The following is a 144,179-nucleotide window of genomic DNA, read 5'->3' as shown; positions in this document are numbered from 1 at the left end:
GTTGTCTGTTGTCCTGTCTGTTGTGACGTTTTGAAAAGTTGCAGAAATGCGTGTCTTAAGTTCGTCAACGTCATTTGGTAGAGGTGAAACAAATAAACACCTGCTCACACTGAACGCTTATAATTGTGTTAAATTTAAATTCTCAACAGTTATTTCAGACTAATAACAAAGTTGTACTTTGTTCTGTTTCCGTTTAATAGCCCGGATCCATTCTTAAAGTTGGGATATTAATTTGTGTACACCCTCTGTTTCATAATTCATGATTATAAATATTATGGAATTTAAAAAGTAATATTTTTCAAATTTACTTATAGATGGCATTCCCTCCTTGAATATCAATATTTATTTAAATTGATAGTTTAATTTGATATTTAAGAGCTCTGAAATTATTAAAATGTTGCATTGTCATTGGGAATCAATAACTACTCAAAATTTCAGAATTCTATTGCATCGGTGAACTTGTATGAAAATCGACTATAAAATTTCATTTATACAAACATGGGACATTTGAAGTTAAGTGTTTAGTATAAACAATGCAAAAATAATAAAGTGTAAATTCAATTCTTTCAAATATGTCTCCATTCACAGTTTACTTATAAAAAGGAAAGGCATTTCTTTTCCTGTCCTACTCTCTGCTAACGGAAAGTAGAAATTTTATATTTTTCGTATAAGTTATATATAGAAAAAATATCGTATTGGTCAAAGAATTCAGAAATTTTGGATTTTCATGTTTTAGATATTTCTGAGTCCGTATCAGACCTGTTTGGAATTAACAGTCTATGAGCAGTCACTTTAGAGTCTATGAACTGGGCAAATAAAAAATACAACAAGCTAGACAATTGGAATTCGGTATATTATCTATCAGGTCTACCTGTGAATATTAAAAATGCAGCAAACTTAGAAAAATGAAATTTTTTTGTGATCTTTTCATAAAAATTTGAACGAAATTCTTAAGCAAGAACTCTCTCTAGAAGGAAGAAATTTTGCGCATGATTATATAAATATACATATGGTTATTCATAGAATTATAGATATGTGTCAATTTTTGAACCAAATCAGTCGAGGAGTTCATCGTTTATTGGTTTGTCCATTCGTATGGATGCGAACTCAGTAACTCAAAAACGCAAAAAGCTAAATAAATAAAATTTAGTAAATGGTCCCAACAGTCCTAATAAAAGAAAGTCGACGGAAGAATAATCTCCTCAATATTTCTAATTATTTGTTAAGAACTTCGTCAACGGCAAATATTTAATCAAAAGGAACTGAGGGTGTTCTGCGCAAAAATATATTGTATACTGTGTGTTTTCGAATATGGTTAACTCTTCATACCTTTGAGCACTGGATTTCCATATCTTTTGATTAAATTAAAACCAAATTAAGAGCAACACAGCATGCTCTTAATTTGGTTTTAATTTAACCAAAATGATTGAGATGACAGACGGAGGAGAAGGTGTTAATTTTTAACTAAGCAATATATAGAAACATTACACAATTTCGAATAAAAACAAAATAGTAAAATTAAAAAAAAAAGAATATCATCAAAGGAAAAGAATAGAAAATCGAAATATACCTCTAATAAAGAATTTTAGAAAAAAATCTTCTTTCCCCTCAGCGGAGTAAAATCACCTCGAAATGTTAAGCAAGGGATTCTGAAACGAACGATATCAGCACAGGCACAACACTGTGGAGCAAAACTTGCTGTGGTGCAAACTTGGAACTGAAAAAATTACATAAACGACATTTAACTCAATATATTTCCTTTCAACCGTTTAAATCCTTATGTCTGGATTTTTCAATGAACTGTCAAAAAAAGTGAACTCGAATTAACGGATTTATTGGGCAAAATAAGGCAAATCGTTTTGCGAAATTTTTCTCGCCTTTCTAATAATCACGGGGTTTTGTTTCCCTCTTTAAATAAAATATTATAAGCTTTATGTTCCTAAGATAATATAGATGTTTTACATTTACCTTATTACTATAGAGAGTATTATCAATTTTTAAATATTTTTCATAACACACTTCATAATTTAACGTATTTTCGAGTTTATTAAATTTTCCTCCAAATTAGTCCTTTAAATCAAGAGTATACTATATAAAAATTATCAATCATAGATTATATATTATTTTTTCATTCCGTTGTGTATATATCATAATTTACAGATTTATTTGTCAAAACTAATTTATTTTTTCTATATGAAAGTCTTAGACAGGACCAGATTTTCTAAAATTATTTCATGATGGCGGAAAAGAAACAAATTCAAACCAGTTGTCTTAAAATGATGCTACTTTGGATTAAGCATGAATTTTTAGATATTATTTCATTTTCAGTTAATCAAAATGAAGAAGCCTCTAAAGTTTGCAAGTATTTAATAGGATATCACAAATTTATTTTTTAATTGTCAGTATCTCCACTAAAAAATTCTACTCAATCATAAGAAATGCATTTAACATTATTACCAGCACGATAATCAACATTTGCAGAATTTGTTTCTTACTGGATTTCTTCTTTTTTAATAACCTTTATTCCTAAATACTGTAATTTAAATTTCATTTGTTTTCTGAGTAAAAACATGCAGTTTTATAACCGATTCATTTACTGCCTCATGTGCTGGTATTTTGAAATTTTGTACATTTATGCACTTTTGATAGCAATATATCATTTTATTATTTCGAGAACTTAGTTATCAATTAATCGATCACTTGACGTTAATTTTGATTACAAATGTTTGTGGAGCCACTTAGTTGTTAACCCTCCTTTGCATGATGATGGAAATTTCTATCATAGCATTTAGTGAACAAAAAATTGTACACAAAACAGATGTACTATAAATAGTTATTGCTGGTAACTTTTTCGCGACTATTGCGCAATGAGGAATATAGCTGTGAAAAAAAAAAATCAAATGTCACAATCATTATAGCGGGTTTGAGTCATTCCGCTGTTTGTTGCGGTTAGAAGAAACGTGCGATTTTTTAAATATTTTTTATAACTAATCTGAGATCCTTTTTTTTTTTTGCTAATAAAAGCTATAATGAATGGAGAAATTTAGAAGAGAAAAACAATGAAGATTTTGTACTGAGCTTAAATGTTTGCATGATGATGGATATTTCCCTCATACTGTTTTTTAATTATTTTATGTATTTATACTAGTATTTTTTAAAACTTTTCTTTTTTTCTAGAACATGATTTATTTCGCACACAAAAAAGAAAAAATCATGCAAAGAAAGGTTAATTTGAGAAGAAATTGATTCAAGATTGCATATTAATTATAATAATGAACTAAAAATTAAAAAGCAGAAATAATTAAATGTTTTAGTTCACTTCTGAAAGAGCGTTATTAAACAATATTTTATGAAATTAATTTATAATTCTAAAAAATGCCATCGCCCTGTGAAAAAGATGCGAAATTACGAGGATTGTCCGAAAAAGCTCTTCTTTAGTTTCAAAATAGAGCCTTAATGTAATAAATCAAAACCATTTGTTAAAAATCAGTCTCAAGATTAAATTTCACTGGCAATACTTTTATTTTAAGACGGAGCTAAAATTCATCGATAAGAAAAAAATGCTCATCTGCTGATTCCGTTAAAAACGAAAGACGAATCAAAATAAGTAAAAATGTACCAATAATTACTATTGAGTCAGATACCAGATTAAAAATACGCTTCAAAATGCTATTCGGAGAATTTTTCGTCTGCGTAGTCTGGTTCTTGCATAACTACTCATACTTAAATACTGTCTGAGAATCCAGGAGACATTTTACGTAAAAGCTGGTCTGTGGTAACTTGTGGATTTTGATCCGTCTGTCGATCTGTCAAGCTATGCTTACTGCTATTTTTTAAGGTGAGAAACATTTTTTTAAACTTTTTTTCAATTAGTTTAAATGCCGTTTGTCAATAAAAATGAAAATTTTTGAAAATCTTTATCAGACTTTTACTGGAATAAACAGGCGTCTGGTGAAAGATTTAGCCTGATTTTAGCTTATCTATAATGTGCTCCAGCTGGGCCCGGAAGCCACTTGTTTGTGAACAAAATTGTTTCCAAGTACAAAAAAAAAAAAACCACGACAGGATTAAATTTTTATCTCGAATTTTGTGTTGTAAATTGAAGGTGATTACACGACCTTGAACTTATCCGCGTATATTAAATTTTTTATCATTATTTTCAATAAGAAAAAGTGATGAATTAAAATATATGTAGCTAGTTCATAAAGCGTAATATTTGTTAATAGAAGCGAAACAAATTAACAATGGGCCATGATGAATATTATCAATAATTATGAAGGATTCAAGAGAAATAATCATTATTATAAATTAATTTACTTGCTTATAATAACAGTGAATTATAATCGATAATTTTTTATAAATAAAAATGCTTGTATTTAATGCAGTTAGAAATATAATAATAAAAGAATTAATGCAACTAAATCTTGTATTAACAGTCTTATGCTATAGATTTAGGTTGACAAGACTTAAATGTGAGTGTGAGTACTTGAAATCTGGTTAAAGATATTAGATTTAATGGAATGAAATAGGGAATGAAGAGTGTTAGATGCTCATTTCCGATTAAATAGTGATGTTCGAATAGGAATCTAACGAAAATTGATATACAATAGAGCATACAATAAAGCATATCATTTGATTTAATTGATATACAATAGAGCATACAATAAAGCATATCGTTTGATTTAATTGATATACAATAGAGCATACAATAAAGCATATCGTTTGATTTAATTGATGTACAATAGAGCATACAATATAGCATATCATTTGATTTAATTGATGTACAATAGAGCATACAATAAAGCATATCATTTGATTTAATTGATGTACAATAGAGCATACAGTAAAGCATATCATTTGATTTAATTGATGTACAATAGAGCATACAGTAAAGCATATCATTTGATTTAATTGATATACAATAGAGCATACAGTAAAGCATATCATTTGATTTAATTGATATACAATAGAGCATACAGTAAAGCATATCATTTGATTTAATTGATGTACAATAGAGCATACAGTAAAGCATATCATTTGATTTAATTGATGTACAATAGAGCATACAGTAAAGCATATAATTTGATTTAATTGATATACAATAGAGCATACAGTAAAGCATATCATTTGATTTAATTGATATACAATAGAGCATACAGTAAAGCATATCATTTGATTTAATTGATATACAATAGAGCATACAGTAAAGCATATAATTTGATTTAATTGATATACAATAGAGCATACAGTAAAGCATATAATTTGATTTAATTGATATACAATAGAGCATACAGTAAAGCATATAATTTGATTTAATTGATATACAATAAAGCATATTAATTAAATAAATCGGAGTAGGTTTATATTGCCTATATCTCTTGTGTATGTATTTGGAGCTTATCAGAGGTCGGTCTCCTAAATGTTTTTTTTTTTTTTCTTTTAGTATCGTTATATATTTAATAACCTATTGCACAAGCTCACCAAATCAGTGGCACATGTCCGACTAGACAGATTAGACATCTGCCTATGGTCGCTTTGTTGAGATAGGCTACAAGCAGTTCGATTAAAAAGCTTTATTTTCCTAGTTGCCAAATAAATTTGTAAAAAATAAAGATACAAATTATGTGAGTGATAAAATATTAGTAAATTACACTTTACTAATATTTAGTCAAGTGTACTTCAGTGCATTAGTACACTTAAGTATAATTAGTGAGATTCTAATGTGTTTTATAATTAACTAGCCGCCTTTGACGACCAGCCGGTTCATCAATCTTAATTTTCTTTAAAATTTTAATAATTAAATTTTTTATACAATTCCTACTTTAATAGCTTCTTCATCAAAATATTTTAAAACTTCACATTTTGATAGTCATATAATTCACTCATAATATTTTAAAGGCCTTCAGTCGTAACGTAATATGTTTCTCTCTAATTTTTTTGTTAGTCCCGTAGAATTTGTTTTAAATTAAAGTGGAAAGGATTAATATGCAATTAATATAATATTTTTTACTGAAACAAAGCAATTTGTTATAATATGATTACTGAAAACAGAGTCACTGAGCGTTTAAACTTTATGGGCACTAAAGAATATCTTTCTTAATTTATGTAATATCTGAAGTATTTGTCAACAAAATTTTCTCAGAATCATCATGAGCAGATCTATTAATTAACAATGTTTAATTTTAAAGCGCTCCCACACTAAGAAAATACACAGAATCGTTTAAAATAATCGATCGAAAACAGGTTAAAAAAAACTACTTAAAAAACGATGTACTTAAAACTATAAGCATATACAAAAAATGTATAACTAACATAAATACAATTTAATTACAAAAGCAGACAACTAAACCTAAAAATAATTTAAATCAAGTCCGCATCTGTTGATAATAGTTGTCAACAATCAGAACACAATGCGCATGCATGAATTTTCAACGCCAGTTATGGCAACGCAAATGTGTGAATTTTTCTATGACAAATGGGGTAACGCTATGCAGATTAGAAATTTTTAATTTCCTTTATTTTATTTTATTTTAATTCAAAAGTACTTCAGAATGAATTTGAAAAATCGATTAATTAACAATGTTTAATTTTAAATGCATCAAATATTAAGAAAATAAACAAAATCGTTTGAAATAATCTGCCGAAAAATGTTAAGCCTAGCCTCATTAGCGTGGGGAAAAAATCTGAAGCTTTACTCATTTGGCGGTGGGGAAAATGAAAAGAATTTTTTTTGGCGGCAAAGTTAGATTTTAATTAATAATTAAAATTTCAAAAAAGAGACCCCAGGTGCACATTCCCGACCTCCAAGGTACACATGTACCAAATTTGGTAGTTGTAGGTTAAACGGTCTGGCCTGTAGAGCGCCAACACACACACATTGAGCTTTATTATAAGTATAGATTATTAGATTTTTTATAAACCGAACATCTGCTTCTATAATGTGTACAAATATGGCTGTTGGGCTGTCTGGAGTCCTGATAGATAAATAAAATCAATTGTAAATTCACAAAGCTAATAAAATAAAAAAATATTAACCTTAAATAAATCTTTAACATATTAGAAATATTTCGCAATGTAAAACCAAAATGACCCTCTTTTGAAAAAACGAGCATCATAATACGCATTGCCTAGAGCCGCTGTATACCTAAATCCGCCACAGACCAAATCTAATTTGCTTTTCATGCCATATACATATTTACTTATTCTAGCAGCTCACCAAATCCAAATTACTTTTTAAACACAAATTTTGTCTCTGAAAATCGAATCATGAATGCTAAAAACTGTTCTTGTATATACAGATAAGATAGATATCTATTTCAACATAGTATAAACAAATCAAAGAAACTTGCTTTCCTAGCCTCTTGATATGCAATGTGAAGAAACTGGAGAGTTACATCGGCGGCAGACTCGATATAAATAAACTCGCAAGATCGTATTGCTTATTTTCATTCAGTCACAATGTCTACAAATTCACACTAAAAAGGTGTGTTGTAAATGCATCTGCACTTGGAATTGCTATAAAATAAACTGAATGAGAAATGATAATTTTCGATAAAGGTACCTGGTGATGAAATCAAACTATACTTTGGCAATTAATTAGGATATGCTAGTTTTTCCCCAGAATCTGTTATGTGATTACATAGTTGATGTCCAAAACCAGCTTAAACCAATTTTATCTGCTTTGAGGTGATGTAACTGTTTAAACTTGACAATAAGAATTTCAGCTTCTGCCGTGAACTTTTGTGCATAAAAGAAGGATGGAAGTTTTAGCTTTAGATATGTTAAAAATGGATATAATTCCAAGGAGGCTTTTAAAAATTATAGCTCTTAAAATTTATATTTCAATGACAGTGAGAGATTTCGTTTCTGCGTTTGGTATTAGCAAATCAAGAGTATCAAAGATTCATTCCTATCCGCAAGATAATGTGCTGTACCTTCCTTATGTTGTCCCAGATTCAAAATACTGCACAATATCATGAAGATATTGTAACAATATTTGAGAGCATTTTGTACTATTTGGATTGCATTTTGAAAAGTCTTTACAACAATAAAGTAAGTTTTATTTATCATTTTACTTTTTGCATAATATTTTGACAGTAAATATTTTATCAAAAACTTTTCTCATTTAAGATCAACGCACATCTGTATATTTCCTTCATATAAGCTCATTAAGAAAGAATATGAAATCTTATAAATTTCATATTCCAGTATTTTCAAATACTGATTCACAAATCCAGTATTTTCAAATACTGAAATGTGGCACAACACTCATTATTTTATTAAGTAAAATATCATATTTTAAAAGCATTGCCTTTTTTTTTTTAATTTCATAATGCTAACAAGATGTCAAATTTAATTTTTCTAAATTCCTAAAATTTTTATATCATTCAAGATTAAGAATAAAGATTTAAATCAGTATTCTATTCTTATTTAATATTTTTTTCTAAAGATAGTGACTTTCATTACTGAATTGTTTTCTTGGATTTAATGAAATGAATTTTTGGGTCTGTGAAATATATATCTTTTTTTAACATTGCATGTGAAATTTTGGTGGGAAAACTTTATCCCAGTTAATATTTTCGACAAAATTTTAAAGAGGAATGGATTAAAATTTAATAATCTGTCTTTTTTTTTTTTTTTTTTTTCCAACATGTATTTTGTAACACTGAAATAATACCTTTTTTTCTAAGGACCGAACAGCTGACTTTAATGACACATTGATTAAACGCTAACTTCTCGTCTCATAATGGTGTTTCATTATAAAATTAAGATTTAAACTGAAATATTTAAAATTTAATTGTTTTTTTCATATATGCCAATATAAGCATATGTGATTCTTTTTTTCTTTTTTTTTTCGTATTTCCAAACAATTTTTATTTTTAGTTCCAATTTCTCGCTATGATTCATACATTTTTATTATCATCTCAACATAATTTGCTTTCCCTCAAATTTGTGGAATAAAATGTAAAGGTTTATGTATATCATTCGATTCGATAACAATTACGTTTGATGTTGTTTCAGGCAAAAATGTTTGGTTGGAGTTCAAAGTTTAATCAAGAGAGGGCGCAACGATGTCAGATGAATTGAAATTAATGAGAAGGAAAATACAGATTGAAAAAATAGTAAACAGAAATGAATGACGCACTTTTTGATTAAAAAAAAAAACTTTTTTTTATCAGGGAATTTGAAAATTTTAAGGAGATCAATTAGGGTTTCAATGATTTACTTTTTCTTTGGTGAAACGCACGAAGAAATGTAAATAATTTTATTCTTTACATCATAAGTTTTAATTACGTCTTACTCTCTGTTTTATATCAATACGTAAATTAACTGAATTGTAAAATTTTACTGTAACCCAGCTGTTTAATATATAAAAAAATGATAAATGCATTATCATTTAACGAATGAAAACATAAAATCATTTAAATAATAGAATCTAGATATATTTGAAAGTTAAAATTCGATTTTCATGATTTCATATATTTTTAAAAATGAGATTTGATCTTTATAGAATTCCAATTTTGAAAAACTTATATTAATTTTAAAGGCTATTTATATTATTTCAAGAAACTTAATTCATATTTCTCTTGTGCATTATATTAATTTTTGAAACCGTAACTTCATAACATTTTTCAAGTCAGATGAATTATTAAAATAGTTTCTTTTTTAATAATTCAATGACAACTATTGATAAATTTTAATTTCTTTATTAAATGAATTCATCAATTGAAATATGTACATGGATTATTCCTTTTTACACTTTAGCAGCATGTAATTCACTTATTCTTTGAAATAATGATAAATAATTTTACACTAAATCACATTTGAACATTCTTTGAATGAAAATGTTTTAAAAATTTTACAAAGCTAAAGGCTACTATGATTCAGACATTAGAAAAAAGTTATGTCTAATGAAGAAATTATATTTTTAAATTTTTGTTTGTTCCAAAGTGTACTCTTTTTGCATCCGGAAAAGTGACCAATAAAAAATTTTCATTTTTTTAATGTTAAATAATTTTAAAAATTTGTTTTTTATCACCATCAAAACATTTTATACAAAATCAGTCACTGATAAATGGGAATTTTTTTTTCAACATATACTCAGAAATTTAAGTTATTCTACTGGTTTCTGCTTCAATATATCAATATAATCATCACCTTGCAAATACAATATATTTTATAGTATGTTGGCCATAGTTATAGGTTAAAATTCTTATTGGTATATGATAGCTTTTAAGAAAGTATTAACTAATATTTCTTTTCTTATGTTTTAGAAATGCTTTATGTTCATAATTTCATTTACTAGACTATGATGCTTTTAAAAAATCTTGCTGAAATGTATTTTATATTAAGAATTATGTTTGTTTATTTTATAAAGAAAATTGACATGCATAATTGTTTTAACATAAACTTTGAATTCAAAACATCACTGTTCATAAATGCATATATTTCATTTTCAATAGATGTTAATGCTGTGTGATGTTTTGAGAAAAGGTAGTTTAAAATACATGAAATTTTTATATTTGACTTCTAATTTTCTAAAATCATTTACTAATCCTGTTGAGAATGCAACAAATTTTCACTTCTAGTTTAAAAATAACAATAAATAAGGCTGAGACTTTTCTAGGTAAAGATAGATGCATGCAATGTGACACTTTTTTAAATGCTAGAATTATATTTAAAGTAATAGATTTTTATTATTATTATATCCTTATCAGCACGCCTTGTCTACTCGCATTAAAGAAAATTGCGTTTTTCTTTGCGAAAATTGCAGAATGGCAAAACTTAGCTAATTTAAATTTACCTGTAATTTCACTTTTTTTTCTTTGGTCTCTTGAATTTCCTTTTGACTTGTTAAAATCACATCAATAATTTGAATTTATTTTGATTGGGTGGAAATCAAAACTAAAAATTGCAAAAAATTGTTTCTATTTCTTTAATGCTTTTGTTTATTTAATATGTCCCTAACTTGTAATAGTCATAGATCAAATAATTATGGATTGATTTTTTTAAATTCTTACTTAACTCAAATACATTTTTGCTGTATTTAAGAGAAGTACAACAAAAAAGTATTGAACATGCATTCATTAAAAAAGTAAGTAAAAAATTTCTCACTCTAATAAAAAAAGAAAGACTGAACACGTTGATTATGTATATTTTTGTTAACTTTGGAAGCATTATTAAGCAAACTAAGCAATTATTGTATAATGTTTACTTTTGAAATGACTTATTTATTAAATTATGATCGTTAAAATTATTAAAAAATTTAATCGTAATTTTTACAACCTTATCTATTAAATTACTTATTGTTTATCTATTGTGTATTAGTTATTGAAATTGTTACAGTTTAAAAATGAATTTTTCGTGTTATCTTTAATTTGAAAATTCCCGTTTTCTTTTGTTATCCTCATTTTTAGATCCAGTTTTTCTTAAATTGTTTTTTTTTTTACTGTGGGAACCGTTTTCATGGAATTAACCGTCTTCCACTGCATTAATTAACTGAAAACTATGTTAGTTCATATAAATTAGAGTGTGTGATACAAAATACTCGTCTAAATTATATAGAAACTCTATTTAAAGGCGAAGTATTTACGTTCAGTTTGCTTTCGTTTTTTTCTGAAAGCTAATGCACCTCCCCCCCCCCCTCCCGTCCTTTTCATGTTATCAAAAGTTTCAATTGTATTTGCTTATTTACCTAGCAAACAAACAGTATGCATTACCCCCCCCCATATAAAGAATGTATCATACACGGATGCAAATTAATTTCAGATTGGTCCGTCAATAATTTGCTTCCTGTGTTACTATGGATTTTCATTCAGTGTATGACGAAATGTACAAGCTGAATATCCTGCAATTCTTACACACATATTCCTTTAAGTAGAAAACGAACAATTACATTTATGTACTTTTCTCCACCGTTGTTTTATTCACAATAGATAACCTCGATGCAAGAAGGGAATATCTTCAATAACACAATGATTTCAGGATTTTTTTTTTTTAAATCTCCCTTCTGTCCCAAATGAATAGTAGTATAGTTTCCTGCCTTTAATATATAACTGCAATTGGATGGAACTATCCTATTCTTTTATTAAAAGAAAAAGAATATGTTTATAAAGGAAAACCGTAAAATATCATATCTGTCCCCCTCTGACAGCGAGATCTCAGTTTCAGTAATTTAAGTAAATAAAAAGTAACAAGTTAAAAGCTTCGAGGGGAGGTGGGGGAGACGCTTAACTTAACAACGTATTTATTTGTCTTTCTTTTCAGATCATCTCTATTCGCAAAACTTAGTTCGAGGCTATCAGTCTTTCAGGTGAACTTTTAACCTTTACCTTTGAGAGTTAAGAAGGGGCGAAAAGTGGGTTTTGCATATGCTTCCTTGGGGACTTTTTTCATGCAGAGTCTTCTGCTATAGAAAGTAGCGGGGGGAACTCCTTCCTGTCACGTGATCATTTTGAACTCGAAGATACGGCTGCACTCGAGAAATATTCATTGCAGGAAATGGATTCGGGGCATATAATATGATGAATAATTTACCTTAATTGAAATAAGAGCATAATGCTGATAATTTTTTAGTATACTATATTAAAACAATTATGTCGCACAAGGAATAGAAGAATTGAGAGAATTTTGAACTTAATTTTCAATGCAATACGTTATAACAGCATTCTACATCAATGGGTCGCGACCCCAAATTGCAATCGTGTTGAGTAACAGATGCCTGAAAAATGTCTTGTGTCGTCTTTCTGTCGTATTTTTTTTTTTTTTTTTTTTTTAAGTTTTCTGTTAGTTTCTTCAATACTGAATGAATACTCAGCTGAATTATTTATTATAGTTTTCTTCAATACTGAGCGAATACTCAGGTGAATTTTTTTGTTATAGCTTTCTTGAATACTGAACAATTACTTAGTTGAATTTCTTATTATAGTTTTCTTCAATAGTGGATGAATACTCAATTGAATATTACAGTTTCTTCAGTACTGAAGAAAATCTTCTTGTCTTCATTTCGTTGAAATATGAAGAGAAACTATTTTAAATTCAATTTCATTTTATTTAACATTGACTTCAATATCCTACTCCCCCCCCCTCTTTTGTACGATTTAGCGGTTGTAATAAAATTTTCATCTCTAAAATGGAGTCGTTTGGAAAAGATTTTTAAAAACTGAAATTCATTTGAGCATCGAATACTCAAATGAATTTTTTAAAATTATATTTTCTTTATGCTTCCGTCTTTTTTAATTCTTTATTTTATCCTTCTTATACCTGTTTCATTCAACATTATTTGAAAGGATGTTAGCATATTTCATTGGAATAAAATATAATGAAACGATTTAGTTCAAATAATTGGCTACTTAAAATGTTGCTACGTTAAGCAAAAATCAGTTACCATATAACTATAAATAATTTATTTTAAACCGCATTTGATAAGATTAGTTGAAACTTTTTCGAATAGATTTTAAAACTTAACTGAAAGTATTTACATAATCTTATTAATTGTATAAAAAGTTACTTATTTAATTACAATAACATATTTATTTATTACCAGACATTCAGGAAGGAAATATTTTACTAATAAAAAAATATTTAAATATCACAAAAGCTTCGCTAAAGCTTCACCTATGCTTTCCGCATTTCTGAGCAAAATTTGAAGGGCCTATAACATAAAAAAATCATACGTCAAATCGAGTTTTGACGGCTACATGGTTCAAGTTACATTGAAGGCCGAAATTTGAGAATGTCAGTATCATCCTATGAATGCCGACACATACTACCAAGAGACAATACGACTGCTGACATTCGCAGGGAAATATTGACATTTGCCAGATTTTGTTCTTTCACGGTAACATAAACACTCTATGAAACACAAATTTCTCTTATCGTCTACTATTTTATTTTTAAATAAAATAAGAATATCATTTGCGTCGGACGAATTTTAAATCTCGTAGCTCGTAGAAAAATTAAACTATACCAAACGATTTTCAGAACCACTAAAAGTTAATTTTTTTACTAGTATAATTTTTATAATAAATTATTTTTATCTTTCATATTTTATTATATTTTGATTAAATTTTCATAAGTTATTAATGAAAGCAAATGAGTAAATTTACACAAAATATTTATAATATTTTCATTCAGTAAGAATAGCAACAATAAATACAGAATATTCTTCAATGCATGGAGGCTTAGTTTTTAATAAATATATTTAAAAATTAAGTGTTTAATTTATTAACAACATTTTTTTATGTTTCTTGACATTTCTGGGCAAAATTTTAAGAAAATTTATTCAGTATGGTTCTGAAGTATGGATTTATTCATCTTATATAGTTTAAAATTATTTGAGCTTCATTTTTTTTTTCGTATAAATAATTACACTGGGGCCAATATGAATAACAAAACTTATAAAAGTAGGAATATTATCTTATATACACTATCACTAACAATTCCTTCTCAAAAATAAATAAAAAATATTGAAGAAAAATTAAGAAACGATAATAAATATAACTGAAAAAAGCACAGCGCAATGAATAATTTGGATAAAAGGAAGTGTAATAGAAGCGAAAACCCAACCGACATAATAACATACAAAATTCTTCCTAAATTTAGTATTACAAATATAAGTGATTAGAAGAAACAATAATTCACTGTAAAAATGCATGAATATATAAAACATGAAATATTATATATAAGGAAAATGTAAATAAATATAAATGGATTAATCGAAGAGAAAATAATTAGTAATACATTTTTTTAAATATTAAAAAGTGTTGACTAAAGAAAAAGACCGAAAAAAAATGCGTGAAAATTAGATATATAAATATGGTGACTAACGGATGCGAAAAATTCACTGTTACTATTGAGTAATAAATAAAGTACCAATTAAAAATTTCACGTTTTTCTTTTATCTTTTCATTATTTCACACTTATCTTTGATTACTATATAACGAATAAACAAGCAAGGTTCTAGATCTATTAAATCTAATCGGGTTTTGACCTCGAGAGGCCCCGCATTCTTATCGAAATGGCAATGTGGGAATATTTTTTAGAGAATTGCGGATAACTATTCATTTTTATTACCTTGCTAAAACATTTAGGATATACAGAAGATCGTCATAATCTTTGCGAACTAGAACTGTTTGAGTTCCCTCTTAAAATGTAACATATTTTTTTGCAAAAAAACTTTCCGAACATTTCAGAGAACAGAAATGAAAGTGTATACATGTTAGCACTTAAGTGGCCGAACACTTCAAACTGCCGATGATCGAATACTCTTTTTTTTTTTACTCAAGAGTTGATTACCCCAGCCTGTCGGCAACAAATATATGAGGAATTTTGCAAAGTCGACAAATCATTATACTAAGTGGTTAAATTTTTTATGCTGCTCTGCTGTACAGTAAATGAGAAACAGATATCTGTTTTTCGTATTAAATGCTGTGAACAAATGCTTTCTTATGCAATTATTCTAAATCTTTTCAGGATTTCCCAGAATTTCTGCCAATTAATATTCAAATGGCTCTCTGGTGTATTTCAATAAAGGGCAATAATTTTTCTTTATCTGAACGAAGAAAGTAGACATAGAATCAGACATTCCTTCTGCAAAATCCCATTCGAGGTTCATTAATTTTCATTACCTATGTTTGATATTCATTTTTCCTTTTTTATTTGAAATATGAATTAAGTTTATTGTGCGAATGTAATGATGCAAAACTATTTTTTTCTTTTATTTAACACGTTGGCTGCTGCGTGACTCATTTAGGATTACTACCTATTATCTAATTATGACACTTTCACTAATACAGTTAATACATAGCAAAGAAGGGATCATCTAATCAAACAAATTATCCAAATAATAAGGTTGAACTATAACAATGAACATGTTAATCAATTTCATGGTCCCATTCATAATCCATAAGATCTTTCAAAGTTCAAAAAACTGTCAGTGTTTGAAAATTCTTATTTTATCATTTTCAATAATAAATAGGATTTTTCTTTTTCTAAAGAATCGATTACTTTACCTGACAGTATTTTCAAATTGAGATATCTTCCTTTTCTTTAAGTTGTTTTCCTCTTACAACATTGCTGATTTGAAGGATGGGTCATGGAGTTCTTGAACTCGAAGCTCTTAATCTCCGGATGTAACAGATGATATGAAAATGGCATTGAGATTATTTAGCAAGTGATTGTAGAATATGAAGATGATGACAAGCAATTACATTAAGCAGTAAAATAAATATTAATAAAATTTCGAGAGAGAAAAAAACAGAATCTTGCATAAGATGCTTTTCGGCAAAGTTGGTGCAAAGTCATGTCGATATGGTAAAGCAAAAATTAAACTTTAAACATGGATGAGACGACGAAGTCTCTTGACGTTCATCAGACGCATGGGGTCATATGGTTCAATTGTTTTCCACCAAATTTATCATTCTTTGTATGAAATTATGTAGGTAGGCATAAGTTCTGACAAATTTTTTTAGTAAGTCAGAAACTTAGATGCTTCAGTTCTTTATCTCAGACAAAATGATGTGTCTTGATTTTTTACTTAATTATTAATTAACCAAATTAATTAATTAATCAAATTAAATTTATCTAATAAGCTAAATGAATCCCTTTTCTTACTCTAATTTCAAGCCTAAAAGTATTTTAACATAATATGACTATAAAAAAATGGCCCTTTAAAGGGTTAAATGGCGATTTTGTCGCTTCTATCCACTTTATCAAAGAATCTTGTCTCCGGTGTATGTTCTTACCACCTGTAAAAGACTTTTTATAAGGGCTCAAAAAAGTATTTTAAAATGATAAATAGGATAATCAGATGCGTAAAATTCGACTGAGCTACCCTAATAGCTCTGAAATACATTAAGTCTATTGTTAAATATCATTTAAATTCAAAAGTGGTAAATATGGTTACCACTGCCTGTTCACGAAGTAAGGGTTTTCGTAGCGACATTAAGTTCCAGGCTTTATCATTAAATTTTAGCTTCTGAAAACTTTTCAAACAGGAAACACCAATGTGTTGTGTTCCTTATGTGTAAGATATTCTTATGTTTAATTATCATTATTTCTTATTGAATTTATTTAATTTAAATTTAATATTGATTTTTGAAAACGAACAAAAGCTGTTGATGCAATTGGAATTTCTTAAAATTTGGAATCTTCCTGTTAATGATTTTATGGATATTTTGACTTAATTTTTGATATATTGATTGTTTGTATACTACAGTTTACGACATATTAGTTTTTTTCGTAAAGCAAAAACGTGGCTAAGATATTAATAAAATTGCATCAGATTGCTGCAGTTTTATTTTTATGCAATGTAGCAATCCACCCTGGCAGCCGAATAAATGCAAAATGAGCTGCAAACTTTAATGTAAGACATTAATAAATTGGAATTACATGATTTCTAACTAAAAAAAACTGTATAAAGTTGTGTTAAATTACTTAAAAATGAGTGGTAAGTATACTACCAATGAGCATTCGAAGATATTGTTTTTCTTAACACTTGGGGGGTAAGTATGCTTACAATTTTCAGTTTTCCTAGAACGATCTCTAGTAAGGATATTTACCACCTCTTATTTCATAAATTAAATTTCAAATCAATGAACTTTTGATGTTTTAGTATTTACATCATCAGTTTATCATGATATAACTCTAAAAAGTTTTATTTATCAGTGCCCCAGAATTATACCCTATAAAGGGTTGAAAGCTTGTTTTTCTGATATAGTTTAGATGTGTAATTAAGGATAGGATAACGCTTGGCTTTTGTTCCTTTGCAGTTGTTCTTGACTTTGTTGATATACTTTTTAAAGACTAAATACTTATTCAGGGTCACGCCAAGGTAAACTATATCATTACTCCATCATATTGCTTTCCAAAACAATAACAATAGATTTAAATCTGAGATTTGATTTTATTAGACTTGCTAATTCAGCTATCCGGAATGTACATTCACATCACATTTAACTTATCCTTGACGTACGACAACCAACTCGGAAACTAAAATTAAATCTTTTTGAGAGCTATTAAGTGCCAATAAGACAGCAGTGACAGCTTGTCGATTAGGACTGGAAAGCTACAGCACCACCTGAAATTATTTTTTTGAAATTAAATTTTCGGGTTTAGGGGAATTTTCCTATTTTTTTAATCTGAGAAATCGACGATCAAAGAAAACGGAAAAAAAGCGACTAAAACATAAAAAGCAGACAAAAAATAATGCAGAAACAAGAGAGGAACGCACATTGGAGCTATTCATCTAGCAGTCCATGAAAACCCACTTGCACTCATCACTGACTGATTGAAGACCAAAAACAACTCTTCCTTTGAATTTACTGCCGTTGGATGTACAACCCGGCTTTAAGCGCTGATTTTTTTTTTTTTTCCTTTCTTTCTTTCTTTTTTTTTTTTTTTTTTTTCTCTCTCTCCTTTTTTTTTCTTCTTCTCCCCCCCCCCCTCTCTCTCTCTCTGTCTGCTATCCAAAGTTCGTCTTGGCTCTTTCGGGTTTTTTTCCCCTCCCTGTTTCTCTCATTGGATATTTATGAGTTGGTTTCGATTCTTGTTGCCTCGATGTAAACACATTTGCTTTATTGGATATTCATTTTCTTTTATAAGAGGTTACTCATCGAAGGAGAGGTACTCATGTAATTTTCTAAAACATTAATCAGATAAATAATGTTAAGAGGGATCGGTTATTATTAATTATTACATGCAAAAAATGTTGAATGTTGCAAATCATTTATTGCACATGTTTGGAGGAGCATTATTGAGCTGACTGGGAAAAGATGGAAATGTGTGTGAGGAGGGAGGCTCTTATATTTTTATCTGTTGAATTATCATTTCAATATTCAGATAGTTTTCTGTATACAAAACTATAATATATATGTCATACTGGAAATTTAATGTGTTTGTAATGAATAAACTTCATATGGGAATTTGAAATTAAAAAATGGATTAATTTTTGTAAAGTAGCTTAAAAACAAAAGAAATGCAATTTCTTGATAAATATTTTTTGCAGCACTGAGCTGACAAGTCGCCATTGTGAGACATCTTGTTTGCTGGTTAGATATCAAGACTGCTCTTTGTCTGACAACCTACTCTTGTAACTTCATTTCTCTTCAATTTGAGAACTATTGACTCCCTTCACCTCACCCCTCCCCTCCCCTCCGAGAAATTTTAAATGTTATTAGAGGAACCTGGAGAGATCATCTGATCTTGAAAATCCTGTTAAGATTCTAGACCAAAGTCATCTCGTCCTAAATCTATGAGGATTAAAAAAAAAAAAAGTTCGAAATATGATAAAAATAATACTCGATTTTATTGAAAGAAGTATTATTTACTGCTTTCAGGGACAGTGGAACGCAATTTTTTTTCTGAATATTTATTAGAAGAATTTTTAACTGAGTTATATCCGTGCTCTAAAAATCTCATATTTTAATCAGAAGTCTAAATGCCCGAAGATCATCATTAGTTGAAATATATCGTAGCCATATATCCAGGGGCGGATTAAGTTTATGGAAGCTGTTTTTTTTAAGTTTACTGATGCTGATACTCTTTGGGGCCATACTAAATTATTACACATTATATTCATGTACTTTTTAACTTCAGCGGCATTAAAGTTTCAAATATAATTTCGAATGCTTTTACGCATTTTAATTATATTTTTATTAATAATAATTGCAATATTATTTGTTTTTATACTAGTTTCATTAATCTTTTTGAATACTAAAAATAATTGACCCGTAATTTTAAATGAACGTATATATGCAATTCGAGTTTACAGATATAAACATAAATACTATAATTTATATTAGTTTACAATGCCAACAGTGTGTTTTACTTACAATAAAAAAAAACTTTTTTTTTTTTTTTACTTCGTTTGAATTTTTCGATTTTTTTCAATGACTAATACTGAATACTGGAAAAGATAATTGCTAATCAATGTTTCATATATGCTTTACAAATGAAAAGCCAAGGTTTATACTTGAAAAATTTCTTATAGCATGACACAGTTTTTAAAAAATATATATAATCATTTTAAATCAAATTTAAATTTAAATAAAGATTCGTTTCTTATAAACCAGATTTTAGAAAATATTTTCACTAAAACACAAAAAATAACTCTCTGAATTTTTAATTTTAAAACAGGAAATATACGAAATTGGAGAATGAAAATTCTATTTCCTGAGCATATTTTTAAAATAAACATTATTTTTTTTTATTAAATTAGAGACAGCAGTTGGTAATATTTATAATTATTATTGATTTTTAGTTCTTTTAACTTTGAAACTATATCGAAGATATTCATTGAGTCAAGTTTTCGAAGAAACTGAGATGATTAGTTATTGATAAAAATGTGCTTTCAGAATTCGATATATTATTTTTCATTGAATTGCACCCAAGAAAATAATTCAGTAATAGATATCACAAATATTGTAACGATTAAAAAATGAGAAAAGAACACTGTGGAAAAACTTTATTAAATAAACTTAACTTAAATTTTTTTAATTCAAAAATAATATTTTGATGCTTAATTATTTTAAAACAAAGTTAAAAAACCTGGCACGGAACTTTAGATATGAAATATTTCATTTTATATGATTTATAAGATTTTATTTCTTTTCTTTCTTTTTCATATTTATTTATTGTTAAATAATGTTAATAATTCAATGATGTATAAAATAACTAAAATATTTAATTAAGTTTTATAATGTCTCAATTGAATCTTTTCCTAAAATGGAGATGTATCTTCAGCTGCAAATTTGTTCACAAGCGAAGGTAAAAAAAAAAAAAAAAAAATCGGAATAAGTGGTAATTTTATATGGCCTCATTATTTTTCTACGTAGCCCTGTTTCTATTGGTCGTAATTGTTTCCTATGCTATTACTGTTTTAAGATAATGTAGAAAAATTTTTCTGTTTACCTTATACGCATAGCATAACAGCCTTCTCGAATACTAATTGGTGCTCCGCCGACCGATAGAATAATAATTGGCTGAATTTTCAGTGAATAATACATGACCTTTAGATGGATATATCAAGTTCGTTGTACATTATACTGTTCACATGACTCTTTTATATTAAGGAGGTATATTTTCCCCTGCTCATTAAACAAGAATATTGCTTCACGTTCACGACTCAAATTGATGCTTTTGTTAAATGTCATCGACCATATAGCGTATGGAACTGAAATAGAGTATGAGAAGTTGCGCTCATTAATAAGTTGCAAAATATCTTAAAAAGTGACATTCTTGATAAAAAAAAAATATGATATATAAATCGCCATTATTTAATTATTATAGTCACGCTTGATTCTAATAATTATTAATAATAATTGCATTTATTAGGTGATTAGAAATTTTATATTTAATCACGTAAATGAAGAACATAAATTTAGACTTTTAATATAAAAAGAATTGCTATTTTCTTAATAAATGCAATTTTAAAATTGTCTATAGGCTTAGAAGTTACGAAAACCTCCTCAATAATAGAAGCACATTTAATAAATATTACTTGGTAAATTTAATTTTAAATGAAATTACTTTATGCTTGAAATCATATACAAAGGGAAAAAGGAAATCTAATATTAGAAAGCTTCACTTACTGCCTTTCTTCATAATTACTTAGTACCTCTTCATAACTTAAGAGATAAGTAAAATTCTTGATTAAAAAAGTTTGTGTGAGATATAATGATCTTTTATAACAAAAGAAAAGCGATTTAGAAGTTTCATAAAACAATGAAATAGGTTTAGTTATATTTCAACTGTGAAAGCGACTACTGTAAATCATATTAAAAAATTTGTTAAAATTGGATAAAAACTAACTTTTAGAATTTTTAACAGGTACAAAAATTATTTGTGTCCGACAATATTTTGTGAATTATTCACAAAAGGTTCCCGAAATTTTGCATACTTTTAAGTTAATTAAAATTCTAGTCTAACTTTCGAAAAAATGGCTTTGAGATGCGTTTTCCCCTATTCTGTTTGGGCCAGAATTTGGGACTTTAATTAGATTTCAGTTTAGTTTAATCATAGTAACGTTCCATTTTGAATGAAAACTATAGCTACTTTGGAACGGGTCTCGTAATTTTAAACTGCGGACAAAGGACGTATACGATCCCAGACCTGCCATCCCCTTCTCGAAGTTTACTTACCGTAGCAGGAACATAATGTTTGGTCCCCGAAGGAATGAGCGTGCACTTCTTCAGCGGTATCGGGTTTCGAACTAGAAACTCGCCACTCCCTTAGTCAAGACCTTACCATAATTCCATCATGACTCTGCAGCCTTTCGGAGAAAATTATTTTTTATTATAATATCTACTTAAAAAAATCTAATTAAACTTTTTGGGCGAATCAATTATTAATTATAAAAGAAAAGAATTGGAATATTTTGTTCAAATCAGATACATTTTTTTTATTATTATTATTATTTGGGTCAGAGAGTTGAAAATCAGGAATATCTTGACTTATCCGGAAGATCTAGTATATATGTAGCAAAAACTGGAGATTTAAGATTAATTTTCTTTATCTAATTTAAAAAAAATAAATCTAGATATTATTTTATATGTTATATTACGTTTACTTAAAAGTAAAATACAACACAGTGTGGGATTTTTAATTGAAAATCGAGACATCTTTTCTATCCGAGACAAAAATTCGAAAATGAGGACTATTCTGTCTAATCTGGGACATTTGATCATTTTATACATATTGCAGAAACTGTGAATTTAATATTAATTTTCTTTAATTGTTTAAATGTTAAGTATTATTTTTTAATATATGGTATTTACTTAAATAACATTTGGCACAATCAAGGTTATTTAATTAAAATTCGAGGACTTTTTTTTTTTTAATTCAAGGCAAAGAGTCGAAATTCGTTACTGTGCCTGTCAATCCTAAATTCTTATACTCATTTGAAAAGTGTAAGATTTTGAATGGTATCACGCTCAATTTTTTTCGAAGAAATCTCATTTCTTCTTATGGAGGAAAAATGTCAATTATTTCTGTGAACTTTACAAAAAAAAAAAAAAAAAAAAAGGCCTATAAATTCTGGAATAGACTTAGATCAAGACTAGAAGGATTAACTTTTCATCCAAAATATGAAAAATTAAATAAGATAAACCTAATATCAATTACTACTTAATGGAAATGAATATCATAAACTCGCTTTAGTTTTTTTTAAAAAAATATATAGTTTAATGTTCACTTTAAAAAGTTTTTAAAAAATTATCGACGATTTTAACGAAGAGAAAGTTTAAAGATATTTTTACATTCTCTTATCGCTAATGTAGTATTTTAAAAAAGCGTATAAAGTTTGAAATATTTCTAAACAACCTTAAAATCAAAAAAATCCGTTTGAAAAGAAATTCCTGGTCAGTTGGTGATTTATGTTTAGGATGTACCAGAGAATATAATATGTTATCGTTATTTTTTGCAAAGAATTGGTTACCATAGTACATAATTTTTAATTAAGTGATAGACTTATGTTAACGAACAAATTTTAATTAGATATGAATTAATCATATTCATAACGAGTTGATAAGACTTAAAATCTTCGTTCATTTCAGGTAACGATCAATACTTGTAGTTCGAATAATAAAGAAAATGAACTTCTGGTTATATGTGATTTTTATAGAATTTAATAAAGAATTGTAATAACATGCAACTTTTGCAATATAATAACGGTATTTTCAGACCTGTTCCTTCAATAAAATAATTAACGATAGAATTAAATGATATGAATTACATATGCTGAAAACAGCGTTCTTGATTTTTAAAAGTTTGGATTGCGAAAAATTTGAATACATGAGTTTATCGTTTGTGAAGCCATTTTTTCTTTCTCTATTCGTGAAAAGCATAGTTTTAACAAATCTTGTTTTTTTTTTTTCCATGCATTTTTAATTACAGATGTAAACAATATTTAAATGGTGCAACGATTTTAAATCGGTTGCAATGGTCAAGTTGTAACTTTACTAGAGATTAAATTTTTAAAAAATGCCAATGAAAATGGTTGAATTTCCGAATAAAAATAACAAAAGAAAAAATAAAGAACATTTTTATTAGTGCAATAACATGTAGATAATAATATTTTTAATTAAAAAAAATCTAAAGGTCAAAGCAAGAATCATGAAAACGTGAGGTGCTGATAAAAATACTCCATATAAAAAGGAATTTTAATCGTATTTAAAATATTTTTTTTACGGATCCTGAAATTTTTTTTTTCTATTGATGTTCATTGTGGCTGAATTTCTTTATCGTATTTTCAGCGTCTCACGTTTTTGAACTTATTGCTTAGAATTTTTTCTTCATTTTAATACAGTAATTAAACCGTCCTTTATGAATACTTATAAAATTATTATTTTCTACTTTTTAGCTTTTAATATATTTCAAAATTCTTTTCCATGGCTGTTATGAATCTTACAGTCAGTTCTTCTCAAACTCGCTGTACCAAATGGCACCTTTTGGATTTAATCAAAACTACATTGGAAATAAAAACTTTTTTTTAAGAAATAAAAACAGTTAAAATATTCTTGATGCCTATTTTTCTCAAATTCGATATCAAGTAATATCACTCGTATGGATTGAAAATTTATTTATATCAATCAATGAACTGTAATTAAATTCGGAAAATATTTAAATAGCGCAATGTCATAGAAAACATATATCAGTGCATTAAAAAAAAAATGGCAGATCAGGAAATGAGCGAAAAACATTTACAAAACCCAATCTTTACAAACGTGAAACAAGTCGATTTAAATAAAATTATATAATTAAATTAAGAGATATATTGATTATTAAAAAAAATTAAAATATTATATTGCCGTCGAATACTCAGAACTTCAAAGTATTTCAAAACTCTAAAATATCAAAAAGTGAATGAAAATCGATTACCAAATTCTCTCTTTTGCGTAAGAAGCAAGTCAGGTAAAATATAAACCTGCAAAAAAAAAAAAAAAAAAAATCCGGCTGAAAAAGAGAATTAATTTTTTCGCCATTTGGATGAGAACAACGGGAACCGTGAGTCAATTATTTCATAAATATTCGAACTAGAGAGATGAAATTTAAGTTGGGATGCTTCATCTTGAGTGATTCGTTAGAAATTATTTCATAGATTAAGAATGTGGTGCCTTCTGTTTCATGAGGACGATAATTTAAATGATTTCTCTCGACCCGTGATATTTCATCGTATACTCATCTGTTTGGTGATTCAGATTCTCTAACCTTAAGATCAGATAAAACTTCACTCTTTCCAAATACAAAATAAACAAAAAGAAAGGACACAGTTCGTAGCGTTTCACTTTGCCCTTTGACATTTTGACGAAGCATACACTTGCATTGAATTTTTAGATTCTAAAAGGCGTAACAGTAAATGAATCATTCATAGCTGTTATGATGAAAACTAAATACGTGGATTACTTTAACTTCTGAACTGTCTTGTCGAATCTTGACTAGATGAAAAATATGCAATTCATTTCCGCAGAATAAGAATGTGGCGTCTTCTATTTCATGAGGGTCATATTTTAAATGATTTCTCTTGATCCCTGCAGTTCCATCGTTTACTCTTCTGTTTAGTTGTTGAGATTCTCTAATCTTAAAATTAGATGAATCTTTATTCATTTCAAATACTAAATAAATAAAAGGGAAGAATAGAGCTCATAGGATATATGTTGCCCTTTGATATTTCGAAGAATCACTCGCTTGCATTGAATTTCTAAATTCTAAAAAACGTAAAGTGTAAATGAATCCTTCATAGCCTTTGCTGATGAAAATTAAATAGATGGATGACCTAAACTTCTGTACTATGTTGCCGAATCTTAGACAAAAGTTATTCTTAGAAACGAATGTGTCACATAATTAGCGAGTGACGTAAATATCGGCGTCAAGGGGTTATTTTCCTTTCACATGAAAGCAATAAAAAATTATTTATAGTTCACACCGTTATGTCTCTAGTTAAATTTAATCAATTCTATTCACTAGCATTATCAATGAGCAGTTTGAGATTCATTAGTTGAACCCGAATGTCTTCAACTGACCTACTTGTCGAAAGGAATCGAACATGATTTACAGAGTGTAAAAGAGATATCACTGGAAGAGTTAGGCAAGAAGATATTGTTTGGGGATATCCTTGTACAAATCGTACATTTGCAAGCGTATTGACTTTATCGCAAGCAGGAGGCCAATTAAAAAGACGAAAGCACGATTTCGTTCATGAAATGGGAAACACACGTACAGAAAAGAAAAAAAAAAAAACGTTTTAAAAGCCTTCATAAATAATTAGACCAAGGAAAAAGTTTAAATCAAAATTGCAGGAATCAAAAGCGTGATCAATGCAAATCCTTGTATCAACCAACTCTTAGGGTATCTTAAGAATCTTCAACTTCCAACTTTTTGGGTCACTGTCCAAATTCAAATTCATTGAATGCGTTTATAGCAGTATTCAGTATGTAAGTGTCCTAGCAGATGGAAAAGAATGTTCCAGAATTTTGTAGAAGAACACCTGAAAATTGTGATTTGTGACTCCTAACACTTAAATTATCCCTTCTCGGCCTCGCTGGCTCTGATTAAATGTGTCTTACCAAATTAAATTTGAATATTTTGTTCAACCCTAGTTTGACTTTTGAAATTCAGAAAGAAATTATTGAATTTAACATGTCGCTAAATATTCTTTCTAAATTTTAAATACTGGTTGTGCTTCAACTGCGTATGTTCGAACAGAAAATGTCACTGCTGCCGCATTGCATGAATAACAACTCAATTCATAGAAAGAAGCGAAAGAAATTACCTAGCAATCGATGTATCAAAATTATTCAATTTTTACTTAAGTTTCATCAATCATACGAGTTTTGAATGCCTGGAACATGAAATTCAATAGTAAATGCAATTTTCCACTTATTGTTTTCTGATTGTTTTAGATTAAATAGAATTCTGAATAATGAAATATGTATGAATTTTTTTCATGTTACTACTTTAAACAATATTTCGATTGTCAGCTCATTTTTTAAAGAAATTTTAAATAAGAATTTTTATACTGAAAATGAATATAAATGATCTCGCCTAACATAGTAATTTAATTCCTAATAAATGTCTTCATATACAAAACCATACTATACGAGTCAAAGAATTAGTACAAAAATGCGAATTAGTTTATAAAAATTAAGAAAAACTAATAGTAATAATGATAACAATAAATACAATTTTTATATTTTTGTAATTTAAAGCAGTATCTTTATTAAAATCAGTTAAAAGTGTGATAGAGTGATATATATTTGTCTATTATCATCATTAGTTCTAAATGTTGTCAGCCTAATCTGTTTTTCTTTTTGATAAGATAATTTTAATCCTTGAACTTTCTTCAGCTTTATAGTCGGTTCTATTCTATAGCTTATATTTTTTTAAAGCTATTATGGTACCCTATTTGCTTATATTATCTGAGAGATACTTTTAAATTTCTTAATATACTACTTAGACACTTGAGGATTTCACTTATAAATTTTCTACTTCTTTCAATGGAAGAATCTTCATTTAGGAATTCGGGAATTTCAAATTATATTTTTTTCATTTTAAAAGTTTTTATTACCTTTCATATATTTCGGGGATTTCTCTTAAATCTTTAGCTCGTAAAGGCTTTTAACTCTTATTTTTATTTCTTAGGTTTAAATGCAGCATTTTTTTTCACTTTAAAACGCTTATTACACTCCACGCTGCTAAGTAATTTCTTAACTCTCGAAACGTGTTATAATTAAACCGTATTTCATGCTGCTGTGCCGTACGAAATTCTTCTGAATTCCGCTTTATTCAAGGATTACCTACTGACGCCATAGTTTTTTTGTTTCAAATTTGAGGGACAATGTACTTGTATGAAAGAAAGAAAGAAAGAAAATACACACAAAAACATGGTATGATGCCAGCGGGCATGGACATACAATGTTATATAACTCTGAAAAACATGCCTGATTTAGATCGTCAAAAAGTGTTATTGGATGCATAGTGCATTTTCAGGGAATTCACTCAAAAGAACAAGTATTTGAGTATTGTAGATAGCATTACACCCTGTCATTAGGGTATTCGATGATTTCGTTCCCAGACACTTTTTCTCCAATAATATTTAAATCTGTGAAATCGATTTTATTCCCGTGAAATTTGAAATAAATAAATAAAACATTAATCTGAAGGATGAAGATGCAATGAGTACCGGTGAGACATTGCGCGGACTTATTGTCACATTAACTAAAAATATGCAAAATAAGAAGAAAATTATCCGTGTGCGTTAGTAAGTCTATTATATACACATTAATTTTATGAAATTTTTCTTTGGACCACCATTCACTCTGATAAAAATAAAGTTGTTTTATGTACCTGAGGAAACAATATGCTTTTTACAAGACCTAATATTGAATTGAGTTTTAACTATTTCGATTTTTTGCTTATGATAATGGTTCCTAACTATTGACGCTGTTATTTAACCTTCCCGACCAGTTGATGACTTTTGACTTCACCAGAGTAATCTGTTTTAATATTTTTTTTTTTTTCTGCTTTTAATTTAAAGTGGAAAGGGTTAACTTGATTGGTTTTATATTTATAAAGAGGGAATTTTGTAGTAAATTCTCCACTCATTTCCTGATGCTGTATAGTTCTGAAATCCCGTATAGATAATAAAAATATAATATATTTGTGTTTTCAGAATTTTTTAGTTTTGATTCAAACCAAGGGCCGCTATCTGGCAATGAATTTGAGAAAACAAATCACTAAAATTTTGGTAATAATTATAATAGTGAATGATTATGTTAAATTTTTTTAAGTACGAAATAACAAAAAAAAATTATCAAATGCATATTTTCATTTATGTATTTAAATATTTTTTTTTCATCGAAAATCTGAAAATCAAAGCAGAAATCGTAAAAATGTAAGGCATTGCAAAAAATGGGACTAGGAAGTTAAGCAACCAATGAGCATTAAAAAGAATTAAAAGTCTTCAATAAAAAAAAAAATCAAAACATGTTATGAATATGGTTAGCATTTCAATTTTTTTCAGCGTTTTTATACTAGTGTTCATATTTTATTTGTTTTGATCTTCAGACTTTTGATTAAAAAAAATATTACTTTCTGCATTTAATACTCTAAAAAAAGCGTGATTTTAAGAAATTATTTTTACTTTCTCGTATACGAAATATAGAAAAAGTATTGCAATCGTTAAACAAAATTCAAACTCGAGATTTTGACGAACCTCCACGTTGTAGACCTTTCTAAGATAATAATAATAATAATAAACGTATTTTTGGCGTTATGCCTGTTTGTCTTTGGACCTGATACTCAAAAACATTTTCAGCTAAGTAGATGACATTTAGCATATAAACTTCAGAATAAATTTGTAAATTTCTGTCAAATTTTGAACGAAATCTTTTCACAGAATCAGAATGTTTACCTGATTGTTCGAGTATAAGTGAACTCTATAACTACAAAACATAAAGGGCTAGATAGATAAAATTTGGTGCACAGTTTTATTATCAAAAATGTAATTATCTATCAAATTTTGAATCAAATCTGTCAAAGAGTCTGTTACTTTCGTGCGCATGTAAACGCAAGGGCTTTAATCAATGAAATTCGCTGTTCTATCTTCTGATTACAACTATTGTTTGTGTCAAATTTTGGGTTCAATCGGTCGGAAAAAAGGCGTCTAAGATGTGTCTTCACACGATAGTAAAATTGCTAGATTGACGCCGAATATAGAACTAGACTAATACTTACTAATTAAACTAGTGTGAACTAGTACTAAATATAATATAGTATATTCAGTACAGCAATGGCATAGGCGATTAGTAATTCCTAATCACCAATGCCATTGCACAACACTGGCCTACCATGAGCAAGGCCCTCAATTTTATATGGGTACACGGGGATAAGACCTTTATTAGTGAGAAAGTTCGAGGAGATCATTCCTGAGGTTTATTTTCATTATTTAAATTATCGAATCTGATGAAGTCATTTGGTTCCGAATAACAAGGATTCTTGAAACGAATATGAGTTCCGTTCAAATATCGGCAAATTCAAATTCCAAGGCAATTCCGTTCAAATATCGATATACATATTCCTGTAAGGTTATATTCTAATGTATAGCACAAAAGTAAAAAAAAAAAAAAAAAAAAGTGATATTTAATTGACGAAGAGAAGCTAAAATATTAACGATATAGAAGTAGGCAACAGCAAAGAAAATCAATGCAGAAATTGCAAGTAGTCAATAGCAAAAAATTCTATGCGGAGATTTCATATTTGTAATGAGGTGTATTAATCCTATGAGCTCTGACCGTCCAATATCGCCCCGTTTGACAGGGACCTGACTCAGGCGCTTTGGAGCAGTTAAAAGAGTTTAAGGGGTGAAAGATATATCACGACGAGCTCTCATTTAAACTCATTTAACCGCCCCAAAGCACCTGAGTCAGGCCCCTATCGAACCCCTGCTGCCTCGGGAGGTCGGGGCTCATAGAATTAAAGAGGTATGATGTTTAATTATTCATATAACTTTTTTTATTTAATTAAAAAAGATTGAATTGAATTGAATGTGCATATCAGGCTTTCAGAGTAGTGCACCATATTTTCAACTTTTATTTTATTATTTATTTTATTCTTTAAACCATCCACAAAGTTTCATACTTTTTTTTGATAAGTGGTTACCAAAATAGGTCGCTTTGAATAAAGTAACCCAAATTATGGGCACCTGCACATGGCAATTAAAAATGTACTGAAAATATGTTATGTTTTATAGGCTTTCAGAGCATGAATAAACGGGACATGTTATTTAATTTAATTATATAAAGGTCCCTTTTCGAAATAACACGAGGACTATTTTGGTATAGACCTCGTAATTTGGTCAGATGAATGACAACACCTTCGCTGTCATCGTATCTTGAAATTTCCATGAGACAACAGTGGAAGGATATTTAACCGGGCATCATATTTTAAGTACACCAAGCTCGCACACGCAGTAAATCTTTTCTTCGAAACTGATTTCTATCATAGAATCCTGTGGCAAACCTTACCATCAAACTCCACGTATCTCTTATCAGCGTCATGACTATGAAATTTGTGGGTCGCAGGTTTGAATCTGGTTTCCTCTTTAGACTTATCATGTACTCCTGGTTTCCACTTTAGATTCGTCATGTACTAAGGCCGATGCACGGTAAAACCAATGTACTGATGCGTGTCGTGCCAATTCAGGTCGTTCCCTCATCTTGTGATCATGGTTCGAAATTTCAAGGCTCGTCTCAATATAGCCCTCATCTGGCATCAAAAGCATGCATCATCTAATTTTTTTAAACAGTATAGATAAGAATGAACAATTAAAAGGTTAACTAAATTTTATGAAGGGATTTAATCATTAAACATGTTCTTCACTGACAATGCTGTTAAGCCATTTCCACATTGTTGTGGGTGAGAGCGTCAAAAAAGGAATTTTTACCTTTCAAAAATGAATGAAAGGATTTTTAATGCTTTATAAAACAATTTAAACTAAGTTAATAAATTATTTAGATTTATTAATGAAATAAAAACGATTGATAAACTTTAAAAATAAAATATTAGTTTAGGAAAAGATTGTAGGTATCCATGTAACAAGGAAAGGATTCATTGCTCTGCTGTGTATGAAACATTTAAATGTTTTGGATTTCTAGATTATTTTTCGGTTAAATTTTCTTATTTATATAAGAAATACATGTAAACTTTAACATGACAGAAAATAGACAGACGAATTGCTTTAAAATCTGGAACCTCTCTAACTAGTATTTATTGTATCTTCTCAAAATTAATGTCAATGGAAATGAGTCAAGGGGATGAATTTATTTCAATCGACAAAGTGATTAATTTAGTTAATAAGCATGGTTAATTAACTACTTTCTTGATATATTTCATTACGCTTATCAATTTTTTTACTGTATCGATTCGGCTTCATGAAATCAACTAATTTTATGGAGTTTTGATAAAAGCTTCGAGAGTTACAGGGTTTTGAAAGATGTCACTTCCAGTGATAAATGGCACTTATGAATTTCCGATGATATCTCTGAAACTATTATATATTTCTCAAAAAAAAAAAATCACTTACGAAGAGAAAATTACCTTATTGCGTAAAATCCCAAAATAAACTCATAAATAAAAAAAATAATAATTTAAAGAATTTTTAAGCATAGTTAAGAAAAAAAGTGCATCATAATATAATCAAATTTTGTACATATCTCTAATAATTTCCGTAATATTTACAAAAATTTCAAAATTCACACAGTCTATTAGTAATGCTCGCTTTTCGAAATACGTATATTACATTTATTTGTTGTATTTATAGAAATACTCTTCGTAAAACGCATAAAACGCGCGCCGTAAGAAAGGCCATTATAAATTCGCAGTAGGTAAAATATTAATTTTGCTTTCAGATCATGTAGATTTAATTTAAAATAAATTCTGTTTTCTTTTCTTTTAATTATATATGTATTGCTGTATACTGTCACAATATGTTCCTATTCGGCCTCTTCATTTAGAAAAACAATCTAGTTTGGTTTTTAGATATCGGCCTGACACTGATCGGATCCAAATTTCGATAGTGAAGAACGGTTTTAGGGTCAAAACTGCATAAGGAATTTCACGTATATAGTGTGTTGCATTTCTAAGTAACAGCACTTGAATAGAATGCTGACAAATACTCAACCTTTTGATAGAGTCGTCTCAAAATCTGACAATGAACTAACTATAAATTAGGTGATAAATTCATGTACCAAATATCATCTATCTGTTTTTTTTTATCTATTACGTTTGTATAGATGTTTGTATATTACGTTTTTTTGTTTTTTATCTATTACGTTTTTTTTTATCTATTATGTTTGTTTTTTTATCTATTACGTTTGATTTCATCCAAAATTTGTTTCAGATGTACAATTTTCATAAAAAGAAAGACATTTTTGTTATCGGGTTTGCAGATAGGCAACTAAATACCAAAAATGATTTTTTCACCTCGTGGTGATCTAAAATTTCAGGCAGTAGTGTATTTCCTTCTAGGCAGACTTTGAAATTGCCTAGGGCCGCTAGGCTGACAGGGGGCTACAAGAAGATTGATTTAAAATTTATTTTTTTATTTGCCAAATAAATAGGTTTTTTTTTTTTATTAAACTCAAATTCCCTGCAGGATAAAAATATTAGAATAACATTCATTATATCTTCTTTTTCTTCGTGAGCACAACAGCCCTTTGCAGACCTTGACTGCCTCAACCATGCGCACTTTCCAGCACTTTGTATTCCCTGCAACTCCCTTCCAGTTCTTTATCTTAAGAACACTCGGGTCTCTTTCCACATCATCCAGCCATCTAGTTGGAGGTCTTCCTCTGACCTGGGAACCCATAGGAACTTTCATTATATATCATCTATTATTTGGTCGATTTAGGTATGATATGCAACATTACATTCATTTAATTATTGGAATATTTGCGAAATAGAACCTCTGTTTCAGTAATATTGCATTGAGGCCGGGAGTGTGGAATCATAACAAATGTGTAAAGGCAAATATATATATATTCACAAAACTAATAGCATAAAAATTATTAACTTAAAATAAATCATTGGAGTGTTAAATATGCGCTGAAATGTGGAACTAAACCATCTTATTAAATAATAATAGTAATAATGAACGTCTTATAATGTACACTGAATAAGACCGCAAAAAACCTAAATTCAACAAACTTGAAGATTCACTAAAATTTCGTGGTCAAATTATTTAACGACTGCAGTCCTTTCCCTTGTATAATTCTTGCACAGATAATAAAATAATGTTTACACCAAATACTGTTTCCCCACCATAAATATAATCCGCAAGCAGCTCTTTAACCACATGAATTTAATCCCCAACCCACCCAATCCCGATAATTAACCTGCACATTTGTAATATTTCCGTGAAGTTTTATTATTATAGTTTTAATGTAAAAATCATTAAAATATTTTTATTTACTTATAGCATTAAAATCATTAAGATATTGTTGAAATTTATGAAAAAATCAAATGTGCAAATCTTTGTTGAACTTAAAAAATCCTTACTAAGCCTCTTATCCAATCATCGGTCTTTTCCGCCTTAATATAAAAGCCCCGCCCTTTTAATAAAACCGGTTGGATTCATCAGATTACCACATTATAAAGGATTTCGCGTTTATCCCAATCGACGATTTTCTGTCAAAAATAAGTTAAACAACGCATTTCATTCGTAATAAAAATTTATAGTTGTCATTTTTTCGGAATTTTGGTGGATAAAAATGAAAGAAATGTCCCCTATTTTTCATATTAATAGGTTGATATTTGTTTAATATACGGTCCCTGGTGTGTTAACTCTTTTTAGGCAATGTTTTAGCAAATAAAATTAATTATATTTCAGGAACTACTGGTAATTTTGGAACGAAGTTCGATGCACGCATATAAAAAAATAATTTTTAAACGATTATAGTAATTTATATTATATTTTTCTCAAATTCTTTATTAGGCGTCGGTACTGGAATCGAGCGAAATGTTTACTTCAGAATTATCGATTTATTGATAATTAAGTTATGAAAATATTAGTATATTGTCATCGAGAACACAATTCAAAAAATTTCAGAACTCTGCAGTCTGAGAAAAAGAGGGAAAAATCGATTTAAAAGTTCCATTTTCACAACCTCAACCAAATTGAATAAAAGCGTATGGAAAAATAATTTAATTAGTTATCTGATAATTTTGAATGACGGGTATTTATTGTGATAAACTTCTTAATATTTTTCATTAATAATATTAATGAAAGGCTGACTTTACAAAATTTTCGCAACCATAAAGTTACAGTCCAGGCCCCTTTTGAGGCTATACAAAGTTAGATTAAGCGCTGTAGGGAACTTTTACTTATTACAAATTTCAGGCGTATCCCAATCTCCTCTGAAATTTCCAAAACTAGATATTTTTAGTTGAATGTAATTTATTATTTTTGTGGGAAGTTTTATACGACAAACTGAAATAACGAAACATTTCATTTCGAATCGAACTGAAACAGCTAAATTCGGGGCATAAAAAAACTATTTGCAAAGAAAAAAATATTTTTTAATTTTAAAATAATTTCAAATGAAACTGTGGAAAGTCGCAAATTTTGTAATACATTTAGGTTATTCAGGAACAAAGTTTTCCAGTTCTGTTTTTTTGTAAGTCAGCCAGACAACAGAAAGGGAGGGGAACGGGGAGATGAAGTTGAAATTAAAAACTTGAAAGAAAAAAGAAAAAAAAAAACCACTCCTATGAATATTGTTCTAAAATTCAAACAATATTTGGTTTTTATTTGCAAACATTCGAATTTATGGATGTTGTAATACAAAAGCTCTTAAACAAATTTTCAAACAAATTCGACTGTTATCGAATTCACATTCACTCGGATGGACAGACAGACTTCCCATTAATCAATGTTAGTGCGGGAATGGCATTTCATCCCCTGATAATGGAGCAGGACTTTCGTGGAAAATTGCTATTGCCCTAATTATTGTTTTTTTAACGGTTGATTATTATTGCTATTTGGAAGAGTATTGAAAAGTGATGATAGAAATTGGTTTTTAAAAGAATTATTAAAAAAGAACTTTCTATAAATTTGGTATATAGAAATTTATAAAAATTATAATTTTGATGTGAATTATACTAATGAGTTTTAATATAAATTTAATCGCTGTGTCTTGCCCTGCTTATTTTATCGAACGAAACAGATTATATGGAAAGTGTTTTAAAATCAATTTTAATGGTTATCAATAAGATTTAATTCTCACACTTGTACTGAAAATTCTTCAACAGTATAATTGTTTCCAGTATGTGCTTCGTACCTAAAAAGTGGCATATTATAAAGAAATTTTCAATCTGTAAAGTTTTTATACATAATGAGAGAAGGACTATTTCACTTCATTATCACATAATAAGATATATCAAAGGCTGTGTAAAACAGTATGAATGTTTAATTGCATTCTTAAAATGACTGGAGCCCAACATACTTTTGATTTACATTTAAATATGCATTAAATGTCATAATTTTACTTATTTATTTTCCTTTCTATCACTGTAATGAAACGAAAGATTGAAGGTACTAATTTGTCATTTATTAGCATGTAAATTGTGTTGAAAATATTTACAATACATAAATTTCGCAATTATGAATAATTAAAAAATTACAACAGATTAATGAAACAATATGATCCATTTACTGTTAATAAAAAATGATAAATTTTATATAATTCTTGTATAATAATATTCAAAGTGCAATGCTTCCAACTGTATAATTCTGGTGCGGAAAAATAAAAAAAGGTTTACTCCCAATAGTGCTTCATCTCCACAAATATAATCCGCATGCAGCTCTTTAACGAGATGAATTGAACCCCACCCTCCCGGATAATTAAAAATTATATTTCTAATATTTCCGCAAAGTATTATTATTATAGTTTAAATGTAAAACTCTATAAAAAAATTACCATTTTCTTATAGTATTAAAATAACTCAGATTTTCTAGAACTCTGTGTAAATATCAAATGTGAAAATCGTTATTGCAAAAAAAAGAGCAGCCTTATTAAACTTAGCAAATCTTTTATCCAATAAACGAGCTCTTCTGCCTCAACATAAAAAACCCCTCCTTTAAAAAAACCTGTGAGATTCATTGGATTAAAACATTCTGACGGAATTCGTGTTTTCCCCAATCGATGATTTTCTGTTAAAAATAAGTTGAACCACCTATTTCATTCGTAATAAAAAGTTATGGCGCTATTTTTTTTGGACAGGAACTCTTAGAAGAGTCTTTGTTATTAATTGATTTGAAAAGTTTTGTTGCGCAAGTTTGTTTGATGCAATTATTAAAAAAACATTATATAAAATATTTATAATACGAAAAACCATAATCCAATTAAAGGTAAATCGGAATAGTGTTAAATGATTTTTTTGGAATTTTGGTGGATAAAAATGAACGAAATGTTTCCTATTAGTCATATTAATAAATATTTATTTAATATACGGTCCCTAGCGAGTTAACTCTTTTGAGGCAATATTTTAGTAAATAAAATTAATTATATTTTAGGAATTACTGCGAATTTTGGAACGAAGTTCGATGCACGCATATAAAAAAGTATACGGAATAGAATTTTTTAAATATTATAGCAATTTATATTATATTTTTCTCAAATTCTTTATGTCGTCGGTACTGGAATCGAGCGAAATGTTTACTTCAGAATTATCGATTTATTGATAATTAAGTTATGAAAATATTAGTATATTGTCATCGAGAACACAATTCAAAAAATTTCAGAACTCTGCAGTCTGAGAAAAAGAGGGAAAAATCGATTTAAAAGTTCCATTTTCACAACCTCAACCAAATTGAATAAAAGCGTATGGAAAAATAATTTAATTAGTTATCTGATAATTTTGAATGACGGGTATTTATTGTGATAAACTTCTTAATATTTTTCATTAATAATATTATTAAATGCTGACTTTACAAAATTTTCGCAACCATAAAGTTACAGTCCAGGCCCCTTTTGAGGCTATACAAAATTAGATTAAGCGCTGTAGGGAACTTTTACTTATTGCAAATTTCAGGCGCATCCCATTCTCCTCTGAAATTTCCAAAACTAGATATTTTTAGTTGAATGTAATTTATTATTTTTGTGGGAAGTTTTATACGACAAACTGAAATAACGAAACATTTCATTTCGAATCGCACTGAAACAGCTAAATTCGGGGCATAAAAAAACTATTTGCAAAGAAAAAAATATTTTTTAATTTTAAAATAATTTTAAATGAAACTGTGGAAAGTCGCAAATTTTGTAATACATTTAGGTTACTCAGGGACAAAGCTTTCCTTTTCTGTTTCTTTTGTAAGTCAGCCAGACAACAGAAAGGGAGGGGAACGGGGAGATGAAGTTGAAATTAAAATCTTGAAAGAAAGAAAGGAAAAAAAAAAAAAAAAAAACACTCCTATGAATATCGTTTAAAAATTCAAGCAATATTTGGTTTTTATTTGAATACATTCGAATATATGGATGTTGTAATACAAAAACTCTTAAATAAATTTTGAAACAAATTCGACTGTTATCGAATTCACATTCACTCGGATGGACAGACACACTTTTCATCAATCAATGTTAGTGCGAGAATGGCATTTCATCCCCTGATAACGGAGCAGAACTTTCGTGGAAAATTGCTATTGCCCTAATTATTGTTTTTTTAACTGTTAATTATTATTGAGACTTGGAAGAGTATTGAAAAATGATGATAGAAATTGGTTTTTAAAAGAATTATTAAAAAAGAACTTGTCTATAAATTTGGTATATATAAATTTATAAAAATTATAATTTTGATGTGAATTATACTAATGCGTTTTAATATAAATTTAATCCTTATGTCTTGCCCAGCTTATTTAACCGAACGAAACAGATTATATGGAAAGTGTTTTGAAATCAATTTTAATGGTTATCAATAAGATTTAATTCTCACACTTTTACTCAAAATTCTTCAACAGTATAATTGTTTCCAGTATGTGCTTCGTACTTACATAGTGGCATAAAAAGAAATTTTCATTCTGTAAAGTGTTTATACATTATGAGAGAAGGGCTATTTCACTTCATTGTCACATAATAAGATATATCAAAGGCTGCGTAAAACAATATGAATGTTTAGCTGCATTCTTAAAATGACTGGAGCCCAACATACTTTTGATTTACATTTAAATATGCATTAAATGTCATAATTTTACTTATTTATTTTCCTTTCTATCACTGTAAGGAAACGAAAGATTGAAGGTACTAATTTGTCATTTATTAGCATGTAAATTGTGTTGAAAATATTTACAATACATAAATTTCGCAATTATGAATAATTAAAAAATTACAACAGATTAATGAAACAATATGATCCATTTACTGTTAATAAAAAATGATAAATTTTATATAATTCTTGTATAATAATATTCAAAGTGCAATGCTTCCAACTGTATAATTCTGGTGCGGAAAAATAAAAAAAGGTTTACTCCCAATGGTATTATCTCCAGAAATATAACCTGTATGCAGCTCTTTAACGAGATGAATTGAATCCCACCCACCCGGATAATTAAAAATTATATTTCTAATATTTCCGCAAAGTTTTATTCTTATACTTTAAATATAAACTCTTTTAAAAAATTACCATTTACTTATAGTATTAAATTAACTCAGATTTTGTAGAACTTTGTGTAAATATCAAATGTTAAAATCGTTATTGCAAAAAAAAAAAAAAAAAAAAAAAGAGCAGCTTTATTAGCAAATCTCTTATCCAATAAACGAGCTCTTCTGCCTGAACGTAAAAAACCCCTCCTTTATAAAAACTGGTTAGATTCATTGGGTTAAAACATTCTGACGGAATTCGTGTTTTCCCCAATCGATGATTTTCTGTCAAAAATAAGTTGAACCACCTATTTCATTCGTAATAAAAAGTTATGTCTGTATTTTTTTAGGAAAGGCACTCCTAGAATAGTCTTTGTTATTAATTGATTTGAAAAGTTTTGTTACGCAAGTTTGTTTGATGCAATTATTAAAAAAACATTATATAAAATATTTATAATACGAAAAACCATAATCCAATTAAAGGTAAATCGGAATAGTGTTAAATGATTTTTTTGGAATTTTGGTGGATAAAAATGAACGAAATGTACCCTATTTGTCATATTAATAAATATTTATTTAATATACGGTCCCTAGCGAGTTCCTTTGAAGCAATTTTTTAATAAATAAAATTAATTATATTTTAGGAATTACTGCGAATTTTGGAACGAAGTTGGATACACGTATATAAATATTTATGCGGATTAGAATTATTAAAATATTATATTAATATATATTATATTTTATATATATATTAACATTCTTTATGTCGTCGGTACTGGAATCGAGCGAAATGTTTACTTCAGAATTATCGATTTATTGATAATTAAGTTTTGAAAATATTAGCGTATTGTCATTGAGAACACACATCTACAAGATTTCAAGACTCTGAAGTCTGAGAAAAAGAGGGAAAAATTAATTTAAAAATTCCATTTTTACAAAGTGGACCAAATTGAATAAAAGCGTATGGAAAAGTAGTTTAATTAATTATCTGATAATTTTGAATGACGGGTATTTATTGTGATGGACTTCTTAGTATTTTTCATTAATAATATTAATGAAAGGCTGACTTTACAAAATTTTCGCGACCATAAAGTTACAGTCCAGGCCCCCTTTTGAGGCTATACAAAGTTAGATTAAGCGCTGTAGGGAACTTTTACTTACTACAAATTTCAGGCGCATCCCATTCTCCTCTGAAATTTCCAAAACTAGATATTTTTACTTGAATGTAATTTATTATTTTTGGGAGAAGTTTTATACGACAAACTGAAATAACGAAACATTTCATTTCGAATCACACTGAAACAGCTAAATTCGGGGCATTAAAAAACTCTTTGCAAAGAAAAAAAATATTTTATTTCAAAAATAATTTGAAATGAAACTGTGGAAAGTCGCAAATTTTGTAATACATTTAGGTTACTCAGGAACAAAGTTTTCCAGTTCTGTTTTTTTGTAAGTCAGCCAGACAACAGAAAGGGAGGGGAACGGGGAGATGAAGTTGAAATTAAAATCTTGAAAGAAGGAAAGAAAAATATATGAAAAAAGAAAAAAAAAAAGAAAAAGAAAAAAAGAACACTCCTAAGAATATCGTTCTAAAAATCAAGCAATATTTGGTTTTTATTTGAATACATTCGAATATATGGATGTTGTAATACAAAAACTCTTAAACAAATTTTGAAACAAATTCGACTGTTATCGAATTCACATTCACTCGGATGGACAGACACACTTTTCATCAATCAATGTTAGTGCGAGAATGGCATTTCATCCTCTGATAACGGAGCAGAACTTTCGTGGAAAATCGCTATTGCCCTAATTATTTTTGAACGGTTAATTATTATTGCAACTTGGAAGAGTATTGAAAAGTGATGATAGAAATTGGTTTTTAAAAGAATTATTAAAAGAGAACTTTCTATAAATTTGGTATATAGAAATTTATAAAAATTATAATTTTGATGTGAATTATACTAATGCGTTTTAATATAAATTTAATCGTTATGTCTTGCCCAGCTTATTTAACCGAACGAAACAGATTATATGGAAAGTGTTTTGAAATCAATTTTAATGGTTATCAATAAGATTTAATTCTCACACTTGTACTGAAAATTCTTCAACAGTATAATTGTCTTCCAGCATGTGCTTCGTACCTACAAAGTGGCATATAAAAAAATTTTCATTCTGTAAAGTGTTTATACATTATGAGAGAAGGGCTATTTCACTTCATTGTCACATAATAAGATATATCAAAGGCTGTGTAAAACAATATGAATGTTTAGCTGCATTCTTAAAATGACTGGAGCCCAACATAGTTTTGATTTACATTTAAATATGCATTAAATGTCATAATTTTACTTATTTATTTTCCTTTCTATCACTGTAATGAAACGAAAGATTGAAGGTACTAATTTTTCATTTATTAGCATGTAAATTGTGTTGAAAATTTTTACAATACATAAATTTCGCAATTATGAATAATTAAAAAATTACAACAGATTAATGAAACAATATGATCCATTTAATGTTAATAAAAATTATAAATTTTATATAATTCTTGTATAATAATATTCAAAGTGCAGTGCTTCCAACTGTATAATTTTTGTGCGGAAAATTAAAAAAAGGTTTACTCCCAATGGTATTATCTCCAGAAATATAACCCTCATGCAGCTCTTTAGCGAGATGAATTGAATCTTAACCTCTCGGATAATTAAAAATTATATTTCTAATATTTCCGCAAAGTTTTATTCTTATACTTTAAATGTAAAACTCTTTAAAAAAAATTACCATTTTCTTATAGTATTAAAATAACTCAGATTTTGTAAAACTCTGTTTAAATATCAAATGTGAAAATCGTTATTTTAAAAAAAGAGCAGCCTTATTGAACTTAGCAAATCTCTTATCCAATAAACGATCTCTTCTGCCTGAACATAAAAAAACCCCTCCTTTAAAGAAACCTGAGAGATTCATTGGATTAAAACATTCTGACAGAATTCGTGTTTTCCTCAATCGATGATTTTCTGTTAAAAATAAGTTGAACCACCTATTTCACTCGTAATAAAAAGTTATATCTATATTTTTTTAGGACAGGAACTTCTAGAAGAAGAGTCTTGGTTGTTAATTGATTTGAAAAGTTTTGTTACGCAAGCGTGTTTGATGCAGTTATTAAAAACAACATTATATAAAATATTTATAATACGAAAAATCATAATCCAATTAAAGTTAAATCGGAATAGTGTTAGATAAATTTTTTGGAATTTTGGTGGATAAAAATGAATGAAATATTCCCTATTTGTCATATTAATAAATATTTATTTAATATACGGTCCCTAGCGAGTTAACTCTTTTGAGGCAATTTTTTTGTAAATAAAATTAATTATATTTTAGGAATTACTGCGAATTTTGGAACGAAGTTTGATACACGTATATAAAAAAGTATGCGGAATAGAATCATGAAAATATTATATTAAATCATATTATGTTTTTCTCAAATTCTTTTTTAGGCGGTGTTACTGGAATCGAACGAAAAGTTTACTTCAGAATTATCTATTTGTTGATAATTTAGTTTTGAAAATCTTGGCGTATTTTCATCGATAACACACTTCTACAAAAGATTTCAGAACTCTGCAATCTGAGAAAAAGAACGAAAAACCGATTGAAAAATTCCATTTTCACAACTTCAAGCAAGTTGAATTAAAGTGTATGGAAAAGTAATTTAATTTAGTTACCTGATAATTTTGAATGAAAGTTCTTTATCGTAATGGACTTCTTAGTATTTTTCATTAATAATATTAAGGAACGTCTGACTTTACGAAATTTTCACGGCCATAAAGTCACAATCCAAGGCCCCCTTTGAGGCTATACAAGACTAGATTGAGCACTCTAGGGAACTTTTAAGCATCACAAATTTAAGGCGCATCCCATTCTCCTCCGAAACTTACAAAACCAGATATTTTTTACTGAATGTAATTTGTTATTTTTATGAGAAGTTTTACACGACAAACTGAAATAACAAAGCATTTCACTTCGTATTACACAGAAGCATCTAAATTCGTGGCATAATAAACTCTCTGCAAAAAAAATTATTTTAATTTAAAAATCATTTAAAATGAAACAGTGAAAAAACACAGTTTTTTTAAAAATATATTCTGAATACTCAAAAACAAAATTAACCAGTTCTGTTGAGGTTGCAAGTCAACCAAACAATAGAGGGGGGGGGGATGCGGGCGATTTTAAAAAGCCGACAGAAAATAAAAAAACGTCTCGTAAGAATATCGTTCTAAAATTCAAGCACTGTTTGGTCTTTATTTGAATGTACTCGAATATATGAGCGTTGTAATACAAATGTTCAAAATTAGATTATCATGAAAATATCTCAAAATAATGAAATAAAGATAATCTCGATATCCTCCGAAGTTGCAGGATCTATAGGTAATTGCCTGCTTGCCTATTTATAAACCGCTCCTATCAATAATTAGATTCTTAAAAAAGGACAGATTAACGCCAAAAATCTATATTTTGTAACTATTATTCGCCAATGCCATGAAAGGTATTTTCGTCCTTACCCAAGGTTCAAAATTTTAGTGGAGAATGTTCCAGAAAATTTCGGGAAGATCACTCCTGCTGATTTAATATAAATAAAACACCGAAAATTATATTATTTTTGTTTCAATAGAATTATTTTTCTGTCATTGTTCATTAAAAATGTATATGTGGCTCAAATACAGCAGACTTTTATTTCTTCCGTTTTAAAAATACTCTTGAAATCAAATACTCGTAGAACAAACTATATCTCTTCTTATGGTAACCAACAGAATTATCAAGCAAACGAAGCCTCGTCGAATTACGTAGAATGTGATAATCATTCTATTTGACAACATTTTTTTTTTTAATTTTAACAATTGTTTCACTGAAACTAAGAAATAAAGTCAATACTCATGTCCAGTCATAACGCAAAATTTTAGCTTCCTATCTGACAAATTTTTTATGTGTGAAAACTTCTCTATAAACATTTGTTTTCTTTCATTCTTAGTGTTTTTTTTTTTTTTTTTTTTTCATAATATGTAAAAACATTTCAGAAACGGCAAGACATTAATTGGTAATCAGCGGTAATGATTATGTGAACAGAATTCATTGTTGTTTTATAAAAAATATTTACGACGGAGGTATGTTGAAATAAACAGCATTTTTTCTCTCTCATTCTGAATAATTTGTTGAATAAAAAGTGCAGATGAATGCTGAAATGCATAAATTATCAGCTGTTACAAATATATTTTGCACACAATTCTTCCTAACGTTAAAAATGTTTTGAACAAAATTTGAGTTTTCTTACATTGTCAGTGCCACTTATTTAATTATCTCAATGTACGACCTCCTATGTAATTGAGGTGCTCGCTGAGTGTTTTGGAGTAACTTAAAAAAGTACTTTTCTATATATTAAAATTAATATTCGGCAGAATCCTAATATTGAAATTTGCATATAACCCGCTTTTATATGATTTATTTAATTCAATTTCTTTTTTCTTTAATTCAATTTTGAATTGTAAATTTTACTTAATTAAATGTTAAAACAGTTTTACAATTTTACACCTACTAAAACGATGTAATGGAAACAACTGTGTTTAACATTCTTGATATCTTTATGATTGTAACAGTTATTACAGTTGTTTATTATTTTGAAATTTGAAATATCTACAGTTTCAAAGACCATTTCATATTACGTCTTTCTGCATTTCAATCACTAAAAGAACGAAATGATTTAAAAAAAATATTTACTATAAAGTCTGGTACAATATTCAGACAGACTAATTAGTACTGGAAGAGAAATTCTAATTTCATCATATCTACATTTCAATCAGTAAAAGAACGAAGTAATTTTTTTTTTAATCTTTGCTATAAATTTACTATAAAGTCTGGTATAATATTCAGACAGATTAATCAGTACTGAAGGAGAAGTTCTATTTTCATCATCAAAGCATTAATTAAATAAAAAATTCCCCAACATTTTAAAAGAAAGCATATTGATAAAAAGATCTATGTCAAAAAAGTATTTGCTTCAGACGTAAATCTGTCATTTAAATATTAACCATTTCAAAAAGGTATAATGCCTTTTTAGAAAAAAAAAAAAAAAGTTCAAGTGTTAAAATTTGGTATTTATTTTAATTTTTTACTCTTTCAAAAAGGGTGATAATCCCATGAAAAAGAATCCTCACCCATCAATCTCTTTTATTAGTATGAGAAATATGCATTCGTAAAACCAGAATGCAAGTAAAAATGAAACAGAATGAATATCTTTTTTATTTTAATTACTTAAAGCATTCAGTCTTGCTAAAATGAAGGAATGTTTATTTTAAAGAATAATGTTTTAACGTTTATTTCTCTAATGAAGAAGAAGAAAGAGTGAGTAAAACTGTATTGCTTCCACATGGATTTTTTTAAATTTGAAATTCAAAAAATGAAACAAAATGAATGCCTTTTTTTTTTGGCGGGGGGGGGGGTTACATTAAATATTTAGTTTCGCTGAAATAAGATATATTTGTTTAAAGACGGTTTTTCTAATTAAGGAAGGATCATTATATTGCTTTTATAAAGATTAGGTAAGCCTATTAGATAGCCACTTTTAAAGAGAAACGTGGATTTAAATTATCCGATGACATTTACGGGAAACTAACTTGTAAACACTAAGCGCATTTAATGTTACAGATTGTATCATTATAACTTATGGGCCCTACATCTATTGAAAACTCTGTCGAAACGAAGCATTTCAAAATTTGTTTTCTAAAACTGCCATGTATCGAATGTCTGAAAGCCGTTTCCATGGAACCAAATGCCTCTCATTATACGGATGCGCCCTGGGGAAAAAATATTCTGCTTCAGCCGCACCTGGTGCGTTTTCGGCTTCTCCCCACCTCATCGCGATACAAGGTCGTTCATTGTTCTCTCCCATCCGGTCCAAAATATTCTGGAAAAGATGGTATCGACGTTCCTATTGGTTATTCGAAATTTTTCGACGCGCGCGTCTGTAGGGTAGCACTTCACAGGCGAATTATAAAAATGTGAAATAAACTGAATTTTACACTGGATGTCTTTTGTCTAATAAATCTTTTAAATCGTTTGTGGGGAGATGACAAATTAAAGATTTCCAATAGATTATTTATGGATATATTTCTTTTTTAGTGATACAGTAGTTAATTCAGACGCTTTTTATCTGCATTTTTTTTTGTTTGATCCTTTGAAGTTTCTATTAATATAATATTAAAATAACTTTGATAGTTCAGATTTATTTTTGGTTTAATCAAGATCAACACTTAAAACTGTAAAAAGAAAAAAAAAAGTTCTGAATTGTTTTTATTATTTAAATAAGTTTGTATCTTTAGTCATTAATAATCGCAATGAATAATTTTTATGACCTTTAATTCACTTGAGTGCTTTTAATTCATTGAGCACTGCTGTACAGTACATTCTATAAACGATCATTTATATATATATTTAAAAAAATCGAAAAAGGAGCTGGAAACTTTGATTCGGAATTGTACTCTTTATTTTTGTGTTTATTATATTAAAAATTTTATGTACTATTTCTTCATTAAAATGAATTATTTATGCATTGAAATTATTTTTAAAATTGAGGAAATATCGTAAGATAGAAATACTTTTTTTGTAGGATTTCTAAATCTTCCTGCCATTTTCATCCAAAATATATCAATGATTTCAAAAACAGTTTTTTTATCATTATTGTGTTTACCAGTTTGATTTTTTAATATATTTGCGAATTTCATTCAAGTATAATTTATCCTTAAAATTATTTTATATGAAAATTTTACAGGCTTCGCAAATTAATTATTTAGAAATTATTCACGAAGGATGATATTCAAAGCTTTCGAAAGTTTGTCAAGTAATTTCTTTTAATTGTTTTTAGTTAGGATCTTGTTGAATTGAAATACCAGCTATCGAAAACGCTTTTATTTCAAAAAAGAGGAAAATAAATCTTCGGCTTAAAAAAATGTTTTTCAGCTCTTATATGATTATACCCTTAGGATCTTGTCAATGCATGAAAATGGAATAATTATGAACTTCTGAGCAGATTATATGCGCTTGAATTTCTCATATCCCTGCACCGATTTTACAATGTGAGGATATTTAACTCGTGATAAGTTTATCATACATCAAATCCACATACCCATATTTGCCATACATTGACGGAAATTTGTTTCGAACCCGCAATCCTTTCATTTTGGATATTGCATCTCCCTTCAGCCTCTATTCCGTCTAAGTGAAAAATAATCCTTATCCATGGAGAGTCAAAATATATTTCGATATGTTAAATAAATATATTTTCTGTAATGTTCTAAAAACAATTAGTTATAATTTAGAGGCCTTTTATTCCTGATTCCATTTTGAAAAATTAAAAATTAACTTTGTTTAAAGTAAGAGATTTTCTATATTCTTTAACATTCCAGTTACATTTTGAAGCTTAGGTTTTTTGAATGCTTTAAGTCTGTAGATATTTTACATTTTTATTCGCAGTAGTAAAGAGAGAGAGAGAGAACTGTATAAAAATCACTGAATATTCTTATAACCTTCCTTGTAACTTAGAATTGTTTCAGAAAGAAACCTTTCATCTTTTCAAAACAAAAATGCTACAAGAAATTATAAATTAAAAGCAAGGTAATGAGAGGAAACAGTGTAGGAAATGAAATTTTGTTTGAAAATTAATTAAATTAAAGTGATAAATTGAAAATTGAAAGGTCAAAACTAAGAAAACTCCCATCTTAAAATCGAAGATCAGAATCGTGTCAATTTTAATTATATTTGAAAAAATGAAAGGATATTTTGAAAACATGAAATCTTAAATTATGAGTTGCAAAAATGTAATGAAATCCCGCCATTCTAAAATGTTTATTAATCACCCATCTTTCCAGCTGTACAAAATTATTTGTAAAATTGATAAGCTTATTTATTTGAAATACTTAGATTTAATTTCATTAGCAAATTTTATGTAAAACAAATAATTTGAGTCACTTCGTCTTCGCTAAGAATAATCATGAGAAAACAGCGTATTAATGATTTTAGATGAAGCATTTGGAAATCTTTTAAATGTAAATTTATTCTTAAGAAATATCAAAAGTTGTTGGACGTGACTAATTACATATAAGTTAAATGAAAGAAATTTACAAGCATAAAACTCTGCCCAAGCAAATATCTGCTATGCAAAGCAAACTGTTGCTATTTCTCTCAGCAGATGTTTGTTCTGACAGAGTTTGATATTTGGATTCCCCCCCCCCCCCCTATTTGTTTGAAAGGAAAGGAAATAAAGGAGATTATTAGAACTCGGAAGTAAGAGCCGCAGAAAGTACTTATTCATTTTAGAACCCGTTTGCGTTTTTATAGAGTTACTGTTTCTAAATAATACTTCTCTAATTCGTACAGTTTTTTATCTATGTAGTTTTTTCTTCTCGATTTTAGACCTACTGTCTTTTTCGAAAAGTTCAGTCAATCATATCCGCTTGTACTAAAATCATTGTATCATATATCTTTTGCTTTTCTAATATAGTACGAATAATCAGGAACTCCGTATAACAATTTTTAAATTTACAGAAATGAGAATCTATTGGCTATCATTAAGCCAGTATTACATTAAAAAATTAACCAGAAACAGTTACGGAAAAAACAGACTTGTATTTCAAGTAGTAAAATAAATACAGAGATAATATAAATCCTTACTGATTTTTTGCAATTACTGTTTGCTTATTAAATTTACCGCTTCATACTTTGATAATTAATTTTTTTAAAAACTTCAAGGCATAAACTGAAAGTTGATTTTTAAAAAAAATCTGTATAGTAACTTTGTACAATTCAGTTACTTTACAAATCAAGGTGAGGAGGAGGCATGGATGCTGTAAGCGACTGTCTTAAGTGTATCGGCCGCAAACACAAAATATCAGCGTATATTAAATCTTAAAGCCAAATATGGCTAGAAGAACAAATATATATATACATATATAATCATTCTGTTGTTTCTGTCACTATACTTAAGTATAACTATACAGGATTTTATCAAAAAGTTCATCAGAAATAAGTCATTACTATAAATCTTCCATTTTTTTTTTAATTTTTGACTGACTCTCATATATATATTAAGGAAAAAAGACTGGTAAATTATAGGGATCTTTTAAAAAGAATTCGCTTGTCTGACAGTTTTTTATTTCTTTACTCTGAGTGTGGGAACCTGTCGATGTCAGCAGTTTTAGAACTCGTGTTGAATTAATTAAATAAGAAAGGTAGAATTGGATCAGGAAATAAGAGAATATTTTAGAATGAAGTTAATATGTGCTAAATTAAGCTAAAAAATTAGGAAATTAATTAAGTTTAAATTAGATTTTAATATATATATATATATATATATATATATATATATATATATATATATATATATATATATATATATATATATATATATATATATATATAAGCATAATTTTTGAAGCAGAGTCGTGGCCGAAGACAGAGAAGAAGACTTTGAATTTTCAAGCTCCCTTTATTGCATCCCGGGAGGCACGAATTATGTATAAGCAGAAGAGGCAAGCACAACACAGAACGGCACAAAACGAAATGTGGAAAAGCTAATGAAAATTTTATCCCTGTGAATATATACTATGAGATATTAATAGGGATTTCCAACACGTGTCAATCACAGGTAAGGGAATCATAGGAATCTTTTAGAAGAATTTGTTTAGATCAACAATATTTTATCTCTTCACTCGGAGTGTGGGAACTTGTCGGTTTTTATCTGATTCAGCAATTTTAGAACTCGTGTTGAATAAATTAAATAGAAAAAGTAGAATGGGATTAGAAAATAAGATAATATTTTAGAATGAAGTTAATATGGGCTGAATTGAACTAAAAATTGAGAAATTAATTAAGTTTAAATTAGATTTTAAAATATCATTACACACACACATATATAAAGATTAATTAGCTCCAGATAGACAAGATTAACTATATTGTATTAAGTGGTAGTGTATCGCTCCTTTTATTTTTTGTTTAAAAAAGAATAAAGAAAGAAAAGGAATTAATAAAAGCCGAATAAAACGTTGAGTGGGTTAAGCATTGACGGAAATACTGGGTAAAAAAACAAATCAATAAATAATTTCAAAATCCGTGGTATTCAGGGAGTTTATAAGATATAAATATGACAAAAAAACGATATTATTAAATCAGCAATCTATATATTTGAAATAAGCAAAAAATTAACCAGCCATCCAGCCTCAACCATTGGTCCGATTTCATCAATTTCTATTTCACACAAAAGCTCATGATCCTTAGAAAAATGTGTCATCGTCGCTCAAGCCGGGTACTTCTCTTTTCAATAATGTCAGATCACTTAAATTAATGGGCATAATATCGCAACATTTTTTTTTCTAAATTAGTAGAACTTTCTAAATGCAGTAAGTTACAAATGGAAATTAAATATTTAAGTAAAACTTGATTGCTTTTTGTTTGGTTTTCTCTAAATTGAAATCTAGCTAAATTTCATGATGAATTTTTATGGCAAGTTACAGAAATCATTATATGCTTTAAAATAGTCAAGAACTATTTGCGGAATAGTGCGAGTCAGTTGTCTCGCTTATTTATTGAAAATGGTGTTATCAAAAAATTATGCATAATTTCTCTAAATTTAAAAGTAAGAACTGATATTTTAATATTTTGATGCCTTTCCATGTTTTTATGTTTGCAAAATTTTACTGTCGATATTTTATTACTTTTATTACTATATCAAATATATAAATTTAATGTAACTCGATAGGCACATTTATACCTCTTTAAAATTTTATTTAATTTATTATTTGGCTTTAATATTCCTATTATTTTCTTTCAAAAATCTTTATTCATTTTATTTATCAGAAAATATCCTAGAATATAAACTATGCCATTTAATCTTTGGTTTATAGAAAATTGAAAATGTTTATTTCATTTCGGAGTTCAGAAAAAATCTAATATTTTCTCTTAATAATCCTCTGTTTATAATAAAATTCATTATAATTCATAAAAAATTCAATAATTTCTGAACTCAGGCCCATTTTTACTGACTGTCTAACAAAATATACAAAAAGAAAATAGTGTCACCGTCAAAAAATTCAAATTCGAGATTTTGATAAATCTTATCATTTCAGACTTCCATGTGTCCGTAAAGCACAATTTGGGAATTATGTCTGTCTGTATGCCTGTGAGCACAATAGCTCAAAAATGTCTTGAACTAGACAGATGGATTTAGTGTGTGGTCTTTATTCTAATTATGTAGATGTCTATCGAATTTTGAACAAAATCCATTCACATGAATTATGTCTGCTTGGCTGTCCGAGTACAAATAAACGCGATCATTACTAAACTTAAATAACTGCATAAATGAAATTTGGCACACAATTTTAGCATATAAAGCGTAGATGCTTATCGAATTTTGAATTAAATCCGTCAAAGAGTTGACCATCTGTTGGTCCACACTTTTGCATCATGTAAACACGATAACTTAAAAAAACATGACTTAGTTGAATGAAATTTGATATGTGATCTTGACGTTAAAATTCTAGTTCTGTGTTAAATTTTAATTTCAATCAGTTGAAGAAAAAAGTATTCATAATACATATTTGGTTTTCTTCACTATTAAGAAGCTCAAAACTTTCTTATGCGAGGGTCTGAAAATAAAAATCTGAGAATTTGTGGCATTCACGGTCTTGTCCAAGGTGGACAGTTTTATGGGAGAAGGAGATGACATTTTTATTAGAGAGTATACTAGAAAATTTCGTGGAGACTTTTCTCAAAACTTAAATAAAGGAAAACAAAAATGATAAATTTATTAGGAAGATTTAAAAAAAAAAAATTTTGCTCTTATTTAATATAAAAGTCAAATATTTGAACATTTAACATCCGATTTAGAAGAACCGAATGTTAAAAAAGGGATAGAAAAAAATCGGAATGAAGAAAAACCGGATGCAAGGATAGAAAAAAAAAATCAATTCATTCTTTTAAATTAATTTTTTTTAATTTAAAGAAAAAAATAAAAACGAATGGCAGCAAACTATTATTTTTTTATCGATTCGATTTTATGGATATGTATTTATGATAAAGAAATCTGATCAATCCATTACAAATCTATATAAATCTAAATTAAATCCTAATTAATTTCCTAATTTTTATCTTAATTTAGCCTGTATTAACTTAATTCTAAAATGTTCTCTTATATCCTGATCCAATTCCACCTTTTTTATTTAATTCATGCTACACGAGCTCTAAAATTGCTAAATTCGACTAATTCCCACACTCCGAGTAATGGGATAAAAATCTATCAGTCTAAACAAATTCTTTTAAAAGATACCTATTTCCCTTTTACCTAAATCGACACGTGTAAAGAAATTCCTATCGGAATCTCATGGTATATAATCATCAAGAAAATATTTCTATCACTCTGTTTTCGCTCTTGTGTCGTGCTGCTGATTGACGTAATACCTCGACACTTCTTGCTTGTACGTAAATTATGCCTCCGGGATGGAATGAAGCGAAGTTTAAAATTCAAACCTGTTTTCTGCATCTTCGGCCGTTAATCTGCTCAAAAATGTGTGTTTTTACATTATATATATATATATATATATATATATATATATATATATATATATATGTAATGATATTTTAAATTCTGATTTCAATTTAATTAATTTCCAAGATCTTATCTTAATTTAGCCCATAGTAAGTTCATTCTCTTATTTCTTGATCCAATTCCACTTTCTCTACTTAATTAATTCAAGAGAAGCTATGTAAAATTGCTGAATCGGCTAAAAGCCTAACTTTCCTTCACTCCTTGAGAAGAGACAAAATACCGCTAATGAGGCAAATTCTTTTTTAAAAATCTCCCTGTGTTTCCCCTACCTTGTCCGCGCGTGTAACGGAAATCCCTATCGAAATCTCATTATATATTAACACTATGAAGAAATATTTTCCCTAACAATTTCTCTGGTTATATAAGACCAGGGATAAAATGTTCAAGAGCTTTTTCCTCATTTCTTTTCGGTGTTGTGTGCGTTGCTCGTCGCTCATCGCTTGTACATATGCCTGCCTGCTTCTTCAAAATGAAATAAAACGACGTCACGAAATCAAAAGTATCTTCACTGTCTTCAAACTGCATTCTGCTTCACATAAAATAATGCTTACATATATATATAAATTAAATCCTAATTAATTCTTAATTTTTATCTTAATTTAGCCCGCATTAACTTCATTCTAAAATGTTCTCTTGTTTCCTGATCCAATTGCACTTTTTAAAATTTAATTAATGTTACACGAGCTCTGTAAAAATGCTTAAATCCACACTTTCACACTCTCCGAGTGAAGGGATAAAAATCGGTCAAGCTAAGCTAATTCTTTAAAATATACCTATTTTTTCTCTTCCTTAAATAGACACGTGTAAAAAAAAATCCCTATCAGAGTTTCATAATATAAAGTCATTGGGGATAAATATTTCTGTCTTTTTTTCGCTCTTCTACTCTTGTATCGCTTGTGAATTGACGGCAGTTCGTCATCGCTTCTTGTACATAAAATATGCCTCCCAGGATGGAATAAAAGATAAATTTAAAAATTCTAAGTGTCTTCTCTCTTCGGCCACACAACTGCTCTTATAAATAATTTCTAATTAATGTATGATCTAAAAATCAAAATCCTAATCGGTCGTGTTTTGACTTCATTATATCTTTAACTTCTAATTTGCTTGGATTCTTATTTTTCCATGGTATTAAAACGCTACGTCGGCAAGTTCAGAATACTTTCTCATGGCCTCTCTTTCCTACTTTCTGCCTTCCTATCCGTAGGCTTTAAAGTGCCTTCCAATGTTTGGACAAAGAATCTTGATAATGTATAAAAATCGAACTATTTCCTTGAAATTAGGAAGAATAAAAAACGTTAGGGAGCTCCACGACTATTACTTCTATTGATATATCTATAGAATAATTCATTGGTATAGAACCATTTGAAAAAAGACATAGTATTAAAATTCCATCGTTAAAAAGTATGTTAGGTGTACAAATGAGATAAATAAAAATTAAAGATACATTAAATAACATATAGGAATTGCCTTCTAAATATATAAAGATATTAGAAAATAATCATGAAGATAAAGTTAAAAACTGAAATAAGTTTAGTTCATGTTACTTTTTTGTCATTAATAGAGTTTATTAAGGAGGGGCCTCAAAATATTTCAGCGCATGTGGCTTCATATTGCCAAAATCCTCCACTGACTATGGAATTTCTCAAAACTAGATTAAGTATCTTCATTTCTAAGTTCCATCTTCAATTTTATAACAACATTATAATTATTTATTTTAAAAAAAATTTTGTTTGAAGGAAGGATTCTTTCTCACTTTTGGTGTTCTTCATTTAATTCTGCAATATCTTCTAGCCTTTTCATTTCCTCCCACCCCTTCTTTTTATTTTTGAAGCTACAAGAAGTGTTATTAGGATTCTTTCACTTATCTGGATTTATAACTTAACATTTTTAGGTTTTCTTCCTTCCATCTATTAAATAACAATTATTATAATACCAAAATTATAAATATAATATGGGTTAGATCTTTTCTCGTGGGTTAGATTGATCGTGGCGTCACCTATCTGAAAATACTCCTTTTAAGTTGCAAAAACCTTTATGCCTTAGAGAAAAAATATGACAGTATTCATCTTTTTATAAATTGAAATAAACATATTTATTCTCCTTTATATTTTTTGTTTCAATACATTTTCTATTTAAAAATTTTTTTTTTGGGTTTAAAAAAATCAGTTTTAAGAACTATTTATGCAAAAAATTGAGAATTTAATCTTTTAAATATCACGAAATATGCTTTAAATATGATTTACGGATCTTTTGCTATGCTTGTCATTAAGAGAAAAAAACCTCACATTTTTACCGCATGGAATATTTTTTTATTATTTAAAAAAAGATTTAAAAAATAATAACAGTCATAAATGAATAATACATAGATAAGGATGTATCTGTTACTGCAACATATACTTTGAAATTTTTCTCTCATTACTCAATTTTTTTTTTTTTTTTTTCCTTCTTCTTTTATATCTAGAATTTTGACCTCTTCATGGGATTAAGAAAACACATCTACCCAGAAAAGAGATAAACACTTTCAGTTCAGATAGTGAAACTTCGACTGTATTCATTGTGTAAACTACAGCTGATCGTATCCAATCACTTTGTAGTTTGAGAATCACGTGAGAGACGCTTCGGTAGGATGTGTAATGAATGGTTCAGGAAGAGAAGGCTCTGAGGGCTAGCGATAAAGTGATTTGGGATGGGTAGAAATTTATTTTTTACCGAAATATGGATTCATTTTAATAACCACGGTGCCCTTTAACTGTTTTCGATCGAAGAAATGGCTATGGAGCTTAGGCTTCATAGCCCATGCGGCGGAGAACCTGCAATTTATCAGTGGCCATTAACAGCTTCGGTGAGATTCATTTGAGAATGTTTATATTTGTGTTTAACCGCATGTGTGTGGGGTTTTCTCTAGAGACCTTTGTTTAAAGGCCTTGGTTGTTTTCATTTAGTTATTTTCGTCGTGTTATTTCCGTAACGTTTTTCTTGATTTTGAATTTTCTGTTTTATTTCAGGATAAATATGACAAAGCAACTGAAATAGTCGACACGATTAGGTAAGTTTAATTTTTCCCATTTATTAAAAATATTGATGATATATTTGTCTGCAATTTTGTCATCATAATTTATTCCTTTGACATTAATTTGTTTTTTAATGTTTCTAATTTTTTTTTGTAATACTTCATCAAATAGTTTAAAAGGTTAAATCTTGTTACTTAAAGGAATGCGGTTGTTAGACTGTTCTGGTAGAAATTTAAAAAGCCGCATATGTTTAAATGACTTACAAAATAATTTATTTAAAATAATTTTTTCCCGTTTATACTATTATTTTAGTCAATTGACATTTATCACTGAAAGAATTCCTGGGATGATTCCTTATAATTAAGCAAGAATTTTATATCCCCTCATTCATTTTTAGTTATTTTAAATTCTGATCAATTAATTAGCAATTTTTAACCATTTTAAAGAATATTTAAAGTATGAAATAACACAGATCTAACCTATTAACATATTCAAATACAATATTATAAATATTTCCATATTTTTTTTTTCTACAATGTCGTTAAAATTATTTTTACAGTATTTTATTGATATATACCGACTAGACTGAAATATATACCGAACACGAATTTAAAAAATGATGGATGTATAATTTTACATCTTACGAATTTAAACACCATTATTTATTTCTTGGGAAGGAGCGATTTTTCTTACGATCGTAGCGATCTTACGTTTAAATTTAAAAATCTGTCATAACAGTAGAAAAGTAAAAATTTTAAGTGAGAAATTCAGACCTTATTAACTAATTTCATTTAACGGTTGAAAATAAAACAATAAAAATGTGCAAGAATCCCATTTTCTGAGGGATAAACCTTTATTGGGAGGGTAAAAATATGTAGCCAATCAAGGGGAGTTCTGCTATCCAATCAGAGTTAATTGTTCTAATGTCTTAGTTTTTCTATCGCATTACAGTTATGCATAAAAATGTTAATTTATGCATAGCTAGCAGCTTAATATATATTAATAAAATATAATTATTTTGAAGTTACAATGACTATATTTAGTAAAAATGGACATTTCAGATGCATCTGATTAAGTAGATATAAATTGGTCAAAGGAAATTTTTGATAAGGATTTTTGTTTATATATAAATTATATTTATTGTGTATTGATATACTAAATATTTTTATTAACAACTTTTTTTTTGTTCTGAATCTATTCAACTGCTATTATATAAATATTTGCTGTACTTATTAATCATGTACTAGTGAAAATCAGATGTATACAGGTGCATTATTTTTTATCTACATGAAATAAATATATCCATTGTTTATGTAAACAAGTGTACAATATGAGCATGTGCTGCTCTTATAGTTTTAAGTAAATGTTTTTGGTATATTTACTTTTAAAACCAGATTGTAATATTTAATGTTTATCAGATTAAAAAATCAAATCTAAAAATAATAGAACAATTTTAAATTGGATAATTTAAATTGATCAGAGGAAAATTTTTCTTTAAAGTTATTTTTCCTATTAGGAAATAAAACCCCTGTTATTAAAAAAATATTATCATTTGTTATTTTTCTAAACTTTTGTCCATATTTACTGACAGCATTTTTTATAAGTTTTTAATTTTGTTAAATTTATCTCCCCCTTTCGGTCATCTAATTTTATGTTGAAATAAGATTTTATTTAGATAAAATGATTGATGATATAATGAACCATTGCCTTAATATTCTAAACTATGTTTTGCATTTATTTATTTAAATATTTAAAAATAATTCTATTTTAGAGGTCTATGCATGCTCTGTAATGATTTTAAATGTAAACTATATATCTACTTGCATTTAAAATAATTGTAGACCTTCTGAGCAATGCATGAAAATGAATTAAGTGTACTTTTGAAAATGACAGATTTAAAAAGTTTTAAATTGTATTGTAATTTTCTGGATTTTAAAAACTTAACAAAAAAAAAAATGAAGATTTCTTAGGTTTATTTTCTTTCTTTCTTTCTTTTTTTTCATTCTGTGAATTTTCTTAAATATTTTTATATATAAATTGCTCTTTATAAATGGTATTAAGAATTTGATTCCTGCTGTCAAACTGTAATTAAAGAGTTGCTAACAAAATCAGGAAATTTTCTCATAGACATGATAGTCTTTCTTTTTCTTTTTGGTGATAATGAAGTACAGTTGGTTGAATGTGTTGTTCTAAAAATTCTAAGGAATAAATACTTTATATTTAGTAATAGTTTTTATTACATTTATTGCTTTTTAAATAATTTATTATGGTATTTCAATCTCCAAATAAAGCATTTGGTATTTAGAGAAATCAATTTATGAAATTCTAAATTTATAAAAGCAAACCTAGTGATGAAGATTATTATGAAAATGAAAACTTAAAAGTTTGTTATTTTCCTTATGTTGAATTGTAATATGACTGCTTTCTTATAATATTGCAAACTGTTGCATAAATAAACTTTGAGGGAAGAAAGAACTACAGATATAAAAATAAACAACTACTCAAAATTAATGTCTTTTTTTTCTTTCTTTTTGTTATAAGAATCAGTAAAATAAAAATGTTCATGCAGAAATAAATGATTTTTGTAATTATGTATCATAAAATGAAGATTATAAAGAACTAATGATGCAAGCTGTATAAACAATCTTAGTTTGTAATTTTCGAGTTTTGAATTGTGCATATTTGATTATAAAACAATTTTTAACTGAAATAAATAAGAAAAAGACACGTTATTACTTGTATGAGAATTTTTAAGTGTTTCTGTAAGTATATCAAAATACCAAGATTTTCTGCAAAAATAAAAATTTCTTTGTTTCGAGGGTTAAGAAAATTATATTTTAGACTTTTGAGCAATATTTCAAAATTCTGTTTAGTCGTTTTCTTGAAAAATCATAGCTCTTGATCTTTATGGGCTGTTTTTATTAATTTCTTTATGTATTATCAAAATCTCCACAAATTAGTCACTTTCTTCTTCAATTTCTTAGTCGGTTATTCTTCTCCATGTCGGGATATTCTTGTTTATTGAAAACTTTCAATGGCAATTTAAATCAGCAAAATATAACTTTAATCAAATTTTAACTTCACAAACTTGGTTCTTTCCTAGAACTTTTTGTTTCTGTAATGTTAGGTTTCTTTTTTTTTTTTTTTGTAAATTTTTGTTTTGTTAATAGTAAATTATAAAGTAAATGTATTACTAGAATGTGTTTGTAGTATCATTTAATTTTAGATTTATCCCAATGTGGCAGTAATGATTTAAATTGAATAATTTGATTGTAATAATATGTAGAAAAGTATTTGTTAAATAATACACGAGCCGTTTATTTTGAAAATGGGGCAAGTCCGTTTTTTGTTATTGCGAGATATTTAAAGGTTTGCATTTCAATAAATTTAAAAATATTGGTAATTATTAATAGATATATTTTTTGTATTTTGTAGTACTAGATAATGTAAGTTTATAATCCAATAGTGTTTACAGTGCTGACTAAAAGAGTTTTATTATAACTAAATAGACTTGCCTGACTTTCAAAATTAATGAATTATTGTAAACGTTCATTTAATTGGGAAATATTTCAGTTGCATGAGCTATTTTTTTAATAATAAAATCAAAATACTATTCAAAAATTTATTATTATTTATTCATTTGATAAAAAGTGAAACAAAACAAAGAATATTCTTATAGAAAATATAATATAGCAAAAAAAACAATTAAGTTTTATTAAGAATTTCAATGAAATTATACATTTTCAGTTTATATGTAGGTATAATTAAATTGTATTTTATTCAGGATTTAACATTTTAAAATGTTCATGATGAACAGGAGGTATATATGGTAATAAATCCATCATGTCCTTGCATTTTTCAGATGTAATAATCTCCTTTTTTTCATACATAAAAAATAATTTTATATTTCTGAAATTACTTGGTCTTCCTCCATGTGGTGGAGTTGTTGTGGCATATTGATACTTTTAAATTCAGCATTTCATTCTATCAAACTTTTGTAGAACATTTTGTATGGTGCATCCCTTGTAAATCTGATCCAGCATATAGTTAATTCATGGTTTCTCCATCAGTATTTTTTTTTCTTTTTAAAGCCGCTTTCTCCAGAGGTTGGGTTGAAAATAAATATCTGCATTTCATTTCGTGTATTAAACATTTATTATGTTTTTGACAATTTCATATTACTTTATAGTAATCCTGGGGAATATATAAGGAACTGTTTTTCCGGGATTGTCAGTTCTACCACTCCAAAATCATGATTGTTCGGTAAAATTGAATGTCCTGACAACAAAACAATGATATTTATTTCATTGTCACTGGACTGAATAATCAGAGTTGGAAGTAAATATATTATTGTCAAAACAAAAAAAATTAAGATATACTTTTTATTATTTATGAAATACTGCACAACCACAGATTTTCATTATCAAAGATAGATAGATAGAAACACCTTAAATTTCAAACATGATGTCAAATAGCCACATTTGCCTCACCATACAGCAACCGGAGCTAAATTTTGCCATGATATATTCAGTCAAAAATAATTTCAATCCAAGATGGACTTGCACCACTTTCAAAATAAACAGATTTTCAATACTGTTAAGAGCTAAAACTTCCATCTCCAAAATACTAGAATATGATTTTTTTAAACTTGTTTTTATTTTTTTTAAAAATTGTTTAGGCATAAAAAGATCATAACAGGTTTTATCTATAACTACCATTATCTCCATTTTTTCCAAAAATGGACTTGCTCCACTTTTAAAATAAACGGCTCATATGCCTATAATAACTAATTAAACATAGATTTATAATATTAAAAATAATAAACTTATTTTTTTAAGGCTGTGAAGTTAATAAATAACTGAAACTATTGATTTAATTTGTATAATATTAACACTGGATAATATTTACTCTTGCTATGATTGCTTTGTAGTTATTCATAGTTTTAGTATTAAAAATATTTATTAGGAAAAACATCATATGTAATAGATAAACTTCAACTGAATAACTTTAACATGAAATAAATTAAAATGCTGTGAAGTTGATGGGATGATATTAATTAAACATATAATAATAAAGAAGGTTTCCATGACTTTTTTTTCATGAAAACTTTTATATTTAAAGCATATATTTAAAAAAAAGAAAAAAAGAATTGAGTTAAAAAGTGGAGAAAGAAGTTGCAAGATTTTGTCGCTCAATTTTTCTTTGTTTATTTTGAAGCTCTTAGTTGTGGCAATTTTGAACCATGTTTCAGTAAGAATTAATATGAATTCCTTTTAAAGACAAAAAAGATAAAAAGAAAAGAAAACCTCTATAAATATTTTATTTGCAATATATTTTATAAAAATCATATTGCAATATATTTAATGCAATAATGCTTAACATTAATGTGGGAAAATTGACACATATTTTATAAAATTTAAGATAGCTGCCATTTTTATGCTGTTTATATTTTGGGTTTCGGTTTTTTTTTTCTAGATAAGATAGATAAAGATAATATCTAATTATAGCATGGGTTTTAAAAAAGTAATTTAACAGGTTTAGACTATATGAATTACATAAAATTTCGCAAAATTTTATAGTAAAAAAAAAACAGTAGTTGGCTAAATTGTGATAGCTGTCTGTAAACATGCTCATTAGGTAGAAGGAGGGTGAATTATAATTGAAAATGGAATTAATAACTTATAAAGTGGGAACATTTTAATATATGTATGTTTGTATGTGGGAAATTTCCTCCTTTAAAAAGTTTTTTAGTTTACCTGGTTAGTTTTAGTTACTTTTAAGTGATATTTTATCCTGATTATTTTTTGATGTTGTCTTTTTATTTAAAATTAAAGAATCTTTTTGCGTTTGTTTGAAATTTTTTTATAAGTTAATCTTGAAATTGCATGCTTTATCTGCTTTATCGTCTCCAGATGTCCCCCCCCCCAAAAAAAAAAAATCATGAAAGATTTAAAATGTAAACTTAAATTGATTATTTTGTGAATTTTTTGTTGCATAAATTTTTCTGAATGTACTTGAGTGTATGATTTCCAAAATATGAATAATTTGTTTTTAATTGTATGCATTCTTGAGAAAATCTGAGAAGTAATAACAAAATATTTGAGAAAATATGTGATGCAGTTTAACAATTATTACATTTTAGATACCATTATCTTGGAAACAATAAATATTTTTTACTGGTAAAATTTTGCAAATTAATATAGTCTTTTCATTTGTATGTTTGATAGTTGCTTTAAATTTTAATAAAATGGGTATAAACTTAAAATCCAATAAAAATATGATTTTTGAAACTTGGTCTAGCCTAAAGGGAGCCTATAAATTATTTGCTTTCTTTATTTATTTAATCTAAATTAAACTTGAAAATTTGTTTGATCTTTTTATGCTGTCTGTCTATTTATTTGTGGATATGCATTTTTACCTTTATATATGTAGATTTCTTTAATTAAGATTGAATTTTAAATCAAATGCAATTATATGTTTTAAAAAGTTCTTTTTTAAGGCATTTTAAAATGTTGGAAATTGTCCTACAAGTATTTGATATTTGTGTAGTTGAGTCCTTTACATGATGGTGTTAAATTAATTTGATGCATATAAAGTTGGCACATTTATTTCATGTTCATAAAGTATATCATGAAAACTGTAAAAGCTTTTAAAAAATTTATTCTCATAGTGTTATGGAAAGGGTCTTTATTTATAAAGATTAGCTAATTATTTCCTTTCTGGCATCAGATAATTTCATGGTTTTCTAATGATTATAATATATTTTAGGTGGGTCTGTGAAGACTTTCCTGAACTTAAATTGGCCATGGAAAACTATGTATTACATGATTATGATACAAAAAGGTATTTATTTTAAACAACTTTTCAATTTTTATCATATTAATGATTTTAAAATAATAGGATATGTATATCATTATTAGATGCTGGGATTCTTTGTATTGTATTGTTCAGAATTGATGCTAGAAATATTTAAAATTATTATAAAGTTAAAAAGTAATGACATATTTGAGAAATTTTAAGTCTACTGTGTTGTAAAATAAGATTTTATGCTAAATAATTTTATAATTTTGCTTATATTTTTAAAATATTTTTTTTTATGATTAAGTATAATGCTTTTATGAAATTTTTGTAATTTTCTTTTTTACAGCTATGAAAGTATGAAAAAACTTTGCGATAAATATAATAGAGCCATTGACAGCATTTTGCAGTTGGTAAGAAATACTTTCATCATTAATATAACACTATTTTCATTTTATTGTGAGAACTCTTTAAAATTTATGATTGTTAACTAGCCAGTGAAATGTCTGTTATACTTGTAGTGGAAAGGAACTTCCAGACCTGCTCAGCTCCAAACTAGACCTAGTAATGGCTTGTTACGCCATATATTGCAACAAGTATACAATCAAGCAGTTACTGATCCTGAAAAGTTAAATCAATATGAACCTTTTTCACCTGAGGTAAGAAATCTTAGTTGTATATAGTCATTTTTTAATTCTGTTTCTGAATAAAATGATTCTGCTTTCTTATGTTATTGCATTATAAGTATTTTATATTCCTGGTATATTCCTTTTATATTCCTGGTATTTTATATTTCTAGTGTAGTCTTTATTGTTAAAATCATTTGGTATATGAATGAATATTATATTATTAACTTAATATTTGGTATTTGAATTTGAAAAAGACTTGCGTCTCCTTTTTTCCTTTTTTGAATAACTATTTTTAAAAAAAACATTTATATAATTAACTGAGTTCTAATAGATATTTGAAAATTCTTAATAAAGTCCTTAGTGGTATGACAGTTTTTGTCTTATCTTATGCAAAGGTTGTTGTGTTCTGCATTCTTTACTTTCTAAAATCTGGAATTTCCAGATTTTTTTGAAATTTACTATTTCAGGTTTTGTCTGATTAGATCTAAGATAATTATCAAACTAAAATCATTTTTATAATCAAAAATTTATACTTTATAGAAATTTATATTACTTTATAGAATTTATACTTTATAGAAATTAAAAAATTTATATTTTATAATCAAATTATAACTTTAAAGAAAATTAATGCCTCTTAAAAAAAATTGTGTATTATACAGTCCAAGATTGTTGTCATTTCATGAGCTTGGCAATGAGGCTGTAAATGTAATGAAAGCAAATAAATCATCTTCACCTTTAACAAATTTTAAAGAATGTTGTTTAGAGTTCTGTGAATCAATAGGTAATTTTATTTTTGTTGATGAAGATGCATCTAAATTTATTAGGAATTTTGTAAAAGTCAATCAGAATGAAAGAAATGTGTTCCTAAAAAAGGTGTACATTGAATACATGCAGGAAAAAGAGACCGCTAAAAAACTGTCATCAAATTTGATGGTTTGAATTTTTCTCTACATTGTGAAACAACCACCTTCAGTGATTTAAGGAAATTGGCTGATAATTGATTCAGATGTCATTTTAATTGATGAAAAATTTGTTAGATCAAGAAATTGGTATTTATCTAATATAAGTAACTTCTAAAAGTAAAGAATTATTAAATAGGTGTTAACTTTTGGACTGAAGTATTCAAAGTTAAAAGAAAATGAAATACCTAATGTTGACAAAACTATTAAAAATCTGTTTTACTTTCTTTCATCGATTCACTTTTGAAAGTCCATTAAATTATGTGGGCAATATTACAAATGATAAAGATGTTGATTGCCTGGATGTTATGCAGACTGTAATATATATATATATATATATTAACAAAAATGCATCTGAAGTTACCGTCTGAAATTTAAAAAAATCTCACAAGATTAGGAGTAAAATTTTTAGGAAGACTGTTGATTTGGCAGAGAGCTGATAAAAATTCTTTACTTTTGATGAAACATTCTCTTGGTTGCAGGGTTAAGTGAAAAACCACTGTCTGTGTCAAAGAAAATGTAAGCACGGTCTTTCCCAAAACTTCCTTCCCCTGCCTATGTTCTTAAGTAGTAAATTGAACTTTGCAATTATTTTTTAAAAAGTTGAGAAAAAATCACGAATGATATTGTGAAAGGCAGTGAATAATTATTTTCGAAATTTAATTTTTTCTTTGTTTAAAACCAGTGTTTGAAAATTCAGTGTGCATTACAGGAATATTAAAAGTTATGCTCAGTAATGAAGCATTAATTAGTTTTGTTTACATCTTTTTCAGAAATTTTCTTTCTTTGTTGATAAAGTTATTTAAGATATGCATCTATCCTAGAGCATCAATATTACCGTTCTAATTTATTTAAAACTGTGTCATTCTTTAAATCAGATTATATTTTCATTTCTTTTATTTCTATTCAGTAATTGAAAAATAATTGTTGCTTTTAATATAACAAAATGAAAGGAAATGTATCATTTTTATGCTATTAAATTACTAGCAAAATGTGTATAGTTTCAAGTTTCAGGCGGAAGAAATAAATCTGATTTGTACTTTGTTAAATTTTTGTAAGTCGTATGATTTTTGTGTTATCCATGTCATTAAGTTTCCACTTAATTATTAAAAAGTGCAAAAGAATGGAGTTCGATTTATTTTTGCCAGTGATTTTAGTTTCATTTATATAAAATGCAGTTCCTTTATGAACAGTTTTAAATTCACTATCCGAATACATTTTTTGTTGATTTAGTTAAAGCTGCTGTCATTCTCAAAGTTAGCATTTTCATGTTTGTAAAAAAATGTTTTTTTGAATGAAGCATTTCTTAATTTTTTTTAATACTTGTATTTTATTTTCATATTGTTACAGATTTTCTGCCTTGTTTGTATTATTAAATATGTAATAGACATTCATTTTTTCATTCATATGTTAAATGTTATGATTTAGAATTTTAAGTAATTGTGAGTCATGAGTCAATATCATGATAATGAAGAAAAAAATTAATACATCTTTAAATCATAGGATACAACAGAGGGGAAGAGGAACTAACAGAAAATTTTGTTTTTATTTCAGAAAATGCTTCTTTTTGTCTTTACTTTAAGCAATATTTAATTATCTTTTGAATTTTAATTTGATATGTCAACTTTTCATATCTTTGATTTATAAGATGATGAAGTTATATCTGAAAAATTATGCAAACTTTACACTGTACTTATTTTTATGAACTGAACAGTTTGTGGAAATAATTTTTGTTAACCAAAAAGCTATGAAATTTTATTTGTAAGATTAAGAAATGAAATGGAAAAATTTTGCCTGAAAAAGTTATTGAATGTTACTTTTAAGTGTAAAAAGTAGTTTTCAGTATTATGAATTTTTGAACAAGCAATCCTTTATTTGTTATTTGATTTTAAAACCATTTGAATGATTATAGATAGATACATTTGATAATTTGCAACATTTTTTAAAAAAGTTTTCCCTATCTTGGAAAAAAAAAAAAAAGTGCATTTTACATTTAAACAGTTACTGTTAGTATTGTAAGCTCTCCTGTTCAATGTCTCTAATTATCTGTTTTGAAATTGTTGCACAGTTAAATGTTTAGTTTGTTAGTAACATAAGGTTGAATAGTTTTATGCACTTTTTTTATATGTTTTTTTTTATTACATTGATATAAATTCTATGTATTCACAAAAGGTGATTACTAATTTTCTGATGCTATATCTTAAGTAGAGTTCTTGTGTATGCATGCATGGTGAAACTATTCATAGAATTATATATATTTTTTTCTGGAAAGCAAGATATGTTAAATGTTTTTAAAGATTTCCACTATTATAACTGCAAAAAAAAAAAAAAAAAAAAAAATCAATTATTTTATTGGAAAAAATTATAACTTTAAAAAAAGATGGTGTATTTTATCCATAGATGATCGTAATTTTTAATATTTTACCTTGATGATAGTATATTGGATTTATCTTTTATAATTTTTATTTCTACCAAGTAAATTGAAATCAATTAATATGGAATAGCAAAATGAAACAGGTGCAATTTATGTGTTTGTGTTTTATTTTTGTTAAGCAGGAAAGATTCTGTTAGTTAGTGTGGTTAAATTTTGAAATAACAAAAAATAAATGTCAGGAGGAAAGTCATGTCTGCATTGAAACTTTAGTCTTCTATGGATTTATTTCCCACTTAAGATTTTGTTATTTCTGTATTATATGCCAAATATTTAAAGGTCTTTATTATGAATATTTCATTGAAATATATTATATTTATGACTGGATTAATTATAAAGGGAATTTATGAATACAAATGAAAATGTTGAATGTTCCAGTTGCCATTCTGTAAATAAAAATTGTTGTGTAATGTGGAAATATTCTTTATTCTGTAATTCTGCAGCAAAATTTAATGTACAAATTTTATTTAATGCATCTCAACATATGACTAAATTAGAAAGCCAATTTATGATGAATTTTAATCAAGTTTTTCTATTTCCAAATCGAGTATATTACCATTTCCTCAGCAAAACTACTTATTGTAGTTTCATGTTTTTGGAACTGGTAATATATGGCCTAAAAGTTAATAGTGGACTTTGAATATTTCTCTGCATCAAATTACTGTCTTTAAGAAGTCATCACTTTTTATATTATATCAAAGGTATTGGAACAAATCACCATTTTTCTAACCTTATTATAAATATATTTATTACATTTATGGATATCAGGATTATTTTTTAATTCAGTTGGAACTGTTGACAGATAATAAAGTAACTTTTATAATAAATCCAGTCTGTTAATTTACTAAAATTATTTTGAATTTTCCCTTTGTTCTACTGTTTATTTTTTAAATTGCTTTTAACATTTTTCAGGTGTATGGCGAAACATCTTTTGAGTTTATTACTCAGATGATTGGAGAACTCGACATAACTGAAGATGACATTTTTATTGATTTAGGAAGTGGTAAAATACTTTTTAAGCAAATATAAATTTTTGATAGTTTTTGCAAAAAGTTTATGCTGATACAAATAAAACATTGAAATTAAATTTATATTTATCTATGCACTAAAAATCTGTATTACTTTTCAAATTTTAGAAGCTGTTAATTTTTTTTAACAGTTTGTATTATGTCTTTTAATTTTGTAAATATTTCTGCAAATCTTTTGTAAGAAATTTCATGAGCATTATGTTAAACATTTTTGTTCTTTGTTCTAAATGCATATATCCAGTGGTACAATATGGTTGCACATGGTTTTATTTATGTTTCTAAAGTGAATCTCTTTATATGATCACATTTGTTTGTGTCATGAAGGGTACTGGAGTTAAATGCTAAAATATTTTTGTTTTATCCCAGAAGTATATTTTGCTTATAATTAAAATTTACAAGCATATTTTTAAAAAGCTTTTAAGGAACTGTTTTAAACTTTTCATTTTCCAAGAAGGTAATACAATAATATGAATGGTAATGGAAGTTTTGAATATAGGTTTAAGAAAATTTTTTATTCTGAATCATTTTTTTTTTCAAATTGTATTATGTCAAAAGAAGAATTTTGCAACTCTAATAGTTTTTAAGGACATTTAATTGTTAAATAATATTTCTTATATTTAATTGTTGCAAAAACTGGATAAGATTTGTGTATGTTTGAAAAAGATGGCTTTTTTAATTAGCTTATTTTTATTTCTCTTTAACCTAACATTTCCTATCCTTATTTAGTGTTTGGATTTCTGTACTTGAAAATTATTGCCTGTTTATTAATATATTGTACTTATGTTATGAAATATGCTTCAAATTTTTCTTTTGAGTGTGATGTATTTAGGTTTTGGAGTTAATCGTTATGCAAAATTAGCATTAACTTATCTATTCAACCAGTCCAATGCTAATTGTTATCAATCCATTCATCTTTTAACCTTTTTATTTTTTCTCCACTGAGCTTTTTCATGATTTACAGCTGAAGTTTAGTATGCTTTTATAACCTACTTGTACACATTTAGAATTTACTTCTCTACTGCAAAGATAATTTGGTATATCATTAGACCAAATTTTTTCAACATATGAAGACTGTTTGTGAAATATATTTTATATCAGTGCCTTAATATTTTAATTCATTTAAATAAATATAATAAGTAGAGGTTTTTTTCGCTTACTTATTGAATCACTTTATTATTATTATTCCTCTTTTGTTCTAATGTTTTCCTTTGTTTATGCTCTGTTTTTTTAATCCTTTATTTTAATTCTTTGTTATAAATGTATAGTTGTTGCTGTCTTTGAAGCTGCACTCAAGATCAAGAGTACGTTTCGTGCTCGGATTATTTTTATTATTTATGCTCTCTAAAGAAAAATATTACTTAATTTTTTAAAGGTGTTGGTCAAGTGGTACTCCAAATGGCAGCTACTACTAACTGCAAGAAATGTATTGGAATTGAGAAGGCTGATGTACCTGCAAAGTATGCAGAGGTAATTTTTTTAAAATAACTCAATGGGTTCAATTACTTTTTGTTGCAGGCAAAAACTGTAAAATCAAAGCATATATCTATATATTTTACTGTTTGTAAATCTTAGAATGAGTTTAACTATGCCGTTATATTAAAAAAATTGTATTTTATGAATCAATTTGCGTATGATATATCATGATATTCATTTTTACCCCTGTTTTCAGTTGTGTCTAGCTTTCTAAAAAGGCGCATCTATCTAACCAGTAGAAATATGTTATGCTGAAAATCGTTATCATGAAACCCAATGAGATTGCATATGAGAAAAAGAATATTATTGTAAATGAGGCTTCAAAAATGGGAAAGAATATGAATTTCTATCTTGTTATATTAAAAACACATCTTGATACAGTTGCATGTCAAAAGAAAAATTATAGGTTGCTGTATATCTAGTGAATTTTTTGTGTTTTTGAATTATTGTACTTAAATGATTATTGTACTTCAGCTTAAATGTACTTAAATGATTATTGTACTTCAGCTTAAATGTACTTAAATGATTATTGTACTTCAGCTTAAATGTACTTAAATGATTATTGTACTTCAGCTATTTTAATATTTGTATCATTTATCCTTCCAGTATAAATAATGAAAATATAATTATTTTACAAAATTAGAATTTCTCAATTATTGAGTTCATGAAGATATTATTTAACTGTTATTTATCTATTCTTCTTATATGATTTATTTAAAATATTTTCTGATGTATGTAATTATATTATGCTATGTAAAAATGTCCTAAATTTAATCTTTATTATAATTTTTTTATTTAGGAAATGAGTAAGAATTTTCAGTTTTGGATGAAGTGGTATGGGAAAAAGTATGGAGAGTATGTCTTACTGAAGGGTGACTTTCTTTCTGAAGAACACAGAGAAACGCTGTTGAACTCTACGTAAGTCTTGCTTTATTCAGAATGAAACTGATTTTCTATGATCAGTAATTTATAGAGTTGTGTATTACAATTTTAATACATAATTGTGAACTTCAGAAAACTGAAAATTGCAGGTTGTGGTTCTCTTCCCTCATGTCTCCCAGGGCTGTGGTAGCCTACTGGCTATGAATTTCTTTTTCAAAGAATTTCGAGATACCATCAAAAGATCCACCACGTATAGGATAAGATGCCCATTAAATCTTTTTTAAGTTATATATTTCTCATGCTGTTGTGGTATGAAAATTTGAGACCCAGTAGGGGGTGGGGGAGAGGGAGAATAGAAGTCTTTGGCATCTTAACTGCAGATCAAAATTATGAAGTCCATCTCAAATCACCCCTCATATAACTTAAAACTCGGACATAATCTGAAGCTGTAATGCCTCGCTATGTTTTAAAAGCAAAGGAGTTTTCTTCTTTTTAAATATTTCAGATTTACTGAAAGCGTGATACTGTTAGTTTAGCATGTATTTACCCTTCATTACCAAGTTTTCAGATTAGCGATTTTGTTTAGAAAATATAGGAAACAGGAACTAAGAGACTAGTTACTATTGTTGCATTGCAGGTTGACATTGTGACATAGTATAATTCTAACTTTATATGTATAATTCTGTTCTAATAATTTTTGTAGTAATGATATTGGTTAATGATTTCTTAAAAAAAAATGAATTGCTAAGTGTAACTCATAATATAAAGGACTTGAGCATTAAAAACTTTTAAAAAAATAAATGTATACATTTTTATGTTTTGATATCAAAATTTTATTCAACAAGAATATAAAAATAGGTGTATTTCTTATAAATTTTTTTTTTATATATAATAACTCTAATGGTATGATAGAAATTTTGTAACATTTTTATATAATGCATAATTACTCTCCTTCTCTGCCTAATCATTTATTCCTGATGAGCTTCTTAAAGCTTCTTTAGAATACAAAATTAAAAATTTCTTATTAGTTGTATAGTAATTTTAATATCCTTCTTTTCAAAGTTATAAAAAGTTCTGATTTGGTGGAGTCTTTCTACTTAGTATATGATGGTCACTTGATGGTACATCCTAAATTGTCATGGACAGGGACACCAAAAATATCATTTAAAAACATTAATATTGTTATTTATATTTTTCATCTATTTTGAAAAGTATTTGAAGATTGCAATATAAAATTTGTTATTTTCAACTATTTTATTATCATTGCAACTCAACTGGACAGAATATTTTCAATAACAACTTCACATATTATTCACATTATATTCATGTTTTGTAAGTTATATATTAACTTTGAAAAAAATATAATACTATTATTTTTATCAATAGTACTATAAATTTATTGACAGCATTAGTTCTTTGTTTCCAAAGAAAGTAGAGAAAGTAACATATCTTCAATTGTTTTAACCATACAGTTTCGGGACTTGTCTGTCTTGTTTAGTCACAGTTGAGTAAATCTTTATACAAGAGTAAAAAAATGTGAGAAAAGTAATTGGAACATTTACTATGATTTTTTTTTTATAATTGAGAAATTAATAATTTTGTGGTTATAATTTATCTGTTAATTTTATCAGTATTGAGTCAGATATTTTTTTATTATCAAGTAATTAAATTATCCATAATTAAAAAAGGGCAAAATTTAAATTAGATGACAAACATCGAGGAGCTCCATTTGTTAAAGTGCACAAGCTGCCTGTAAGCTTTATTGTAATAGTGAAATAATTAATGCACAGAGATGGTGGTGACTTTTCTTTTGTTTATTCCTACATATATTTGCTATTGTATTAATATTTATAGCTAAAAAAGTGATTAGATGAAATGAATTTTTAAAAATGACATTTCGTTTTATTTACCTATATTTTGCATGCATTGAAATATATTTCTATGAAATATCTTGAATAAATAGATAATGAATGTTTTCTTTGAAGCATTTATTTTATAAATTTTATATATTCACTGGCATGTATAATTTATGCTGCATTATTTAAATGTATAGAATATGTGTTAAGAAATATTAAAATTTAAAATGTTAATAATGCGTAATTCATAATTCTTCAGCATTGACTCAATATTCTTTTTTTTGTAGTCTGTTGTTTGTCAACAATTTTGCATTTGGTCCTACTGTTGATCATATGGTAAGTAAAAATTTCTCTTTCTGATTTTATTTTTCTGTTTTTTCCAGAAAAACTAGTTTTTTAAAAAAAATCCTGCTATAAGGATTTATATATATATTTTTCTTTTTGTGCACAGTATTAGTTAACATTGGAAAGGAAGTGCATATATATAATATGTATGTATGTAATGATATTTTTAAATCCAATTTAAACTTAATTAATTTCCTAACTTTCAGTTTAATTTAGCTCAAATTAACTTCATTCTAAACTTTTCTCTTATTTCCTGATCCCATTCCACCTTTTCTATTTAATTAACTCAAGAGAAGCTTTGAAAAAATGCTTAAAGTTGCTCTTTTACATGCACCGAGTAAAGGGATAAAAAATGACATGCCCAGCACATTTTTTTAAAAGATCTCTGATTCCCTTGCCTGTGGTTGCACTTGTAAGAAATCCCTATCAGAATCGCATTGTATATAAGCACTGGGAAAATTATTCCTGTCTCTTACGCTAATCTGCTTTTGTATCGTGCTGTGAACGGATGTGCCTTGTCTGTGCCTGTTGTATATAAAACATGTCTCCTGAGATGAAATAAAACGAAGATAAAAATTCAATCTCTCCTTTCTCTCTTCAGCCACGATTCTGCTTCAAAAATTATGTTTATATATTTAAACCGTCGAATTTTTTTTAAAAAGTAGGAATTTCGAATGTTATCTAATTTTCAAAATAATAGCAGAATCCCAGAAATATATTTTTTAATGTTTGTTCTTGGAGCTTTGTTGGAAAATTGTACAGATTCTTAAGATTTTTCTCTTTATCTTCTTCCAGACTTTTTTAAAAATAAATTATTTGCTTAATAGAGAAATGAAAAATAAACCAACTTTTGATCGAAATTTTAAGTGGGCGTTTGTAAGACTACCAAAAATATTATTGAAGATAGATGCACTTTTTCTTGAGAAAGTCTAATTTTAACATCCAATTGAGTGTTAGGCAACTTTCAACGTCTGTTACTTTGGCTTTGAATTTTGCATTGACTCGGATTGTTTTTTTTTTTTTTTTTTTTTTGTTTTTTTTTTGGTGAATTTGATGTCCAGAAGTTTTTTTTTTCTTTCATTTAAGAACTTTTTACGCTATCTGTTTTAATATAATTTTTGTTTTAAATCATCCAAGTTCTTCATTACACATATAATTATTTGAGAAATTTGCGCATGTAATACTTCTTGAAAAACTGAAAAAATATTTTGTATTTGAATTCTAATTTTTGCTTTGTATGATGCTCTTTATATCTTCTGAAAGTGATTTTGAAATCAGAAAAGAAGGAACTTTAAAAGGCAGCTATATATCTGCTTGCATTTTATTATTAGATAGATCGATTAAAATTATTTGATAAATTATGTTAGATTAGATTATGTACTTATTAGTATTTTTACTTTCTTTAAGTGATATAAAAGTTATCTTAATTTGTTCTGTCAATTTATTGCTATTAGTCTTTATAAGGGAATCATGATTCCAACTAGTTAACTAGTGAATTAAGGTGTTGATGTCTTTATCCTTTAAAACTTATTTCTTTAATTTTTTTAATTATATTGCAAGGAGGTGTGACATGAAGTACTCTTGGAATAACATTTTATCAATTTTTAGATTGGTTAATTTTCTTTTATGTAATAATTCGACAATATTTTTAATATCTCAATCACATTTTTTAAATAAATTTATTCATTTTATTGTTCAATTAATCATACGTATTCCACTTCACAATGCTTGTGTTTGGGGCAGTTTGTCATTTTATGAAGTTCAGCTTTATTCCTGTTGTTTTTGTTGCTCAGAACCCATGTCATGCCTATTGGTAGGTTTGCTATTCAGAAAATTCTAAATTTCCGTGTGCTTTGATGCCAATCAATACAAATAATATATATTTATCTCTTACTTTGTTCTGGTTGTCATACATCTTAATAGAATAGTCTTGTCGATTATTATTCCATTGCAAAATTTCACTCTGTTCTAATGTTATGGTCTGTCTTACATAAGTAATTGTAACCATTTTGTTCAAATATGATAAAAAAATCTTAATTATTATTTGTATCTGTCCATAATATTTCGTTTTCACTTTTCCTGATGTGTAGCAAGTTCTACATCGAAATTACTATCTTTAATCTTGCAATTTATTGATGTTGTAATTTTGGCTAATATGTAACTTATTTTCTTCCTTGCTTATTTATATTGTCTTTGTGAAGTATATCCAGAATTGTCAATTTTCTTTTCAGAGAATATAGTAGAGCTTTAACCTCTGAAGAGTCAACAAAAAATTATATACAGTAGATACAATATTTTGATAATAAATATTTATTTTGGATAAAAAAATTAAAAACATATTAATTAAGAGTATTTGTAAATTTTTAATTGAATAAAAGTTATTAAAAAAGAAAAAAATCCTAGCCAGGTTCGAACCCTGACCTTCCGCATACGAGACGGTTACCTAGACAACCATGCCATCGGGACCATCGGGACGGGAGTCAAGTTATCAGTATATAAGCTTTACCAAAAGTTTGAGGACCATTTTTTCGAAATTGACTGGCCATTGCGTTTTAATATTTTCTTGACAGAACATTCTAAATGTATACTATCATTATACTTAATCTCATCCCGATCTCAGATTTCAACCCCGTGCCCTCCCCTTGTTAGGGAAAGGAAAAAGGTCCAATAATTCAATCGAACAGTAAACTGCTTCAATCTTTACTTTATGATTGTCTCTTGCTTCCTACAATACAGCCTGAGAATTTTCTGATCTCTATACTCTCGAATACTGTGTCGATTAATACCCAATATGTGAAATGTTGCCTCATCTGAAAACACCACATGTTGTAGAAAATTCTCCACCCTCAGCCTCAATTTCCATTTTTTCTAGCCATTTTTATTTCCACTTTTTCTTCTGAAAACGTTCATTGTCGGAGCCATATATTTCATAAAAACGAAATTTGAAATCTTTTTATGTTCCATTAAAAAAAAAAAAAAAAAAAAACGTCAATGACAATCTTTGTTTTATTTTGAATTCATTTTTGAAAGTTTCCACATACTTTTCGGATACCCTTTATTTTTTCAATTTTTTTTTACTAAAACACATTGCAGTTATAAAAAATACGTTTGTGCATTTTTGAGCGTAAGTACTGGTAAAGAAAGACTTCCAGAGCACACATGAATGCTCTGAAAACAAACTTGTCACTCAACTGAAGCAGGGATGGAGGGACTGAAAGACAAGAGCTGTGTGATAATGGGCGTTTAATAAATGCTATTATTGTTAAATTTTCTCCAACACATTCGCCATGCTTGAAGATTTTTTTTTCTGTTTTTATTCTTATATTGAAATATTAAATTTTTACCCTTTACTATGTTTATAAAAGTTATTATTTAATTGTATTTTCATTAATTGTTAATATATATTTAGTTGCAAGTTTCCATAATTTCTATCCACTCTTTTCTTGTAAATAATTAATGAGTGTGCCTGTAGTATGTAAGAAGTGATTCTTGATGTTGATTTTTTCAGGGATACTTATTTAGTACATACTATATAAAGTATCATATTTATTAACATTTCCAAAAATTTGGTTAAATTACTAAGATTATTCATTGATTTCACCTTGAATCATGCAAGGCAAAATGTTGAATTTACTAATTATGAAGCCACTAATTAATGAAAATACATTCTTTATATTTTAATTTGTTGTCAAACTAATTATCACATCTGATCATTGGCAATGAACTATTCATATTGTTCAGACGAAGATATATTTTTTTGTAATTAATGATATTTTAACCATAGTAATAAGCATATATATTTTTAGTATATATGAATTCATCATTGTAAGAGAATTTGTGATTTAATAAGTATCCCTGAATGAGAGTAAATGTTATTAGATATATGTAATACTACTATATCATATAGAAGTTTTCAATCTTCTTTACTTGTTTTCCTATCCTCTTATGTAATTCATGACAGTATTGTCAATTTTATGGACCATTTTCTGACATTTTACAGGTCATCTTTTCTTCACTTATAAGTAATTTCTTCCTCTCAAATCGTCATCTTGTACACAAGCCTTCTTTTTCAGAATGTGGATTTCTCATTTCACTGGATTTGGAACTGTAACTCCAATTCTTTTAGTTTCCTGAAAATTTAAAAAAAAAAAAAAAAAGTTCTTTATGGGAAAAGAAATAGCTTTCATTTTTATTAATTTATTATTTTTTCTGTGTTTTTAACAGTTTATTACATTATGCACACTTACATATATTACATAATTTTATCTCCTTTTTTCCTTCTTGATTATCTTGGTAATAACCTGATATTTAACAGAATTTTTTGCAACTCTTTGGTTAAAATCAGGTGAAAGGTAGAAAAATTGGTTTGTGAAATAATCATAAATTCGTGTTCAGAATTATTTGAGTCTCTAATTGTAATGTTTCAATTTTAATATTTAGGAAGCATCATTTTTTTTTTTTTTTTTTAAATCTGAAATATTTTGACAATGTAATTTCTTAGGGTAGGTTTTTTTTTTTTTTTTTTTTTTTTTTTCTTTTGGTGTTGCATGTTGAGTTACAAGATCTTCTCATCTTTTGTGTTTTTTTAATACTAAAATTATTTTTATCTACCAATGCAGTTACTTCTGAATCACAATTTAGTTTATTAAGATTAGAAATTGCTAGATCTCTTAAAAAAACATATCTGTGCATGATTAATTGAATTATATTAATGTTTATTGGATATATGCTTATTTATATATTGTACATTTTATTAGTAATTTCTTCTTAAGTCTCCCCAGCATAAATCGGATTTTAATAATTGCTATCTGATGTTATTAAATGCAAGTTGTGTTCTGTTCTTTAGCTTAAAATGAGGTTTGCTGATATAAAGGATGAAGCACGGGTGGTTTCCTCTAAAGCATTTTGTCCTTTGAATTTCCGCATCACTGATAGAAACCTCAGTGGTAAGCAATTGCAATTTGTTTTTAACTTTTTCTTCAATCTCATATAATCAAAGAATTTGAGATTTTTTGAAATTTCTTTTATTTATTGATTGCTGGTTATGTAAATGCCTAATTAAAACATTCTTTGTCAATCATAACCATAATATTCTCATGATATATTTCAATTAAATATCGCCTTTGCCATTAATAGCTATTAACATTAAGCCTACTTAATTATTTATTACATTAGAAATTATTTAAATTTATAACGTAAGCGTTTTTTAATGGATAATCTTCTAAATTACTTTGGCAGACTTAACTCCTATTAAAAATTTGTCTTTTTCGGTAATATTCCTGTATGTAAAGAAATTTTTAACTGGACAAGTTTTTAAATGACATTTTAAGGACTTTTATTGGTGTTATGTTTAAATATTTTATCAAAAGAACTTTTTAAAAAAAATGGAAACCCTTTATTCAGTTATGATAGAGAGATGCTGTTGTAAGAAATTCTTCATTTGGTTATATTATCGTCTTGTATGAATTTCCAGGTATGGGATGACAGATGTTTCATTTGAATAAGAGAACTAGGAATTTTTATATTTATTGCATTACAATCTGTTTGTCAATGCTTGTTGCCTGCTGCAAGCAATTATTCGCTCTTTCCCCGAACTGAGGTATTCAAATTTGCACAAAAATATTCATTTAATGTGATCACTATATCGTTTAATGTTATTAGTTTTGAAGTATTTACCAATCCATCATTTTCAATCAGTGTTAACGATTGACATTTGTGAAATTGCTGTCAATTGTTTCCATTCTTAAGGAAACATATGACAGTAATTTTTCCAATGGGATGGAGCTCATATATTTTTAAAATATAAATCTAAATTTGAAATTCTGAATTGATTTAAAAGGACAGCTCTGCTGCCAATAGTAGGTTGAAATCTAATCGACCATAAATTACTGTAATTTATGTCTTGTAATTAAATTACAAAATCGAAATGGATATAAAAAGGGGTCGTTTTGAGTCTTAAGAATAAAATTGAAATTTTTTAAGGGTATGAAAGTTAGCCTAAGGTAAGGCATCACAATGCTTTGATGTATTTGAAAATTTGACAGTCTTTGTAATTTTTGAAAAAAATTGATTTCTTTTGAACATGACTGAGCAGTAATTGTTGATGATTGTTATGGGGACGTTAGTATTAAAGGAAAACTTCTAATGAGCGCTGGAAATGCTCTTAATATTTTAAAATGTGTCGTGCAGAAACTTACAAATTTTAAAACACAGTTCAAGTACAAACAATATATAATTGAATTGTTAAAGAGTAGTTGTCAAAAAGTATCATGTAAAAAACTTTTTAATTATTTTTGAAATAAAACATGGAGAGGCCTGAGATAAATTTTTTATCTTTTTCTCTTGATGTGATTAAAATATAGTTGATATTTCCCTATCCAGTTACTTTTTCAATCTGTTAATATTTTCAAAATTTTTAAATCTCAGTGTGATTACACTAAGTAGAGCTGCTGCAGCTTAATGTTCAGCAGGCTAATCTATCATTGCCATTAACTATTTGGGGACTTGGTGGGTTAAAAAGTGTACCACTTTTTTCTTAACGTTTTATGCACGATAGGATATATTTTGACCCAAAAGTTGAAGTTGCTCATAGTCATACTGTTTACTATTTTATTTAGTTTTTCATTCAATTGACAATTTGACATTGCTATGCACCAACTGCAAATGCACAAATAACTGAAAAAGTTATGCAAATCAAAATGCATCCATAAGTTTTATGTGTTGCTGTGATTGAGGTTGGTACCTTGTACGATACAGTGAATTTTTTGTCTTTAATAATAGTAAGTGTTATTTTATTATAAGTGAATAAATTATTTTATAATAAAAATGCATGTTAATTGATGTTTTGAACTAATTTTGAAGCTGTGAAGTAGTGTGTTTATATATATATTCCATCAGTAAAAAGGGACTTACTGAAATATTTTTCTTTTTTACTGGTAATGTTATAGCTTATAATCGAAATGAATTTTTAAAAAAATTTTTTATAATAAAAAAAATCTATGCAGCTGAGGTTTTTGTTTTCTTTAAAAAATTTTGCCTCGAAGAATTAAAGTGAGTGTATTTGAAGATTTCTTTTTCCTAGCCGAAATTTTGTTTATTCCCAGTATTGTGTTGATTTTACAAATTTCATGCTTGAATAAACAAATCTGTAGCTTTAATATAACTAAATTATAATTGACATGTTTGAATAAACTGATCTGTAAATATATTCCTTTTCAGATAACTGTATATCTAATGAATTTTTTGTGCCTTGCAGATTTCTTTAATATTTTATTTTGTAATGGCATTTTATAATATATAATTTAGTCATAGGTTTATTTTTTAATGTTTCGAATTTTAACAACAAATTTATTTCTTTAATTTTTTCTAATATACATATTTTAAAGTTACTCCTTCTTTCAGAGTTAAGATTTGTTATAAATGTAATTCTTATTTGACATTTTGATTCAATAATTATTGTGTAATATTTTATTTTAAATTACTTATACATAGGAAATAAAGTTTTGCATAATTTGTTCTCCAGTTTTTTAATTTCTTTATCTAATTTTCAATAAAAACAACTTATTTCATAACTTTATTTATTTTTTTAGATATTGGGACAATTATGAACGTTCGAGAAATTATGCCACTGAAAGGATCTGTATCTTGGACAGGGAAACCGGTTTCGTACTTCTTGCACACCATTGACCGAACAAAGGTTTGAAAAGACTCTGATGATTATATGTTTCTTAATATAACTGTGTGTAGCGTTTTGTGTTTTTATCAAAATTCTTACATTTAATCGGGAAATCAAATATGAAATAAAATAAAAGAAATAATTGGCTTGTTTTTTGACCAAATTAGAATATTTTATTTTGAAATAGTTTTATTATAGTATGAGTAATCATTTTGCTTATTTCAAGAATTCTATTATGTTCCATTTAGCTGAGAGAATTTATTTTTATGTTGCATGTTTTCTTCTTTAGAATAATTTCTTTTTATCCTGTCATAGTCAGAGACCAGTTGATAAAATAAGTATCTATAAATTTCAGTTAATTTGTACCTTTATTGATAAATAAATTTCCTTAAAGAAGCTCGATTTCGCAAAATAAAGAAGATAATTATGTTAATAGCTAGAAACAATGGGAAGATTTTTTAAAAATTGTGTACGAGTTGGTTCAGTAGTAAACAAATTTCATAGTTTAAAAATTTGTTCCAATATTTTTTGTTTCAAATAAATTTTAAAGTAAATAATTTGTGTGTTTTTCAATGTAATTAACTACTTATAGATTAAGCGCTTAAGAATTTGTGTGTGTATGATGTATTGTTTTATAGGTGCAACAATGTATAGGCTTGAGGATTGTACACTAATATTACTTAATGTCTCTGAAGTTATATACATTGTTTCTATTGATACAAATATTCCTCATAGTATTGAACATTTGCTTTAGATCAAATCATATGTGAATGAATAATCTTTGAAGGATTTCTTTTGTTATGGTATTTTTAATTTTATAACATGTGCTTTATATTTTAAATGCTCTCACATGAATTTCATTTTTTCCCCCCAGCTGGAGCATTATTTCCAAAGAATGAAAAATCCAAAAATAAAGGTCTGTATGGCAAATATTTCATTCATTAATATATTGTAATTACGTTTCCCAGTGGCATTGTGAGCTAGAGTGTTACCTAAAATTGTCATTTTCCTTATTTATTCCTAATAGGTATTTTTTTGCACTTTCTAAAACCAGCTATGGTAAATGAGTTTAAATAAAAAAAATTTATTTCCCAGTCATCAAAAGCTTCCCTCCACTGGTTTTAGTGTTGTTTTTTTGTGCACATACATTCTTGTTTATTTTTTAAACCAAAATACCAGTTGAGCATTTAAATTTGTACTAGATCTTATTAATGTTTTGTTGCTTCAAACTGGTTCATCATTTTCATTTGGCACATCTTCTACACTTCAAACTTAATATGTTATTCATTATACTGATAATTGTTTACTCATGGTTGTGCTTGCATCAGTGTCTTGGCAATCTGATATGTCCTGTTAGGAGAGATATTGTTAAAAAAAATTTTATAAAATTAAATCCCTAATATATTGTTTCTTATATGCTATGTGTCTACTCCAGTCATGAACCAATAGGTATAAACATATGCTTAAAGTTGAAAATAATGTAAAGAATTTGCATTTTGTGTTTGAGTCAAAAAATTTATTTCTGAAAATATTACATCAAAATTTGTATATATTCCCCTGTCTTATTAGTCATATTTAATAAAATGTTCTTGACTACTAGCATTTTAAATGAAAGAACCTTCACTCTTCTGTGAATAAAACTAACTTATGAAACTTTAAATACCATTTTCAGACTATTTCAGTGGCTGCCTCTTGGAAAATGTAATCAGTATAAAGCGTTTCCTCGTGCTGACCTTTTGATTAGTCTAAATTTTTGAAATTTAAAGCTTCATAACGAGATTTGTTTTAGTTGCTGGATGCTGGGATTTTCTGTGTTTGAAATTTTAGTGTGGCAAGAATATTTCCCTGAATATAGCTAATAGAACTTGGAGGATAATACAAAAAAGTAGCATCATAATTTTTCAGAAAATTATTTATTAACTCAAATATCATAAAATATTATTTTTTACATCATTTAACCCCTTAAATGTTTCATTTCTTTATTATCCATTTTGATTAAATTGTGAATTTACATAACATTTCAGATAAGTATGGATTCCAAGTAATTTTTGTATTAAATTATAATCTATGTATATGGCTTAAATCTAATTTAAAATATTCCAAATGATGTAATTCAGTGCACATATGCAGTGCATAAGCAAATCAGTTAAGATGTTAAATAATTTTTCCAACTTGAGCTATATATCTGTCTGTAATCTTAATGGTTTAGAAATTAGTTAATGGATCTTCATTAAGTGTGGACATTCAGTATATAAAAAGTTATTATAATTTAAATATCCGTATTCGGATCTTGATGAATGCATTTCATTAAAACTTGTTATGTATATTGAATGAATGAACCACACGGAAAAAAATCTGCGATAAAAGAGTTATAGATCTTAAAAAAATTACTAAAATATTAGTGTTCAGTGCTTGAAAATCAGTCCTCACTATGGCTGTAGAGAGAAAAAGATGAAGGTTAACTGGTAAAATTATTCATTAAAAATTACAGCAATAGTTGAGCTGCTTTGCAAGAATATTGTATGTGCGGAAGGGATTGTGTAAAAGCATATGCCAGAGAACATTTTGTGAAAGTTTGCTAACTTCCAAGAGACGAATGATTTGGGTGTAATACCAGGAAGAGGGAGTAAAGAATTTTCTAATGAAATTGCCGAAGTTGCTGTTATTATAGAGGACTGAATATTTTTTTCCAGAAAATACTTAGATAATGTCACATGGGCGATCTATCCCTTGATTTGTGTTACTTACATAAGGTTGTGTAACCAATTTTTAATGTTTCTTTATCTAATCTACATGATACAGAAGCTGCTAACTGAAGCTAATTTTTCAACATGTGGGACTAATTACTTTTGAATAATAATGCAAATCTGAGTGTGTTTAATGAAGTGCCTCTGGATTTTAGTTGAAATAATTGTGGTGTGAATTTATTTTTGATTCCATCTTTGGTCCCATTTCTTGTGAGATCCTTCTGGGTTCCAAAATGTATCATAAATGCTGTTTTTGAGAGCAAATAATTCCTGCTTTGCAAGAATGAAAATGTATACAGATTACTGGACTACTTCATGCAAGATGAAACGCCTGTTATTAGGTGACAAGTAAATAAATAAATAAATCCTTGTTTTAATTCGAATGGTAATGGAGTAATTTTATGAATGCATGGCTTTCTTCTCTGGACTTGGTTCTATAGATTCTGTCAAGATTGTGTCTATATAGGAAAGGAAAATGTAGACTTGCTGAATTGAAAGTAGACATAGCATTTTAAATTACTGCAATTCTTGAGAAATCCTTCAAACCATTGTTGAATATGCGATTGGCATGAATGGAAATCATAATGAACAAATAATATTAATAAATTAATATTTTCATTTATATGCACCAAATTTTTTATTGATGTTAACTATTTTCTTATCGCAGATTTTGTAAACCGTGGTCCTTTAAATATACATAACTACAAAATAGGCCAGTGGAAACTAGTTATATTTAGGCCTGAGTAGGGAGTCGCTTATAATTACCATGTGCCAATTTCTGTTATGTCATTTCTTTGTTTTCTTTGTATCAAATGCATTAAGTTGCTTTCTAGCGAAATTTCTAGAAATTAATATTTTGTATTGGTTTTCTCTTAAATTCTGTATGAAATTTTGAGTAACCTAATACATATTATTTTTTGCAGCTATAAATTATTAATTATTTGTATCATTTTAATCGTATATAAGTGCACTGATGGAAAAATTAAAGGAATAATTTTGGAGCTTAGAACTGACACAAAAACTTTATTTTGCCATTCTGGATATGTCTTCAAAATGCAGAATTGTGTATTGCAGAGAACATATAATAATTTAGGGGAAGAGCAACAAGGTAGAGTAGATAAAAGGTGGTATAACAACTTTTGACGGGCATTTAGACAAAATTATTAAGATTTGATAAACATCTGTGCCCGAATTAAAAGCTTGACAGCAATCTTCCATGTTGTGCATTAGATTTTTCAGATGTGCATATGGCAATAAACTGTATTCACAATCAAAATAGGCATGAGAAGAGGCTCATAAAATTTAACTATGTGTTTATAGCATTTGTTTTCTATAAATTGTCAAAAACCAACGTTTTTCTTCAAAAAAAGAAAAGAAAAAAAGACGCTTTATCTATATACAATTTTCTTCCCGTTTATAAAATATAATATTCAATAATAATTTTCTTCCCGTATTTGTAAAATAAAAATCTTAATATTAACTGAAATTGATTAGACATCTTATTTCACCTAGAGTCGAAATTGTAGCGCTCATTTTTTCTCGATAATATTGTTAATTAGTAAACTAATTGTATTGGCAGGCATAAGCAAGCTAAAAAATAAAAAACGATTCAATTTCTTTGCATATATATCCTTCCTGTCACACACCTATAGGATCGTACTAATGGAGATTTTTTTTATTTCTTAATCAGCATGGTGGGTTTTTTCATAACAATTTCATTTAAAAATTCTTTTGTCGAAAGCAGATTTGTCCATTGATATCGTCTTGATATGTGACACTCGCCGGGTTAAAACGTCGCTCATTTTAAAATAAATCCTTCAAAGTCATTTTGCAGGAAAGGTCCTATGTCATCTTTGGAAGGAAATGTTGGAGCCCAAACTTCACTTACTTACCAAAAGGTATCGAAAGTTCAAGTTTATCGTATATTCAGTGAAATCTTCCTCATTTGCCGATTTTTTTTAAAGGGTTTTTTTAAGGTTTTATATATCTAGATTGAGGAAACAAATCGATATTATTTCCGTAATGATCTTAAAAATATTAAATTTCTATAAAAATATTTATGCATTTACTTCACTGCATCTCACTTTATTTTTCCGATAAATATTTCTACCCAGTTACCTTCGTTTATTGAGTTCAACACAATTTTTTTTTTCTTTCTTTAAGATACGTTTTATTTATTTCCACCAAGACTCTCTGATTGGTTTCTCATTTTACTCATCCCGAATATATGTATTCCTATTGTACTAATGCCAAATAGTTAAAATTTTCTTTATTGTGTTTTTGCTTGTTGATGTCTTTAGTAAAAACGACGGAAATCGTATACTTTTCGTGCAGTTCACAGATGAGTTTTTTAACGCCCGGCGACGATTCAGATTTGCAGAGAGCAGAATTGCGGCGCCAAACAATCATCCCTTTATTTTCCCTCGCAGTTCCCTTCACGAGCATCTGATACATGCGATAAAATAACACCAGTGATGCGAATGATCACATGCAGTTCCGCTTCTTCGGTGGTCTTTAAAGGAACGCATGTGTGTGTCGGACTTGTTTTCCCAATTATACGTTTCTTCTAGGAACTAAGGATTTATTTCAAAAACGCATGTTTTTCTAGCATGTTGAAGTGAATTGTTGTCTATTACTTGCGGCCAGGGCCGGTATTCTGGGGGGGGGGGCAGCGGATGCTATGCACCGAAACCCTTACTTGATCAAGAAGCAAAATAATGTTCTGAACAATAATAACGGGATGGAAAGAAGAGAGGAAGAAATTTAACGGGAAAAATCGACGGGTTTGTAAATATATGAAGTTTACAGATATATTATAGTTTATTGCAACTGTGCAACGTAGGGTAAGTAGATGTACGGTCGTTTATCTCGCCGGTGAAATTAGGTGGCATGTAGTATTTAAAAAATTCATACTATAAAATGTTTAATATTGTAAGATCTAATCATGTACATACCAAGGAAATATTCCTAGAGGTTTAAAAAAAAAGAAAATTAGCAGGAAAGAAAAAAGATAAACTAAATATCAAGAACTCATGAATAGGCCTGTCATCTTGTCTCTGAAGTAATTCTATATTCAAGTGAAATATGGTCATATGGTCAAGTGAATTTAAGTGATCCAGGTTTATAACCGAATATTATAACCAATAAGTTTAAAATGTTTTATGTTAAAACCGGACTTGTTCAACACAAAGAGGGTTTTGCTAAGAATGTAGAAGGTAGGCTATTTCCCATTATGTGCTGCTTTAAAAAGAAGGCCAGATGGTGAAACCCAGCTGCGCAAATGGTTAATTTATTCAAAAACACAAGACTTCATATTTTGTTTTTATTGTATACTATTTTCCAAAAGAAGAGTTAAATGAACAGTCTGCACGATTTATAGGTGGCTAGAATAACTGGAGAAAGCTATCAAATATAGAACTTTCATGATCTTGAGTTACATGTCTCTTTAATTCCCATTATGTGCTTGGAAAATTGCTTGGAAAAAATTACTAAAGCGTCTAAATTTATGTTCGACTATTGATAAAACAAACCAAGTTATTATAAATAAGGAAACTGAACAACTTAAATTACTATTTAAAAAAATGATATAAATCACTATAAATGTGATTATATTTTTAGCATGTGATAATCTTTCACTTCGAGAAACCCATGAAATAATAGGAACGCCTAATAATGGAAATTTTTTAAGTTTATTCAAATTATTAAGTAAATACGACTGTGTGCTAATGGATTATATAAATAGAATAAAGAATTCGTAAAGTAGAATTGTGCATTATTTAACATATTGATCACTAGAACAGGGGTCTTTACCCTCAGAAGCTATTGCACCCACTTTCCGTTGCAAAGTGGACACACCGTCATTAGAACCAATCATTTCTGCATTAGGAAATGAAGTCATTAATGAAATGAAAGCACTATAATATCGAGATATTTCCCATAAGGAACAAACTTATGTCATTATTAGGTATGCATATTTTGAAGAGAAAAGAGTAACTGTAAATGATTTATTTATAGGGTTTATTGAAATAACCGATATAACTGGAGAAAGGTTAGCAAAGATTCTATTGAAATGATTTAAGAGAGCATGATTTAGATATTGTAGAAAAATGAATTTTAGAAGACATGCATACGGCTATGGCAGCAGAAAATATGGAAGGGAAATTTAAAGGTGTCAATCTGGAATAATTCCTCTAAACTCTCATACAATTTCTGTACATTCCTATCGAATTCTTTTAATTTATTAATTTGTGATGCCGTTTCCAGCAGAATATATTGCAATTTTTTTTGGATATTGCAACGTTGTCTTATATCACTTATTTTCTGTATCTATAAAAATTTGAGAAATTTTACAAAAAGATTTAAATATTTCTCTTAAAGAAGTATGCAATACTCTAGGAAGTCAAAACCGATTCGATTAAAGCAGTGTACACACAGTTTGAACAAACTTGTAATGCTCTAGAAAATTTATTGATGCAAATAACGATGATACAGCTATATTTGAAGCTATAAGTATTGAATTCAATACAAGAAATGCCATTTATCTTATAATTAATAATATAATTTGAATTTTGTTCAAAATTATCACTATCAATAAACTATTTCAAATAAAAACAATTGTTATTCACCGAATTAATTTAATTTATGCAATAAAATTAATACTGAAATCCAAAATTCAGCACGTTTTTAGAAGAAGCAAAAATAATATCACATAATTTGAATATTTCAGGTCGTTTTCCTTAAAAACGAATTCGAAAAAGAAAAAGATTGTATTCCGAAATAGCAGAAGATGAAGTTATGGAAACTCCTATAGAGGAATTTAGATGTTATTTTTTAATACTGTAATTCATACTATTATTGTACAGATAGAAAATAGATTTAGAATTATTTCAAATTAGTCACTGATTAAAAAAAAAAAAAAACTTTAGAATAACAGGAATTAGAAAAATGTCTCCTCAAACTTTGTAAAGTTTTTGTAGCGGATTCTCAACAACAGAATTTAAAAAAAATCTTTTTCGTTCATGAACGGTTTGACTGTATAATTTTTTTCCCCAATTTTTCATTGTTAACTATATTGTTAGTTCTACTTAAGCATCAGATTAATTGTAACTGTCACACAGAACGTTTTTCACTTTCTGCCGTTTCGCTTGCATTTTATTTCTTATTATCTGTGTCGTTCTTAATATGGAGACAAGCATTTAATATGGAGATCATAAATACCAAACTCCATAGTGGCGACTTTCAAGTGAATTCCGAACAAGCAGCCTCTCGAAAAAGATATCCATGTGAATAGTTTATATATAGATTGTCGTTTTATCAACTGGTAGAAAAAAATCGTCCAGTTGTTCTGAACAGAATTGTACTGATGTTGCGGGAATAAGATTCTAAATCATTTCCGTTATATTTATGCCTTCTAAATTGTGCCATTCCCATCGTTCTCAGAGAAGAAAATTAATGATGTTCCTGTGTGCCCAAGTTGTTTTTATTACTTTTAATGGTCGGTAAGATATTTTTCTCAATATTCACATACTATTATTGTATATTTTACTGAAGTATTTTTTTCCTTAAATTCTTTTAATCACGATTATAGTCTGTGTAATTTCTGTAGACGTTTCAAGGACCCTCGTTTTCCCTACTCTTCACTCCTTCTCCTTCTCAGTTGCCATGCTTTCGACAAAGCTTGTTTTGTTTTTTTCCACGCCAGTATGTTTCAGTAAGGACGTTAAGCTGGCTGTGTAAGCAAACAATTTTATTCAATCGTTGAATCTGAGATATTTTCTTAAGTAAATAAAACAAATAATAATAAGTTTTAAAAAACCAGCTGGAGTGGTCTCTGTAAAACTTTCTCGCACATTCTTTAATAAAGGTGCCAAGAACGCCTTGCATAGTGTAGAATATTTATGATATATTAATCTTTGGCATGAATTTAGCATTTTTTACTGAATCTACTGTCTGATTCTCGGAAGAAAGCATTTATTTCAGAATGCAACTAGTGCAACATCCAGTCATTATGGCTCAAAAAAAAAAAAAAAAAAAAAATTGATAATCGCGCATAACGTTGCTCACTTTCGTTGATCTGCAGTTGCACCATCGTCTTAATAAAGAAGGGAAGAGAAAGTTGAGGAACTGAACATTCTGAACATAAGATATCTGAGAGACATACGGACATGCTCAGCTAGAAAAGAAAAAAAAATTTTAATCGAACTTGTGCAGTTTCTAAAAGAATTATATAATATGTGTAATTTGAGGAACCATTTTCTTTAATTGGACCGATGAAACAATTTTAATAAGCTATGTTTTATTATACTTTAAAGTGTATTTCTCAGAAAGTTTATTCCATTCTTAAAGTAAAAAAAAAAAAAAAAAAAAAAAAAAAAAATGCAAAATATTTACTGCTTTTGCTTTATTGAAATTAGTTTTCAATCAGTTTCCATTAAAAAAAATATTTAAGTGATTAAAATCTGACAAACTTTCCTTATTTCTGCTATTTTCAAAATACTCCTTTTAAAGTAAGCAACAGCAAACTAATTTTCTTTTAACGCAATATATATAATTTCGAAGGAAATAAAATCTATAGAATGATAATTGTTTGGAACGCGCTAATGCTTCTATTTACTGACCAATTACATTAGATTCTTTTAATTAATTTATATAGTTGTATCACTAAAACCTGAATTTAAAGCCAAAACTTGTCTTGTCATAGCCTAAAAATTCAATTCCCTATGTATTAGATATCCTATTCTAGCTAAGATATAGTTTTCAAATTTCGTTAAGTGAAAATAATGTTCTCTTTAGATATCTATTTTTTTTTTTTTTTTTTTTTTTTTGTAAAATATAATTATCTATTAGACATTATAATGTCAATGTTTAGAAGAGACACATTCTTAGTGAGAACTTATCAGTTTTACCGTGAGAAAAAAAAGTGAATATTTCAAGGAAAAGGACCCTTAATCATCAATCATTCACTTATCAATGTGAGAAATCTGTATTCTCTATAGCCTCCCTAGATGCACGCCAAGTTTTCCTGCCAAAGGTAATTAAATCTTAGTAAACCTACAATGCGAGCGTAAATGAATCCCGCAATCCCGAACAAACTATAACGAACCTGAACAAAGTATAAAGCAGAAAGCTATCGTAATACCTTAACAGCTGTGTAAAAAAAAAAAAAAACACCACTGTTGACTGCCTCAGCATTGCGAGGCAAACAACCAGTAACGAGGTAGAAAATATGACCTTGAACCGCCTGCAGAAAATACACAGACTCGAGTTGCAATGCCTCGCTACATCATCTCTTGTTATCGCTGCTTTAATTGAGCTCATAAAATACGTCTGTTTCTTAGCATCGTTTCTTATTTTAAATTTATATCGTTTTTAATTTAACATTGAATATTTCCTTTTACGAATTGTTTATTTGTATTTATCTTGAGTATAATTTTTTTTACCGACATGAATGAAATTGAACTAAGCGACACTAGCAGCCAGATCGCAGATGTGGGAGTTAAGCCACCGCCATTGTGGAAAACAAATCCGGCATTATGATTTCGCAGATTACAGGTGCAGTTTTCCTTGGAAAAAATTACTTGCGAATCCACAAAATTTAACCATATCGTTGCATTGATTGATGCGAATATTTTAACTTCGATAAGTGAAATTATCATCGCTTCCCCTAATGATAAATCATATGATTCATTGAAAAAACGACTCATTCAATCTTACACTGAATGAATGAGTGTAAAATTGAAGGAGGAAAGTGAGGAATCAAAAATACGAACTCCCTTCTGCAAGTTGAAAAACTCAGTGACTTTCGGCCGTCACACACTTACTTGCGCAGATGCGTACTTACGCAGGCAATACTGTGGGAGAAGCACTCTTACAATCTCTTTGGCTCGCGCGACTTCCCACAACCACATGCAGCATTGTAGGTGCATTAAGCGACGGGCTGTCAAAATTGGCCGCAACGGTGGACAAAATTTATGATTTAACTGTGTTTCCTCAAATTAATGATACATGCATTTAACATCAGATACAAAATTCATCTCTAGAAGCTCAAATTGCACAGCTCACTCAGCAGGCGAGTGAGCTGACAGCTATAGTGCACAGACGGAATCGCTTAAAAGTTGGTAGATTCCCGAATAATAGGGATCGCAGTCATTCCTGGAGACGCTACAAGGAGCCTGAAAATAGTCTGTTTTTATTATACTAATTTTGATTCTAAAGCAAATAAATAAATAAAAATAAAATTAAAAAAAAAGCATTATAGCAATTTTCCATTACCAGGGAAATTAACTGAGCGATCATGTTTGGGCCATAATTGCGTTCGTCAAATTAATCGTGTCCTTTTGGCCGATCGTTCATCTAAATTTAAGTTATTGATTGATAAAGGAGTGGACATCAAAGATCCCAGCCAATTCTAACAAATAACCTGTCGTGAATGAGGGTCTTGTTCGTTATGCCGCAGATGGCACAAAAATCGCAACATTTGGTACTCAACGTCTGTTTTTCGATATAAATCAGCACAGAACCTTCACTTGGTCTCTCAGAACCGCTAAAGTTAGCCAACCTATCATAGTTATCGATTTCTTGAAAAATTTTAATTTACTTGTTGATGCCATAAATAGCGTAATTGATGATGATATTATGATTTCGTCACAAGGTAAAATCGCTCATAATCCTGAAGGTAGCAGTACTGTAGGTGTTCCTGGCCCTTCCAGGCTCGATAAAATTTTATCTGAATTTTCAGAGCTAACTAACCCTTCACATATTCCCAATGAGCGAATACAGACAAAGGTCCTTCACTTTATGAAGACAGCGGCCACCAGTATTTTCTAAAAAAATTTGCCCTCAAGGCTGTTCGAAAGGAATTTGAGTTTCTAATGGCGTAGGGCATTGTGCGTATTCAAAAAGTGCATGGACAAGTCCACTTCATATGGTTAAGAAAGCAAACAGCGGATGACGTCTCTATGGTGATTGTCGTCGCTTGAATGTTATCACTGTTCCAGACCGTTACCCCCTTCCCCATATTGGCGATTGTTTGCACCCAGTTATTTTACGAAAAACAAGTGTTTACAACATTAGATTTAGTTCGTATCATCAAATTCCCGTTAATCCCAATGATATTGAAAAAACTGCTGTAACAATCTCATTTGACTTGTTTGAATTTTTGTTTACGCCATTTGGCCTTCATAATGTTGAGCAAACTTATCAGAGATACATGCATCAAGTGTTAAGTAGCCTAGATTTTTCTATACCTTACCTAGATGATATTGTCATAGCATCGTCCTATGGGGTTGAGCGTGAGGACCATCTTCGACAGGTTTTAGATCACCTCAGACAACATGGTTTGAAATTAAACTCAATTAAATGTGTTTTGGGAAAATCTTCCCTTGCTTTTCTGGGATGCCTTATTACACTTTCGTGTGTGAAGGCTCTCCCTGAAAAAATTCAAGCAATAGTCAAATTCCCAAAACCTGAAACTATTACCGAATTAAGACGGCCGGTAAATTTCTATAATCGTTTCATTCCACACGCCGCTGAAACTCAAGCCCCCCCCCCTACGTGAACTGTTAAAAAGATTCTAAAAAGAATAACAAGTGGCTAATTCCTTGGAACGAACCTTAACGTAAGCATTTGAAGCGTGTTAACAGGACCTTATGAATTCAGCAACTCTAGCTTATCATGGTCATCATCAACAATTAGTTCAGATGTCTGATGCTTCCGACAATGCTACTGGCGCTGTGTTGAATGTCCTAAATGAAAGTAACTTACAACCTCGCATTCTTTTCACATAAGCCTAGCAATACTGAGCAAAAGTACAGCACCTATGACAGAGAACTATTAGCAATTTATTCGGCAATAAAACACTTTCGACATAGTTTACAGGGCAGGAATTTCACAATATTTTAAGACCATAAGCCTTTGACCCTCGCGTTTTGAAAAAGGTCCGATTCAAGCTCTCCTCGGCAGCTCAGGCTCCTGGACTTCATTTCACAATTTTGCACTGATATCAGGCATATTATTAGGTCAGAAAATATTGTGGCTGACACCTTGTCTTGGATAAATGACATCCAACTACCTGCAATTGACATTTCCCTCATGGCTGTGGAACAACAGATCACAGATAAGGAGCTGTCTGAATTATTTTCCAAGTCCAATGCATCGCTTCAATTCCAACATTTGCATATGTTTCCAAATTTGAAACTTTACTGTGATGTGAGCCTTGGTAAAGTGCAACCATATGTCCCGGATAAGTTACATTACGCAGCGTTTCGAAATCTCCTTGGTTTATCCCATCCATACGTTAGAGCCTCTCGTAAACTTACCCAACAACGATTTGTGTGCCCAAGCTTGCTAAAAGACATTTCAAATTCGGCACGGTCGTGCATGGACTGTCAAAAATCAAAAATTCATCGGCACACTCACAGTCCTCTACAAAAGTTTCCTGTTACATCGCAAAGGTTCGAGCATATTCATCTAGATATTGTTGTACCCTTGCCTTCATCTGAGGGATGTACTTACTTTATCACATTCATTGATAGATTTTCTCGTTGGTACCTGGCAAGACCTGAGCAAGATAAGATATCACGGCGGAAACAGCAGCTCGCACACTTGTCACACATTGGGTTTCTAGATTTGGAGTCCCAAAAATTTTGACTACCGACCAAGGACGACAATTCGAGTCGCTTATTTTCTTCACTTGCCAAGATTTTAAGTACTTGCCGCCTTCGAACTACCCTATATCACCCATCTAGTAATGGATTAGTCGAAAGATTTCATCGTATTCTCAAACAGGCCCTGAAAGGCCATAATCATGTACGATGAACAGAAACCTTACCGATTGTACTTCTTGGTCTTCGTACATCATTGAAGGAAGATCTTGGTGCTACTTGTTCTGAGATACTCCGTGGAACAACGTCTCTACCAGGTGAATTTCTACAGCCTTCTAACCATTAATCACATACAGATCCTTCAGCTTTTCTCCAGCATTTGTGTATGCGAGAATTAGCTCCAACTACTACGCACACAATAAACCTTTTTATTAACATTTAACTGTGCACAATAAACCTTTTTATCATTTACATCGCTCTTTACAGACTTGTACTCATGTTTTTGTGCGCAATAATTCTATGAAAGCGCCACTGGCACACAACCATATAATGGTCATATATCAAGTCAAGAAATGGGCAGTCCAAATACTTCACCCTTCTGATCAATGGAAAAGACTGCAATTGGGATTGATCGCATAAAACCAGCATTAATTGTCCAGGAAGATGTAAACATACCTCTAACGCCGCCAATTAATCCTGATGACAATTCAACGTCTAGTTCAGAGAAAGCATCGAGTGAAACACCATATTTGCCTCCAAATAGAACCACGCGTTTTGTTAGAGTGGTATGTTTCAATTCTCGCGACTTGTGATGTATTTGGTACCACCAGCACTTGGGGGGGGGGGGTCATTGTAATGGACTATCAACAACAGAATTGAAAAAACTCTTTTCCATTCATGAACTGTTTGGCTGTTCAATTTTTATTTTCCAATTTTTTATTGTTAACTGTATTATTATTAATATTACTTCATTATTATCTACTTAAGCATCAGATTAATTGTAACTGTGACGCAGAACGTTTTTCACTTTTTGCCGTTTCTCTTGTATTTCATTTCTTATTCTCTGTGGCGTTCTGATACGCTCAATGTTCTTCGGAGTTAATTAAAATAAATATTTTTGTAGTTAAAACGATGGAAACGCAATTATCTTAAACAAGTTAATTCTTCAATCTGAATTACATTTTAAGAAGCTTTAATATGAACATCATAAATACCAAACTCTATAGTTTTATAACAACGATGTGAATGAAAACCTAATTTAAGAAACTGGTTTTCAGAGGGTTAGATTTCGAATAAAAGGAATGTAAATAACGCACAAGACACACTGTAATATTCACTGAATAATAATTATAATGAATTATTTCTAAATGTATTAACTGTTTTAAAACTTTTCTTTACGTTCCCAGTTACTATAGCAAGTGTTGAGCGCTCGTGCAGCAAATTAAAATTAACAACGAATTGTCTTCGGTCCCGCTAAGTACAGAAGCTTCGGTACAGAATGCTTAAACGCACTTGCTGTATTAAAAAGAAGCTAAAAATTGTAATTTTTTGAAGTAATTAATAGCAAAAACAAAGTCACGCATTAAATAAACATGCAATAGTAATATATGTTCATATTTGTAATTTTTTTTTTTTTTCTTTACCAAAAATTTTGGGCCCAAAATGGTTTCTAGCACCCAGGCTCCTTTATAAAGAAGGCTGCCGGCTCTGCTTGCGACCCTACGTCCTAGCAATGAGTTCCCTAGTGAAAACTATATGTCCGTATTATGATCATCGTCAAATGAAGTTAGGAGGCGGTCATTATAAATTAATTTTAAGGAAAAGAAAACTTTGTGCATGTAAAATTTCATTGAAAGAATTGCTTCTAAGTATCTCGTTTGTGATATTGAGCACTGGAATTTTATTTAGTGGTGCCGAACTGCGGAATATCTCATAGAGCTTTTATTATTATTATTATTAATATTCTAAATCCATTGTAGTACTATATCTGCAACTAATTATGATATTTTGCGAAGATTTTGCGTTTTCCTTAAAATAAAATTTTGGCCTTAAATTTGAGTAGGTTAGTTCGGGTATAGACCTTTATCAGCATTTTTGCAGAATGCATTTTCTCAATTGCATGCCATGCCATGTTTTGTAGTCTGCCGGATGTCATATTCTGCTCTCCACATACAAAAATTTTACCCAGTGACTTGTAAAAACATTGAAATTAGAAGCTGAAAGAACTATCTTTGAAATTTGCATGTTTTTTGTGTAGTGAAGACAAATTCTATTGAACTATGTGATAGTTTTTTTTTTTTTTTTTTTTTTTGAGTTGCCAATAGGAAAATTAAAATGTAACGCCTTTTTATGATGGTTCCTTTAATTTATCCTATCAGTGTATATTTTTTATTTTAAAAAGACAAAGTACACAATGGAATACGAAAGTGGTATACTTCTCATTTAATAATTTTTCTCATTTGTTTTCCTTCATTTTGTTGGAAGAAATTTGCTTTTATTCACCAAAACAAGTTGAATTCTATTTGTGATAAATCTGTTATTTTAAAAATTGTTGCCTAACTTATGTTGTTTCTTAAGGATAAATTTCAGGATGATGAAACATCTCTTACTCGAGGCAAACGTTTGAAAAATGGCATATCTAATCCATGTATATTGGATTCCTCATCAAATGATTCCAAAGAAGAAAGTTCTCTTTCTGGACCAACCACTAGAAGAGCCTGGTCTGATTGGTGCAGTAATAAAATTATCAAGACTACTTCTTTGAATAACAGTGGTCAAGATAGTAATGAAGAAAATGGTGAATAATTATTGTAACATTTTCATTTGATTATTATATATTTATCTGTTTTTAATAGTTTACTTTTCGAATTAATGATCTCGAAAAATAATAAGCCTTCTAAGAATATCTGATGGTGAAGTGGTTCTCTTGAAATAAAAGCTAGCATTTTCTTTTGAGAATGGGGAAATACAATTTACATTATTTGAGTGTGTTCATTAGGGTTTCAGCTTTTACTTTCAGTTGATTTAGTTTGGTATTGAATCTACCACTTGACTCCTCTATAATTTGCAGTTTTTTTTTTTTTTTTTTTGTCATTATTTCTCTTAAGGCATTTTTAATTGTTTCAATATTCATCAGCAATAATTCAGTTTTGTAATTTCTTTTACGTATGTATTGATTAGTGTGCAAATACATACATATATTTGTGTGTTTTAATTCTACTTCCAATCTTTCTTCATTTGTCAAATGAACTTTGCTTAAAAGCAAATTTTCTTACTTTTCTCATTACTAATGTCCTGATTTTCTTCCTCCTCCACTTGTTATTCAGTTTCATTTTTAGATTTGTTTTATATTTGCTTCCATCTTCTCATTTGTTGGAATATGAAGATCAGAAATACTCATTGGTATAATTCTTTCTTTGAAACATATTACATGAATAAAAAGAAAATTAATAATATTGTGTTAAGCACTTCATTTAGAAAGAAGGCTGACCTTCATCTCATGAAAATGTATTAACATTGAAATATTACTATCTAATAGTGTGTGGCCAATGTTTCAAGAATTTTTATCAACCACTCTGTTTCATTATTGCAAAGTTGTTTTATGATGTGCAATATTTCTGCATACAAGTTTCAATAATTATTGAGATAAAAATTCTTAATATTTAAGTGTAGGCTTTAAAATTGAGCGGTTACACACATTTGGGTTGATTTATTAGTGTCTTGCAGTTCTCCCTACATTTTAAAATAAAATATGAAAAACATAATATGAAAATATAAAAACATATAATTTATTGGTTATTCATGTTGTTCGAATTACTTAGTTTTGTATTTTAAAATACCTCAGTAAATTTTCATTGTTCTGAAGTTTGATTGAATTAATTTCCATCTTTTTACTGCATTTATTGAAGCTTTTATCATCTGCTTGTGTTATAGAATAATCGTAGAGTAAATTTATTAGCATATTGACTTTATTTTGATTTAAGTTTGAACTTTTTTATATTTTTATGAATTACTGTGTTAAATGAAGATCTAAATACATGCATGCAAATTGTATTACTATTTTCATACTTTTCAGAACCTGCAAAACGAAATTGCTTAAGTAATGATGGAATGTTGAAAACACAGCGAAAGCTTCGAAGATCTGAAAGAAAACGGGGCCCTGGAAGACCAAAGAAGAACGCTTCCAAAAATAAGCGTAATAAACCACTTAAATTTAGTGGCTTGGACTTGCTTCATGCTAAAACTATTCTTAGCACTTCTAATTCAGGTAAATTTTGACTCATTTTATGGATGAAGTTACTAAGAAATAATGATTTCTGTATAAAAGTTAAATACTGCTTCCTTCCTTAGGTCATTCTGATCCTGCTCCAGGTTGCATTGATCAAAAATTGAATAATACTACACCAATTGTTCAAACTCCAGAGGAAGAAAATTCTGTTGCAGTTGAGAGATTTTTGTTTGCACAAAAAAGGCTAATGATGGATTTCATATCTTTTATGAAATCAGGAGGTTACAGGAGTCAGTTACAAAGGGAAATTGCTAAAGAAAAGGTACATTTTGTTGCGGCTCGTGTTGATTCTTTTATTTATGTACTGTTATTCATTATATGTAATTATTTGCAATAAATATGACTAGATGCTTGCAATCAATGAACTTAATATTACTTTTGAAGGGTTTTCATTGTACACCAATTGAAATGAAATAATATTAGTATTTACATTTAGTAGGATGTTGTTTTTTAACAAAAAGGTAAATTGTTTGACAGCGTAAAAAAGTTCGTTAATGAGCCATTTATGTGATTATTTGAAAGTGACTTTGACAAAATACAGAATGTATGTATTTTGTCAGAGTATTTTTTTATGTACAATGTTAATAGCAAGTATGTGGTATTAGTTTTCATCCTCCTGGCCTTAAATAGATTAAAATATTAAGCAGTGCTATGTTTCTGAATGATAACTAACAGAATTTTAAAACATTTTTTTATACATGAGTAATAATATACCTTAATTTAAATCCTAATTAATTTCCTAATTTTTATCTGAAATTAAGTTATATTATTTTATTCTAAAATTTTCCCTAATTTCTTAATCCAACTCCTCTTTATTTAATTATTTCTAACACGGGCGATAAAAAAATTGCTGATGCTTTAGTTTCCCACATTCAGAGAGAAGGGATAATATTCTCTAACACCTACGGCATAACTTCAGATGTACCTAATATTCTCTTTCTTAAATCGACATGTCAAAAAAAATCCAAGAAAATCACATACGGAAATTTCCTTTTGTGTGGTGATGTAGACTGATATGTCGTCTTTTCACTTTTTTCCGTGTACAAAGGGTGACCTCCAATGGGAAAATAAATATAATTTAATTTGAATTTGTCTTCTTTTCGGCCATGCATCTGTCAAAATTATGTTACAGGATAATATTCTGAAATAATGAAAAAAAAAAATAATAATAAAATTTCCGTGGGAGAAGTAAACAAAGTACATCTCCTCAACGATCCACTCCGAGTGCTTGCCATAGAGATGACTAAGCATTGATACTTAGTTTGCCGCATCTGCGTGCCGTTCGTTCCCGCAGCTTCACGTTTTTTTCTACTTTTCGATTACATGGCCCTGTGCAGTTTTGCATCATCGTTTTTGAAGAAGCTCCATCCGTTTCCAAGTTCCCTACATCAACTTAATTTTGCATCCAGATGTTGACGCCACTTAAAAGCTCCACTCTCATCACACTAGTTAGTCATCTCTGTCAATAGGCTTAAGTTAAAGTGTACATCAGTAACTGTGTTACTCTCCATAAAGGTGTTCTAAATTTGTTGTTTTCCTGTGACTGTGATGGTCGAATTGCTCAAAAATTTCAATAATTCAAAAAGAAAGAAAAAAAAATTTTGAGCTTACTCAACTAGGAAAAGTTATTAAATTTATAAAATATTATTACATTTTTACAATCAGTTTAAAATTTGTTGCATTTTATTAATTATATTTTAAATTTCTTATTTAAATTATAACAGTAAATGATCTTTATATTATTGTGAGTTTTTGTCTTTTAACAAATCCAGAATTGTGGCTTTATTGTAGGTATAATTTTAAAGTGTGCTCTAATTGAAATTTATATTAATGCTATTAAGATTAGGAAAAATGACTGTTGCCCCCTAAATTAGATTCATGTATCCTTTATGATATTGAGTTAAATAAAAATAATAATAATGGTAATAATACTAAAGCAAAAAATGTTATTAGTCTTGTAAATAAATATTCAAGTTTGTAATACTGGCATGCTAATGACATGGTAATAATCAGAATAGAGTAGTGAAATACCTTAGAGGAAGTTTTTCCACCTCTGATAGTAATTAAACTATCCTGTGTTATATCTTGCATCGGAATACTCTCATATTTCAAAATCTAAATGCTTTGTTTTCAAACTTACCATCATTAACATTTTTATACCGTTTATTTCACAACTAATGTTTACCATAAGAGTATTTTAAATCTTGTGTTTATTATTTTCATTTCCTAATGTTTTATATGATATCATATCTATATTTATACTTTATTTCATAATTTACTATTTTATTCCTAAATCGATCATTTTGCCATATTTCCTAATTTTTAAAGATAATGTTGGCAGGCAAATTAACGCTTACATTTTATATTTTTAATCTCCTTCTTGAAATTTATTTTACTTTCCTTAACATGATCGCCTGTAATCAGATTTAAAACTTTGTGCTGTAGAAGCAATAATTTTACCTGCCGCTTCCATTTCATCCAGTTTTTGGAACCTTCCAATTTGCATCTTTGAAGGCCATTATAAATGTTCTTTGAAAAGAAATCACAAACGACCAAGTTCCGCTGAACTTAAACTTTTATGAATTAACCAATCTAAGCCAATATTGAATTAAGTTAAGTGGTATAGTTTCATAGCATCTGAGCCCGTAATTTGTTATTTTAAGTTAATTAAATTCAACAGTATAAAAAGGAATTATTTATGAAGACAGTGAGATGAAAATCATTCACAGAACGAATGGTTGTAATACGAAGTTTATTTTATTTTTATATGCATAAAAAGTGACAGTTACAGTTATGTTTTATATTTAACAGTTGTAATGCATAGCTACAATTAAAATTTTATGTGTAGAATTTAATAATTTTTTATATTAATGTAAAGGTAAAGGAAGCTTAGGTATCACTTTAAATATACAATTAATTTTTGAGCTCTTTCTTGAACACCACTGTAAGGTAAGGTTTACGTATCAAAAGGCACTGACGCATTTCCGCATCTTGTGGTGGTGAGGAAATTGTGACATCTTGAATCTAATTTAAATCTTAATTTCCTAATTTTTATCTTAAATTAGACTATATTGCTTTATTCAAAAATTTTCACTTATTTCCTGTTCCAAATCCTCTATTTATTTATTTATTTCTATCCTACATTTTAAAAAATTGCTGACGCTTTAGTTTCTCACATTCCGAGCAAAGAGATAAAAAGTTCTAATGAATTCCCTGTGGAATAATTTCAAAAGTACCTAAAATCCCTTTCTCAAATCGAAATGTGTTAAAGAAATTGGTTAGTGAACCTATTAGTAAAATCACCAAGGGAAAACTTCTTTCACTTTCCTGTTATGTTTCGTTGTAACAGACGCATTGTCTTATCACTCTTCCTCGTGTACAAACTATGACCTCCCATGGAAAAATAATTTCAATTGTTCCAAATTTGTCTACTTTTTTACTAACCTACTAATTTAATTCCAAATTTGTCTACTTTTCGGCCACACATCTCCAAAATATATCTCCAATATTCGGCCATATCTCTCCAATTTATATAGCATATAATGATATCTTTTAATCTAATTTGAATCCTAATTAGTTTCCTATCTCAATTTAGCCCATATTAACTTCATTCTTAAATGTTCTCTTATTTCCTGATATAATTCCCACTTTTTTTTATTTAAGTAATTCAACACGTGCACTATAAAATTGCTTACTTCTGCATTTTCTCACGCTCCGAGTGAAGGGATAAAAATCCTTAAATCATTGTCCTTGTAAAAATCCTTGTCTTAAAAATCCTTAAATACAACATTCTTTTAAAGATACCTAGATTTCCCTAACCTAAGACTACACGTGTCAAAGAAATGCCTATCAAAATCTCATTGTAAAAATCATTGAAGGGAACATTTCGATCTCTTTTGTTCTTCTGTTCTAATGCCGCGATATAGACTGACGATTCTTTTACTGCTTTTTATTTGTACTAATTATGCCTCTCGGGATGGAATAAATCGAAGTTAAAAATTCAAAAGTGTTTTCTCTTCGCGCACGCAACACATACATAGGGCTGTGCCGATTTTCGATTTATCGATAAAAATCGATATTTTTTTTTAAAAAAAAACGATTTTTTTTATGCCACTTTTCGAAAAATATTGATCTGTTGGTATCATAATCGTGAATATTGGTTCACCATAAATCACGATACAATAAATCAATATTCACAATTAATTTGCATTTTTGATTTCGTTTTGGTTATCGGTTAGTGCTTATTTTTGTTGCTCTTCATTCTTTTACACCTTCATACATAATTTTTGTCAATATTTTTATAAATACTGTGATGTTCTAACATATAAAAATATTTGTTTTTAGCATGTCATTTGGGAATAAACCGTTTTCTGTTCCCTTATTGAATGACACCATTATGGAAAAATAAATTCGGTTATCAGAAGTTTGTTAACTGACCTATTTTAATCGCTAAATATTTATCTTCTGAAATAAAAGCAAAAAGGAGCAATTCAGATTAAATCCACAATTTTATTCCAGCTCGCATTTTCACACTTAAACGTACTCGTATAATATGGAATTGCCGATACTTTTCGAATTTTCATATAAAAATCGGATTTACGATACTTATCGAATATTCGATGCTTATCCAGTATATCCGATATATGTTGTATTATCGATACTTACCGAATTTGGGGTGATTTCGATAGTGAACGAATTTGCATGACTATTGAGAATCACTCATGGCATTGTATTAGAAATGGTTTCGTGGGATTGTTTTGCATATCAGTAGAAAGTATGTGTTGTTCTTCTTTTCCTTTTTATCTGCATGCTTTTCTGTAGTATGCGCTTTTACATTTTTAAAAGTGTATTTTTTTCTTCTTTTATATCTTTAAAAAAAATACGCATTTCCAAATTTATTATATATTTGTAGTATATTATTTTTTTTATTTAAGATAAAGATTATTTTTAATTGGTAAATTTTATTATTCCATTTTATGTGATTGGATTATATGTTGTGCTTTTTTCAAATTTTCTTTTCTTTCCTTTTTTTTTTTTTTTTTTCAAATACTCTGTATTTTGAATTGATTTGATAATTCCTGTATTCAATTGACTTAAGTTGTGACTTAACTTCAATTGAGTTAAGTTTTGTGAAATTATTATTTTTCTGTTTTTAATGTAAAGATATTTTAGTGGTGATTTAACAATCTTTAATCTTTTTTTCATTTCCCCCCTTTATTTTAATTTTTCATATTTTATTTTAATTTACATTTTTTCCATTTCATCTCGAATTTTATAATATGCCAAAATGTTGATAGAATAATTAGAAATAAAAGATGATTAGCTAGAATTTTAATATTCAGAAACACAGCATTGTACTTAAGTGTTGGTTATTTTTTTCATTGAGTTTATATTAAGAATGATATATATTGAGATTTTCCTTTTATTTGATCACAATGAGGACTTTTCAAAATTTTTTTAATGTATTACATCATTTGCCCATAAATAAATTTACCCTCTATAATATTTGTTATTAATGTTTTACTCATTTCAGAATTACTATTTTTGTTTCTGAGTTTTGAAATATTAAGTTGAATGATTAATTTTTTTATATAGCATACATATTGTTAAAGTTCTAGTGCGTATTTAAATTAAATCTGCCAATAATGCTATTAAAATAATAAGAATAAAAATTTATGTAATTCATATACAAAATTCATGTAATTCATATACAAAATTCCTGTAATTCATATACAAAATTAATTTTTTAAGACGTCAGATTTTGAATTCAGCATTTACTAAAACTATTTAATTTTACTTGTTAAAGGCATTATGTCGTTTCCCTTTATTTATTAAAATGAAGAATAAAAGGAACTGAAGTTTTTGTTTTGTTTGTTTGTTTTAAAAGTCGGCAGTTAAAAAGGGTAAAATTTTAAAAATTATTATATTGAAAAAACACAATATTATAGATTGTAACTTGCAGACATTGCTTTGGCATTGGTACACTTTAGTAAAGGGATTTTAACAATTTTTTTAAAACTATTTTTATTCAAAAGAAAACGAATATTTTTGCTATATAAATTGGAACTTCCTTTTATTTGGAGTCTTTCTGATCAGTCAATATGTTAAGACATATTATTTATAACACATAATATCTATAAATAAACGGTGATATCACGATATATCGAAAAATATCGATATATGTTGGACGATATATCGCGATAATGGAATTAGGTCATCATCCAGTCCTACTCATACACACACACACACACACACACATAATATTGTTTTTCACAATTGATCAATAAAATAGTTTGTTCTTTAATGAAGTATGCAAAAACTGTTTTATTTGGGATTTTATTCAATTAAGTATGATTTGGTTTAAGTGGAGTGATTCTCCTTAAATTTGATTCTCTGTGAAATTAGCAATTTCATTCTTCGTGGTATTTGATACTTAACACTTTGATGAACAGAATTGTTGCAATATTTGAATCATCATGCACAAGGGTAGAGAAGTATGACCATGAAATTTCATCATATCTCTATATAGTCACCTTAACCTATGATCATTTTATTTTTGTTGTGGGCTCATATTTTGCATGAGAAGATGCATGAAAGTGTGATTGAATTGGCAATCTTTTTTTTCTTTTAGGAGCGAAGTAAGAAATTGAAGAACTATTTTCTTCACCTACAGAAAGTTATCAATGGCCTGAGGGAGGAAGGAGTTTCATTACTTAAAGATCGAGTTTCAGTTTTAGGTTATTCAATCAATCATTCTAGTGATCTCTTATTTAAGGTGAACTTTCTTCTCATTTTTTTTAACGTGTTAACATAATGTTTTATAACTTGAGTAGCATTTCATTTACTATATCCACTTGTATTTTATTATTTCAGGTTAAAGAAAGCATAAGACATTATATGAAATATAAATCTGAAGTTAGCAAGTTGACAACAGAAATATCAGAGTTAGAACGGGAATATAAAAAACTCAAAGGACCAAGTCTACAAAAAGTAAATTATTTTCTTGCTTTCTTTAAAAAAAAATGAAAAGATATGTAAAATTCACTTTTAAACAATTGTTTCTTTTATTGTGAATTGAATGTTATAGTTTTTGCATTTACTTTGAAATGGCAGGTAATTAAGTGAGCTTATTGAACAACAGGTCTTAAAATATCTCATTCATTCAATGGTCATTAGAATTATTTTAATCAGTTGATTTATACCATGTTTGCCCTATATATATACATTTTATTGAGTGTGTAAATAATGTTTCCTTTTTTATGCAGTCTGAATAGTTGCATTGTTTAGCAATATGTAGGCAAGGAAATATTTTGTGAAATTGCACTAATAAAATATTAACTTTTGCTTTGAAATCAAGTATGTGTGTGTGTGTGGTTATATTTGCATTTTATTTAAATATATTATATATAAATAAATATATTAGAAATTGAAACTTTTGAATGTAATCCAAAAAATATGTGGGTTTTATGATTTTTTTATGATCAACTTTAGCTATTTTAATAAGAAAATGTATGATGTCTTTTAGTTTTTTTTCCCCCTTCATTATAAAGATGTGACTTGTTTCTTTTTCAGCTAAGTGAATCAGAGTTCAAGAATCATATCCATAAAGAAATCGTTGCTTACAGAAAAACTCATCCAGTGTCTCAGAAAAAGCCTGTATTGGCTGGGGACAAGAATTCTCTGAAAATGACATATAGAGATATGTCTCCATGTCCTGTTAAAGATTCTAAATCCATTCAGTTAGATCTTTTAGCACCAAAGATTCAGCGAATTCAAGACAGTATGACAATACCAAACTTTCAGGATAGAATAAAAACAATAATTGCTTCAGCCCTAAAAGAAACATCAACTGCAGAAGCTGATATTACATCTGATAAATCTGAAAAGAAATATCCTTCCAAGGATATGATATCTCCACTTGGAACTTCTAGGCACAAAGGAGTTTCAGAAGTATTTACTTCTTCTACTACTACTACTACTACTGATGCCAAGAGTTCTGAAAGGCAGGTAGATGCAACATTGGCAAAGCATGCTTTAGATAATCCTAAGAAAACTGAAAGAACAAATTGCTTATCTGTTTCTAATGGTGATTCAAAAAGAAGTAAGAATACTTTCAAGCACGTTGAACTTTCAAATCCTGAAGTATCAAGCAGTTTCAGAAATGTTGCATATTCTCCTATTAGTCCTACTAGAACATCACCTGCAAATAGTTCTATGTTTCCAGCCCATGAAATACCAATCAAAACAGTACTTGATAGATATTCTGTTTCTCATGGATCAGGGATCAATAAAAATTTACGCCCTCAAGAATATAATATTAAATCTAAACTGTCTGGTCCTACTGTGAATGTTTCCGAATGTTCGAGTTTTACCAGTCAGGCTCCTAAAAATGACTCATCTGATAATCATCTTAAGGAGAAGTCCAAATCTCTTAAGTTGGCTTTTCCTCATTTATTAGATTCCAAATCAAAAAAAACCATTGAAGAACTTAAAGCCAAAAACGGATTTTCAGTAAATTCTCGACCGCATTCATATTCTCACTCTCATCGTGATGAACAGTATGAAAGGAAACTTAAGTTGAAACAACAGGTGCATTCTGATGCCAAAGAAAGAAGAATTAAGGAGCGACTTGGATCCATTAAACTATCTCATGATGAAAAACTGAATACCAAGGAAGCTAGCACTTATTCAAAACCAGAGAAGAGTTTGAATCACAAAATGGAGTCTAAACACCGTTCAAAGCATTCACTTCCCTCTTCAGGAAAAAGTGAGTACTTTTATGTGTTTATTAGCTAAAAACAAAAATAATATTCTGCTATTGAATAGAACGTTGTCTAAATCAACAAAAAAGATAGTCTAATAACTTATTTTGGATATGTTTTAGTTAATTGAATGTTAACTTGTATTCAGTTAGATTGAAAGCATGAGGATCTAGAGATATAGTAGTCGCATAAATTTGCATTAATTGATAAAAACATATTAGATGAATGTCTGAATTTACTGGATCTGTAAATTCAGCCAAGAATACATTTTTCTGCCCCCCCCCTTTCCAATATGTCATGATTTTTTTTAATGCATATCGAATTTTACAAAATTATTGATTTGATGCGCTTTTATGGAAGCATCTAGTAAAGTATTGAAAAAATCTAGAAGTTTTTAAGTTGTTGAGTTAGAGATACCAGCACAGAAGTGCTAAGCAAGTGATAATTTCAGAAGTCTCAATTTCATTACAAAATCTGCTGCAACAGTGTGCTATTTGTAGCACTTTGCTGCCTAGTCTGAGACATGAAGATCATGGGATTTTGTTTGTTCCTTTAATATTTTACATGCTTCATGTAAAAAATATATTATTTTAAAACTTATTTGCATCTAAAAATTCAGCACTTTTGGAATTAGTGTTGAATTAATTTAGGCTTAATACAAAGAAACAAATTTTAATTTGAGCTGCAGAGAGGGATTTTCAGTGGGAAAAAAAATTCCTTCTAAGTTGAAATTTTAATTTTTGTTTTACATTTTCTGAAATGTTTTGAATTTTGCTGGTTTAAATTTAGTATGTAATTCTTGCTCATTTAGCAACTCTAAATTACTTTAAATGCTAATACTAATTACATTACTTTACTAAATTACTTTAAATGCTAATATTAATTACATTATTTTACTAAATTACTTTAAATGTCAATTTGTATTTTAATGTATTGATAAATTGACAATTTAATGAATAGTCAACCGCTTATGAGTCTTTTGGAGGCTTTCTTACTGCATGATGGATTAGAAGAAGAATTCAAATCCATTATTAAACAAAAGATTTTAATCTTTCATTGTTAAGAAAATTCATAAATGCTTTGCAATATAAAATTGTTTGTCTGGTTTTCATAAATTAAAATCTTTTGTACTTCATTGTATATTCATATTTTTTTTTTATATTTTTTTCTAGGCAATAGTGTGACCAAAGATCGAAGTAGTGTGAGTAGTCAGTCTCATAATCAGAAGTGGCAAGCTAAAGTAAGCAGTGGCTTTGATAAATTACTTGCTCTGGCTGCAACACAGTTGAATCATGCCAATAGAGAATATAAATGTAATCAAGGAAAAACAATGAAGGAGGATATTTCAAAATCTAACCAATTCTCACCATATTCGAAACCAAATGGGTTTGTCGTAGGTGATCAAACGAAGACAAGCAAAGATACAAATGCATCCCAAAAAAATTCATATTCTGATCTCTCAAGACTTTCTCAGGCTGAAACCTTTAAACCTACTGGCATGAAAACTCCTAATATTAATAGGTCTAGGAAAGGTCCCAGAACACCTCCAGATACACCACCGCGCACACCATCTGTTTCACCAGATAGAAGAGTCTTAGAATCGCCATATTTTCAGTCTCATAGTCCCATTAGTAGTGTGGAGAGTGTAAGTAGTAATCGTAGCTCATTGAGTCCACCTTATATTAGTCCAGCGAGAGGAAGCAGTAAAGATCGATCAAGATCAACAAGTCCTTATAGTAGTAGGCCATCTAGTTCTGAAAGGCACACTGAAAAGCATTCATCAAGAAATTCAAAAAATAGTTCACATGAAGATGATGGTCATGAGAAAAAATGTGGTTCAAAACGACGATGGCAGTTAAAAAACAAATCTGACATTAATCAGCATACTTGGGCAAAAGAACAGGAATCTTCTCGTTCCAAAGTTGTTCAGGCTCATGATAAAACCAATAAAAATGAATCTACAAATTCTGAAAAGTCTTCAGCTCTCTCAACTACAAAAACAAGAGATGTTATGAGACAATTAGATTTTATGAGTCAGCAGACAAAAGATGTTCTTGCACATGCACCTAATGGATATTCAGTTGTCATGACTCCTTCACCACTTCATGCTATTTATGTACCAACTGCTGGAGTTTGCAGTCAACCGCCTATTCCACCTCAAGCTCAAAATTTAGCATCTAAATCCTCTAATTATTCAGTGGCAAATGCTTGTGGACCAGCATTGTCTACAAACCCTATTCTAAATTTCACTATACCACCACCAAATTTTAGTATGCCTCCTCCACATCCAACATCTAGCTCTGTGAATATGCCACAGATATTATCCTCTCAGCAACAGGTTCAACAAATTCAATTGCCTGATGTTACAGTTCCACCACCAAATATGATATCAGTCACATCGTTTTTGTCATCATCTAATTTACCTTCTTGTCCCCCACAGCTAGAACCTGCTGTGCCAAATAATCATGTTTATAGACAGAATGGTCAGTCTCATCCACCTCCACTTCCCCCCACTGTGGCAGCAGCTTCTTCATTCAATAACATTGTTCAAAGTCAAATTTACAGAGCTAATCAGAAACCATTAAGCAATGGCACTGCCTCTCATCAGCTCGATTATAGAGTTCCCCAGCATTGTACACTGCCTGGAACTGGAAGTAGCAGTTATTACCCAGGTATTCTTTTTTTACTTGTTTTAATATAATCAGATTTTTTTTTTTTATGAAAGATATGATGAATATTTTTATCTATTTTGTTTTGTTGAATGTGGTAAAGAAATGTCATGAAAAATTGGTGAGACATTATCAGTTTTAATATTCTGTGCTTAAGAAATAATTTCCGAATCTCTACTATGTCACTGTATCATATTACTTGTACTTCGAAATAATCAAGGTGTCAGTTTTATATTCCATTGAAGTAATTACCAGATTTGTAGTTTATTGCTTAATTTTCATCTTGACTCTACACTGTATATTAAGATTTTAAAAAGCAGTGAATTTTAATTTTTTGTAATTAATAAGATAAGTAATAAGAATCATGTATTTATGATTAATATGTGCATTCTTTCCTGTCCTTTAATCTATGTATATAAATATTTTTAGCCCAAGCTCACTTTATGGCATAAATGAAGCTTCTCTACCTCATTTGCAAAGACTGGACAAAAAAAAAAAAAAAGAAAAGAAAGAATGAAAAAGAAAATTGGGTACTCTATGGTCGTTGAGCGATTTAAGAGTCCGAGCCATTAGTGACCAACACTGCCATAAAAGCTTTGCAATCGTCAACCTCTCAAGTACAAATTCTTTTATGCTGGAAGGTGGGAGCTTTTATTTCCTTTTTCAGAATACGTACTGCAGTTTTAACAGTACAGTCAATCAAATTTTATATTTTCTTTGTAATTTAATTACCACAGGTTCATTACAATGATAAGTTAAATATATTTATGGTCATTCTACATTTACACTTCATTTTCTGGTTCCTATACTTAAAGAAAATTTAACCTGGTAGCCACAAAAACCGTATTACAATATAAGTAAATAAAGTAATTATAATTTGAAACACATATTTAGCACGGGAATTTAAGCAACCAGTACAATGAAAGTAACATAGCTTTAGAAGGAACATTTCCTTTGCTGTTCTGGTCGCTTAATAAATTTCAAAATAATTAGGCATTTTATTTGTAAATGCAGATAACAGTTTGAATGGTAAAATATTTTACTAAATCTTGATCTGTAATTGAAGCTACAATGATTCATTAAATGTATTGAATAAATCATAGTAGTATTTTGTACAGTTTGAAAAATTTTAACCATTATTATTCCTTTTGTCTTGAGAAAATGAATTAGAGCAAAGCAGTTGTCTTATCAATTCCAGATTACCAACAAAAATTTTTAACTATACAATCTATTCAAAGAATTATTCCTATCTAATATTCTAAATTATCTCATGATATACTAGTTCACTGATATCTCTTATTCTGTGTCTAATTATTTTGTATATTAAACACTTGTTTCATGTGTACAGAAATGAAATTTTAGTGTGTATTTTATGTAACTATATACTATCTTAATATTTTCAGAACTTAAATTATTAGTTAATTATTAATTTAATTAAATTTTGATTCCTTACTAATTATACTAAGAGATTATTAAGCTTAGAAAAAAATTTCCAGTTTTAAAACTAGAAAATAATCAAAATAAAACCCTATTTAGGATATTAATATGCGTATTTTTCAGATCTCCTGCTAATTAAAATCATTTATTTGCCTGGAATTTTTCAATATTAATACATATGTTTTAAATAATAATTTTTTATAAATATTTTTCGGTTTTGCTTACCAAATTTACAATTTAAAACAAAAGAATAATTTTGGAAGTCTTTAGAGGTAATTTTCATTTGATTGAAGATTATAGTCCTACATTAGTTTTGATTCCATTATTGGTATTTCAAAAAGTATACATATTCATAAGTTTTTACATTGGTATTTGATTTTCCACAAAACTACCAGGTTAACTTTTATTCAAGTATAGTTATAAGTGACTTCATGATTACATTTCATTGGCGATTAAGTAAATCCTTGATATCCACATTCTTCGTATGAATTTATTAGAATATTGCTTATGATATCATATTTGAAACTTTACAGTATAATTTTTGTTTATTGAAGTATTTGTGAATTTTAATGTAAATTTTAAGTAATATTAGTAATTGTCATGTGGATCAAACTTTTATTTTGGGAATACAAAATGAATTATAAAAATACTTCAGTTCAATGAAAGGCACACATTTTCTTTTTCTTTAGAACTTTGAGATATTGCTGTTCACTTACATAAATCTTCATTCTGGAAATAATATCTGTAGTTTGAGCATGGAAAGTAATTCATGTTCACATAAAGAAAATTCTTGCTTATCTATTAATATTGTAGTTAGTCATTTGTTTGTTTTTGCTAAGAAATAATTTCTTTTTTCTAATTTCTTCATAAGCTATTTAAATCTAAAATTTCGTATTTGCTTTCATGATAGGGTACTCTTCCTTTTTCTTTTTAACTAAATATTTGCGATAACATTCCATTAATTAGCCTTTGAAAGAAGGTAGCGAGTTCAGTTCCTTGTATGTTTTGATTTACCTAAATTTGTTACTCCTTTTGTTTTAAAATAATGCTGACTACTGAAATTTTTGAGAAATAGAAATGCTGCTAGGCAAGGTTGTAAACATGTTAGACATTGCAATGGGATTAGCAGATACCTTATAGTTCGAGGGGTGAAGAAAGGAAAGTGAGTAGTGTCGTTAATATAGATAATTGGGTGCTTGCCTGAGGACAATTGAGATCTAGTCTCTTAGTTACTAAGTGCATGAATCGGAAATTTTTGTCATGTGTTGACAATAGTGATAGTAATCGAAATCATATCTCTGAAGATAAAGGTATTCTCTTACTTTTTCTGTGTGGGCATATTTGATTGGCTGCCATTAGAGTGCCTTAAAAAATTCACCAAATGGGAAATACATTTTCCAATTTATGATTAATCTTAAAAAGATTTTTAAATATTAAAAAAACACTGCCAAGTTAAAATGCAATTTTTCAGAATTGATAATGATAATTTATTTAAAACCCTTAGTAGCACAAACAAAATTGCTCAGGGAGCCTTTGCACATTATGTCACATTGGCTTTATTCAATATCTCTCCACTGTTCCTCTTAAGATTCAAATGAATGGAATAAATTTATTCTAACCACAAGAAGGGGTAAAGGATGTAGATGCCATTTATTGTATCTACATCATTATACATCATAACAATCCATTTTATTGCTTATAATTTTCATGTTTGGAATTTTTTATTTTGATTAATTCCCATTTTTCAGAATATAATTTTTTTTCTTCTGATTAATAGGAATTTTTGATGAATAAAAATATAATATTTTAAGAATTTTATATCTTTATCTGCTGTCAGCTAGCTCTCCCTCCCCTGTACATTCATTCCAAATTGAAAAGTGAGAAATTTATTTTTATTACAATACTTCCCATATGATTGTTTGATAAGAAGAAAAAATAATAGTAATTCTACAGATGATCAAGTGAAATGTCATAAGTTAATTTTTAATTATATAAAAAGAGAAGAATGAGCATTGTTTCTTCTTCGCAAAATCTTCATAGTAAGAGTAATTGAGATTTCCATTAATCATAAAACTAAATCTTGGTTTTAAAAAATGTCTTAAAAGAGGCGCTTCCTTTTGTAAAAAGTCAAATGTCATAGTTTTATTCTAACTAAAAAATACTGTCCATTTAAACTGTTGTTCAGTGTATGTGTAAAATTTGAAAAACAAAACTATTTCTTTTCACACATTTCTATTAGATTCTGGTATTTGAAAAATGTGAATTTGCTCATTAAAATGCTCAAATTTGTTCTATCATTTCGGCAAGAGCGATGTTACGTTTGAATTGTTACCAAATGAAAAGAATCTAGAAATAAGTTAGTTACAGTGGGAAACTAAATCTACCATTTTAAAGAGGTAAAAGAATGATTTGTTATAATTTGCAAAAACAGGATTTAGGTATATAATGAAAGCAGTTATGTGAAAATGATTTATTTTCTCTAATGTTAATTAAAATATATTTTACATCAGTTTCTTTCAGATGAAAATGTGACATTTATTTGAATAAATGTATATTTTGCAGTTGTAGATAAAATTTCTCTCGAGTGTTCAGTTTTTTAGAATTTATAATTTTTAAAAGAATTATCTGTTGTAACTAGTATTGTTATTAATTATATCTTAAATTGTAGTCTTTAGGCTTATTAAATACTTTGTTCTTGTACCCAGATCATATTGGAAGAAACATTGGATTTCATACATTTTTTAAAATTAAATACTCCAAATGTAGGTTTTTTTATGTGCGATTCCTTAACTTAACACATTAATAAAAAGAGGGATTAGAAAGAAAATTGTTGCTTAAACAGTCCTTAAAATTGGTATTTATTTAATTGTTTAACATCAAAAGATAATGGTCTATATCCCACAATAACACAATTTGGCTCTGTGTGAGTATGACATTTCAATTCATAAATAACTTTAGAAGTTTCCAAGCTAACAATGCTTGCCATTGAAAATAAATAATGCAAGAATTATACATAATAATTATAAACTTGTTTAAATTAAAGCTAGGAAATAGTATTACTATTTAAATTATAATAATTATATGTTTCTTTCTTGAGTTAAAAACTAAATATTTTATTTATTTGCTAGTGGTTTCACTGCATATTTGTGCCTCAAAATCCAAAAAGCCGCCTAAGTTTTGTTTTGAAAGCATAGTTAATGAATCTTCTTCGTGGTAATGCAAAATATTTGTATATAACTGTTAAAAGGGTTTCTTTGTAAACTAAATTAATTTAATTTGCACCATTTCTCTTTCTTACATATTTATTTTACTGGCATAACTTTCTAATAAATTAAAGGAGGGTAGACATTTCTTTTATACCATTAGAGAAGGGGGGAGGGAGTTGATGTGTCTATTCTTCAAAAAAGTAATTCATTTTTTAAACTCCTCTCTCCTTTATCTTTCCTTAATGTTCATATCATTTTCTACATTGAAGGGAAAAGTCAATTTTAAATTACTAAATTATTGATACCTTGGATTTACTTAACAAAGTATAGTGAAAATTAAATATCTTTTGAATACTTAAGGCATTAGCCATAATATTTAATATATCAATTTTTATTAAATACTTGATATTATAATTTCAAAATAAAGAATTTAAAATTTAATTGGTACCTTGTTGAAATAATAATAATAATAATACAGTGTTTAATTCAGCAATATGTGTAAATGCTTTTCAATTATTGCAGTACTACACTAGTAAACTTCATTGCAATTACAATTGAAGGTTTTAACTTTGTGTAGTACAGTTATTTTTCTTGAAATAAAAAAAATAAAAAATGCCGAAAAAAGTTTTAATTTTCATGTACTGATCTGTTTGTATTTCTTGTAACTATCATCTACAGTTTTGAATTCGTTGACTTTTTTCGTTTTGCTTCAAAAAGTGTTTATTTTGGGGTCTGGTTTTCTTAACCTCTGCCTTTTATCTTTCAGCACTTTATTCATTTAAATTTTATTCATTTTATTGTTATATTTTGTATGTATATGTGATTATGTTAATTTATTGCCTGTTAGTAGCGTATTATGCTAGTTTATTTGTTGTAATTGTAGAGTTATAGTTGCTTTGTTGTGGTATGGTTGAGGTTAATAAAATGGGATGCATATTTGCTTGAGCAGATTTTTATTTGATGCACTTCTATTAAAATAAATCTGCTTGAAACACATTTCCCTATGTGATAATAGTTATTCTTAAATATTTTCAAAAACTAAGTCATTTAAAAAATATTATGTAAATATCTGCAACAATTCTCTGTATTTTCTTTTATACTGTTTCATTTTATCATCAGGTAGATTTGAAGCATAAAACAATTCCTACATTGTCAAATTTTTATAAGCTCAAATCTTCTATGTATCAGCTTTATCTCTTATTGTGTTTTGCTTTTTTGCACATTATTTTATTAATTTATTGTATTACTAAATTGATGTTGGTTTTGTAGAAATTTTAATTTGTATATTTATTGTATTTATTTTAAATTATTCTCCATTGTGTTTATTTATTCAATTGTATTTCTGTCTTCCATTATGTATAATCTTCCAACTTTTTTCATTGCTGCTATAAAAGTTTGTTTTTTTAAAAAAGAGTGCAGAAAGAATACATTTCGCCATTTGACATGAATAAATCGAATTGGATATGCTAAGAATTCCCTTATGTTGTAGGTATTATCAGGATCATTTCTTTAACTGAATATTTTCTTCCTTTTGAAAATTTCTCATTATTAGTATTAAAAAAATTAATAAAATTCAGAAATAAATAAAATTCAAATGAAACATCTGTTTCATAGTAAAGTTGTTAAAGAAAAATGATTTGAGACGTATTACTTTTAAATTTAAAATTGTTGTCAAGAAGCTGTTATTTTCTTTGATCATCATTTGTCCGCCTTCCCCTCCTCTTGAACATGTATTTTTGCTATTACTTGAGTAGAAACCCGAGTGATACTGCCACAAGTATGCTTGTATGTATGTATGTACGTGTAAATTAAAATGGCAAAAAGATCTCGTTTTGTATAATACCATTTAAGTATTTATGTATTGTATACCTATTATTAACTGTTTCTGGAAATGATACTCTATCATAGATATCTGTTGAAGGTTGCAAACCCTGTTAATGTTTAAAGCTTTTATTCACACGTATAAGTTATTGTGTCCTGGTAAATGAATTTAAATAAAATTGTTTTTGCTATTATTATATGAAGCAGGTCTTCTATTGACTTTTAATTCAGGTTATACAAGTATAAAACACTGATTCTGTATTTTAGGTTTTATTTTGATGATGATTTTATTTCCAAGGCTCAAATTTTTCCTTCATTTGTACTAGTTCCGAATAGCAAAATATTTTCAGCTTATTCTATTTATTTATTTATTTGTAAATAATCAAATGTTCATCGCATTAAATTATAATAAATAAAAATAAATTTTTGAAAAATTTTGTGACTGTCATAGATTTGTCAAACATTTTAAGCCATTGAATTATATTTGTTTTACTTAGTCATTTTTTTATTTATATATATTTTTGCTTGATACTCATTTTGCATACTTAACTGCCTGAAAAAGTTACAGTTGCCGAATTGATTAAACTGTAATAAAAATTGAATGAATTGCAATAATTGAATAAATTGCAATAATTGAATAAACTGCAATAAGAATTGAATGAATTGCAATAATTGAATAAACTGCAATAAGAATTGAATGAATTGCAATAATTGAATAAACTGCAATAAGAATTGAATGAATTGCAATAATTGAATAAATTGCAATAATTGAATAAACTGCAATAAGTGTATCATAATTAAGCAAATAAATTCAGTGTTATCCGTTTGCAGTTAAATCTGCAAAACTTTTCATCAGGTTCATCAATTTAATTCCACAATTCATTTAAAATGCAGCAAAGTAATGCCTTTTTATTGAATTGCATAGTGATAAAGCATCTGTGTCTTTTTGATGGATGATGTTCTTGTTTATTCTGTAACTTTTTTTCATAAGGATAATCAAATATTTATTTTATGGAAAAACAATTAACACGAGAGACGAACATTGTTTCTGTTATTGTAATAAATGAAAGCCACATAAATAAATAAAATAAAGGTGCTAGATTCTTACCAATAAAATAGTTTTTTTATTTTTATTTTTTTAAACATAATTTAAAAATGATTTCTTCAATATGTATGATTTTCTTTAGTTTATGTTTATTTAAAATATCTTACTTTCAATGAAATCAAACAGTTGATATAATCTTCTTTATAGTATCTTCAATCTGTAAGAAATTTAATATAGTTCTTGAATCACAATTATAAAAAAGTGATAATTTTTTTTTCTTTTTTAATTACTAAAGTAGCATAACTTTTTTAATAATTTAAAGATTGTATTGCATACCCTCCAACAACTACAGAGTTTCCGGTGTTGCTACGGAAATTAGATGAAAATATATAATGAAATACTGCAAGATAAATAATGAAATATCACAAGAAATGTAATGAAATACAGCGAGAAATAGACATATATATGGAAAACTACAAAATATGCTGAAAATACCCTTTTTCTGAATCTTTATTCATAACGGATAATGAAGATATTTTTAGTATTATTGGGGGGGGGACACTGGAAGCTTGTTCCAGCCCGCATACTAAAACTCTTTAGTCGCTCCTCATAACAAAAATGAATATAGGAGTTTATGATGTTGAACTGAGCAATCAAGACTTAAGAAAAGAAGAAATACTTGCTACTTAATGAAACAAAATTGTAAATGTCTAACAAATAGTGTTAATTGATCAAAAAAAATTCTTTGAATTAAAAAAATTTATTTTATTTATATATTTAATCAGTAACAAATGCCTAAAATAATGTTGAATAATGTTTTGAAAATGTTTGTTTTAACTAGTAAAATTCTTAGTAAATATGTATTCATTAATTTATAGATATTGCATTATATGTAATATATCGGTGACAAATGCTACTGATGACGAGGTAACTAATGTTGGAGGGTATGGTATTGTAATCCCCTTATTAATAGTGATTGTTTGTAGAAGTCAAGTGTTTTGATAATTATATTACCCTTTTTGGTGAAGGAAAATTTATACTATCCACTGCCATTTTACAATCAGTGTTTTCTGTTTGTTTCATTGCTCATTAATTGAAATTTTCATAAAAGAAAAGCCTTTTGTTTTATGTAGAGCTTTATCTTTGATATATTCTGATTTTGAATTTCTTTCTAGATTACAAAATTGATTCAGAATTTTCTGTTTTATTTTGTTTGAAATAGATAGTCTGTAAAATTATACTGATTACAAAAATATTGTAGTTTTTGAAAACAAATATCAGATTTTTTTAAATTTCATAAAATTTTCATGGAAGGCCATAGATTTAAATTAATTTTCTATATTGTTTCTTGCATTTGTATATATTGTTTGTCATTCATCATAGCTCTTAGAATTTTCTGATGTGAATTAGGGAAGAAGAAGAAAAAAAAAAATTTGCTGCAGGATTTGTTCAATACTGTACATATAGTGAAAAATCAGCTAGCCAATGTTGTACATACAGTCACAGAAATTCTAATATACGCTTGTAAAAATCTGTTGTTTATAATGTATCAATCCTTCATGAATTTTCTAGTGGCTGGTAATTGTTATGTGATAAAAAAAATTGTGTACTAAACTTATAGTGTTGTATAATGTGTTACAAAAAATGAAATAATAATTACATAAATCAAATGTTACTTATCTATCTTGATAACTGTTTGTAATTTAACAGTTAATATTACCTATTAATATCTGGTTTTGAATGCATTATGAAAAGTATTATTTTTCACTCAACAGTATACATTTCATTTATTATCAACAGTATATATATTCATTTCATTGTATGGGGTTATCCCTTATAATATTTTCTAATGGAAATAAAAAAAAGTCTTCAGAAATTTATTTCTTGGTTGTTTAGCACAGATCCTTTCAATCTGGTTGACATTTGCTTTCTTTTGAAGGAACAAGTATTGTAGCTACATTAAAACCCCAAAGAAATCAGGTGTATATTCCCTACCCAAATCATATTGCCAGAGTCAGGAGGAAAATAAAATTTTTTAGTAATGAAGCTGGGAATTAAAAATTATGATTGGTAAAATGGCTCTATTTTTTTTTTTTAAATTTCATTTCGTGTGTGTGTGAGAGAGAGAGACAAGGAGGGAAGGGAGAATATTATATATTAAGGAGTAGAATAATTTATTCTGGGATCTATAGCTCAAATTTCTCACTAAACATCCTCCCTCCCACATACACACATATGTAAACTGTTAAGATAATTCTATTTCATTTGAAAAGAACTGTCCATCTGATCTCCTCTTCTGAAATGATTTAAGTAGTGCTGAATTATTTCTTACTGAAACTACAAAGTTAGTACATTAAAAAGTTAAAATATTTAGTAATACACTGGAAATCCTGAATGGGGAAAATAGCATATACTGTAGTTGATTGTCAAATTGGCTGTCTATGTATTAAATTGTTTCAATTGTAAAATTTGGCACATGTGATATGAACAATCAGTTTATTTATTCAAATATTGATAATCAGTTTTATTCAAATATTGATATATAAATATTGATTTATATGATGGAAATATTTTAATGTGATTGAATAGGTGTTATTAGTATAATAGTTGTAGTGAGGTTTCTAAGATAAAAGTGTTTAGCTGTGCGTCATTGTTGCATTTTATGATAGTTTCTGAAGGAATTTTTATATTTGATTTAATTGAAATCTCCCTGGTAAAATTTCAATTTAAAAAAAAAATACAAACAGGTTAGTAAATTGTTTACAGCTTTATGTTATGGTATTGAATACATAATTGAATTGAATAGAATTGAATTATAATATGTGCTTAAGTTTAGTATAGATTACATATTTCACAAATTTAAACATCCATGTCATTTATGCCAGTATAATGACCCTTCAAAATTATTAACATTAGATAAAGCAGTTCTTGAAAACTGAAAATTATTAAGAAAATAACTTCTCAAGATATTAAAATTTTGTAACAATTAATAGGAAAAGATGAGAAATTGTGACATTTTGCTGAATATTAAATAAACTATATCAAATTTTTAAATATGTCTGCAGTTACTAATTATAAAATCAGTATGAATTGTCATTGCAAGCTTGTTTTAAAATTAATATAATTGCATGTAAATAAAAAAAATTAGAAGAGAAAAATTATATTTCCATTTATTTCTCTTTATAATTTTAATTAAAATTAAGATGTATGATTATGTAACTAGTTTGTTTTAAATGAATGAATGAAGCAGCAAATAACGATTGGGAGTGTTTTCTCCTAGACTTTCTCATATATAAAATGATGCTGTTTGTCTTATATTATGTAATAAATTAAAGAAAAGGCGTATTTATTTTGTGCTTATTCTCTTTTATCGATTATGTCCAAAATTTGGTACAGATGTACAGTTTTGGTATCAAGACTATTCAACAAGTTTCATTTATGTAGCTCGTTCCGATTTTGATATCATGTTTCACATACAGTGTATTTTACTTAATTCGGCAAAGTCTGAAATTCTTCAAGATTTTGAGGTTGAATCTTTCGACGATTGCAGTGCTTTTCTCTTTGTATCCAAGAAAGTGGAAATCGAGGAAAATGCATAAATAGGCGACTTTTAAGTAGTTTACTAAGAATTCGGGTAACATACATGTATAATTGCATCATTTGTTACTTTCTTTGCATCTGCTTTGTTAAAAATTGATGCACCGTCAGGAATATAAAAATTTAGTTAATACTTGTTTTGAGAAAACGTTACTTATCTTTATTCATATTCATAATTTATAATAGGAAGAAAGAAAACTTACGTTTTATTAGCCCTAAGAAAAGGAGAATATTCACAGTACAGAAATTTAAATATTTCCAGAGAAAACAAGCAGTTTGCTTTTGCTTATATTTATGTACATTACACTTATATAAATAAATATAGTAGAAATTCAGTTACAATTCTACTGTGTTACAGAAAGCTAGTTAAAAATTTTAAAGTGCAATTTAATTGCTTAAATTTTCAAATTATGTATGTTTATTTGAAATAAAATTTTTATTAAAATTAGGTACTTCAGGATCATTTATTCCGAAAAAATTTTGAGTCTTGACTGCCCAGCCTAATATTAAAAAATTATCCGTGTTTTGATTTGATAATGAAGTCATTTACATTTGTTTTTATCAAGCTGTTTGAAGATTTTTTTTTATTGAGTATTATGAAGAAATTAAGCCAAAATTTTACAATTTCTGCATAAATTGTTTTTATATTATTCTTCTTGGAATTTCATTAGAATATCTGTTTTATCGAATACATAGGCATTAATATAATAATTATTTATAGAATCTTATTCATATTGGATAAGTTTAAGCATTTTTTAGATATCTCTGGATGCCACAAATATATTTTATCTTTCTTACTGGTGGATTTTATTGCTTTTTATTTCCCTTGAGGTTTTAAAAAGGAATCGTCGTGTGAAACAGTATTTTCGTTAAGATAATTGAAGAATCATAAATTCTGAGCTGCATGAAAATTATTTTTGTATTGATTGAAGATACTGATGATGATTGTAGCATTAAATTTTAAAAAGTGTAAAATATGTGTGGAAATTTTGAATCAACTTTCGCGAATTGGGAAACATGGATTTTCTAACTAAATTCTATTCCAAATGTAGCAAATATTTTTGACAGATTCGGATATAAGCATTGTCTACTACGATTTAAGATTGCCTAGTATCCACGTTTATAAATAATTATTGTTAAATTTAATTATTTAAAAATATCTTAATAGCTAAGTAAATGTAATGAAACATAAAAATCTACCCTATAATACCAAATGAAATGTTGTTAATAGAATTTCTATTTTTTTAAAAAAAACTTATTTGTTTAGTAACTACGAAAATAAATTCTTTAGTTGTCCTATTTGTGTGATATATAATATAAAATATAAGCTCTACTTAGATTGTATATATCCTCTACTGTCTCCATGACTTTGGCTAGGCTACATGAACCAATTCGAAATTCTTGTTTTTATCATTTTTCCGTTTATGAAAATATTTTGGTAAATAAATAAAGAGTTGAATATTATATTTTAAATTTTAGAGGTAATAAAAAATTGCATATTTCTATTATTCAGATTTGTTTTAATTTTATATTAATGTGTACATGTTAATTTAACACTTTAATAGTTTACATTTTGTCCTACACATTCATCTATTATCCATTTGGTATTTTAGTCCCACATATTCATCTTCAACTGCATTATAGAATTAGTTTCAACAATAATATGTATATTTTTATTTAGTAATGTTAATGTCTGATTAAAGTTGAATCACAATCAAGAATTAAATTTCGAAGATGTTTTTTTTTTTTTTTTTTTTCCCTTGCCTATTAATTCTTATTAATATACTGTTGAGTGGATCACATTTTTGAATTTTAATGTCTAAATTTTGTCACCCCTCCTTCAATGTTGCTTAGTTAACAAATAGTATTCTTGTACTCAGAGCACTGCCATATGCCCGTTTCAGGTTTCTATATCACTGCCAACAACTTTTTATTTTAACATTTCTGGTTATTTGTCTCTGTTATTTTATATCATAATGTATTGTTTTACAATGTTGGTGGGAAATTTGTTGTGGAATTATTGTAATAAAATCACTGCCGTCTTCATGTTGTAGTTGTACTTTTTTCAGTTATTATTATTATTTTGAAATACAGAAATATTTACAATTATGCAAATACAATTTCCTTATGCGGACAGTGGACCCTGTTGGGCATTTTTGCTAATTATTTACTTCAGAGTTATGTAAGTTTTTATATATCTGTATTAAAACATAAATAGTCAACTGTTAAAAAAATCTTTAAAACAAAATATATAATTCTTAAAAATTTCGAAATGTTCCAAACGACGCAATTTTTAATTTTTTTTTTATTATTATCCTATAAAAATTTAATTTTGTAGAAATATTTTTAGACATAGCCACTGAATTTTCAATAGAATTTTGAGTTTTTCTGAACTAAAATTGACTTTTAACTGACTAAAAGAACTCTAAACTTAATATGCATACCCAGTTTTCTTCAAATGTTTAAGAAAAATCTCTTATTATTTTTTATTTAATTTTCTAAAAAAGGAAGACTCTAAAACATTTCAAAGATATTTAAATCTTAACTGAAACATTATTTTGAAAAAAAAAAAAATTCATTAAAACTGTATTCCTCTAAGCGTTTTAAACATTTGTTTTATAACAATACGTTTTATGATACTATTTTACCTTATTATATGCATAAATTTTAATGATGAAATAATTAAAAAAAATTTATATTTTTGTCATTTTTACTAATTGTAAAGTCCTCTGCCTCCTTTAAAATGTGAAAGAGAAGAAGAAGTACCTTATAATAGGATATAGTATCATCTCATATATGAAATAATTCCAAATTAACTATGTTCTAAAAATAATTTTCTAATCATCCGAACTCCGGCTTCACTGTAACTTTTAAGTTGCGCGGACTATTCATTTTCCAAAATCAAAACGTCGAGTCGACAGATTCTTTTCTGAACTAAATGAGGTCCGAATACTTCTCACGACCTCTCTTTCCTGCTTTTCACAGTCATATTCAGTACGTTAAACCTTGTTGTTGGCATGGCTTGGACAAAGAAATCTTGACAAAACCTAAAAAGTGGATTATTTCCTTGAACTCATGAAAAATAAAAATGTTAAAAAATGTCAGTGACTGCTTTTTCAACTATCCCGTTTTATATATATAAATAATATGTAGTGATATATCTTATTCTAATTTAAATTTTAATTGGTATTCTTTTTATTAAATTGGATCAGGAAATAGTTTCTCTTATTTCCTGATTCAAATCCTACTTTTTTTATTTAATTATTTCTAACACACGCTATAAAAAGTTGAAGACTATGTAATTTTCACAATCCAAAGCAAGGATAAAAATCCCTAATACCTACTGCATTCCTTCTAAAGCAAAGATTCTCTTTCCTTTATGAACACGTATCAAAGAAATCTCTCAATAAAAAGCACTGAAGGAAAAGTTTCACATAATTTTTCTCTTCATCCCCTTGTATAAACCATGTCCTCCCGTGGAAAAACAAATTGAAGTTGAATGCAAAATCCGCTTGACATCTTGATATATATATATTCTTTAGATGACAGTACAAAAAGAAGAAATTTGAAAATTTAACTTCAATTGTTTTTTCTCCCTCTATGGAAGTTATAATTTGTAAAAGAGGGAAGCGACGATAAAATAACGTCTGTTTACATCGCGATACAGGAGCAATGTCCCGAAAATTTTCCCCTTCAGTGATTTTACTATGAGATTCTAATAGGGATTTCTTTAATACATATAGACTTATGTAGGGGAATCTTGGGTATCTTTGAGATGATGTGCAGGTGTTAAGGATTTTTATTCCTTCTTTCGTGGCGTGGGAACGACGGAGTCGGCAATTTTGTTAAGCGCATGTTAAAAATAATTAAATAATTGCATAAGGAAATAAAAGAACATTTTGGAACGAAATTAACATAGGAAATTAGAATTAAATTAATTGGGATTTAAATTTAGAGATATCATTATTTGTATATATAATATAGGCATCATTCTTATATTTATTTTCACTCTCCCTTAGTTTCTCAATCCAATGAACAAGATAGATAGTTGTTCGTTTGAATGGTGGCTTTAAAATTAGTATTATTGAACTCCGTTTTCCATTACGATGTGAGCATTCGCTATATACTGTAACGGTATGTAGTGAAAACTGCGTTTTTAAGAATTATGATAGATGGCGTTGTTGTCATTATAAACTGTCGCTACAAGACTACGTAAATGCTAGATTTAAATCATTTACTCCTGCGACCTTCAAGGTCTTACACCCTTTCGGGTAGGTGGGCCATCATGGGGTAGACCAAGATTTAAGTCATAGTATCAACATCTCTGTATGTTGCTAGTGTAATTTTTCATTAGACAGTCCAAATAAATTTTTCCATTTGAGATGTGGACACACACAATATTCTTTGTGGTAAAACCATCGTACAAAAAAAAAAAAACCCCTAAGAAATGTGATTAATGTAAACGAAGATTTACAGAAAATTAATATGTACTCTCTTGGTAGGAACTTTTCAATAATATACAAAATCAAAAACGTATCTCCCTTTTTTTAGACCTAGCAAAGATTCAAACTGATCCTTCTGAATAGCTATCAAAACCCATTTAGGAGAATCAGCTAAGAGTAGACTAAAATCATCTTCACTGCTATAATGACATGCTGGAAAACAACATACACTGACGGGGAAAAAATCACAACACCAAGAAAAAATTATTGTAGAGTAATGAAATTTGGACGGTGTATTTGGCTAGTTTACATATTTAATTGATTAAATTTTCAAGATGACAGGTTAATTTGAGCTCAAGAAAATGCATTTCAAATGTGAAATGTTCTTACATTAATAACCTCCAGAATTTTGAATGCAAGCCTGCAAAAGTTCATGCATTATGTCATACAGGTGCCGAATATCACTTTGTGGTATGGAATTCTATGCTTGTTGTACTTGTTCTGTCAATAATGGGATGGGCAGTGTTAGCTGTGGATGATGCTGGAGTTGTCGTCCAATGATATCCCATACGTGCTCCATTGGAGAAAGATCTGGTGATCTTGCAGGTTAAGGTAACATGTAGACACTCAGTAGAGCACGTTGCATTACAACAGCGGTATGAGGGTGAGTGTTATCCTGTTGGAAAACTCCCCCTTGAATGCTGTTCATAAATGGCAGCTGAACAGGTTGATTGACGTACAAAGTTGCAGTCAGTCTGTTTGGGATAACCACGAGAGTGCTCCTGCTGTCATAGGAAATTGCTCCCCAGACCATGACTCCAGGTGTAGGTCCAGTGTGTTTAGTCTGCAGACAGTTTGATTGCAGGTTGTCCCCTGGTCTCCTCCTGACCAACACACGGCCATCACTGGCACCAAGGCAGAACCTGCTTTCATCAGAAAACAACAGATCTCCACTCCGTCCTCCAATGAGCTCTGGCTTAACACCACTGGCGTCGCAAAAGGCAATGGCTTGGAATCAGTTGAATGCATGCTACAGGGTGCCTGGCTCGGAGCTGTCCTTGAAGTAACCGATTTCTAACAGTTCGTTGTGTCACTGTGGTACCAACTGCTGCTCGAATTTCTGCGGCAGACGCAGTACGATGCGCCATAGCCGTACGCCGAATATGGCGGTCTTCCCTCTCACTTGGCCACCCGAAACCCGGTCTTCTTGAGGCAGTACCATCTTTTGACCACTGCTCAGCAATCATTCACCAAGTCTTTCTGCAATATCGCGGGAAGAAAATCCACCGTCTCGTAGCCCGATTACACGACCTCGTTCAAACTCGGAGAGCTGTTGATAATAATGGCTTTTCCGCCTTCTTAAAGGCATTCTTGGCTAACATCAATATGTCAGATTTCACAGATAAATAACGCTCACGAACTTTACAGCACGCATGTAAAGCAAACCTGATATGTAAATTCTGAGTGGCGGTACTAGCGCCACACTTATGTGGGAAGCGCGAAATTTCAATCGATATCATCTTTCAGATGCATAAATACGCCTACCAAATTTTGTTTATCTAGCACAAGTCCTTCTTGGTGTTGGGATTTGTTTTTCTGCCAGTGTATGTTAATAAAGTATCTCATATGATTGTTTTGTTGGGAGAAAAAGCAATGCCACGAGTTAAGAACTAAATCTATATACTTATATAAAGCTCAATGTGTGTGTGTGTTGGCGCTCTACAGGCCAGACCGTTTAACCTGCAGCTACCAATTTAGTACTTGTATATCTTGGAGGTCGGGAATGTGCACCTGGGGTCCCTTTTTTTGAATTTTTAATTAGAATTTTAATTATTAATTAAAAACTAACTCTCCAGCCAAAAAAATCTTTTCATTTTCCCCACCGCTAAATGAGCAAGGCTTCAGTTTTTTCCCCCACGCTAATGAGGCTAGGCTTAACATTTTTCGGCCGATTATTTCAAACGACTCTGTTTATTTTCTTAATGTTTAATGCATTTAAAATTAAACATTGTTAATTAATCGATCTTTCAGATTCATTCTGAAGTACTTTGGAATTAAAATAAAACAGAATAAAGAAAATTAAAAATTTCTAATCCGCATAGCGTTACTCCAACTGGCGTAGAAAAATTCACGCATTTGCGTTACCGTAACTGCCGTCGAAAATTCACGCATGCGCATTGTGTTCTGTTGTTGACAACTATTATCAACAGATGCGGACTGGATTTAAATTATTTTTAGGTTAGTTCTATGCTTTTGTAATTAAATTGTATTTATGTTAATTACATATTTTTTGTATATGGTTATAGTTTTAAGTACATCGTTTTTTAAGTAGTTTTTTTAACCTGTTTTCAACCGATTATTTTAAACGATTCGTTTTATTTTCTTAGTGTTTGATGCATTTAAAATTAAACATTGTTAATTAATCGATCTGTTCATGATAAATCTGAGAAAATTTTGTTGGCAAATTCTTGAGATATTACATAAATTAAGAAATATATTCTTTAGTGCCCATAAAGTTTAAACACTCAGTGACTGTTTTCAGTAATCATATAAAAATGCTTTTTTTCAGTAAAAATTGTTATTATATTAATTGCAGATTAATCCTTTCCACTTTAATGTAAAGCATAAATTCTACGGGAGTTAACAGAAAATTAGAGAGATACATATTACGTTATGACTGAAGGCCTTTATAATATTATGGATGAATTATAAGACTATCAAAATTTGAAGTTTTAAAATATTTTGATGAAGAAGCTATTAAAGTAGGAATTGCATAAAATATTTAATTATTAAAATTTTAACAAACATTAAGATTGGCGAACCGGCTGGTCGCCAAAGGCGGCTAGTAAAACATAAGTATACTATATATCTTAAATTAAAATGCAAAGAATCTGAAGATAAGTTCAATTACATTATTTGGAATTGAGATTACCTGACATTTGCTTAGATTTGAGCCTTTCCGACCGTCTGACTGGAATCTGATTTACGATATTATTACTACTTGATTCAACATCTGGTGTTTTGTCTTCATCCCCCATAGCAACGTCTGTCTAACGCGAAGTTCTAATATGGTATAGAATTGATGAATCACTATTCTCATTCTCTGCCGATTCGTCAGGAATTTCTAAACTAGATATTTCACTTTTTGTTTTTTTATTTATCTTACATGCCGTTGGAGAAGTTTCAAGAAGTGGATTAATATCCCAAGTTTCTGCTTTCGTTTTCCCCAGATAAGTACTACCTTTTAAAGATTCATTGAATTTAACTGATCTCTCTTCTATTATTTTTCGGCTTTTGATGTCATAAATTCGATAACCCTTTCTTTGTCTAGCGTATCCTACCATTATACCACGTTTTCTTGGAACTTCAAATTTATTTCTCATTACTTTCGGAACGTGAAAATAAGCCACACTACCGAATTTTTTAAGATAATTTAATTTCGGTTTTCTACCTGTCCAAATTTCAAGGGGTATTTTTTCTTTTCCTTTACGTGGGATTACATTAGACACTTGGATGCTACAATTAATGGCTTCGGCCCAAAATTTTAGTGGAAGCTTACTTTCATATAATAAAGATCTAGCCCTTTCTAAAAGAATGCGGTTCGCTCTTTCAGCCTCACCGTTACTTTCACTATTGTATGGAATAGTTTTGTCATGAAATATTCCTGAATTAGCAAGATAAGTATCAAGCTGTTCATTTACAAATTCTAAGCCATTGTCAGTTCTTAATTTTTTAATTCTTTTATCAGTTAAATTTTCATATTTGGCTTTAAATTGCGAAAATATATTAAACACTTCATTTTTATTTGTTAGGAAATAAGTAAAATATACATGCCAGAAAAATCATCCACCAATATCATGAAATATTTTGCGCTACCAAATGATTCGGGTTGAATAGGACCACACAGATCAGCATGAATCAACTCAAGAATTTCAGAACTTTGATTTACGTCAATTTTAGGATGAGTTTTTCTGGTTATCTTACTTATATCACAAGTTTCACATCTAAAATCATTTATATCATTAATATCAATATAATCTTTCACTTATATACTTAAGATTTAAATGACATAATCTGTAATGCCAAATCTCATAATTACGAGTGGATTGCTTAGAAAAATAACACTCTGAATTACACAACGGTTCCAAGTATAATTCTAATCTATTGTTATTTTTAAATGCTTTAGTAACTGAATTATTATCTTTATCAGAATTCAACATACAATTATTATTCGATTTAATTTTACAACTCTTAATCACCAAACAAGTTATTGACAGTAAATTATATCTTAGTTCAGGAACATAGCTAACATTAGTAATTATTAAATTTATAGGATTATTACTCACAGTTTTTGTTTTAACTGTTCCGACTCCCTCACACAAAATTTTAGAGTCTTTACCTGCTAAATAAATATCCCTTGTTTCAGGGATTATTTCTTCAAACCACATACTGTCTTTGGCCATATGACAAGAAGCTTCACTGTGCAGCAACCATATTTTATCACTTAGGCTTTCTTCTTGATGAGAAGTAGTAAACACATTATCACTAACACTTCGTCGTTTTGTTGATTGGTTGGCACGGTGTTGTGTATTTCGCCTTTGATTATTTTCATTACATGGAACACTTCGGCTAGTATTTTTATTCCTGTAAAAACAGTCCTTGGAGATATTATTTGGACTTCTGCAGATGTAACAGAGCCTTACACCAGAACTTTTGTTTTTTCTAGAATAAAACATTTGCGAATTAATTCATTCAGCGCAAGTACTCGTCGGCGAATAACAGGTATTTTCTTCTTCACGTAAAATTTCTAATATTTCGTCCATTGACTTGTCACGTTGGGTTTTGAGAATTTCTCGTACTTTAGAGAATTTTCCTTTCAGTCCGCGCACTGTATAGTAAACGAGCTCCCTAGGTGTGACATCTAGTCCTAAAGAATGACACTTCGTAGCAATTCCTCTTGCTCTAGCAAGATAATCGTTTGCCGATTCATTACTTTTCATTTGAAGATTTTTCAATTCATTGCCTGCATCTATTTTGCGGTCTTCTGTTTGACCCGTGAGTGCTGACTTTATTTTATTCTAAAGAATTTTTGCATTTCCCTCTGCTGCGAACTGTAGAGCCTGTTCGTCTGACAATGATAACTTAATATAAGCAACGGCGTCAGAAATTTTCTGGTTCCATTCTGCTGAATCTTTTTCACTTAGATTATCTGGTTTCACCGCGGGTATCACAGAATCCAATCTTTTCAAACTCAGTGCTGCCTGTATTCAGCTCAGGGACATTTAATTTATCCATGCTGGCAATTTCGTTTTTGACAGTTTCGTTTCAGTCACACAGAAATTTTAGCGAAACATAACCATGCTTAGTTTTCCACGAACCAGAACCAAGCTCTGCTACCAATTTGTTGTTACTTTTCAATAAATCTCAGCAGGGTTCTTGAAGACAGCACATTTATTAGACATAGAAAACGAAAAGAAAAGAACACAGGTATTGGCAATTACGTACACAGCATCATGTTAAACAGTTCGCGGGAGGAATGGCGCCGGAACGAAGCAGAAGCGTAATCACACAGATATTCCTACGTGAGAAAAATAGTCCGCTCGCTACTCAAACGCATTAAGTTTGTGAAAAAAAAAAACCTGTTAAAATAGTAGCACCGCTCTACCACCTAGGTCAATGCCCGGAGTCCCCGAGTGAGAAGAAAATATGTATCAGTTTTTTTTTTATATTGAGATCGATTTTATTTTTAAAAAATTCGAATATCAGAATTAGTTAAGAATATTTACATTTTCCATTCGAAAAAGTATTTTTCTAATTAGAAATCAAGTTTATTTCCAATTAAATAAAAAATTATACCTAGGACAGCATCAACGACTAATAAGATTATATTAAATTTGCTAAAACAGAGGTGGCGTTAGTAGGGGAAAACCCCTTATATCCCCCCCCCCCCGTCGGCGAGAAATTGAGAATTTCATTTGCAAAAGTCTTCACTATTTCGGAACGAAATAACAAATACGATATATATTTTTTTAAGTCAGTATATTGTAAACAATTAAAAACTCCAAATAACGGCTTAAGTCGGCAGAATGATTACATTTGGCAGAACAGCTGGCAGACTGATATGTCATATTTTGCAAATAACTTTTGGTCGATTGATTAAGAAATTAATGCGATAGTCGTCGACGACGTTCAGTCCGCAGAGAATCAGACATATTATTCAAATGTCGTTTATTCAACTTAGAATTTGCTTTTTTTTTTTTTTTTTTTTTTTTTTGCAGTATAATAGACAATTTGACAGCTGGCTGAGATGTTTCTTTTTGCAGACAATTTTTGGTCGACCCACTAAGAAAATGTGATGGATATCGACCACATTAAGACCGCAGATTTTCAGTCATCCGATTCAAATTTCGTTCATTCAGCTTATAATTCGCATTACTTTTCGCAGAATAACTGACAAGGTGGCAAGTAAATAAGATAGTTGTGCTTCTGTCGACTGTTCTTTGTCTTTCATCTAAGATATCATCATTACTTAAGAAATATTAAGTTTTTAATTCCATCCACTATTTCGATCACCTGTGGATGGAATTATTAGAGAAGCTGAAACTTTTGTATTATACAGTAATCGCCTTTGGCGACTACCTGGTACGCAGCGAATATTGGTTATTTTAATTTCAATTAAATCGTCTAGATGTTACTTCATATCCATGATACTGTGAAATTGCCAGACGTTAAATATGCATCACTTTAATTGTCTCACATACGCTTTGCACATTGCGTACATGAAACTTTTTACTGAAGACCAGTCCCATGACATTGTGGCGATATTAAAAAGGTAAATGCATGGTTGATCTATCTTATAAACTTCGCGGTATTATAACTTGATTTTTTTTATCCGTCTTGTAAATTACACAAATATTAAACAAGATCCTTCTTCTTTAACTTTCAACGATGGAAGAAAATCATGCGATCATATGGTTTTGTACTATATATATAGATGCGGTTTAAACTTAAGGACAAAAATGTAATCTACGGTTGGAAATTAGGCAAATAAATAAATAAAATTGTCAAAATGCAGCAAAATTTACGACTATTAAATTGGTATCGTTGGAAAGACAATTTTTTAGATTTTCAAACTGCGTAAAATTCGTTTCTGTGCAATAATATTTTAGAAAATATTCATGGCAAAACACCAAACTTCAGTTTTATCTTTAATTAATTAAAATTTTAAATAAATCTCTTCAAGATACACATTCCTACCCTCCAAGGTATATACGTGCCAAATATGGTAGCTGTTGATCAAACGGTCTGGCCTATAAAGCACGTCAACACACACACAAATACATATATTCATCTTTATTATTGGTGGAGATGGATGGGGCGATAGGATTGTTTTCCCCGATTCTGAATAGTTCATAAAAGAATCATCATTTTATCCATCCAAATGTTAATTGCTTGGCGATGAATTTGTAAGTTTTTCTAATCTATTATGCTTATTTTATTAGGATAATTCTTGGACTAATATCTGGTTAATGGTTAAAATAAATTTTTAAACATAAGCAATTAATATGGAAATTCTTTTGCAATATACGTGTTAAGAAGAGTTTAAAAGAGAAGAGTTTAGTTTTAAAGTCTAGATATACCCATATAAATGAATACATGGGAAATCTAATGTTTGAGTTGTTCATTTTTTACATATGCATTTTTCATACTGAAAAACGCACATGTGAAAATTCATATTACATAAAGAATAAGTTAGTATATATATTTGCAATATATTTTTTCTAGTTTTCTTAAAAACAACAATATCATCGTGTCTTTTTTACGTTCTTTATTGTCCGTATGAGCAATTGCAAACTTTTGTTAATAAAGCGAACTTATTCGTCTCAGACTCTTAATACATCAGAAATTCTGCTCATTGTTGCAATCCTTATTCAAAACTTCATTTAGGTTGGTGAATAGCTAAAAAAATGTGTAAATATCGAATATTTTCTGTTATTAATTATTCTCAATTTCTGAAAAGTTTCTTTTATAAAACCATTTGAATTTAGTTTCTATATTCATTTTATACAGCCTCCATTATTTTAAGACAAACATTCGTTCATTTAGTATAACATGCCACCCATATTCAGTTGATACAAAGTTGAAATCATTATTTGACACTAATTACACTAAAAGACACACGTAATATATTGTCGACGCACGTAAATCACGTATGATGAAAAATAACAATTCATGGGAAATTACTTCATTAAAATTTCTTCGCTTAGAAACGATAGAAGCTCTAATATTTTCTTCAGAGTACTACATAAAGATTTTTTTTTTTTACTTCCTTTTTGAATTGGAAGGGGTTTATAAGAATCAACGATTTTTTTCCCAGGTTTTTTTTCTTCCGTTGATAGTATCTTATGCATTATTTTTTTCAATGCAATTATATATTGTAGAAGAATTTTCGCTTTCATGAAAATAAACTAGTTAAAAAAACTTTTCATGAACTTTATATTTAGTTATTTCATTTTTGTAAGGTAGGAAAATACATTAAAAAGTCGATTTTTTGTAAAAATATGACTTTTTTAAAATTTAATATTTTTACTGTTTGAACGGTTTTCTTTATAAAACTATTTGAATTTTGTGTACACAGTTTGAGAAGTTACATTGATTTTTATATTTTTATTTATATATGTTTTAAAGCTGTTTACATCTTTAAACGATATTTTCTCTAATTCAAATTTTTGGTAGACCATTTTTTTACGAAAAATCTCATAAATTAGAATCTAATGCATAATTTTTGTTCAAATTTGGTATAATAATTTCTCAATATGTTTCAATTCTTGAACTTAAAAATCAGTAATTTATAATTAGAAACATCCTATAGTTGTTTCAGTGCTATTCAATTTCATGTTATTTATTAATCGAAACTCAACATTTATTTAGTGGATAAAAATACAGTTTATTTTTTAGTTCAGAAACTAGGTAATATATTTCTTAAACTATTTGCAGAATTTTAAGCAAATCATTTTGTAAAGTTTTAAACTAAAAGATTTTTGCTTTATGCCTCTTTTTAGCGAAAATATGTTTCCAATTTTTAAATAAATTTTTGTCATTTAACTATTATATTTTGGTTTCAGAGATGTTTTTTTCATTCTTTTTTCGACAAAAATTAAAAAATATGACTATTTTCGAGCATTTTTCAAAACATTTATCCCGAACGTAGTCACATACCTTAAGTATTATTTAGTATGCGTTATCATTATCCAATAGTAAGCATTTATAAATTAACGTAGCCCTGTTCATTATTTATTTTGGTTATAACTCAAATATTTTAAATTATTAAATTTAAGTATTATTAAAAAACATTCAGAAGACTAAGAATTTTTTTTAATTCAAACCAAATTCAAAGTAATTAAAAACACATTCTTTATTAAAGTCCGATTAAATATTTCCATGATTATGATACAACAAATTTAGGTGATTTACTGCTAAAACTTATATTATATATTGATATTATATACTGATCTATACACTAAATATATTATAGCTCGATCTATACACTAAAATCTAGACGGAAATATGACCATATTTTTCCAGAATTATATATCAGTACAATTAAATCTCATGAGTCTTATAAAAGTAGACTCAAATATTGAAAATCTTTTGATAGTCAATGAAGGGAACTGAGAACTTTTAATTACAAATAATCTAGAAATTTTTAACAACGGAAGAAAAATTAAATTCAATATCTGAATGAAGAAAACAAAATTAAGAGGGTGATAAATTTTATTAGGCTAATTAATACTTACTTGACTTTAATTAAATGTAAGAATTACTATGAGTTATTTTGAAGCTAAATTAGAGAAACTGTGCTTGCCCCCTTGTCGGATTTGTCTGCTCCCCCGCCTTCGGTAAACCTCTCTTTCTTCCTCTGTCTTTTTGTCATTGCATTTATCTAATGTGAATAACTCACATTCGAAAATAAGTATTTTAATAAGAATTAATGAAACTGCAGTCCCATTCGCAACTTCATTACATTCCAAAGTTGACGCTAATAGAGTTTTTTTTTTTTTTTTTTTCGTTTTGTATCCGTTTTTAAATCTGGAACTGTTATTATTATTATTATTATTATTATTTTCGTTTAGAAAGCAAATTTTGTTTAAATTATCTTTTCAAAATGTTTTGAAGTACTTGCATTCCATTGACAATCTTGATTTCAGTATCCCAAATCAAAATGAAAATATCAGTCTTGTGAATTTTGTTCTTTGGACTTTCCATTATTTCTATTAACCTCTCTACTTTATTGTTCTGATTTGTCACCAACCTAGATATCCTTAAGCAAAAAAAAAAAAAAAAAAAAAAGCCGTTACTGGATGTATCAATGAGAAAAAAATCATTTTAATTTTTTTTAAAAAGGATAGAAGTAACTAAACATTCTCGGGCAATGAAATCTTGCTCATTTCAAGTTCAGATTTTAACACGTTTGACAGAGAAGGGGGATGGGGAATAATTTCAAAATTTAACAGAGACAAACATAAAAATTAAGAATAAAATTTTTAGATAGTTAAACTGCTGCTAAATAAATTAAAATACATTTTTGGTAAATACTCTTATGGGGTCAATTCATGTGACATAAAAGCTACATGTCATGAACTTCTGCGCATAGCATTTAAGTTTCATCCGCAACGCTTACATCGATTAGTCTGTCATTAACGTTCTCCGCCAAGTATGAAGCGGAATTTTTGTTTACATTTAAAGTTATAATTTTGAGTCATTTTCTTTCCTCTTATTATGTGTTAAAAGAGGAAATACTGGTGTGCTGATGGATGCTTTAATGCGAAACACAGGAGTGATTGTCATGATAAAATGTTTTCTTATTTTCCTTTCAACAGTCCTGACTTTGGTTGTTAGCTTTGGTATAGAAGGTTTCAAGCCTTCGAAGTAGGTGATATACTCCGATCATTTTGAAGAATTCATTCAGTGTGTGTCCATTTACTAAATATAGCTGTTCCAGTAATTTTTTAGAAAAACTCTTCGAAGAAAAAGAAATCGGTAAGCGATCGGCAAAAACAATCAAACAAAATCGTGAGTGCATTTCTAATTTACTTTATTCACATTTGATGAAATTTCTGATAATTTTGAATATGCTTAGAAGGTTTTAAAACGTTTACATGAATATTACATTGCATTTTTCTACAAAATCTTATCTAAATTTAATTGATTTGATGTAAGCAAACAAATTCCTGTTGCAAAAATAACAACTGCTATAATGCTAAACTTAGGTGGAAGTGAATAATTTTCTTAAAGATTTATTTAATAAGTGAATCCTTTACTAACTACTGAAAATCCAATTTTCTTATTGACTGCTATAATATATATATAATTGATGTATTGTATTAAAAGTGCTCTTAATTTGATAAATTGTAATTAATTGTAATTGTTAGTAATTCATGTTATTTAGTTATTGCTGGGTAATTATGTCTAATAACAATAGAGCAAAATGGATGGCTTCAGAAAGCATTATTCCTAGCTTTCTAATTACATTTGCATATTTGTGATGGATTCAAAGTGAATTTATGTCAAACAACTTTTCTATTGTTAAAAATGAAATGTCATTAGTTTATTGTATTTAAACTGAAATTGACTGTTATCGTAATATCATGCTATACCATTGTGCACCTCAGTGATCTCTGTTTTAATAAATACAGGTCTTTTCATTGAAAATCAATTTTCATATCAGCATTTATTATATAATTTTTATTCCCAACTTCATTGTTACATGGATGTTTTATTGATTTTTTTTTCTATTTCTTTAACATATCAATTTTGAATTATAAAATTCTGTAAAAGCATAAAAGTGTTTCTTCCAACTCCTCTTTATATCCTATTTAACTCCTCTCTCTCTCTCCATATATATATATATATATATATATATATATGATCATGACCTTATTCTTGTTTATTAAATTTACTGTATTGTATGTTTTTGTTTTATTTTATGATATTCATTCAATGTAATTTTTATCAATGTAACTTTAGCATTTAAAATAAATTTCATAAATGTTCTGCTTTAAAAGTATATTGTTCAACATTATGTTTTTATTGGTGATAAAAAAAACTGTTGTTTAGTAACTAGGATGTTTCTGTTGAATAAAACTGATTTCCTCATTTACATTGACATTCTTGTCATGCTGTGTTTATATTCTAAGTGCCTAGAAAAATAAATGTTGATAAATAGTAAAAAGTTTTTGAGTTTTTTGAATTAGTGAGTGCATTGAAACATCCATTTGATCATATTTTTTCAAATAATTATCATATATATTTTATTTATATTTTTTTGTAATGTGTAAATAAAAATTATGAAAGCGTAATTTTGTTTTCCTTTAATGATTTCTACAAATTAAAATGAAATAACTGAATCATAAGTTGCATAGATCGAAAAAAAAAGGTATCTATGCCTTTTATATCTCATAATTTGAAATTGTAAACATAATTTATTCAATATATACTAATTTGAGTTTCATGTTCTTTCCTCTGAGCAAACTGAAAACATCAAAGTCTCAATATTAATAAAAATCATTACATAAGAAAAAAATTTAATAATTTTATTAGTAAGCTTTAAAATATTAACTTATCTAAGAGTAATAATTATATTTAAAAAGAATTATATTCATAAAATACAACATTCAATAACATTTAAATAATATGTAAAAAAGAATATATGTAATTTTTCAAAAACACTGACATAGTCATTTGTCAAAATGTATCCTTTGGATAAAAAAGGAAAAGAAAAAAAGGTATGGAAAAGGAAAGAATAAAACGACACCAAACGAATTAAAAAGCGATGTTAATTAATTATGCAAAAACAATAATTCCATTGAAAATACTAATTAAAATTTTAATATAAGAAATAAAATTACATTACTACGAAAATTTGGAGAAAATAATTCAAAATATTAATTTCTTTTTTTAAAAAAATTAAAAGTTTCTAATAATTGATCAGCTAGCGAAATATTTACAAAACGATAGTTTCATCAACGTTATCGGCAGACATACCGGCATGCGCAGAACGGTTGAAAATTGAACAGAAGCGGTTTGTTTGGTACCTGACACGTGACCGTGAATTGACCCCATTCATTTAAATGAACAGAAATATTGAAACTTCCTTTAACTGAAAAGGAATCATTTTACGTGAACATACTTTCAGCAGATAATTTGATTATTGTTCTAGCATAATTATATATTACTCTCATGCCAGTCGATTGCTAGTAAACTCTGCAGTTTTTTTAGAATGCATTAGATTCGCAAATTACTCTTAATTTAACTGCTTAACCTTAGAAGTGAGCGTAATTCTGGAATCCTGCTTAGATTCCAGAATCATGTGATCTTACTTATCGTAGTCGAATGTAATTGGACTGAAGAAATTTTTTGCGTTTTAACCTATTAGTGGAAGCAGCATTCATTGCATCATGGGCACATTGATTGCTCTTTCATCGTCCATTTGTCTCCAACAGTGGTTTTTATACCGCTGCTTGCAAAATATATAACTTTATTCACCTACTACGTCATAATATCCGTGAAACATATAACACCTCGACTTGAAATATACCTGGTTCCTGTTTATGATGTGAGTTATGTCAAAGTATTGTTTTTTACTTCTTGTTTTTTTTTTTCAACATGCCTTGCTGCATATGGATGTAATAACTCCAAGACAGTCCTGATGGGAAGCATGAGACACAGCTCTGCCAGAGATGAGCCATTTGTAGAATGAGGTGAAGATCTGTACCAAAGTAAATATCTGTTCATTTAGCCATTTTGATAGTTCTATCATTCAAATCTAATTGCATCTTCCTTAGTACATTTTTAAAACTCTGAATGGTACGTTCCGCTTGACCACTTGATTAGGGATGATACATTAGAATGTCTGTAAAATACCCGAATTTTATAAAAATTCTGAATTCCTAGAAATGAACTGATATCGATTGGGAGAAACGACTTCTAGTGGTAACCCATACATGGCAAACAGTTGCTGCAATGCAGCAGCTGTACTTATTGTTGTTGCAGATGATATTTATGCCACTTCTAACCATTTAGAATCGCTACTTACTACTATCAAATAATCAACTTGGTCTTTCATTGCAAAATCTAAGTGAACGCGGTTCCACGGTGCTTTGGGCCATATTGTAGCTGTATATGTAGATTTTTATCTAAAGGACAATTCTTGATTTTTTTTTTCTTTTTACTTATTTCTTTTTGTAATTTGTCATCACACACAGCAAGCATGGACGAAAATCACATAATATTTACGATAACGCATAACATTTAACATTGCCGCTATCAACGATAAAGTTGTGCCTAATTGCAGCAGTTTAACACAGAACAGTTACGTTGAAGTAAGAAAGGCGGGTGCTCTCCACTCGCTCTCCAACTATACAATTTTGAGACTACATGCAGCATTTATTAACAGCATTAATTAGCATATTTAGGTTATGAATAGTTATACAAAAAGTGATAATTACAAATAACAGAATTACATGTGCATACTCCCACCCATAAAGATGTACAAGTTTTACAATAGATCTTTTGAAAGGCCCTTTTAAAATTTTTTAAACTACCCATAGAACTCCATCCTTACCAAGATGGAGTCGATACGGTTCAAGAGGCCATGCAGTTAGAGGAATATTGTCTTCTTTAATAATTTCAACATCACCAATTTTGTTGTTAGAATTACAATTTTTACCATTTTGTATAGAGCTCAAATAGTTCATACGCCATCTTTCCCAAAAATTTAATTTAATTTTTTTTTTTTTACAATATCCAAGCGTAGTTGAAATGGCCTTTTAGATTCATCCAGTGTATCAAGAGGATTTGTAATTACATCTCCTATTATTAAATGAGATGGTGTTAAAATATTTATCTATGTCATAATTCTCTAAACTAACTAGATCTTGAATTTAGTACCACCACTATTCGAGTTAATAAAGTTCTTCAAATGTTAAATTAGAATTTCCTAAGACTCGCTTTAAGTGAAACTTTACCTATTTTACACCAGCTTTTCAGAGTCCACCAAAATGTGGATTTAAAGGAAATATAGTATGACAGATTAATTTTAGATAGATGCTTATATAAATCTTTGATTTCCCTTTAGCTCCTAAAAATTTTTTTCCATTGTAAAAATGTATATGCTTAGGTGCCCCCTTCTTGAGCAAAAGGGTTTTTAAGCAGCGATAAAGGCCTCGAACTGTAATCAATTTCTAATTCTAAATGTGAAGCTTTAATTGCAAAACATATGAATGCGTTAATATAACCCTTTGTAGTTTTAACTCCTCTGCCTCGGTATTTTAATATAGAAACGGGACCTTCATAATCATTACCTCAAACAAAAAATGCTCTATTGGGAGCCACTCGACCCTCAGAAAGATTTTTACATCTTACTGAATCTACTGAATTACTGAATCTACTGAATACAACACAATTTGCAATACATTTTTAACTAATATTTTAACATTTAATATCCAATATGTTTAATGTAAAATATATATTAACAAACTACTATTTGCATATAAATTTAAAATATGAAAATATTGTATTATTTGACTACTTAATTTAGGCTGATTAAACAATATGATAGGATGTTTTGCATCATACCGCAGAGGTGTATTTTGAAATCACCCTGAACAACCCTTCCTTATTAATGAATAGATAAAGGGCTGATAGTGAGCTTTTCTTTGTCAATGATTGGTTTGACATTATACAAATAATTTCGTTATCAAAAATACATTTTGAACATATGCTACAACAATATTACAAGCAAAAATTCTTTCCTTTGTAGTGGAAGATGTAGTTTTACCTTTGGAACTCTTATCAGCCTTAGTGTCTTTACAATTGTTTAGTAATCTAATACAAAAAGCTAACATCAATTAACTTAGTAAAGGGCGAATATTTTTTCATTGATAAATCAATCATATTTTTTTAATTGCAGCAAATACACATGCTGACTTCTTTTTTACTTTGAGAATATTATGCTCATTGTCTTTAATTATTTATTGTTTAGACCAGTCAACTGTTAAGGGTAGAAAACTAGGGCCCTCCCACCATAGGCGATAGTCAGGAAGATTCTTGGGAGATAAGTCTCCCGATACAATATCAGCTAGATTTTAATTAGACGGCACATACCTCAATGTGTTCTGAGAGATGAGGTTCAATATTTCAGGAGTCCTATTAGAGATGAACGGCTTCCAAAAGCAAGGAGGTTAAGACAACCAGGAAAGGATAACTTGGGAATTTGCCCAAAAATGCAAATTAATAATAAAATCTTTAAAAGTATTAATTAAGACAGATAATAATCTGAATAACAGAAGAGCTCCATTTAACTCTAGCCATGGAATGGATATCGGCTTGAGCGGATCTACCTTATTTTTAGCTGCTAAAATAGTGGCTTTAACATATCTGTTATCATTTCGTTGAATGGCATAAATTAAACAGACATATACAGATTCCGAAGCATCTGAAAAGCAATGGAAAGTAATTTCTTTTTCGGTAAATTGAAGCTATCTCGGAAATGAAATGTGATATATTTGCTGAAACACCTTTTGGAATTTATGCGATTTGATTGCAAAATGTTCCGGTAAAGTATTGTCTAAATCAAGATTCAGAAACCACAACTGTTGATAGAAGACTTTTATTAATAATTTGCAAAGGAAAGACAACCCAAAGGACGAAACAACCTTGCTGAGTGTGATAGAAATGCTCTTTTGGTAATTTCACTCTCCGAGATAAAATTAATTTTAAAAACAAAACAGTCAATAGAAGAGTCCTAAATAAGTTCAAGAGTTTTAGAACAGTTTTTTAGATGAATTTCTACATTTGATTCATTAGCACTTAAACTTTCAGTTAAATTATTTAAGATATCTTGAGAGTTGGAATGCCACTTTCTTAAGTATTTTATTTCATATCGAAACTGATCACAGATCTTTATTATTAATGTTATAAAAGTTGAAATTTTTTTGGTGTTTATTGTTTTTTTATTTTTTATGTTCCTTTTTTTTTTTTTTTTTTTTTTTTTTTTTTTTTTGTCAAAACCAAAAAGATATCATTTGTTTTACAATAGAAGACGTTGTGTAAATATTGTGCAAATACAGAAATAAAATTAAAGAATGCACATTTAAAATCGCTTCAAAATTTTTTTCAATAAAAGCTAAGCCTTATTGTAAAACAGAAATTATCCTATGTTTAGAAAACATGCAGGCTTTCATATGCGTACATATACAGTCGCAGAAAAAAAAGGGGGCATCCAGATTTATTTTGCTATCAATCATCCTATGTGAAAACGAAAAATACCATTTTAAAAGTAATAATGGATACTAAAAGATGCAGTGCCTAAAATTTTCGTAGGGTATTGTCTATGTATTTAAAATTGTACAAACTTTGAAATTTTCTAAGGCAACACAAATTTTTGATGGCTTGAATAGATTTCCCATTAGAAAAATACCCGTAGTATAAATTTCAGTTTATATACAATAATAATTTTCTATTAAGGAGTTGTTTGCACATTTAAATGCGTAAGATTTAAATGTTCTCTGGATAGTCGGTAATGATATTTTTTTTTTTTTTTTGTCATACTTTTAAAGCATTTTTAAAGGTTCAATCCATATGGTAAAATGTTTTGCTATTTCAATCATAACAAAATATTTAAAGCGAAAATTTAGGAGAATCTCGATTCTTTTCAGGAAAGATATATTCAAGAGCATTGAAAAATTTTATTATTAATTACAATTACAATATTATTATTGTAAATTTATTATTTAATTATAATTACAATTTAATTATAATAATTATAATTAAATTTATCTTATGAAATTAGGCTTGAGTGCGAAATATTGTACACTTAAACAAACATAAATACTAAAATTAAACTGAAACAAATGGCCCTTTTCTTATTAGAAAATATGGAGTTTGTTATCCATAATTTATTAAGAGAAATGATTTTTCAGAATATTTGTAAAATTAAATATTTAACGAATTATTAATTAAATATTATTTATAATTATTTATTAAATATTAACTAAATAAAATTCCCATTTTTCTGGAATTTGTTATATTCTATAAGTATCATTATATGAACTTCCGAATAATAATTGCTGCAGACGAATTGTTTGCTGCTTACAAATTTTTAAATATATTTTTAGAGTATAACAATGGAGGAAACAATATTTGATTTAAGGAAAGCATAATGGGTAGCATTTCAATGCCAAATAAGAAGCTGTCGACATTTGAAATTTGTGAATGCCCCCCGTAAATGCATCGTATCAGGAGTAAAACAGAAAAACTTAATTTAATAGGAAAACTAAGCGTAGGAATGAGCTGAAATTTTGTATGTCTGCGTAAAGTGGTCTTGTCCTTTGATTGAGGCCAAAATTTGAGTACGCTGCAATTTAAAAATTTTTAAACACTAGTTTTATAATTTTTTCGCCTATTAAAAATTATTTATTTCATGTTAAATATACATGCAAAATATGTTGAATACCTTATATTTTCATGAGAAAAAGAGTTTAGGTCAATAACTCGGTAAGTTTTTAAGATATGAATAAAAGGTCAATATTCAATTTTAACATTAAAATGCCCAAATTTTGATAGCTCATGATTTCGAAACAAATAGATCTACACTACTGGTCAAAAATATTGCTAGTTTGAGAAATTTCATATTTTTTCACGAATAAGCCCCCAAAAGTAATATTTTTACATTTAAAGTGATATTTTTTTTTATTTCAATAGGTTAAAAAGATATAATGAAATTATTAAATAAAAAAAGTTATTTAATTTCAAAAAGAATAAAATACAAACAAAAAGTACAGGTTTATAAGTATCGGAATCCATTTCGGTTCCCTGAAATAAAATGAAATCAAGAAAAAATTTCAAGTTCTTTTGGTCAGAAAAGATAATAAAAAAGTTCAAGTTAGCTGAAAAACATTTAATATTTTTTGTTAACCGCCTCTTTAATATTTTTTGTTAACCGTTGGGCCGCCTCTGGCTTCGATCAAAGCAGCCACTCTGTCAGGCGTGGAATCCACAAGGTTTTGCAACACTTTTTTCAGTATTTCATGGTGCCAAACTTTAATTATTGTTTCTGAAGTTCTCGTTTTGTTCTGGGATCACTCTCAGTTAATTTCTTTCCCATTATACTCCCTAAATTCTCAATGGGATTTAAATCTACCGAGTTTCTAGGCCATGCGAGAACATTAATGCCATTTTTTGCAAATGCAGCCTTGGCTAAAATAACGAATGTTTCTATTTAGTGGCCAGAACTGAACTGAAATTAATTGTAAAGTTCGCCTTAGCTTTTTCGATGTATGGCAAGGTGCTGGATCTTGCTGAAATATCCATTTCTGCCTTAGGAACATATCACCAGCACTACGAAGCTACATATCACCAGATCCTTCATCACACCAACATTCTTGAAGCCATTCATAGTTCCCTGTAAAAAATGAAGCCATCCAGTTGACTGATATGACATGCACCCCTACACCATTACGCTTTCTGGGTGTTTTGATGTACGAACCAGGCATTTTGACCTCATGCTTAGGGATGACGAATATTTTACGAGCGGTTATTACGTAACCAATATCAAAAAGTCACAAATACCAGTGATAAATACTTTTCAAAGAGGGGTGTGATTAGAGATGACGAATATTTTACGAGCGGTTATTACGTAACCAATATCAT

The 144,179-nt window shown here is 28.4% G+C and overlaps 1 protein-coding gene across 1 annotated transcript; it reads left to right on the top strand.

Moving 5' to 3' along the window:
• Positions 1 to 55,388: 55,388 nt before the first annotated feature.
• Positions 55,389 to 122,073, top strand: LOC129958474 (uncharacterized). Its single transcript, XM_056070973.1, has 20 exons — positions 55,389 to 55,609; positions 55,773 to 55,813; positions 62,547 to 62,621; positions 62,926 to 62,989; positions 63,098 to 63,235; positions 67,508 to 67,598; positions 68,996 to 69,090; positions 69,896 to 70,014; positions 72,122 to 72,170; positions 77,026 to 77,125; positions 79,769 to 79,875; positions 80,729 to 80,770; positions 95,780 to 95,999; positions 97,278 to 97,469; positions 97,553 to 97,752; positions 104,122 to 104,265; positions 104,364 to 104,480; positions 105,063 to 106,257; positions 107,425 to 108,924; positions 109,351 to 122,073. The coding sequence occupies exons 1-20, from the start codon at positions 55,535 to 55,537 to the stop codon at positions 109,371 to 109,373; spliced, it is 4,587 nt and encodes a 1,528-aa protein (XP_055926948.1). The 5' UTR covers positions 55,389 to 55,534; the 3' UTR covers positions 109,374 to 122,073.
• The last annotated feature ends 22,106 nt before the right edge of the window (positions 122,074 to 144,179 follow it).

This window comes from Argiope bruennichi, chromosome X1, assembly GCF_947563725.1.
Source record: "Argiope bruennichi chromosome X1, qqArgBrue1.1, whole genome shotgun sequence".
Lineage (NCBI taxonomy): Eukaryota > Metazoa > Arthropoda > Arachnida > Araneae > Araneidae > Argiope > Argiope bruennichi.
The sequence above is the reverse complement of the archived record's forward strand: the minus strand, read 5'-3'. Positions and strand labels throughout refer to the sequence as shown.

Bases quoted from the DNA above. Each gene is read 5' to 3' on its own strand.
- LOC129958474 (XM_056070973.1), top strand. From the start codon at position 55,535: ATGGCTATGGAGCTTAGGCTTCATAGCCCATGCGGCGGAGAACCTGCA. The intron at 69,091-69,895 runs GTAATTTTTTTA...TTTTTTATTTAG, and splicing joins TACCTGCAAAGTATGCAGAG to GAAATGAGTAAGAATTTTCA. The intron at 104,481-105,062 runs GTAAATTATTTT...TTTCTTTTTCAG, and splicing joins AAGGACCAAGTCTACAAAAA to CTAAGTGAATCAGAGTTCAA.